We start from the raw sequence: 144,179 nt of genomic DNA on the forward strand, positions 1-144,179 counted from the left end.
CGCGCTGCGGCTGCGCAGAGGCGCTGAGAGCGGGCGCATGCGCATGCGCAGCGCGGGGGAGGCGGGCGCTGGCGTCCGCCGCCGGTCTCCCTGGTGCCGCCGCCGTCGCGGCGGCAGTTCCCGGATGTAGCGGCGGGCGTGCGGGGCCGGCGGGGGCTTTGCCGCTGTAGGGTGCGGGCGGGCGGGCGCCGCGGGCTGGGGAGGGGGAGCTGACCGCTGTGGCACCCGGAATGGGTGCGTAGGAATGTAGGTAGGAGGGAAGCGAGGAGGAGAGTCGGCCGGAGACTCCCGCCGCCCCGGTCGCGTCTCCCGGCCGGTCGGAAGGGTCCCTCCCCCGCCCACCGTCGCGTCAGGATTGCCCCCCTCCCACCCGCTCCCCTTCCTCCCTCGCTGCACCGGCAGCCGCGGCCCGCGGCCTCCCTCCCCGCGCCCGAGGCAGCCGTCCCCATCGGGGTCCCCCTTCGCCGCCTGCGGGCTGCGCGCCCCCTCCAGCCGCCCCGGGGCCCGGTCCCGCGGGGGGTCGCCGGGATGAGCAGCTCGCGGAACAACCGGGTGATGGTGGAGGGAGTCGGGGCCCGGGTGGTTCGGGGCCCGGACTGGAAGTGGGGGAAACAGGATGGCGGCGAGGGCCATGTGGGCACCGTCCGCAGCTTCGAGAGCCCCGAGGAGGTGGTCGTGGTGTGGGACAACGGCACCGCCGCCAACTACCGCTGCTCCGGGGCCTACGACCTCCGCATCCTCGACAGCGCGCCCACTGGTGAGCGGGGGCCCGGGGCGGGCGGGCGGGCGGGAAGGGACGAGAGACTCCTTCGCGGCCGTGGGGGTGGGGGTGGTGCGAGGGGTGAGAGTCGAGGCCCGACCGTAGTGGGGATGGGTCGGGGGGCGGAATGCTCCCCTCCTTTCCTTTTTCGGGGCGCGCCTTTTCCCTCTCGTTTTGGTGGGGGCAAGTCAGCTGCCCTCCCCCCTCTGTCTGGCTGCGCGTGGGTGTCTATATGTCTGTGTGCATATGTATGCGTGCGCCGTAACTTAGAAGAAATACGTAATGTGTGGCCGTGGGGAGAGGAGAGGTTGTCCTGGGACTTGGAAATTAGGATAAACAAAGCAGAGATCATCTGCCGTAGAGAGCAGGCTCTCGGTGTGCTGGGACGGGAGGGCAGTGGAGGGAAGGGACCGAGAGGACGGTACCTCAAGGTTCTGTTTTGGTTTTATCCCTCCCTTCTTGAATTTATATTTCAGAGCTGTTTTGAAAAATAGTGACAAGGATTCAGAGTCAAGTACAGGGAGGACTGCAGAGAAGAGATCTAGCACCTTTTTGCTAAAGATTACATCAGGTGGTTGAAAGAGTGTTTTGTCTTGTAATCTGCCTGTTGCCTTTTATCTGTCTTGCCAGACCTGCCGTAAGACCGTGAAGGTACTGGAAAAAACATGCATTTGTTCATTCTTTTCATTACTTGACTGCTTGATATTTATGCTTTAAATTCAGTCAGTTTGGACAATGGATTTAGATCCGCACTGACATTATGCGGCAGTGTTAGTGTTGCAAACACTGCAGGGAAATGTTCGTTTTCGCACCTGTTTTTACGGTGAAAACTCACAAAGAAAAATACGTTATTTAGTTTCATCAGAAGTGTAGTGAGGTGGTTTTGGGCTGGCAGGATTGCCTCAATAATGAGGTGCTTGGACCTATTTCTTGGGGTACCTAGATGGACTGTTTTTGTAACATGTTTTTCATTTAGAGTATGATGGAGAGCAGAGACCATCTTTGAGCCAGCTGTATTTAGTGTTACAGATAGGAAGATTGTAGCAGTAAATGGGTTGAGGCTATCAGACTTTTGAAGAGACAGCATTGTGGAATTAATTTTAATTTAATTACAAAAATGTTGTTAAAAAAAAACCAAACCCACACATTACCTAGTGAGCCTTTGAGATGGATTTAGTTTTTCTTTATCTGGATACCTTCCTGTCCCTGGCTTCACGGTTGTCTTTTGTTGTTGTTGTTGCTTTGGAGGGTCGATGCTATTGAAATGAGCGGAAAATCTTTTTGAAATGGCCCTTGGAACAAGTTAAGAGTAGTCTTTCAGGTTGTCGATCCTTGTCTTGCAGATGTTTATGCTTTGAAACTTTACCTGCATTTGATGTCCTGTGGAAACCAGTGGGACTGCTTCTGCTTAAAGCTGGAGTATGCATAAATGTTGAATATGAGCCTTAAATGCTCATTATTCTAGCTCTGCCTGACGTATTTGCAAGGTGACAGTATCCTGTTAACTGCAGCTGAAAGCCTACACTTAACACTTGGTTTTAAGTCCCTGGTTCTTGTTTTGGTTGGGTTTTTTTGGTGATTTATTCCTTCTAATTTTCAGTTATGTTTATACTTTTGTATTACAATTTTAATTTCTGCTTCAGGTCGGACTGTGTATTGCTGTGGGAAGAGCTTATTAACATCGCTGTTTTCAGGCTTTGCAAAATGGTATTTCTCTTCCTGAGGTTTTTGGCCAATGTGTGCATTGTCCTGACAGAGCTGCTGCACTAAGCTACCCAGGGTTGCTTTTTGCTAGAGGGAGTTACTTTTGAGGTCATGGTTCCCTGGAAATAGGAAGAGTAAAAGTCGGTAAAGTAGTAGCAGCAAAAGGGCAAAGTTCATGGAATTAGGATGCTGTCAATTTGGACTGAAATCCTGGTTTTACTACCAATTCACTTTGTGGTTTTGGGCAAATCACTCCCCTTCTTTAGTTTTCCCACCTTCTTGTGATTACTTATTTTTCTCCATGGTAGGGACTCTCCATTGTTTAAAATAAGGGACTCCGAGTTTGGTGTTAAATCATGGCTTTTATAATTTAAAATAAAAAATTATCGTGATAAACTTACAGTCACAACATGATTGTAAGTTTATAGTAAGAATAAATACAAAAATGCAGCAGTAGAAAGCAAAATTAAATTATTTATTGCTAGGATTCCTTTTTATTAGGTATTCAAAACCAGGCTTGATTATAAGTTCCTAAAAGCAGTGCTTGCAGCCAGAGTTGCTGTTTTGATGAGTTTGAGGCCTGTGCAGCCAGAAACAGTAGTGATGCATCAGGAATCCATTGTGTTATAGAAGTAATGCTTGAAGCCCATTCTATTAAAAAAAACAAAAACAAAAAACCCCAACCTGATTGATACATGTATGTGCATGTATATGTACGTGCCTTTCCTTTAATGCTGGAACAGTGTTTCATAGACTTAATGATGTGCTGTTCTTCTGTGTTAATGGTTGTAGGCTATTACCAGCATTGCAAGACCATGTTAACTTTTAATAAACTTCAGTAGCCTTAGTACTGAGATTTTATGACGGTCTTCTTTAAAATAAAAAGTCATCAATTATTTACATGATGTCTTGTAAGCTGTTTGGTCCAGATTAGTCATCTGGGTAATGAATGATTTGTGATAGGAAGTTTTGTGTTGTTTTTCTGTTATGTCTACCAGGCTAGCTATATTAGCTGCCCATTGGTGATCATATTCACATTGGCATTTCTTTAAGAAAGACAGAGCGGTTGAGAGGGATTAATAAACTAAGAATCTTAAAAGAAAGGAAACTTTGGTTAAGTCCTAGTAGTTGGCTCCTAAATGGAGTAAGTGGTGAGATGTGATCCATTAGTAGTGCAGCGTGCTTGCCTGATTAGTTGCAAATTAATCCTAGTCTTTTCATAAAGTAGCCTTTTGCCAGGATCTAGGAGTCCTGAGAGTCCCCTTTTTACGGTAGCATTGTGGAAAAGAAACAGAAAGGAGCAGTCTTCTGAGTTGCTGAACAGAAGCTAAAAGTATATAAACCCAAGCTTTATATTTAGAAGGGAAGACATCCTTTTGCCAAAAGTAAAGGTTGCACAGTAGCATGTTTGTTGAGAGCACTCCTGACTATGTTCCCATAATGCTCATGATCATTACAAAAACTTTCTGTGTTTATTCTTTTTTCTGAAGATTTGCTTTTTGCAAAACTTAGGCAAAATTCGCGTGCCATCTGTTTCCTCTTTTATATGGTTGGTTCAAAGTAACAATGTTATTTTCCTGCTTAAAATATTTACTCAATTGTGTTTGAATAAGGGGAGCTAGCAGAGGGGCTGGGGTCAGGGAACAGATTCTTGTCATGGATTATCCTGCAGCTAGAGTGAGCATCTGTGAGGTGTAGAAAGCTCTATGTGCTATATTCTGCTAATATTGAAAATTTAGGTGTTATCTGTTGAAGATCTTGCGTGGCTTTCTGTACTTGTATTAATAATTTTCTGTAATCTAATAAGAATAATAAAAGTTGCATATATCATCATGAAGTCATACATGTCAATATTTTAAAAGGTAGAGCACTTCAGATGATTTATCTTACGTATTTGTTTAGTTATTTTTGCTTTTAGCACATCAAGTGCAGTTTAAGGCAAATGGTCTTACTCAAGATTTTTTTTAGTGACTATTTGTAGATACTTACAGAACACAAGTGAAAAAATCTTAACAGCTTCATGGGCAGTGGTACTTGGGAAGCTTGGTGGGTTTTTTTTTTTTTTTTAATAAACATATCCTTTGTCTGGAGTGGAAGAATGGGAAGAACAAAACATTGGTATCGATTTTTAAATTGGGATGTAAATCAATTGGTTTCCTCAGTAGTTTATGATATCCCTTGCCTGATGATAGTATTTTCGTTATGATATGAAGATTTTGGCTTTATTTAACTAAAAGAATGTAGATTTAGACTAGACACAAGGAAGAATTTTTTCACAGTGAAGGTGATGGAACACTGGTACAGCTCACCCAGAGAGGTGGTTGATGCCCCATCCTTGGAAACATTCAAGGCCAGGTTGGACAGGGCTCTAAGCAACCTGATCTAGTTGGAGATGTCCCTGCTCCTTGCAGGGGGGTTGGACTAGATGAGCTTTAAAGGTCCCTTCCAACCCAAACCATTCTATGCTTCCATGAGTTCTGTAGAGAATTACAAGTTCATCGTAAACCAAATTTTGATGGTTCTGGGAAGTAATTTGGATCACTATTGACTTTTGCTGTGAGTGGTACGAATACCCCTTGTGCATCTTATTTAACTGTTAAAAGGCTCTTTCACTGGACCTTTGAAAATGATCTGTAATGCAACTGAGATGTTTGTGACACGTTCAAATTTGAACAATGTTCAAGTGGCAATTTGAAGAATGCTTCTGTTTCCCTCCACAGCTTTAAAGAGGGAGCATGGGTTTTAAAAACTTTGGAGGCAAAGGCTGTAAAATTTATGTATAAATGAGTGGTGACAGAGGAATGGTGGGTTAGGTAATCCAGAGCAGATCTGGGAATAGATGACAAAAGTGAAAATATTGGTGTCGGCACATAAAGGTAGGAAACTAATAGTAAAAACATTAATGGCAAGTGGAGATCAGGAATGCTGGGTTTTATGATGCGCAAAGATTGGAGTGATGTTAGGAAATGGCAGCTATTTAAAAGTAGTTAGAGATGGTGAAAGTACCCATCTCATTACCTGGTTTCTTTTGTCTTTTTTTTTTTTTCAGTGCGGTATGGAGGATAATAAAAAACCTGTTCAACTTTGAAATAGCCTACCCCTAGGAAATGTTGAAGAGCATTTAGAGGTTTAGTTTTTGCTTTATCTCATTTTAGAGAGCTAAAGTGCTCTTCTGGTTCACAGCTGGCCAGCTGCAGGGCTGATGTTTGAATCCTGAAGTTTTTATGGCACTTTAATATATTCCAGTAGTTTAATTCAGGCATTCTTTCCTAATATAAACTTTGTAAAGTTTGTGTTTCTCAACCTTTCTTAAACGGCCTTCCTTTCAAAGAGCAGAAGTGGTTTATTTGACAGATATAGGTTGCATTTGGGTCAGGATTTCAGTTTGACTCCAGAGCTTACACTTGGCCCAGTCTTCTGGTTGTTCCTGTGTACTGTGCTTCAGTTTACATCATGGCCTGTTTTTGGAGCACGCAAACTGTTTTACTTTTGATGAAAGAAAATTGAGATGTAATTTCATTGCTGGTGAGCATTCAGTCCACTGGGCTAGAGCAGAGCTACTCTGAAGCATTAGAAACAGTGTCTTCTTCCCTCCCCATGAATGCGTGTACCGCCAACATGAGGTCATCAGGACTGAATTTTGTTAAGTAGACAGTGGTGAATAGATGGAGACCATGGTGACTCAGGTTGTCCCCTTCCAGCCTATGGAGGGCCACAGTGGAGCAGGTACCCACATTATAGCCTGTGGGGGATCCCATGCTAGAGCAGAGGGACGTGCCCTGAAGGAAGCTGCAGCCCATGGGAAGCCTGTGCTCGAGCAGTGTTTTCCTGAAGGACTGTAACCTATGGAGAGGACTCGTGCTGGAGCAAGGGAAGAGTATGAAGAGCTGTTGTGGAATGACTATAACTCCCCATTTCCCATCTTCACTGAAATTTCTTCACCAAAAGGGTTGTCAGGCATTGGAACAGACTACTCAGGGAAGTGGCTGAGTGACCATCCCTGCAGGTATTTAAAAGATGTGTAGACATGACACTTAAGGACATGATTTAGTGGTGGACTCGGTAGTTAGGTTAATCGTTGGACTCAATGATCTGAAGGGTCTATTCCAACCAAAATGATTCTATGATTCTGTCTCCACTGGGGAGAAGCAGAGAGATAGAGGAGTTGGGAGTGTAGGAGTGAAGTTGAGCCTGGGAAGAAGGGGGAGTGTAGGGAGAAGGTGTGTTAGTTTCTGTCTTTCTCACTATCTTTTAATTTTTTTTAAATTGGCAATAAATTTAATTTTCTCCGAGTTAAGTCTGCTTTGCCTGTGATGGTAATTGGTAAGTGATCTCACTTTCATCTCAACCTACAAGCTTTTTCATTTTATTTTCACTCACTGTCTTGCTGAGGAGGAGGAGTGAGAGAGCGGCTGGGGGGACATTGAGCAGCCAGCCAAGGCCAACCCACCACACTCGTGTACCTATCCTATCTAGTTCAACTTAAGATATATGTATATTATTTCAACCTTCTTTAAAACATACTATTGATTTAAATAATTCATTTTGCTTGTATTATGAATATGAATAAGAGTTTAGCTATCACATTTAGTGATCCAGTAATAGCACCTTGTTTTAGCATTTTTTTTTAGCAGATGAAGCTAAAACTTATTTCACTGTCACCAGAGGCACACAAACCTACTTCTCCTTCTGGATCTCTAGTCCAGTGGCTAAACATTCTGTAACAGGATTACTTGCCTGCTCCTGCCCTGCAATGCTTTGTTTGTCGTGCCAGCAGCATTGTGCAGCCCCACAAAGGACAGGACTAGGAAACCAATCCAGCTGAGTATTTTTCCTCCTGGATGTTTTTCAGCCAAGTATGTTTCTTGATCCAGAACTCAACCCTGCAAAAACCTTTCGCTAGCATAATGGAAAGAATGGAGCAGCATGGTCAGGTGAGGCATGCACTGAAGCGGGTGTTGCTGCTGGAATCATGTGTCTGGGAGTGGATGAAGAAAGGCTGTATCTGTCAGGGTGGTGTTTAGGGATCTGTGGGATACAGATGTGACTCTCTCTATCAGAGACTCCAAATACAGACGTGCACTCTTTTAAGTCCTAGACACTGTAGTCAGTAAAATGGCTTTTCAGTCCAACATCTTTGTATGCTTTTTTCTTGATCTTTCCTAAGGAAGTTTTTCTTATTTTTTTCACAGCAACTTTTGCCTCACTGACTGGAAATGTTTAGTTTTTAAGTTTGCTGTGAGATGACCTAGTTCTGTATTATATGATTTGGGATTATACCTTTCTTTTGCCCTCTTTCCTATTACTTGGACAAACAGATTGAATAATCCTGCAGCACCCAATTCCTTAGTCCTTTTGCATCCAGAGTAAATGTGATCCTTGGCAAACTCTCTTCCTTGAAGTTCAGCAACCTTGAAGTTAAAATCCAGAGATGTTTGTAACTTCTCTGTTTCTATATGAAATACCAATTTAGCAATAATTAAAAAAATACCACCCCTCACCCCAAGTGCCATAACTAGTTAGACTTCAAGCAAGGCAACAAAACAGTAACAGGTTATCTGAGTCCTTGTAATGACCCTGCTCTTGAAGACTACAAAAAATGTTGTGAAATGGTTCAATACAATTCATAGCAGTGAGGCAGCCATCTTGAGATCATAGCTAATAGTATCTTTGAGTGTTACAGATAATCAACAGATACCAGACATCAAAGTCTCAGTGTACATAACAAGAAAGATAGCTTTCTCCTTGATGTCTCCTTGAATCTCCTTGATTCCTTGCACGATGGGAATAAGATCGTTGAAGGAGTTGTGTAGGGGGAGAAAATGTATGGGTGATTTCAAAGTTGTTGTTTTGTGGAAAAAAATAGCATTTTTAGTTGTTGTTACTAAGCAGCAAAATACTTTTTAAATGTAGAAGGTTAGTTAAAAAGAACAATTATGGTGTATGAAGTGTGTTGTCTGGCAGTTGGAGTTGGCAAATAATGTTACAGATTATAGGACTTGTCTGTGCCAGGCCTTCAAAATTTCAACATAGACTTTGTGGCCAAGATACGGTTACCACCTTAGTCGTGAGGTGGTCCAGGAATTACAGTGGTCATTTAGTATGTCATGTCATCAGTTCAGGGTTTTTGTTGTCACTGAAGGCGATCTTTGACTGTCCTGAAGAGGTGCTTAGATCTCTGCAGTGCCATGTGCAGTCTTTGCTCTGAATGTGTTGCCTTTTTCAGCCTTAACTAAATACTTATTCCAGTGTTCATGCATCATGAAAAATTTTAAATCATGAGGCCAGAAATCTTTTTAAATACACTTATAATCAAGGTTGGAAGAGGATGGAGTGAGAAGCCTTCTTGGTTAGTAAGAATGATACATTAGGTGATTTTGCTGGCACTCAGAGGGACCTTGACAGACTGAAGAAATGGGCCAACAGGAATTTCATGTAATTCAACAAAGGGAAAGGCTGAGTCCTGCACCTGAGGAGTAATTCCTTCACCAGTACAGGTGCTGGACAAGCTGAGGACAACTGGCTGGAAAGCAGCTTTGCAGGAAGGGACCTAAGGGTCTCAGTGGACAACCCAGTAAACATGAGCCAGCAGTGTGCCCTTGTGGCAATGAAGGCCAGTGATATCTTGCCTGCATTAGGGGAATTGCCAGCAAGTCAAGAGAGGGGATCCTTCTCCTCTACTCAGTACTGGTGAGGCCACGCCTGGAGTACTGGGTCCGGTTCTGGGCTTCCCAGTGCAAGAGACACATGGACGTACTGAGTGTGTCAAGTGAAGGGCTGCAAATGTGTTTCAAGAGATCTTGAGGCATCTGGTATGAGGAGAGGCTGAGGAATCTGGTGGTGTTTCGCCTGGAGAAGAGAAGGCTCAGGAGGATCTTACCAGTGTGAGTAAATACTTGATGGAAGTTGTAAAAGGCTCTTTTCAGTGGTGTCGAGTAACAGGACAAGAGGCAATCAGCACAAATTGAAATACAGAAATTTCCACCTAAGTGTAAGAAGAAACATTTTTTGCTATGAGGATGATTGAATGCTGGAACAGGCTGCTCAGAGGTCACGGAGTCTGTATTCTTGGAGATGCTCTAAAGCTGCCTGGATATGGTCCTGGGCAGCCCGCTATAGTTTATCCTGCTTTGAACAGTGGTGGTAGGAATAGGCAATCTCCAGAGGCTACTTCAAACCTCAGCTATTATGTGATTCTGTGAAATGATCAGACAAGAAGGCATTTCCTTCAGTTTTGCCTCTCCCAACTGTTGATTTTTTTTTTTCTCACTGCAAGTGGCTCAGCTGTTTGACACAAGTGACTAATAGGTTTATAGTGAGTTTGGAAGTCATTTCCAAAAGCATATCTTCTGGAGGACACAAAAAACCTCACTAATTTCAGTGTGATCTGTTTGTTTGGCTGGGTTTTTTTTGTTAGTTTTTGTTTGTTTGTTTTTTTGTTTTGGTTTGGTTTTTTTAGGGTGAGTGACTAAGGTTGGAGTAACATAGAATTTTCCTATCGTGCTCATTTGTGTCTTGTGCTACAGAGTGAATGGCAGTACTTCTCTTCTGTTGCTCAATGTTTCCAAACAGGAGAATTTGATTTTTTTTTTCTAAATAAACTTGTGGTTATTCATTTTATTCAGGGTGTGTGGATGGAAACTGTGACTGATGACTTTCACTCTCTGTAGCTTGGCAAAGCTGTAGGAGTAAGTAGTCTTGAGAACTCACTGGGCAGAGCACATGCTGGTGGGCTACATCTGGTCTGTCTTTGGCATATTCTTTTTGAAGAAGGCCAGCATATAAAGCAGTAAACTACTTTGAAAATGGTAAGAGATTTTAATGAAGCTTTTGACATCTATCTGCCAATAAATAATTTTTTCCTATATAAAGAAGACAAGAGTTAAGCACTTGTCTTTTTCCACTCTACAAAACGTGTAAGTCAAATCAATAATTTTCAAACTGTCAGGTGCAGCTGAACACAGTAGCCTTTGTGGTGTAAGGTGTGTTGATAGTCTTCATCTAGAGCTGAAATTCCAGATTGCCTGTATATTTTGATATATACATTTCTAAGCCTTTAACTTGTAGATAAAGGATTTCTCATTTTCTTTCTCTGATTTGTATAGATGGGCAAAAGAACCCCACAACATAGCTTTGTCTGCTTTTTGAGCTGGGAAAGGTTGGAACATTTCAGGAGTAGGCTGAGAACTGGAGATATGAGGCAAAGTCCATTATCTTTTCCCCTCAGTTGTATAGGCTCATAGGGTATCACTAGCAGCCTTTCTTTATTCTTAACTTAATATATGGTTTCAAGTGATAATGGTGTGCAACAGAAATTTGTGTAGTGGTGTAGCACAGGTTGTTAGTCCTTTTTTTTTTTTTTTTTTTTTCTTTTTCTCCCCACAGGTATCAAGCATGATGGGACTATGTGTGATACATGTCGACAGCAACCCATCATTGGCATCCGATGGAAATGTGCTGAATGTACAAATTATGACTTGTGCACAGTTTGCTATCACGGGGACAAACATCACTTGAGGCATCGTTTTTACAGAATTACCACACCAGGAAGTGAAAGGTAAAACGTATTTCTTTTTCCCCATGAAATTAAATAGGAATAGGTAATTGTGGTTAACCTCTAAAACGCAGATTTGGTTACTGAAACTTGGATTAGGTAAGACAGTGGCCTAAGGTATAGATCCTGTTACTGATTGTGCTGGAGGCTAGCTAGGACAGATCTTTGGACCTTGGAAAACGTGGAAATTTTAAAAAGAATGGAGTAGAGGAAAAAGTTAGGATATGATTATTCAGTTTCTTTTAACCTCATTGCAGTCTTCCTAATTCTTGTATTATCATATAACAAAGGCAGTTATCTTTACACTGTGTATAATCACAAAATTATTTGTCAGTGAATTCCTAAATGCAGAAGTTTAATTAGGTTCAAAAAATGGTGTAGACAGATGAAGGGGAAAATACCCTCCTTGTGGGCTATGAAAACTAGAATGATCTGGAGACAAAATATCTGACTTTAACTGCTTAGGCTGCTGTGAAAATAGAGAAAATAGAGAAAAGATGCTGTGAAGGATTATTCTACCCTTGGCTTGGTTTTCCTGTTCTTAAGCATCTATTACTGTCTTCCGGTGAAGAGCTCTGAACAAATTGGCATTTAGTGTGTTCTGGCGTGGCTGTTCTTGTGTTCTTGACTTTAAATAACTTGTCTAGATCCAAAGCCCCTCTCTGTCATGATTTATCTACTGGTTAAGTGAGAACATTGATATTTGCCTGTGACTAAATACTTGGAAAGCTACGGTAAAGAATTGTGTAAAGGCTACTTGCTGTGGTGTCACCTCTGTAATAACTCTCCAGAATGTTCTTTGATTAAATCACTGGAAGCTTTTTTTTTTGTTAGATATGATACTCAGTTAAATGCAATGTGTGTAAGACAACATTTGTTTTTTTTTCTTTTTGGAGAAGTAAGGTTTACAAATATGCTATAATTCAGGGATGTGCTTTTATCAGTGCTTTTACAGTTAATGGAAGTGGTTGGAGCACACAAACTGAGTTCTCTTATTAGTCTCATAGGTACTGTGTTTATTTTCTCAAATATTAGCCTTGGAGTTTAACTGTGGTTCAATTGCCCAGGTCCTTGGCTTAATCAAAAAGTAACTTCTGTTTATTGAGATTCGTGCCAGTAGATCTAGGTGCAAAAGAGATACCATAAGCTTAGTGTCTCAGTTGTAGTGTTCTAGTGCAGAACAAGACTTGGAAGCTGAATCCAGTAGTAGAAAGTGCTAGCTTAGTGTAATTAGGAAAGAATGGGTAACAAAATACAAATCTGTTTTTCTATTTATTTCTTTACTAAAGATCTCATTGCTTTCGAGAATCGCTGCCAGACTTCCTTCTTTTTTTTTTCCTGAGGTTTCCTTTGTAGTTTCAAGTGGTCTGTTTTAAGTGTAGAAAGCATAAGTTTTAGTTTTTGAAATAGATTGTATGCAATGTATAGAATTGCAGAAAATCTTTTGCATCTTGTCACTTCCTCTGTCTTTGTTTACTCCCATTGAACTCTGTTTTGCAACTCTCATCTAGAAGGCAGCTTCACCTGCCAAGGAGCTATTTCTCTTGGATCAAACTTAATTGAGAAAAATTGATTAAAATTAACTGATGGAGGAGGAGAAAAGGGCAAAGCAGTGCTATGGAATTTGAGAGATATCTCATAGGAAAAATGACAAGAGGCATCTAAGAACGTTTGTGCGAAGGAAAGCATAAGCTCTACCTACTTTGTTCTTGAGTCTGAGATATCATATGGGCAGCATACCAAAGTAGTGTATGCTGGGTTTTTTTCTCTTTGGTAGGCATTAGATATTTCTAAAATGCTGCTATAAACCACGTATCTTTGTGTTTTCTATCGCTTTTTTATTACTTAGGTAAAAATGGCTAGTATTCTCATGTGCTCTTTGCATTGATTCTAAGAGTTTAACTTTTTCTTTGTCTGCCATCTGCTGGATGTTAAAAGTTTAGCAGAAGAGTGATACACTTTCTGAAGAAATCAGGAAACATTTAGAATTTCAGCTGAAAAATACTTTTGTCTGGCAACATTTTCCTGGCATGAAGTAAGAAATCTGGTTGCATACAAACTGATGGTTTTGAGTTGTCTGAAAAGGCAGTAAAATTGTTCTTTTTGTTTCTATTTATAAGTTACATACTCATGAACTCTTCTGTTTGAGCTTATCTACTTCTGTTGAAGTCAGAAGGAAAAAAGAGGTTTGCTTTAAAAAAATAACATATTATAACTGAAAAAAATGATGCTGATATATTGAATTAAATTTGCCAAGCTACATTATAAGGAGTATGTTGAAAGTAAACTGAGACATGGAGGGAAAGAGATGTAGCTCTTTTAATAGTGTAATTCTGAATAAAAATGTCAGGGCAATTGTCAGACAGTAATATTGGCCTAGAGCGCATCTAAGAGAAACAGAAATATGTTGTTTATGGGACTGTATGTTTCTTAAATGATTTTTATAATATGAGTACCAATCTATTTGTGAGTGATTAGAAGATTATTGTTGGTAGTAGGAAGTTTGGAGAAGACATTATTATTAGAATTAAAAACTAATTATAAACATATAATAAATAAGATTTAGGAATATCATGTGTTTTTTCTTTTGAGCTGCTGTTCGAGTTGGGAATTGAATGGATGTGATTCATGCACTGAAATCTGTGTTTGTGGGGTTATTTTTGTTTCAAGATACTCTCCTTCCTTCCCATCCCAAAGATCTATGCTAGACTTTCTTTATTGTTTTGACATTTGTGGATTCTTCTCTTAATAACTTCAGGGTGTTGTTGGAGTCCCGCCGTAAATCAAAGAAAATTACAGCAAGAGGAATCTTTGCAGGTGCCAGAGTGGTGCGAGGAGTTGACTGGCAATGGGAAGATCAAGATGGTGGCAATGGTCGTAGAGGAAAGGTGAAAATAAAGCTGACTTAAACAAGAAGATGCATTTTTGCTTGCTCATGTAGTGGCCTCAGTGGCCTTTCTAATTGTAGAATAAAAATTTCACTATAAAACTTATTACTTTAGTTTCCTGGACATTTTATAATCTTATTCTATATGCTCAAACATTTATGAAGAGGAGGGGATGTATACTATGACCAGATTTTTGAAATTTAAATTTACATTTTTACAACACCAGCACAGATTCTTTTTAAAACTACTACATTTTTGTCTTGGTTGTTGTGTTTAAGACTGACTTGTAACAAAATTAACATCTTGGATCTATTAAAGCATTACTAGAGAGCTGGTATAAAAACAGCTCTCAAGAATAGCCCTTTCTGGTCATCACTGCGTTCTGTTGTCTTTTTTGCTGGTGGATCAGCACTCGTATATCTCTTGCTTTTGGTTTTCAGTGCTTGCACCCTGGATTTTTGTTTTTCGTCTAATAATTACAGGGACTTTTCCAGTATAAAATTAAGAACTTTGCAAGTGTTGGATAAGGATGTTATATTACTGGCTTGGGACTTCATATGGATGGTTTTTTAAATATAGTTGTATAATAAAAATATTTGTATTTATCGAAAATTTCATTAGATTATATGTTGCTAGTCCTAACCTTTGCAATTTTTTTGTTTACAACTTATATTTGCATTGAACTAATTAAGATTTGTTATAAGTGTGAACGTACAGCAAGCATACTGTGGTTTTTATCACCAAGTGTGAGGTGTTTTAGAAGGAGAATTGGATGCCCTTATATCTTGGTGAACTGGCGGTTTTTTTTGCATTTTTTTTTTTTTTAGTACACTTAAGCAGCATTTTAAAGAAACTGCAAAGTTCCCAAATAAGATATTTAGCCTGTTCTATATCCTAGACATTTATGGAATCTTTAGGACTTTTGGGGATTTCATTTTGGATTTTATTGGGAGGAAATAATAAGTTTAAACCTCTTAAAGGAAGGGACATTCAGATGCATCTTTTTTCATATTGATTATTTACCCCTTGCTGTGAATTTGGCAAGATATTTTGAAATATCTGAAACTTTGCAAAATAAGTCTTATACGGGATTAGCTGCTTTGTGTACTAAATGTGAATTAGTGGGATTATTTGCCAGCTGAAAAGATGTGTAAGTGCATATAAATGTTTTTAATGAGGAAAAGCAGATGGTAGATAGCAGAAATGACTTTTAAATAAATACAAATAGGAATGAAGACAAATTCTGGACTACTTTTTTTTTTAATAATGGAAGTGTTTTCAGAATTTGATGCATGGCCTTATAACTTCAGAAATGTTGAAGTCCTTTTCAGTCTCCTTTTATGCTGTTGCTAAACAGATTGGCTCTGGAAATAAAACTTTGTCTCCTAGCATAGTGCACTGCCACCAGGCTAATGCAGGCTAAACCAGACAAATTGAAGCAATTAAAATAGTTTTTGTCCTGTTTTTCTTAGTTAAATACTGCTTCTAGTAAGAACATGTCAGAACATCATAAGACATATTTACAGTTCAAATTTTGTTCTCTGCTTATGTAGTTAAATTACCTACCAAATAAACAAAATTAAAATATGCCTACAAAGTGTACAGTCAGGCTGCCATCTTATGGGAACACTTACATCAAGGAGGAAACAGCTTCAGAATAAATTTTATTAAATTCGGTAAGACTGCTGTATCCTCTTTTTTTTCTGAAGGGATGAATAAGGTTTTAAGTTCAAATTGCACTTCTAAGTCTTTGTTCTAAAAACAATTTCCTTGTTTTTAAAACTGAATAGGTAACTGAAATCCAAGATTGGAGTGCGTCAAGTCCACATAGCGCAGCATATGTTCTTTGGGACAATGGTGCTAAAAACCTTTACAGAGTTGGCTTTGAGGGCATGGTAAGTATAAAAGAACATGAAGGGTAAAATTCATGGTGGGGGAAGGGTAATAAGAATAACTTGTTGTGCTTTATTGTCCTGTTTTTGTAATATCCTTTGTCAGTTTGCATGCTATTAGTCAGGTCATTGTGAATACAGCTGTATGAATCATGCATATGTATTAGGAAGAAAGTCTGATCTGGGAATTTATAAAACATTGGAATAACTTAAATTTAAGGGCTGGTTTCTGCCAGAGTAGAGTAAATATTTACATCATATACACCATCAGCTTACTGTGCTACTGTTGTGCTTAAATTAAAATTCAGAAAACAAAAAGAAGCTTAGTCAGCAACTTTTTAAAGAGCCGATTCCTTTAACTCCTGAACTCGTCAGTTCACTTGAAATTTTGGTGTGATTACTGCAAGATTTGCAACTTTTAAATTACTAGCAACACTCAGAGTCCTCTTGAGAGCAATTTTTTTTTTTTTGTCAGTGGAAATGTGTTGAATTAAGTTACAACCTTAATTTGCTTTAGCACTAAATTTTTCTTTTTCACTCCCTATCTTCTACAGCTACTTCTAAGGCTTTAGAGAGAAAATGGGTCAGACTGTAGCCTAAGTGCCTTCTGTTGCTGGGTTTTCTTATCTTTTCTTATCCTAATGTGGGTCAGGGAAAGGTTACTTTGATTATCAACTGCATATAACATCTTAATTAGCATTTTCTTTGCATGATTTCTGTTTGATACTGCAGGGGAAAACCATGTTAACTTAACATTGACTTGCTGTATTGTCAGATCAGTAATAAAATGTTAAACAATGACTAGCCTACTTTCAAAAAAGTAAAATATTTTTCATTATAGCCTCACTTGAAATAAAGTTTATTTTTGTAATTAAAAATCAATACTAAATATCACTTTTGCAGTAAATGCATCTTTTAGTGTGAGGTTTAAAAAGAGTAAATATCTTTAGTGCAGGTCAGCTTTTCTGATGCATGAAGATGCTAAGATGAAATATAAGTCAGTATGGAATTATATCCATCATGATCCCTCTGAGTTTTAAAGAAAATTCCATATATACTGGCAGAAGGAAAATAAAGTTATATATAGTATAATATTATTAAACCAATGGTTGGTACGTTCCCCCTTATATTTGATTGTCATGCATGGAAAAGGAGCATAATTACCAAATCTAGATAGAGCGAGATAAAGATCAACTCATTTTTTTGTTTGTTTTTGTTGTGATAAGTTACTATATTAAAATTTGTGCACTGCATAGTAGGAGTGCTGTGGAATCATGAAAGATTTCTTCTGGCCTCAGAAAAAAAATACATTTAAGATAAGTTATATTCTGTTCCGAAATAGTTATTTACTTGATAATAAAAATATATTTATTATTTGTAAGTCAACTATATTCTGTTGCCACATAAGGAAATGTTAAATATTTCTAGAATAATTTACTGCTAATTTGAGAGGATAAGGGTGACCCTTCCCACAGGATTTATACAAATAGAAATATCTGTCTGTCATTTAAATAGCAACAAAAAACTGCTAAACAATTTGTGAAACTACATATATGTATATGGTAAATATAAATGATAATATTAAAATAATAGGTGTACAGACATATGTATAAAAAGGATAATTTGAGGCTTTATATATAGTATAATACAATAGTTTAAACTTTGTCAAGTACTTCTGAATGCAATTTTCACTTCAGGTAAAAGATTATTGGATATCTGTGAGAAATAGTCATTTGAATGTAAAGCTAAATTTTATAATTAATTAATTGCTTGGTAAGTGTACAATTCATTATGATTATTTACTACTATTTATGTGCTGTTACGTAAAGCTGACTAATAGACCGTCAGAAAGTTCATATAAAGTTGGGGCAAACTGTGGAATCAACAATGCTCAGAGTGTGTGCCCATGTAAATACAACTGGGAAGAGACCCCTACTTGCAAATGAATAACACTTGACTCGGATGCAAATGGAGCTGATTAGAGAAACACAGCTTATTATTGTAAGTCAGGGTTGCTTGTTTGATAGCTGACAGCCTGCATCTGGTCCTCAAAATTAATCTATCTGGCCTGCCAGCTTTTCCTTGGGAGGGATAAGGATTGGCTGGTGGGAGAGCAGGTGCTGGCTGAAAACTTGCATTTATTTGTGGTCAGATCCTTAGAGTTCTTATTTGAGTTTGCTGTTGCTGTGTTTACATATGAAGTGATTGAGATGCCTCTTGCCTTTCTTTGTGAAGCCTGGCATTTAAATTTGGGAGTTTCTGCTGCCACAGGCCACAAATTCCTGAGTTGAAATTTTTATGATACTGTTAGGTTGAATAAGATGTTTGCTACATCCATAGTAGGAATAAAGTACTGTTGACTAATACGATTGACACTGCTTGCGTTTCATGTCTGTATATTCAGATTCTAGAGGCAGACCAAGCTGTTAACCACTTTACCTAGTTTAGAAATGTGTTAACATAACCTTTTTGCAATAAAAAGATATACTTTGTGGAATTAGAGAGTTAATGAGAAGATTGTGAATTAGCTTTTTTAGCTTTTACTAACAGAATGATTTTGTTACAAAAACCTAAGAAAATAGTTCTGTCAGCAGGAGTGCCCTAGATTGGTGTCATCACTTAGGAATCTGTTTTGTCCTACCAAATTTCTTTGCTCTTGCTTTTCTTGCCCTGATTAACCTCCTCTTGTTTTTCATTATGAAGTATCTTTCTTTCATTTGTGTAGCCTCTGAAAGAAGTAACTGTAGTTATCCATCACTGTCACAGTAATCTGTAAGCCATCTGTGTTTGTGTAGTTTTTTCCATGAATTCTGAATAGTTGAGTGCATAAGGGAAATTGAGAAGATTCTTTGCCCTTACGTTGTTGATGTTAAACTTTCTTATCCTGATTGATATAATGTCTGTTCAGCAATATTTATGTGGCTTACCCTTAAAGATAACACTTGAAATTACTCTAGAGAATTTTAAGAATAGTTATTATCACTTTAAAAAATAAATAAAAGCAAAGTAAATGTTTTGTAATACTCGGCTTTGCAGGTGGGTGTTATAAAATACATGGAAATATGCTTTCTGATGCAGTTACAACTGTCAGATCCGTCATGTAAGTCATGTCTTTGGGTCTTTAGTCCTTTATCTTGTCACAGCATGTTCAAAATGAGGGATTTAGGAAGGAACGACAAGAATTTTCAGTATTTTGTTAGTTCAGTTTCCTTCTGTTGCTTCTAGGTACTGATCAAAACTGATTTAAAAGATAGAAACATGAATTTTGTCCATCTTTATACATGCAGCAGGTGGTTTTTATTACATTACAGTGTAGCTGAAGTTAGGTGGTTAGTTGTTAGTTTGGAATCCAAAGAGGACTGAGATGTTTATGTATACAATGTGCATTTATTTGCATTTGTCAGCAGACTTTTATTTTGCTTCTTGTTTATGTAATCCTATTTCTCTACGTTTCTCCTGTAGTATCAACTAAGCCAAATTTTTAATCTCTCTGTAACTGAGTTGCCTAGAAACATATTTCCATTAAGCAGAGATGTACTTGCTGATCCTTTTCCAGTTTTGTTATTTAGAGTATTAACCCACAAGGAAGGCTTTGAAATGATCCTCCTTTAAAATAAAAAAAAAAAGTTACACATGGAGAGTTTTTCTAGGTGCCCATAATCAATAGACAGTAAGGTTGCTAACCATTCACTCGGGATTTGTGTGAAGTCTGCAATAGCGGTTGCTATTGTTTTTATACCTTGTGCCTCTTTATAATTTCAGTCACATTGTCTACTGTCTTCTACTTTTTCCTTTTATTGCTTTCACTTTTCTCAGCTTCTTGAAATTGAAAATGATTTGAGTTCATTAAATGTGAAATATAGCATTTCTTGTAAACTTTTAGCTAAAACTTAGAGATTTATCTGGTGCCTTGTTGTCTTAATTAGGTGACGAAGCAGCATGCACTGGGCTATCTCCATTTGGCCTATAAGGGCTTATTTTCTTGTCAAAAGCTGTTCTGAGTTTAAAGACTTAAAATTAACCTTTAACGGATGTATTCATTGCTACCTCTAACGTCTGCAGCTGTGGCACCATTCCTGCCCGTGTATCTGTAAGATCAGTATTAATTTCTCACCTGGTATTTACTGCTGCTGTTAGATGCTATTTCAGTGCATGTGGATCAAACATTCTCTATTTGTTCAGCAGCACACCTAGTTTCCTTATCAAGTCTGTAGACTCCCCTCCCTGGTTTTGATGGATAGCATTCCTTATTGACTGGAATAACTTAATAGTTATTCCAGTAGGCAGCTGCTCCGTCAGCATTGTTTTCCTCTTCAAGGTTACGGCTGATGGTGCTTTTACACCATCTGTCAACACTGCTGACATTGCGGTAATGTACATTTTCTTCATTCCTTGAAGTTTTTATGATGATGAAACTGCTGCTGTTTTTTCAGTGGTATAATTGGATGGTAAGTCCAAGTATGCTGTCTGTGTTTCCTATTTGACTGAGCGGATAATGATCTCTGTGTAATCCAGTCACGTACAGCTGGTATGCAAAGAGCTTTTCAGCAAGTACCAACTTCTTTCAAAAGCTTATGATTTGTTTTCATCTTTGTTTCTTTCCACCAGGTATTTACACCCAGCCTAACAGTTGTTATTTTTCTTTCTGCTATTTCAATCCATTTACAAGGCTCAGGGAGACTCATAAAACATGTAAAAATGCCAGTGGGGTTCTCCAAAATGCGGTATGCAGCGCTGGCAGCAGGGATGCACTGGCAGCCTGGTGTGGCCAGGCTTCGGGTGTGTTTGTGCTACATCTTCACTACAGGGGCCTCTTGCCACGCAGTATGACCAGGAACTTAACACCACCCCTCATTTTTTACTTAAACTACTTGTGCAAAATAAAGCTTGTTTTCCTTTTCTGAGAAACATAGTAGCAGAGCACTAGAAGTACAGTTATAGTTGCTTACCCAGCTCTCATGGTACTGAAGTACAACTAAGTACAGTTTCCTGTCTTAAAACTCCAGGATCTTTTTTTTTTGTGTGTTTGATTATGTTTTTTAAGACATTTGCAGGCCTCTATCCTGTTGATGTTACTTCTAGTAGTGCTGTTTGCAAAATTGCTGAAGGAACTCTTTGCTGTATATAGCAGTTAGTTTCTTTCTGCCTCATGTTTATATGCATTTTGAGTCCTCAGTTTTTTAGTGAAGGCTTATGTAAACAAACAAAGACATGTTTCCTTGCTTTTCTGTGATACTCAGACCAGACTCTTGTTTTACTCCTTAGTGATCTAACATTGACTTCACCATGTAAGTGAAAGGAAGACAGATGTGAAGCTGAGGCTCAGCATCAAGCTACCACTTAGTTTTACAACCAAGTGTATCATTATATTCCAGAAATAAACTGTGTGCAGGGCACAGTGCAGTCAGGGTTAAAAAAGAGCAGATTTGTAGATTTCTGGGTCCACCCCCTCCACCCCGTAAAATTGAAGGTATCTTAACCTGCTTCCTAGTAATTCCTGCTGCAAGATAGTAGTTAGCCTTTTACTGAATATTTTATGTCTTCTGCTAGCTTTTAGCCATCAGTCTGCTCTCTACATTAACACTTGCTGTAACTCAAGTGATTTTTCACCCAGATTTTGCCTGGCTGGGAGGAGAATCATTTCGGACCCTGTCATGCTCTGTTCTTAATGCTCTGTGAAAACAGCTCTTGCATGTGTACTCCTTCTTGACTCCTGCACAGGCAGCTGACTGTTATGTGATACGAAGAGTTTGTATTCAGTGGGTGCAATCAAGTGCTCCCAGCACATTGAATCTCTGTTGGTCTGGGGGAATGAATGAGCTTGCCATCTGGGATGGTCAGCACAGCCCCTTTGTATTCGGCCCAGTTAAACCCAGCACCTGCCCACCGGGTGGCAGCACTTTGTTGCGGGCCTGCTGCTGCTGGCCTGAGCAAACTCTTTATCTGATGTCTCATAGGATTTGAAGAGTGACTGAGTCTCATTGTTTTCGTCTGCCTGTTTTCATCACTCTTTCAGAAAGTGCTGGTACATTCTTCACAGATCAGGATATACATTGACATTTGTATTGTTTCTGGCTGCTTAGTAGTTACAGGTTGCTGAGGGTAGTATTGTGTTCATCAGTGCCTTGATGATTTGGACGACTTAAGAGTTTTCATTTTAATCCTTTTACAGGAGCACAGTCTATCAAGAAATCTTGAGTGTGGGAAAAATAATTGTTAAAGTATTTGTTTAGTTCTGGTTGATTTTATCATAAGCACCACCTGTCTTCTGTTTCCTCCCCCATCCCATAGAATATTCTGACACATTTTGCCAACAGTTTCCTATCTCCTTCCCCAACCCATCATGTGCACAAAATGCCCTTTGTTTAGCGAGAATTGTTCCACAGGAGCAATGGCAGATGGTAGGCATTTGGCTGTAAGGGTTACACAGGGGGAAAAACTAGAGGAAAGGAGAATTACAGGAACTCTGTTGGCTTTATGAACAGGAGTTGGTTGTCACACTTGAAACTTCTGTTTCTCAGATAGTATGAAACAGTCTTTCTGAAGGATGAGCTTTAGAACTTTCTCTTTAAAAAGGTCATGTCTAGCTCAGCACTTTTTTTTTTTTAAGAAGTAATATCCTTATGTTCTGTATATTCTTAATTAGAAATTTTTTGTTTTGTAGAATTTGTGTGCCGTGTTTTCTTATTCAGGTTAAACATGTATCTGTCAAAAAGTATTGGGAAGAGCGGGCAGCACTGGCAGATATTAAATTAATGGTACAAGAAAGACTGACTTTGAGCACTGTCTGCAGATTTATTTTTTTTTCTCTCCTTCCTTGTGTTCACACACTTTTTTAAAAGGAAAGATAACTTTATAGGGCAATGCAAAGGAGCTTTGTGTTATTTTAATACATTTCTTTGAGTTAAAGATGTCTCTTTCCTTTATAGTCTTTTATATTGGTAAAAGTTATTATAATCTTGAGAGTGTCAAGGCTGATAGATTGGAAAGTATTTGAGATCATATGCATCAGTAATGAATTCATGAGGCATGTTTTTGTACACATAATTTCAATCTTTCTTAATTGAGTGTATTTCAGTTCTAGTTCCACTAACTTTTGTTAACCTGGAGACTTCAGTCAGTGAGGACTAAAGCTGTCTCAATCTCTCTCTGTAGTCTGACCTGAAATGTGTCCAAGATGCAAAAGGAGGTTCTTTCTACAGGGACCATTGTCCTGTGTTAGGTGAGTTGAAAATAAAGTCAATTTATCTTGATGTGTGTTAATTATACTTAGTCTGGATTTATTTTTCCTTTTAAAATGTTATCTAAAATGACTGTCCTTACTAGTGAAATGTAAATGGTAGCATTTCTATGCATTAATAATAAATTGTAACACTTTACTAAATGTATTTGGTGTCACTGTGCGAAGTGGATGGCAAGGGAGTTGTTAAGTGTTGACTAAGTAATAGTCATGTCTTGTGCACTGTATTTCCCAAGAGCCAAACATAGCTGTACATTCTTATAAGACTGTCTTAAATATTCAGAGATGTTCAGTGAAGTAGCATGTACGTGGCCATAAACAGGAGTCATTTGAACATATAACTTAAACTGTTCTTTTATACTAATAATAGTGTATGTTTTGAAATCTTGGCAGAGGTTTTCCATATTAGCTATTGCACTCACTTATTCCTCTAGTGTCTTGGCTGGACTGTAGACCTGTGCAGAATGTATTACGAAAAATAATTGCAGAGTGTTTTTTGTTTTTTTTTTTTTTTTTAAAATATGGGGAATTTGGGATAAATTTTATAGAACATTAGACACAAATTTCCTTGGCAAAACACCTGGTCATAAAACTAGACACTAGAGAAACTTTGCTTTTCTTCTCAAATTTCTTACTATACTTCAATGCATAAAAAAACTTAGGTGATAATACTGGCTTTCCTAAAATTATGAGAATTCTCTACCTACTAGTTTTACTCTAATTCCTTGCATAAGTACTTGAAGTATGACCTGCAAGCACTAGTCTTTTCTTGACAACATTGGTGAGAAGGTGAAAGTGGTAAACATTGGTTTTGTTAAAGAAAAAACCAAACCAAGGAACAAAACAACTGTCCAAGAAGTCACTTAAATATTTACTGTCAAGTAGATTAATTATTTGAAAGTAAAAAGCCAATGCACTCTGATCTTTGTATCTTCTGTACTTAATTTTGTTGGTGGTGTCTGATGTGAAAGAAAAAAGAAAAGTAGTAATAGAATCTTTCTGGTTCTTTATTAGACAGGGAAACTTATGTTCTTATGCATGCCCTGTTATTAATTTTGGTTTTTACTTTAAAAGTACAAGTCTGTGTTTTCTGCATGTAGCTTACTTCTAGGATGATACCATATTTGAATATCTGAATATTAATCACTAAAGGCAGGAGACTATTCTTTGTTAAATTCTTCCCCTTCCACTGTATTAAGTTGCTCTTAATGGATGAGGATGAACTTAGCTTGTTATTATTATGACATTATCTACCATCTTTTCAGTCTTACTCTCTTTGTTAGAACATCTGTTCCTTTTGCTTGTCTTCAGAACATAGTTCACAGATATGTTCATGCTCTGAATTTAAATATATGCTTGCATTAAGAAGTAGAAAGTTGTTTTTGAAGCTTTGCAATATTTGAAGTAAAGTGCAAGTAGTACTCCAGCACAGGCCTAGTTAATACAGAGTAGTATGTAGTTGAGACAAAATAGTGGGGCTGATATTGTTCAGTACCACACCGGTGACCTTGATGAGATAGAATTCAATCCCAGACAATTTGCAGGTAATAGCAACTTGGCAGAAGGGTGTGGTTGAGAGTAGAGTTTTATTCGGAAGAGCCCTGAGGAAGTGAAGAATTTGGTGAATGGAGAGCTTGGACTTCGACCAGCAGTGCAGTTTTGCACTCTGGTTGGAATAAGCCTGTCTACCAGGAATTCCCAGAGTGGGAATTGTGAATATTTGAGTAAGGAGCCATGCTGAGGAAGACCTGAGTGTTGCAGTGAATACCGGATTGAATGGGACAGCAGTGTGCAGTCATTACAAATAAGGCAAATTTCATAGTGGGCTATATTAGGAGGATGGTGGGCAACAGAAGAGGAAACATTGTTATCCCCCTTTTCACAGTGGTTATGAGGCTGTGTCTAGAATACTCTGTCCTGTCTGTGTCGCAGTCCATCCACCTCCTCTTCTCCCTCGCCCTGGTTTTGAGAACCTGTAGAGGGTCTGATCGTGGCCTGCTGAAGTGGTTCAGAGACTGAGAGGGCATGATTTGCAAAGAGGAGGAGCTGGGCTTGTTTAGTCTGGCAAGAAGGAGGTTAAAAGGTAATCTAATAGCCTCCTACAATCACCTTGAAGTGTGATTGAAAATGATAACACCAAAATTTCAGTTGTGACAAATGATAGTGACCTTAAGGTGTGACTCGAGATTCGTATCAGATACTGAAGAGTTTTCTGAACGTTTTGTTATTTCATTTCAGGTGAGCAAAACGGTAACAGAAACCCTGGTGGGCTGCAAATTGGTGACCTTGTAAACATTGACCTTGACTTGGAAATTGTACAGTCTTTGCAGCATGGTCATGGAGGATGGACTGATGGCATGTTTGAAACCTTAACAACAACTGGAACAGTTTGTGGCATTGATGAGGATCATGACATTGTAGTACAATACCCAAGTGGCAACAGGTTTGTTACATAGCCTTCCTCACTGAGTCTCACAATTATTTCCAAAATGTTGTGTTTTAAGTAGTAATTTCTTTTTTAATTACCAAATATCCTGTAGTTTCAAGAGGAATGGTAATAGCAATGCATCACAGGTTTACTGGAAAATGGATTAAGAAGGCAAGTAACAAACTTCTTATGTAGAAGATCTTGTCTGATATAGAGTGACCTTGGCATGATCTATATCTAGCATTTTCTTATTCAAAGGGACTTTATGTAGATGTGGACTGAGAATGGGCAGCATTGGGGAAGCTGTTGCCAAAACCACTCCTTGCAAGCAGTTTGTCTTTGAAGTTTGAACTGCATCTGTGCTAGCAGGACTCAAACTCAGCTCTGCAGCTAAATCTGAGCTGATATGTTCACATGGCGTTGTGTTGTCTTGCTCTGAAGTATTTGGCTTGTCTTTTAAAAGCAGCCAAGGAATGAAATACCATTTAAGTTATATCTGGAGGCGGACCTGTTCAGTTTTTCCAGAAAGGATTAACAGTGTGTTATTCATTCAGATTCTCCCTCAAGATGATGTTTGTTAATATTGCAAAGCAATGCAGAACAAAGCTGTTTTTCTGGCTAACACATCCTAAAGCTGAAGGAATGCAAGTGGCTTTTCTTCTGTCAGTGATGGCTGCAGGGCCAGTGAGTGGAACTGCTCTATCTTGTGGTCTGCTCTCTGACTTTGCCCTTTATAGAGATGATCTGATGCTTCTCAGCTAGGTTAGATAGCTGAATAAAAGTCAACTCCAGACTAAATGGCATGTGAAGGAGAGATTGCCAGATCTCTTCTGATGTTTTCTAGCTTAACTCATCATAAAAACAATTTAAATGCCTCTAAACCAGTAAAATGTATACTACAAGTTTGGTTAAAAATTTAGGTGTATCTAGGACAACCATTTGATTGAAGAGTATTTTTTATAATGGAATGTTGCAGCTTTGGACTTAGGGAGGGAGCAAAATCCTGTGTTCTTCTCATGTTGTTTCCTGACAGTCCAAGCCCTTGTGAGACACCTTGGATCATCCCCCATTCAACCAGTCATCTCCTTCTCTCACTGGAAAAATAAACAAACTGTGTAGCTACTTTAAGGACTACTGTATTGTTGTCAGCTTGCTGCCCCTTAGGATATTTTTTCATTGCTTTGCAAATGTACACCTCTGAAGATTACCCTGGAAATATTCAACTAATGAGCCACAGACAAGTTTATGGGCAAAAAATGGTTGACAACAAGCATGCCATAGTATCCAATTGCAGAAAGTTTGTAGACATACAAGCAGCGTCTTGTCCAACAGATAATTTTTAAACATGTATTCTACTTTGTATGTTTTAAATCTACTTTAAATGATTCATTGCTTAGGTGGACGTTTAATCCAGCTGTTCTCACCAAAGCCAATGTTGTCCGAAGTGGAGATGCTGCTCAAGGTGCAGAAGGAGGTACCTCTCAATTTCAAGTGGGTGACCTTGTTCAAGTATGTTATGACTTAGAGCGAATCAAGCTTCTTCAGAGAGGTCACGGAGAGTGGGCTGAAGCAATGCTTCCAGTAAGTAGTTGGGTGTTTAGATTCATAAAATGCTAAAACTTGTATAGTACTTAAGTTATAAGTGGTAATAATACATGGAGGCTGTGGGAGTCAAGGGGATTTTCTTCTAAGTTAGAGAAAGTGTGTTTCATTAAATGTGGTGTATTACTTGCTCAGATGTAGTAATTGGCTTAGCCTGATGAAACTTAGCTAAAGGTATTAGTCACTGTACTATTAAACAACTGACTTCATAAAATTTGGGACTTATTCAGATTTCTAAATATTTTATTTTTAGCATTATTTGCATTTGATGTTTTCTTTAATGCAGACTTTAGGTAAAGTTGGTCGGGTCCAGCAGATCTATTCAGACAGTGACTTAAAGGTAGAGGTTTGTGGGACATCTTGGACATACAATCCAGCAGCTGTCTCAAAGGTGGCATCAGCAGGATCTGCTATAAGTAATGCATCTGGTGGTAAGTTAGAAGAATAACTAGTGCTGTATGTATGGCAAATATTTGTGTTAATGAAAAATTAATAAGTACTAGTATGTAGTTTGTATGCAAAGTTAATAATAGTCAGAAAGATGCAATAAAAAGCTTGCAATCATTATGGAGTCATTGGTTGTTGCTGTCTTGATAAGGTGCAAAAACTCTGTATCAAATCTTGGCTTCTGTTTGGCCACAGTGCGAGTATGTCTTGGGAGATCTTCTCTAAGGACTTTAAAATTTAAATAATTGGAAGGGACATTAGTTTGGAATAGGGACTAAGGCAGGAAGAGATTGTCTCTGGCTGTAACCAGCGGAGTCCTTGTTCAATAGATGGTGTGGGTTAGAAAGCGTAAGTAAGGGCTCTTGCAAGCAGTTACTTGGGATAATATTCTTTCCTTAAAACTTCTGTTTTAAAATTTAGTCGGACATCCTTTGACTAATTGCAGTGGGATTTTTTTTATCTATGTAATCACATTTCAGTTCTGTTGAACCTGCTCTCATTAATCTAATACTGAGGCAGAAAGACTATCCAATGTGTTTTATATTCTGTTGCCTGTTTCACAGATCAATTAAATGAGAATGTTTTTCCTCTTTTTGGTCACAGTTGCTTTTTTTCTCTTCACATATTTGCTTTAAGGCCAAGAAACTTTTCTGCATAGTTTTCTAGACTTTTTCCTGGAGAGGCATAGGTACAGTGAGTTTTCTGCAATAAAGATAAAGTCACAGTGATCCTAAAAGTAGCTAGAAGAATAATATGACTTAGTGTTTAGAATCACAGAGAGCAGGATATACCCTAAGTTAAGGTAGGAGATTAAAAAGCCTGTTATATCAATATGTGAATTCATGGTTTTTACCTCCTTTCCACCTTTCTATGTTTTCTGGTAGATAAGCTATTTGTGGCTCAGTCAACTTGGTTTTGAAATGCCTGATGTGACGGTCTCAACTATCTAAAGGGTATTGGGGTGCAGCACTTACTCGCAGCTGAATAATAACTTGCAGCTGCCATTTTGTGGTGATTTGTGTACTACTACATACGTGCCTTTAGAAACATGGCAAATTTAGCTGTTATTTTTCTGTTCTTGTGTGATTAGAATTGTAATCTTAATTACCCTTTATTTAATAACTATAGAGAGATTGTCCCAGCTATTGAAGAAATTATTTGAAACCCAAGAATCTGGAGATCTCAATGAAGAATTGGTTAAAGCTGCTGCCAATGGAGATGTTGCTAAAGTGGAAGACCTGCTAAAGAGACCAGATGTAGATGTGAGTGTTCTGGTTTGGGATGACCTGTTCTGGGGACCTGTAGTAGTAAAGGAAGTGAAGCTGTCCTACTTACTCCTTGCCAGTCACTAGTGTTTCTGCGTGGAAGTGCTACAGCTGGTTCCAGCGTCTCTTCTCTTGTTTGTTGTCCTATGAAAAGTCTTGAGAGGTGGGAAAATAGTGCTTTACACCCTTTTTCACTGGGCAGATTTTGTATTCAATTGTCTGCCATGAATTAAAATACCTTCCAGCCTCTGTCTGCCAGTGTTGAGGCAGGGAACCAAACACTCATAATTAGTGAAAAGTCTTCAAGTTATTTTGTTTCAAAGGGATAGAATGAAGAAGGGTAGGTTTCAGGGATTTTCTTGCTGTTGTTGTGGGTTTTGTTTTGTTTTCTTTTTAACTTGTAAGGTAGATCGTCTGATCTGCTGTCTGTCAGATTCCTTTTACCAACTTGTCTGATCACCTAGTAGTGAAAACTCTAAAAGAAAATGCTTGAGTTATAGGACTTGGTTAAGGAGACATGTTTTAAAATCATAATCAGGTGGGGTTTGTGCTGCAGCAGTGGTAATTCTTGCAGATAAGAGACTAAACTCATCAGTTCTGGGGATTGATTTGTAGCTGAAGGTTATACAAAACATGGTATTTTGTTCAGACAGGCTCATGATCCTGCCATAAGTTAGAAAGTGAAGTTAAATATACTGTAGAGCAGAGGACTGGTATCATTCAGAAATCTGCTCTCAAAATCTTGCTTTTGCAGTAGCCCAAAGATGGAAGTTTTTAATCCAACTATAGTTGAGACCTTAATGTTTGAATGCTCCTCCAATCTAGCTAATGCTATAGAAATGAAATAAAGACTACCTAGGAGATGATCTATATGTGCCAGGAAGGCAGCTATCTAAAAATTGTTCATTTGATACTTTCACATGTGTGCTGTTGCCTTAAGTTTTCTTGCATGTATACTGCTAAAGTGTCTAATAGGAGTGTGTGTGTGTATCTTATCTTTGAAGTATTGATGTACTTCCAGGTGAATGGACAGTGTGCTGGACACACAGCTATGCAAGCCGCTAGTCAGAATGGCCATGTCGACATTTTGAAGTTGCTTTTGAAACAGAATGTGGATGTAGAAGCAGAGGTAACCTAAATATTTCAAAACTCGCTTTATGTCTCCTTAAGTTTTAAACTTTGCTCCGTACAGAAATAACAGTTCTATTGGAGTTGTCTTCTTTTTAAATGTCAGAGAGTGTGAAAAACTGCTTTTCTTACTGTGGTTGTGTTCCCAAATTAGCCTCATACTAATGGTGTTACAAAGGGTTAATATCCAGTTCTTTAGCACCTCTAATTAAGTGAAATGTAATGCTAATATATCAGAGCTGTGTAAGCTAGTAAGTGACTGTAGTGGATGAAGCCCCTTCTTTATATCCTTTATTTCATTTCAGCAGTAGGGTGCGATTGGCTGGCATATTGCCTGTGGCCTTCAGAGGAAAAGGTTGTCAGATGCTTCATCTCCAACTTCAGATACTTGCCATGCTGCTTATATCAGTCTTCAGTTAGGAGAAGGTTTTCCATTCTTAACTAAAGCAAGTTTGAGCAGACAGTAATAACATTGTCTTTGAGTAGGAACTGCCAGCTCTGCTTCTAATTGATGGTTTGGTTTTTTTCTTTTAAACTTCACCTGAAATTGAAGGATTACTTTTGTTTAGGTTTTTTAGAATTGTTGTTTATGGGGAAATTATCTATCAGTGTATTGTGGTAGTTGCCTTTTGAGTTGATTTTTGTCTTGTTTACTTAAACAGAATGCACTGATACTGCAGCCTTTTTCTCATTTTGTGAAGCACGAAAAGATTCTGTCAAACTTCTTTTATTAAGAATATAAATTTAAGCTTAATAGAATGTTCAAAGTTAGTGTACCCAGTCATTGTTTGCATAACAGAAAAATAACTTCATATGCTTCAGCATTTAGCTTTGTATTGTATTTGATATACAGAAGTTGCAATGTCTTAATACATTAATTAAGCGATGATGTAATCCTTGGAACTAAAATTATTTCTATATTCACAGGTACACCATTACTTTATAAAAGTTTTCTGCTAAATGGTAAAGCTGGCTTAGATTTGATGCAGTACATGCTGTGGTCTGATTTCTATGAAGTAGCTTCGTTTTAGAAGCAGTGCTTTCGTTGCGGTACATAGCATATACTGTTACAAACTAGCCTAAACTCTTATTCATCTGTACCATGGGATGAAAGCTCCTGTATTAATCAAGTGGTGGACTGATACTTTCTTCTCTGGTATATGGAAGGGTTAGAAACCTTAGAGAGGAAAGTAGAAGCACTGCTTACACAGCTTCAAGATAATCCACCTGGTAATTAGCTAGCAGTAGAATTGTTAAGAGTTCACATTTGCTCAGGCTTCAGAAGTATCATAAAACTACCATTAAAAATATTTTCAAGGTTTTTATTTGAATTTTTGAAGCCTTTTTCATGTAACTTTGAGTTTAAGTGAAGATGATATTCTTATGTAATTAATTGTTGTAATAATAATTATATAATATGATTAGTGTAATGATTATAAACTTCAGGCTTTAAAAAATGTCAGCTATCTATAAATTAGTGATGTGATGATGGAGCAGAGCCATTCCATTAAGCAGAGAGCAAAAATTTAGTTCATTTACTTCGGAGTTCTGGTCTGTGGCATGGAAGCAATGAATAAAAATTCTTACTTCGCCTGCTCTATATAGCTGAGTTTGATACATTTACACTTGCCATAACTGCTGCAGAGTATATACATTCACAGTGACACTTTCTGGGGATGCACTGGTGTTGTTGTTTCCTCTTTGCTTATGTCTGACAGCTTAAAGTCGTGTCCAAGTGGCCTCTGTTTAGTCAGGAAAAGAATTTTCTACTGACAGAGTTTAAAAAGCCTGATGTAGATATTACATAGCAAAAATGTGTAGCCTTCTAGTCTGCAGAAATTAATGGGTATCAGTTATTGTATTGACAGTACTGACTATTGTATTGTTGGCATTTGTAGTAATATAGGGCTTATCATACTTAGATTTATATCTAAATATAAGTCTTTGAAGACATGCTTAATTAATTGCTAACTTCTAGGTATATTAATATGCTATTGAGTAGAAACTACACAGTGGGATTTAGCTTCTGAGACTGTTTTGATGCTGAGCCAAAAAAAAAAGGCACCTGCTTTGTTGAAATGTTTCTCATTAAAGTAGGAATTCTATACATTAAGATTTTATAAAATCAGGGGTTTGCATCCCTCAATATGAAAAGACATACCCGTGAAACGAAGTGCTCTGTAAATAGAAATAATGTAGCACTTTAACAGTACTGTCGTGCTCTTGATAAGGTTCACCTCATAATGATCTTTATAACCAGCTGAGAAATACAGAGAAGTTCCTTTTTCTGATCCTTTCCCCTTCCAAATGGGCAGGCTTTGGCTTCTTTTAACTGTTTGTTTATATTAGCTGAGTCTGAGAAGGAGTCCTGCTATCTTAGAAGACAATTTTTTAGGATAAGTTCATTTAGAAGGCAAAAAATATCTTGTTTTCAAAAGCTATTGAAGCTGCTGTTTAGTACCCTGACCGTCTTGAAAATCATATTCCTATTTTCAGAAAGGTATATTTGATAGTTAGCAGATAAGTCTCCTTCCATAATTTTAAAATGCTGTAACTGGTCTCATTGTGATCTTGTAACTGTGCAAATACAGTTTATGCTAAGAACTTAATTTTTGCATTGATGTAAAATCTATTAAAAATGTTACACATAATAAAAAATACTTCAAAAAGATATTGCTGAAAGAGAAGCAAATTCATAAAAGGAACTAAGCTTATCCAAGAGAGGCATCCAGCATGCCCTTGATCAGTCACGATTTTATCTCCTCCTTACAATTTTCATTATTCCTCTGTTGTCAAAATTAAATCCTACAAATACATAGTAATATTCGACTGTGCACTAAAATTTAGTTAGAAACTAGCTTATGGAAATTATTTCATTTAAACCTGTTATATACCTTCCATTTTACTTTTAGTTTTTGTATACTGTCATTAATGTTGAAATCCGTTGATTAATATGTAAAAATGCTTTACATAGTACAGTCCACTCTTAGGGACGTTAAAATACACAAACTGACAAATGTATGATTTTCATACCTTAATTCTCAGTTTGGATGAAACAAAAACAAACTGAATTTAATCAGAGCTTTAATGCTGTGAATCATAGTCATAAAATCAGAACTTCTAATTTCAGCATAAATACCAAGTTTCCTTTGGAAAAGACTTATTAACTGAAAACTAAGACACATATAATAGACTCTAATAATTATTAGCTTAATTATATGAACAAGGGAATTCTCTTGTCTTATATCATGATTGGGAATCTGTAGTGCTTCCTGGGTTACAGGAAGGGTTACACTGCGTTTAATGTGTTTTGGGGGTTGGATTTTGTTTATGGATGTTTTGGTTGGGATGGTGTGGTGGTTTTTTTGTTTTGGTTTTCGGTGGGGTTTTTTTTGTGTGATTTTTTTTTTTTTTTTTTTTCTTTCTCCCACCCCCCGCCCCCCCAAAGTGGTTGTTTTGTAGTAGAAACCCAAATGAGTCTATTTGAGTTTCTGATGAACACATGACACAAATTCAGAGTAGTAGTTGTATATGGTATAGAATATAATATGTTATTGAATGTATTTATGTGTGAACAGACTCTTCATCCTCTGTGGTTTGAGCAAATATATTAATTATGTATTTGAATAGTATAGTGATTGTCTTATTTTTCTTTAAAGAAATCAAATATGCACACTGTTCAGTTTAATCTTCTTGCTTAAATGCAACAGAAATGTGGAATATAAGGGATCAAATTAATGTTTCTACTTTAGGACAAAGATGGAGACAGGGCTGTCCATCATGCAGCCTTTGGTGATGAGGGTGCTGTCATAGAGGTTTTGCACCGAGGCAGTGCAGATTTGAATGCTCGCAACAAACGCAGGCAGACTCCGCTTCATATTGCTGTCAACAAAGGTCATCTGCAAGTCGTGAAAACTTTACTGGACTTTGGCTGCCATCCTAGTCTGCAGGTAAAGTAAATATTAATGTAGATTCGCTCTTCAGCTACTGAATTTTATTATTTGCTCTGTGTAGGTACTGTATGTAAGTGATGAAGAATTATGAAAAATGGAATTGAAAGGAATGGGCCTTGTGAAGTTACCTGTCCCAGCCTCTACCCCATCATGTGATAAGCTGTAATAAGAATGCTATTAAATCTATTTGTTTTCTTGACAGCTAGATAGGCACCTGATTTATTCTAGCCAATTGATGTTAATTGGTATTTTTACAGACTGTAGTTATCTGTAATTGTTAGCTTTGTCTCCAGATTAATTCATCCTCTGTCAAACCCACAGCTGTTTGCTCCTTCTGCAAGCTTCAGCTTTGCATTTTTTGGCTCATGATACTGTGGAATGTTTTGTTAAAAGAAGCCTTTTTTTTTTTTTTTTTTTTTTCCAGAATTTACCTGTCATTGATAGAACTATTTAGCCAGATTATTTTCTAAATGTTCAGCCTTTTATCCAAAAAGCCCTCATGTATAGGGCCTCAAGTACCTTAATTTCACAGGGAGTTTTATCTATAAGGAATGTAGTGGAAGCTGTAACATATGAGTGCAACATTCAGTTGAGAAGGTAGAGTAGAAACCTGCTGTTAAATAAGCAGGCATCCACGTTCTGTGTGAGCTGATTGCAGCCACATGCAGTTGCATTAGTAAACCAGCTCAGAATGGGTGAGTTTGAAGAGGTCTGCAACAGAAGGAAAATGCTGTAACATCCTGGGCAAATCAAGATACACAGTAACAACACACTTATCTCTTTGGTTTGCCATGTCAGTAATCAGAGTTTTTTTTTTTTTTTTTTGAAGCTGTTTATCCAAGTAAAAAAAGATGAGCAAGTTTTCTTGAAATTAGTGAATATAATGGTTGTTTATTTATCTGCTTCCATCTGGCTGTGTAGGTACTGTCTTGATCTTGTTGGAGTTGAACTGTTAACCAGATAATGTCCATCCAGACCCTATTTAGTGTTTGCTGAACAGTAGATATGATAAGGAGCTTGATGTGTTGAGCTTGTTAAAGGGTGACTGTATATCATATAATGATGTATGGGTAGCCAAGGTGGATGTGCCTGACTTTAAATTCCAGAAGTCTGAATTGAAAAATTCAGTAGAATAGTGCAGTGAGACTACATCTGGAAAATATAGTTGTTATGAAAAATAATGAATGTTCAGATCCTGCATGTGTACTGACATGCTAATGTGAGTAGGCGATTGATTTGGTGGATGAAAGTACAGGGGAGTCTGAGGCATGACTGGAATTTAACTGACCAGCACTCTACTACTCAAACTGATTCACTGTGTAGACAGAAACATATGTTAGTCTGTAAACAGTAAATTCAAGAAATAAGATAAATGAAAACAAATAAAAACTACATAATTTAGTTTTGGCAAACTGTTTCATACTCATTCAAATGTTTCCATATTCTGGCACTTCTGGTTTGGCAATTTTTGGTTCTCACTGTAAAGATTATAAAGACTTGTTTTTGTATTAGTGTGTTGCTAAAATGTTCAGTTCCTGTGTTAGTCAGTTTGCTGTTGAGTCAGTGACAAAAGACTTCCTGACTTATATGGTGTTAGAATTTTAGTGGAAGCATAAATCTAGAGAGTTTGCCTATATAGCAGCAAATAAGCTTAAATGGATGTGTTTTCTCACTGTTAGTCTAGGGCATTCCTTTTCAGTCCATCCATTTGAATCCTTGAATAAATAATGCACAAAATACTTCTAGGAAAAGTATCTTTCCCTTATTTGGGATATTTGAAAAATAAAATGTCAAGCTAAAAATATAGATTCTTTGCCTGTTCAGTTATGCACTGGAATATGTTCATGTACCTTGTGTAATGTAATCTGGTATAAGCCATAACAAGTATAAAAGCTTAATATTGCTTATGACATTGGGCTTTACTTTGTGGAAAATTATCTGCTTCGGTTAAAACAATATATGTGCCTGAGTTTATTACTTGCACTGCATTTTATTTTGTTTTGCCCAGGCTTTTATTTCACACTATCTTTTTGGTATTGTCTTTTTTACGTGGTTAATTGCTGGCTCAGTCTTAGTGTTCATTACTCAGAATTCCCTGCTGCCTTCTGCCTGCCTTGCTGTTCCATTAGTTTTTGTTGATGTTCTGTTACTCATAAATTGTAACTCGGGCATCAACTCCATCTGGATATGAGGCACAGGGAGGTTGATTTCTATACCAGTGTCTTCAGTACTATCAGATACAAGGCGTACTTGAGCTCTGGGTTTGAGTTCTGGTGGCAATGTAATTGTAGAATACTGGAGTCCTGGGTAGGATTACTCACTGAAGCATTTGCAAAACCAAAGCAAGATCAGAAGCAGCTTGCTCTGAACTCTGCAGTATAGCAACACTTCTAGGTCTGAAGAGCTGGTTTATGTTTGTGTAGTCAGTTTTCCTAGGGCTCTTATTTAAGCATCTTATTTCTTTTTAATATGGATGCATGCAAAAAGTGATGTAAACTGTTCCTGGTTTTAGGATTCTGAAGGTGACACCCCACTTCATGACGCAATAAGTAAAAAGCGTGATGACATCCTTGCTGTATTATTAGAAGCTGGAGCAGATGTTACTATCACCAACAACAATGGGTTTAATGCTCTTCACCACGCTGCACTAAGAGGAAATCCTAGGTAAAGACTTCTTTTTAAAGACTACTTTATAATTTGTAGAAGGAAAACAAGAGCTTGGGAGGGTAGGATTATGATATTCTTTAAAAAGATCCTTAAACCTGCAGATGATTATATTTTTAAAATTTTGATGTTGCTTAGATATGCATCTTTTTAATACTTAGGAAGCCATTATTAGAATTAATCTACTATTCTACTCAGTTTAGTGCTGTGTTCCGGTAACTCCAAATCCCTGGGAGATTTCCTGTGGTGGCAGTAAAATTTTGCCAATAAACATTTTGATAAGTAAGTTACTAAGTAAGATCTTAAGATGGGATCTTAAGATAGGATTTGTAAAAATGTTTCCTTTCTTCTTGGATTTTGGAATTGGGAAAGGGATTTTCATTTTTAAGGAATACTTATCTGTGAATAATTATGAAATAGACTATACTGTTATAAAGTTATCTTAGGATTGTTGCATTAGATTATATTTGTCAGTATAAGAAACATTAAATTTTGGTTTTTTAGAAGTATATGTAGAAGGAACTTCTTATTTCAGCTTTTATACAGCAGCTCATCTGAAACAAATTATGCCTTAAAACTTTTTCGTTAGCTGCATACTGTACATCTACATTCAGTCTTCAGTTAAGATAGCTTTCAGAAGCTATATTGCATAGACAGAACTTAATGGAAAACTTGCATTTCTGGTTGCTTATTACATTGTGGATAAATTATATTCTTGAAAGCTGTCATTCTAGCAGGATTTCAATAATTTATTGTGTGCTATAGTTTATATGAAATAAGAAATGTGTGTGTTTACTTGTTTTAACTTTACTACTGAATTTTACTTCTCAGTTGAGTGAAGTTGGGCAAATAAGGCTGTATATTAATATATGGGAATAAAATCTAGGTCGATCTCTTAGAACATCGCTATCAAGACTTGATAGTTAAAAAGTAAACATAAGTATTTATATGTGTATATGGAATGACACTTGACACAGTGAAAGTAGTGATTGGAAGTGTTGGTAGAAACAAATGTGTTTACTGTTCTCTACAGTGCTCTCAACAGGTCCATAAGAGAACATGTCAAGGGCCTAGCAAAGGGAGCTTATTTTTGGCATTCAGAAGACAATTCTTTCAAGTTTGATTGGGTAACTTCTTAACTTAATGTGAATTCTCCATATTTACATAACAGCATGAGCTAGGAGTACTATTTCCTGCCTCCAGTTACCTATATGGGGTATTTTCTGTTAGTTTTTTGTTCTGTGATGCTTTCCTTAGGGTCTTGTGATAGTTGGTTTGTGTGCTCATGACATCAGTATGAAATGCAGGGAAAATGTACAGGAAAAAAATGCTTTTCATAGAGATGCTGAAGATTTTTCTGTGGGTGAATGTTTTAGGAGTGGCAGGCCTTCACTTCGATGAAGGGATTCAAATTGTAGTTCAGGCTGGGTCAGTCTGAAGGTTGATAGAACTTGAGGCACAGTGCAGTTTTTCCCAGAGTCCTTTCTCCTTTACAAAAGTTTTTATTGGAAGAATAGGAAAATATTCCCAGTATTAGTGATTTGAACTCTATGTAGATTCCCTGCATACATGGGATTTCACTTGGGTCTAAACCAGTGAGATAGCTAAAGCTGTTAATTATCTACTGTTCTGATTGCAGTTATATCTGAGCACTTCTGAAATATGTAAAAAGAGAGAATGTTGTTTCCATCACAGAAGTAGTACTTTCATTTGTTCACAGGATTAGATGTTTTACACATCAGCTTGGGAAGAAATTCAAGATAATGAAATCAAAATAAATCTATTTTGAAATGTTTTTATTTTTCTTTTCTCTGGACAAAAAAAAATAATTACAGTAGTTTGATTCATTTAGGAGTAAGGTTTTATTTTCTTTAAGACTTTAGTGATAGTTGTTTATTTCATTGTTGATTCTGTAGTTCTACCACCAGCCTGTTTCTGAATGAAACCAAAGGTTTTGTATTTGCCGCTTTTTTTTCTAATCTGATATAGAACAATGGATATTACTAATCTGTTAAATGCACTAAGCAGAAGCTATTTAAAGTGCTGTTAAAAATAACCCCCTGAACTTTAGCTGGTAGCTGGTATGGGTCACAAGCAGTACATAGTATGTTCTGCTTGAAACCTTACTTGAAGACCTAAGTTTCCTAATCTAAGTTTTCCTGCTCCACCTAAATTAGAGGGTTTGTGGCTTCAGGCTGTGGTGCCTTATATGGAATACAGTGCACTAAATTCCCCTTAAGGTCAAACATATAAATATATTATGTTGTTTTGTGAAAGTAAACATATATTCCTATATGTATGTAAGCATATATGCATATGTGTGTATATCTATACTTACAAAATAAAATACTTACTATGTATGTAAGTATTGATAAAATCCACATTCATCTTCCGTGTTAATGATAATAAACCAAATGCATGTATTAAGTGCATGGATACCACAATAAAGGGAGATCTCTATGGAATGTTTTACAATTTATATCAAATAGGTGTTTGGAACCAATTTCATTTTCAGTGCAAAACCTATTCTGCTTCTTGCTTGAGTTCTGACCTTTACTAACAGTAGGGAGATAGATCTCCAAGAAAAAAAACCCACACAGACTGCTGAGAACACCACTTGAAAATTTTTCTTTTTTAATATGAAAATAAATATATTCCATTTAAAACATTTGAATAATAGATGAATATTATAAGATAGCTAGCTATTTATGTCATGTAGCTTCGAATTTCTCATCATTTAATTTTCTATGGCAGTTTGGCAGTGTTTTCCAGAAGTCAAGGTATAGTGTGTTTTGGAGAGCATTTTATTGTTAGTGGAATAGATTTCCTTTTAATAACTTGGTTCTCTTCGTACTTTGTGAATTGATACAGAAACAGAACTTCTGGTTTTTGTGCTAATGTATGATGTTGAAATGTAGAATGGATGTTACTCAGTTTATGCTGTATGTAGCTTGTGCATGGGAGATAGAGCTAAAAAAAAATTAAATGAAGTGTGGGGAAGTTAAGATTTTATTTAATACATAGTTTCTTCTTCATGATTTTTAACTGAGTCAGTCACATTCAAAGTGCATTTATTTTGGACTCTTTTCAGAGTACTGTGATCCTCGAAGCTTGCAGACTTTGCCTCTTCAGTGTTAATGAGATTTTTTCAGACAGAAAAAAGGAGAGTAAAATTTGAAATGACTGTACAGATTGGTTATTTTTGCCACATTATCAGCTCTTGGTTATGTTTGATCTAGTCACATACCTGTGACTTCAGATTTTTGAGCTGAAGACGTGACTGTGAAGCGTAGGCGTGTTTTATATCCGTTGCCCCAGTTAGTTTTAGATTTGCATTGTATCTTGTGAAGAGAACTTCATTCACGCTGCAGCTAGCAGCTTAAATAGAGGCTGCTTTTAGAGCTGACCTGACTTTGCACATGCATACCAGTAGTTCTTCAGAGCAATAAATTCTACTGGACATTAAATAAAAAAGTTAATATCTTGGAGTAAGATGTAGATTTCATATATTGTTGTCCTATAGCAAGGACTATGTCATCTTTATGTTCATAAACTAGCAAGTAGGAGATTGTGGTTTAAAATGGAATTGTAATTTTTCCTCATGATTGTCTTATTATTTAGTAGATCTCTCCTTATTTTTAGATTTGCAGATGATTTGAACTGATTGCCAGTAGAATTTTTAACTGTAGTGATTTATTTGAGAGGTGGAGTTTCTCACCTCTACATAGTATTAATGAATGTCTCAGGGACTTATGTGCTGTGTTGTCATGAAGGTCCTCAAAGATGCAAGTTGTGAGGTAATCAAAGAGTTGTACAATTATTTCCTAAAGCACTAAAAGTGATTTTTTTTCTTTCGTATTTGCAGTTCTGACAGTAAGTGTAGGTTGAAGCTTAGTTGAAGCTAAGTGCAAAAAAAAAAAAGTTCCTAAAACCTTTTATTAAAGTATTATGTCAGAAAATTATTTGAAATAATATTTTTATTCAGGCTGGTTTGGAGCAAGAATATAATCTCCATTAGTAGAGACCTATAATTAGACGGCAGATTAGCCTGTAGCTCTTGAGGTCAGTGACAAATTTATTATCTTTAAATAGTAAATAATATATCCAGCATGTACAAGATGGAAAATACAGTTCCTACCCTGTGGAGTTTCCTCCCTTGTGCAATTAAAAAAAACAAAGGAGGGGACGGTAGAAGGAAAAGAGGGGTGCCCAGAAAGTAGACCTGCCCTGCATTACCAATACTGTTCAAGATTGCTTCCTTTTGATCAGGTGTGGGTTTTTTGGGTTTTTTTTTTTTTGTCAGTTCTGCTACAAAGGGCAACAGACTTGAGGAAATATACAAGAGACAATAAATCATTGGAAAATGTTTTTATTTCACTGTTTACCTATCTTCTTTATAAATGTTATAAGAGATAAATTTTCACTGAATATGGACAGACTATTAAACACCAGTAGCTATTTTTTTACAAATACAATCTTGACATTTTGGAATACAGAACTTGCTATGCTCCTTGTTACCTCCCATCTTCAAGCTGCCTAGAATAATTGAACTCATCTGCAGAGAGGACTGCATAATTACTCTGAGCAGACTTAGTGTCCAGTTTTAAAAATACAAAAAATCCTGTAGTAATCAATGCATAGCTACAGCTGGTTGAAGGGGACCAAATCCATTGAAGAGGTGATTTGGTTCCATTTTACCAGCTTTAGCAAAGCATTGGAGTGCAGGGAGGTTATAATTTAGTAACACATTAAGTACACGAGCGGTTCACAAAGAACATGTGGCTTTCTTCTCTGTTACATGTTTTGTTTCTAGTCAATGCAAATGTAAATTACTTCACTAATTTGGAGATGGCAAAATGAATGCTGTGTACCAGAAGGGCCTGTACAGAATCCAGGTTTGCTCCTTCCTTGAGGCTCTTTGGATGAGTCTCAAATCAAATCATAGTTACAGTTTTAACTTTTTCTCTACTGTAGAATTTCAATATTGCAGACAATGACCAGAAACTGTAGTCTTACAATTTCTACTCATGTAAAGCTCCTTTGCCTCTCTATGTTAAGCTTAACAGCGGGAAGAAGGTTTCAGTTTCCTCCCTGTCGTCCCCCCATTCATTTTCTGGCAGGTTCCCTTTTGCAGCTGCTTTAATGCTGTAGTTGGTTAGCACAAGTATAAATGTCAAGTGCTTTCAATTCCATTACTATATCTCTGGTTAGTATTAACTCTTTAGGAATGATTACATAATAAGCAGGATAGGGTTGGTTTGTTTTTTTTTTTTTTTTTTTACCCTAATTGTATATGTAAAAACATTTAATGCCAGAAAAATACAACTTTTAAAGAATTATCTGGGCTGCATCTGGTTTCTTCTAAGCTAAGTTCCTTAATACACTTCTGCATGCTCACGTAGGGTTTTTTCATGTTGTGTGCTGAATTCTCTTTGAGCTTTGACTGCAGTGGGAAGCAGGGGCAATCTTAGTTCAAGCCATTCACTAGTAATGAGTATGTCAAGTATAGTCTACATCTGTTTGTTGCATAGTCTGATGCTGGTGAGAAGATTTATGTAAATATATTCCAACACCATGTATCCTAATAGAAACATAGCAGGTGTGTCACTTGGACTTAAGCATTAAAGATGGCTATAAAATTAGTTTCTATTTTTACCGGTTATACAGGAACTCTTTTACAGATACAGCTGCTCAAGTGCGCTTTTGGATGGCAATACAGTTTCATGTACTGGCCATATCGGGACAAAAAACGACCGTGGAAAAAAAGCTGTGTAGCATTTGATAATGTCAGCATCTGTTATCCCTGTCAGTCACACAGTTGAAATGTTTGAGTTACAACTGTGTCAGCAGATGCCCAAAGTTCAACGTGTGCTCAGTTAAAATTGAACAGCTGATCTAAGTGATGGATGTGACATTTTAGAGTGACTGGATATGTATTCTTAGAGATAAGCTAACATGAACTAGCAGGAAGCAATGTCAACATATAATTTTAACTTTCGTATCACTCTGAACTGTCATTTTGTTTCGGAATACCATTGCAATATTATACAAAAAAGACAAGAAAGAACACAACATGACAAATTGTTACCAAAAACCTTTTGAAATAAATCTAAGCTGTTAAAAAGTTGGTCTGATTATATAGTGGAAGTGAAATCAGTTGATGGTGAGGACAGGAACTCTTCAGGGAAAAAAAGCAAACGCTGAGCACTTAACCCCTCTGTAAAGCTCTTGGTAATACCAAACTGCATCTGTGAGCATGATCAAGTTCAGTAGGATCGCTCTGTTTAGAAAAGCTACTACAATTTGATTTGTTTCCCACTAAAAACAAGTTTTCATTTAGATGTTAAGATACTGCAGTCTTCATGCAAAAACATCTGCTCATAAGAGAATTAGCTTTAAAACAGCTACTAATATTTTACTTAAGAAAATGGTTCTGATAAGATAATGTTTCTTCTTGCATATATGCTATTCTGTAGTTTCAGGTAGTAAAAATGGCAAGCTATGTGTAGTATTAGCTATTTGAGAATTATGTGAGTATTTAAAAATAAGATTCTCCATCTAAAAATGGTGCATTGCACCCCCCCGCCTTTTTTTTTTTCTTTTCCCCTTTTTTTTTCCTCCCAGACATTTTAGTTTGGGAGGTCTTTAATCTACAAGGGTAGGGTTAGAATCTTTAATCCGGCCCAAATGTACCTACTTATCATGGATGTATCCTGTTTAATAACTGCTCTTAGAAGGCTGCTATCATGAATAGGAATGGCTGGATTGATGAGGCAGGAGGTCTTTCCTCATATTTTTTCCTTATTCCTGAATTTGATGTTGAGCATCTTTGCTTAAGTTTAATTAATACCATTTTTAGAACTTGAAACTGGCAGGACTATTTCTTTTGTAGTTCTTACAATTTTCCGGGTGCTACAAAGTCATATTTTCATGGCCAATCTTCTTAAATTTGCATTTAAAAATAAATTCAGCTGTAGTTGTGACTTGTGTTTTCATTTAGGAATCTGTCAATAGCTTTAATCCGCTGATCCACACGAGTGACTGTGGCCTAGAACTCTCTGTATTGTCACTTGCGGTGCATAAACCTGACACTGCACTTTGTATCGAAGAGCTCAGTGAGCATAATAAGTGCTGATTTGGAGAAAATTCTAACTTAAGTCTCATCCATTAAATTGCAGAAGTTATCATACTCAATTGTTTTTGCTATCCTTTTCTCTAAGTCGCAGTCTTAGTTTCTTAGCTGTTTCTGCTGGTGTCCTGGTTGCAACCTGTAGGTTAAATATTCTACAGTAGATGTAAATTTAAATACTACTATCTGAAGTACACAGAACTGGCTGTGATTAATAAAACAATGCTTTGTTTTTAATGGGCTACGTTTGGATAATCAGGCTTTTAAGGTTAGGATCTATTAAGTGAGGAGTACTGGTGATGATAAATTTTGCAGTTATGCTGCAGTCTTAATCAGTGCATTTCAGGGGTTCATTTCCAGCCTTGTTTTGAATTCTTTATTTACAACTAATGTTCTGCTTAACAGCTGTGAACAATTCTCTCTACCCACTTTTATAGTCACTTAATTTAATGTTTTGTGATTTGTTATTAACAAGTATGGGTTATTTTGGCAATACCAGCTGACCCTTAGCAAGTTAATTTGTCACATGAATGTCATTCAAACAAGAGGGAAACCTGTTTCTTCCAACAGCTGTTTAGTTTCCTCTTACTGGTTGTTCCGTGCCTGCCAAAAATACATACTTCTTTACATTCCATAGCATTGTATGTTCATATGGGTACATAAAGAAGTATGTACTCTGAGCAGGTACACATAGAGTTGCTTGACTACCTGTTGGATGAACCTGACAAGTATTTTGCTGCTTTCTGTTGCTATCGTTAAGTAAAGCTCAGGCTGACAATTCTTTGGAAGAAAAATGTTATCATTAACTGATGGTGGAAAATAAACTTATCATTCTAACTGAACTTCGCAGTGCTATTTACCTGCATAGTAGCTTTAAAGCTGGTTTATAGTTCATTGTTCTGGGATGGCATGGACATTAGGAGTACTTTTCCAGATTTTTTGCAGCCTCTTGCTGTTCGTTCTGAGTGACCACGTTTGAGTGGAGAGTTGAATCACTGGTAGCTTTGCAATGTGTTTTCTTGGAATTTGTAGTTGTATTCCATTGTAAAAACTTCGACTTCCTCCCAGGTCTTCTAGCGGATTTTCATGCTGGTGTACAGATTGCATCTAGTGTCCTGAAGGGAAGTATAGACTCATCTAATATGGCAGTTATAAACTTATTTTTCTACCCTCCCCAATCCCTTTTCCATGCTTTTTGCATCCCATCTGGTATTCTGCAAACTCTTTGCAGGTTTATACTTTTTTGTGCTCTAGTTCAAAGTGAATTTTTTTTTTAAGGAAAAAACCCAAACCAAACAAAAAAAAACCCAAAACCTCAAAAAAAATACGTACCCCCCAAAAAACCAGCAAAACAAACCAACAACCAAAAAAACCCAGCACATGCCACTGGTGATCCTGCTTATCGTAAAGATTATGATGTTGACTTAAGAAAACAACTTTTAACTGCTGTGACAGGTTTTGAATTGTTAGGCCGAAGGTCACATGTGAAAGCTAATACCTATTCAACATTTCTGCAAGCAGCTTTTCTCTTTTTTTTTTTTTTTTAAATTGGCACTCACCTGCTTCAGTCAAAATCTTGTCCACACTTGAAATATTTGACAACTAAAAAAAAAACCCTCAAAGAAACAAACCCCAAGTTTAACCCTGTTCCATCAGTTTCTGTGTGCCTTGGTTTGGAATGGTAGTTAAATATTTGAAGTACAGTACGGGTTTGACTTCTAAAGGGCTGTCAGCTATAGCTTACGGTTGCTTAATTTGCATTTCAGGAGTTGATTTGGGTTACAATGAAAAGTAAGCTCTGTCTTTACAGCATTAGAAGGTAAATTTGAAATAAGCTTAACAATTAGTAAATGCAATAGTCGTTGTAAGGAAGGCTGAGAGCAGAGGAAGTAAGAATTTCTGCAGCTCATGACAAAAACCTAGTGCAGCTGATAGAGAGCAAATCAGAGTGTAGCAGTAGCTAGCACAGTACTACAAGGAGAAACAGCAATGCAGCATTAGAATCTCAGCAGTCACATTCTAGTTTTTAAGTAGGTTGTTTTCATGTGCAGCTGAGATAAAGCACCTTGAAAATTTTGCTTAGACCCACTTGAGAACTCTGGCATTGCACTACCACACCATTTATTAGATTTTCTTTTTAAAGTTGGTAATTTTTTTTTCAGTTGTACATAGGAAAATAAGAATATATTTTACTGAAATGAACAATCACTTAATGGCATTGCAATTTTTGAGTTTATCTTCTTTAAAAAGAATTCTGCCTACCAAGCAAGTTGGGGTTTTTTTTGCTATGAAATTTGGACTAATGTTGTTTTCTTTCAACCTGCTCTTTACACTACAAATGCTTGATACTTCAACACACTCAAAATTAAGCTGTTCCCAGCGTAGAGGGATTAATATAACAATAAAAAAAAACATTCCAGTAAATAAGTTATACATGCAGAAAGTCATAGTCATCCTTTAAACGTGCAGAATAATGCAGGTCTCCTGATGTTCTATTACCTGTAAGCTTAGTATCATGCAGCATTTGCAGTTGGAAGAGAGGTAATGACCTAGAGACACATCAGCAGCAGCCATCTCATCCTGAGTGCTCTCTCACTCTATTCGCTGAATCAGCTCTTCGTTACATGGGAGGGGGAGGCAAGGGGGGGGGCGAATGTCGGTGCATACAGTACCTCACCACCTTAAATAGATAAAACTTAGAAGAAAAAAAAAAAAGCATGAAGACGGGTGCTTAATTGGCACCTGCTGCCTTTTTTGGAATGCTAAAATATTGATGATGTTGTATAGAAATTATACCTTATGTCTGCTGGACTGAGAGTTAAGACTCCAAGGATAGATGCTAGGCAGCCAAGGAAGGTGAACTTAGCCCACTGTCAGATGAAAATCATCGCAGGGGAAAAAAAAAAAAAAGAAAAAAAAAAAACACCAAAAAAAAACCAAAACCAAGCCCCTAAAAGTTTGAGTTGCTTCCAAAAAAAAAAAAAGACACCAAAAAAAAAAATAGCGATCGTCTCCCCCCTCCCCCAGCAAATATTGGTTTCTTCTAGTTCCTTGGATATTGCACTGCATCTTTTCTTGCTTGAGGTTATGTTTCCAGGCTTAACTGTAGGCAGGTCTGGGTTGAAGCTACTTTCCATCTTCAGAGGTCAAGTCTGCTAGCGAGGTCAGGGCTCCCGCATGCACACTACACGGAGAAGACACTAACCGTATTTCCCACTCAGAGGGCACCAGCAAAACTGTTACGGCTTTATAGGCAGCTAAGCATTTGAAACATGCACTCCCAGGCAAACAGGCTCTCTTGTGCCTCTCTCTTCCCTGACCATATTTAGTCAACCATTGCAAAAAATAGTCCCTCAGCTGTCGATTGTCGATCCGGCGGCGGAGGGAGCCTCTATCCCGCTTTCTGCCTATTGATTGTGCAGCCTGCACATCCACCGCCGCTCAGCCATTTGTCCCTGGGTTTTTTTAGCACTGCCAAATAAAGCGCTCGCTCGTCCTCCCAGTTAGATTTCCCAGGTTTTCACTGAGCTTGCGCTGCTGCTGGTAAACCCTGGTGAGGTTGTCACTATACTTAGAAACGTTGGAGGGGGGAGGAGAGAGAGACAAGGAGAAGGAGGAAAAAAAAAAGAGGCAGCCCTGCTAGTAGCAAGATATGGAACAATAAATATCCTGCGCTGCCACAGCAGGTTGTGTAACCTGGTTTCTGGATCAGCGAAAAATGCCATGAGTAACGACGCACTGATTAACCTGAGGTCTAAGCAGCCTTGTCCTCCATCTAGTTCTACATTTTCAGTTGCAAATCGTTCTGTAATTTTATAAATAAGAAGTTGGTACTGATTTGTGGCCCAGGATTTCCATATTTAAATCAAGTTTGAAGTTATTTGAAAAAACCTTTAATTTGAAAAACCTTTATTCATATAATTCCGTACTGTTATGTTTAGTAACTCCATAGTATTTTGTTTATAATGTTTAGCCATGAAATTACTTTAAAAAAAATTAAATGCATGTGTAAATTAGGTGCCACTGTTCTTTGCAAAAACTCAAATGTTTCAGAAGAAAAGAATAAAAAAAAAAATTAACAGATCAGTCCATTAATCTGACTTTCAGGTGCTGCACAAAACTGGCATATAACAAGACCAATAACTACACATTCAACATATGAAAAGGAGATTTCCTTATTCATAGGGTGTAAATGCAATGTTTTCTGAAGAAAAGAATAAAGTAACTGAAATCTGGCCATTTAAATGCAACACTCAGGAATCCAAATAGTTCAAGACTTTCTTTATATTTTTCAGACAACATTTTTCATGCTGCTCAGGAGCAAGAAGAGTGAAAAAGCTGAAAATCCCTCGATCTGAAATTAAACTAACCTGTTAAATGAAAAAGTAATCTCAATGAATATTGATGTAATTAGTAGTTACTAATATATTAAAGTTCAGTGCTGTAGGGTAAAGTGTGAATTGCAAGTCCTGAACAGACTGCTGTCTTGGACTTGTACTTCCCTTGCTTCCTCTTTTTGTGTTGACTTTGTCCTGTGCTTGGTAGCTGCTTACCTTGTAACTTCTGTTGCAGTGTAGCTTTCTGGTGAAAGTCGCATCTTTTCATTTGTCTTTCTTCAATTTCTTAAACACTGAAGACAAAATTGTTATGTAAGATCTAGGCTAATACAGAATACCTTCTTGAGAATTCCATATAAATTTATATACCTCATTGTTTCTTTAGTTTCAGATATATTGGAATCAATTTTTCAAATACCAAGAGATACTTGAAAATCTTAGAGACAAAAAGAAGGAAACAGTCTGTCTACTTAAATGTGTGCTAACTGAGCCATCAGTCAGATATGAAATATTAAGCTCTAATTTCAAGATACAGCGTACTCAGTAATACCAGTCTAAGGTATAGTCTGTTCTTTGTTACTTGTTCCTGAGGGATACTTCCTTCTTTGTTCTTCCAGTGTAACTCCCTGTACTGCACAGCAAGTGTAGTGTGAAACAGATCAGGGAACTGATTTGGCTTGAAGATGTGTGCTGACGTACACTTAAGATCATATTTGTTGCCAAAAATAGCACTGTCCGACTCCTGTGTTACTTCTTGCACTATGTTGGTACAAATATTTCTTTGGCTTCACAGTGGGCAGGCTCAGAGTACTATTCTGTATGAGAAATAATCCAACAAAAAGGGATGACTCCTTGGATGCTGTGCTGGAACCACTTTGTGGGGGGCAAATTGAGCAGAGGTGATAGTCAGAGGACAAGAATGGGATTAGTAAAAAATAGTCTTGCTTCTGTTGTGTTGTAAAATGTATGTCAGACTACATAGTCTTAGAAGAAAGCTGCAATGGAAACTGTCTTTAAATCTGACCTGTTCCTTCAGCTGTTTGAGAATGAAACAGGTGAACAGGTTTAGCTGACCCAGGGGTGAGAATAAGTGGACAAGAGGCTGTGTATGTTGGGTGTGAATACTTCAGGTGAGGATTGCTGTAAAATATTTTCTGTTATTATACTATGTCACACTGAGGCAGTGGAAAGCTGACCTGAGGGAGGAGAATGGCAGGAGAGTGGAGAAACTTGTAGTAGAAAGTGCACTGAATCGTTACAACCCTTAGAGACACGATTCCTGGTAAGTTTATGCTGATCTGAGACGTTGCTTCTGGAAAGGGCAGTATGCCCTCCCTGCAACTCTAGCTTCATCAGTTCCCTATTCCTGTCACTTCTAGTGATCAAGGAGTCACAGGGTAAGTTGAATTATCTCATCGATCTGTCTGAAAGCAAACTTGCCAAATCAGGAGTCTGGCAGATTGCTTCATTCACTAGACAGTGACGTGTCTGTAGAGCCAACATAATGCAGGAACTGAAGTGCAGGGAAAAGTGGAATTGTGTCTTTTAGTAGCAATTTAAGTGTGCTTATGCTGATTGTGAAGTAACCTCTCTATTTTTTGATGCCTAAATATCTGTTCTTTAAAAAACCCAAACCTCAAAAGGCCAAACAAACAAAACCACCTCACCACCACCTGACAGCTCCCCAACCTTCCCTGCTTCAATCATTCTGCACTCAAATTGCAGTTGGTAGCAGAGAATTTTTTCTAGTTTTTCTTTACGTATTTTTTAAACAAGGTGGAAGGATACCATTGCACTTAAAAATTTTAAATCTCAACTCTAATTGTACACAGCATTCTCAGGTAATGCTGATGAGCACCCGTGGAAATTCTATGAGTGAAATACTGCATAAGGGAAGAGATTTTAAATATAAGTTGATAATGAGTAATTATAACTGATGTTAAAACTTTTGCTCGTAACTGATTTTTTTTGGTATGTCTAATGTTGGTAACTAGTGTTGAAACAACTGCTCTATGTGGCTAAAAATGAGTTAGTGTGTTGTTCAGATCATCTTGCTTTAGTAGTAATCTTTAGATAGCATAGCAATGATGTAATTTCAGTGTTTCAGTAAGGGTTTTAAGCATCTTATCAATAATCTTTGCAGCTAGTCAGCCATGTAATCTGTAACAGTTGAAGACACTGAAGATGATAGTCTAAAGAGTTTTCTTCAGATTATTTCGTGGTCAGGGTTACTGTTAGATTTGCTGATTTCTTGGTCTTTTCAGTACAATTACAGTGAAAGTCGTCTGTGGTCTGTTTTACTGTGTACAAGATAAAAACAAATTTTCAGGACCACATCTGTGTCGTAGTCCTGAAAGTGGAGCAGTACCACTATGCTGCTTCTTTAATACGTTGTGTGGAAAAGTGAATCAAGAATTACTGTGTAATTGGCATGCAACATTAATTCACTAATATGACTTTTTATGGTACAATGCATGCCTCTTCCAGTGAGTACTGTTCTGAATGGTAACCACTTAGCTGTCACAATTTTGGCAGCAGGTCTAGAAAATCCTGCAAAATAGAATAGCTGTAGGAAGGAAGGCTGCAGTGTGAAGGAATGGGATCTTATGCACTGAAAAAAACCTACCTCTCTCAGGTAATGAGGAGGAGGATGCAGCAACTGAGCATCATAAAAGAATTTGCCATTTCTAGTGTATTAATTAAACCATCCTTCCATCCTGCTGTCCAGTAATTTAGCACAGTCTCGAAGAGAGATGTGGTCTATACTGGCATAGGCGAAAGCAACTGAGGAGTAGTTAATGGCCCTCCGATGCTTCACCGTGAAAAGACAGAAATCTATTACATATAGAAGCAACTTGTTTTGTTGGTCCTTCTGGTTTTTTTCAGTAGGACCAATGCGTTTTAGAAGCATCCAGAAATGTATCAGGCATCTCGTTTATGAAAGCAAGATACTCCCAAATATTTTACAGTTGAAGTTCAGATGAACATTTTCCTGGTATTTGTTTGTTTGTTTGTTTTTCCCCCAAATACTTTTTGTTGTTGGGTTGTTTTTTGTTTTTTTTTTTTCTCTAGCATGTGAGAGTGCTGTAGAAGATGTCATGAATAGAAGCTGAGCAATGGTTCACAATGAGCAATGTACAATCTATTAAGTGGTGTTGTCTTATTTTTCTAAGTGATTTGGACTGTGAGGAAGTGAGAAGCTTAGTCCTGCTAGGAAAACAAAACATCCTAGAAGGTTGAGAATGGTAATATTTGCTTACCTCAAGAAAGCTGTGATTATGATGGAGTCTAAAAAGACTGAGATAACCCTCAGACTGCAAAATGCATTTGTTTCCTGGCCGAGCGCTTACGTCCAGTCTGTGGATGACAAACCTCTAGAGCAGCCTGGCTGTGGATGCTCCACGTAGCAGTTGTTCATGGGTCTCCTGTGGGCTTTTGTGATCCTGCAGCCTGAAGATGTAGTTGCTTAGTTGTGGTTCCTTCAGACGCTCTGAATCTAGGGAAAAAAGTGACTGTTACATTCCAACTGCCAGGATGGTGTATTAAGTGTGAAACTGAGGATTTCTGTTGGGTACTCGGTGTAGTAGCAGAACATGGAGTCAGAGTCCGATAGGATAGTGTCCAAGCAGTGTGTAGGAAGGAGTGCACTTTTATTGGTACAGTGGTCTACCTCATGGACTCTTACTTCTGATTTTCAGGAGGACTTATTAGAGTGAACTATCCCAGAACCACAGCGTTTTATTTTATAGGAAACTCGTTGGTTTACTGTAAAGGAGACCTTAGGAGTGAATAGCACTTAGGTGGTATGGATGTTCAAGGTAACTGACTATTGGAATGAATCAGGAGCTCAGTTGTTACTTGGCAGCGCAGTCATCTTGTTGCTATCTGTTGAGAATATTTTTAAGTAATTAAGCTGAGATGCTAATTTTATGAGGGTATTTCTGATACTTATGTTTTCCGTATCAGGTGACTAATGAAGAACTGTTTAATTCAATTATAGTTTCTGCCTTGCAAGGTGTTCTGTGACTGAGTTTTTTCCACTTGCATTAGCTAGTATTAACTTGTATTTTGAAGTTTGAATTTTGTGAAGAAGCTCTATTTCTTTTGTAAATAGCATCTTATTTCAACAGTAGGGAAAGATCAGATGACAGAAAAGGTTTCCTGGCACAAGATTATAGCAGTTTCTGGTTTTCTGTTCATCTCTGAGGAACTGTCATAAAGGAGCTGCGTGTGCTGTTTATAAAGATAAGACAAAAGGAATTAAGTTTAGTTAGTTACCTATTCCAAGAGCTTAGTGAAGACATGTAAACTTAAGAAAAGTGTATTTCTGAGAGAATACAAGACTGAGCAATTTGTTTATCTGGTGTTGTGTTATTAATACCCTTAATACTGCAGTCTTTGGAATTTGTGGATTTTTATCTCCTTTAATACTCTACTAATCGAGTTGCTTTTCCCCACCCTTGAATTTGAGATGTAAGATAATAAATCCCCTGCCTTTGGTAGGCATCTTGGTAAGCATGTACAGAAGAGGGGTGGAGTAGCAGACGCTGCCGTGGTATGTTATACTCAGCCACTATCTGTTAACAAGAATATTCTACTAGTGTTCACTTCATGGTTTCAGCACTTATGTTGTCTGTGCCTAAGAGGTATTACTCCAGTTTCATGTCAGAAATTGAAAACTCTTAACTGTTACAGCCTGTTGCATCAGTTCATAAAATGATTATTTTAAAGAAATCTAGTGTAATGAAACCTGCTCATTAAATAATAAAGGATGCTGTAAGGATTTTGAGGGAGAACAATTTTTCTCTATGTTTCACAATTTGTGTGAATACTTTTTTTAAGGTAATTTTTACTCCTAGGAAGCATTCATGTGACAAAATCTGATTCCCACACTCTTTTTTGGATATTGTATGGTTTGTTTATATGCTTCCTTTAGAAGGAACAAAATTATTATGCCTTGGAACTTCTGGTATAGCTTTTTCACCCACTTTCTATTTTAAAAAAAAATACTAATGTTATTTTAGCTACCACTACTCTGTAGTTCTGAGAATTAATATGTTTTACTGTTGTCCCATTGTCATTCAGATATATTATACGTGCATTTATGCTATCTCTGCATGTTTATTTCAGTGCAATGCGTGTATTGTTGTCCAAGTTACCACGACCATGGATTGTTGATGAGAAAAAAGATGATGGTTACACTGCTTTGCATCTGGCAGCTCTCAATAATCATGTGGAAGTGGCTGAACTTTTGGTGCATCAGGTAGGACTCTTTTTCTCAGGAAGATTTAAATATCATACTTAGGTTAACTGTTTGATGTGAAAATAGTTTGCTTCCTTACGCCTGCGATTGCAATGCAGAAGCCATCGAGCAGGGAAGGATACGTGGTGAGCTCTGAAGGTCAGACTTTCTTTTGAGATCATTAAAATGGCCTAATGGTGCAGAGGGACTGAAAAATTTGATACCTAGTTTGATTCAACAGATCACATCTGTGCGGTGAATAATTAAAGTATTTAATCACTTCTGCTCTCAAAACTCCAGACTAGGAATCATATTCAGGGTCATGTTCAGTGCCCTAATGGACTGCCTTGCCTGTAGATGAATTGCTGGGATGATAATGCTCTAATGCTTTGTATGTCTTTCAGGGCAATGCTAACCTGGATATCCAGAATGTTAACCAGCAGACTGCTCTGCACCTTGCCGTTGAACGACAGCATACACAAATTGTTAGGGTAAGTATCTTATTTGCAGTAAGCCGTATGATTGACCCAAACTGATTGTAGCTGTTAAGAGATGGATACTTCATTAACGTTTAAAAAATGATTTAACAACATGTAGCTGTTGAATGTTTGTATAATTAATTTTGATCAATTCAGAAACCTGACAACTGGCACTGCAGGTTAATTGGTAGTATGAAGGACACTTCAGGTGTGCTAAATTTTTGCATGTGTACACTGTAGTTTCCTCTACGCAGCTGCCAATTCCAGCATCCTTCCTTGTTGAGTAAGGGAGATTGTGTTCCTCTGCCACTTGTTGAGTCTCATAGTCCTGTAATGGGACCTTCAAATAGCAACTCTTGCTGGAGTAATTTTTCTTGCTGGTAGCTTTTGCAAATTGTAGCTAAGTGAAACATCTTTTTACCAGTTTTACTACTTTTCAGTGTTCTGCCTGTGTAACTTTTCCTGTTATTAGCTTGGGAGAGCTGTAAGCAGTTACAGAAGTACCTTACTGGTGAAAGTAATACTGTTTCTGTTTTTTGCTTACAAAGTTGCAAAAGTTAATACTTTTAACAAAAGTTCAACAAAACTTGGTTTCTGGCACAGCTTGCCCATTCTGCCCTCTGTCCATATGGGACCTCTGTGACTGGATTGCTAGCATGGGCTGTTGAAGCTCAGAAGGCACTCATTGCTGTGGTTCCCTGTGAGTAAATACATCAACCTGGCCTTGGCCCTCTGGATAAATTTCTTTTTTAGTTTGTTTTTGTAGAGTGCGAGTCATCTTATATTAAAAACTGTCTCTTATTGAGGCCTATAGAGAATTACACTCCCTGCACAGACCTGTATCTACAGTTTGGTTTAGCGTTATTTTGCCGTCAGGTTTCTCCATCTCCAAGGGTTGGGGGATGTGGTCCTATTACAGTGCAACATGTGATATGACGCTATATCTGGAACTACTTGCTACCAGAAGAATGGTTTCCTAGAGTCAGTGTCACTTGTATCCTGCAAGCTATTCGGCAGCTATATTTGGTGAGCTCTTGTGCCCTTCTGCAACTGACACGATACCTGGGAATACAATACTAATGTAGCAGATGAGCAGGAAGGTAGGCATGTAGAAGAACTAGTATGTGTATTGGGCTGACATGCTTATATCCAAGAATGTTTAAGTGAATGACCGTGTAGAGTATCTGTACTTCAGAGTTGGATTAACTTTGAGAAGTCCTAAAATAACTCGTGCAGCCATGCAAAGGACATGTTGGCTCTGTATTTCAAAATTAATTCCTATTGGGTACCTTCCAGGGCTGGTTGTACCCTCAGGAATCTGTGGAATAGTGGTCAAAGGTAGCAGAGTTCTTTTAAAAGCCCTGCTGCCGTGACAAAGGGTAGTGGTTTGCTTTTTTTATTTTTTATTTTTATTCTTTTTAACTTTTCCCGACGCTTTGAATATCCATGCTAGCTAAGGATTTCAGGTTGCTCTGAAAAGAGTTCTCTTATACATTTTTCTTTTAGGAGAAACTGTTAAGCAATAAATAGCTAGTGGCAGACACAAGGTGTGAATATGAGAAAGAAAGTTTGGGCCAGAGCAAGTCCATTTAGAGAGTATAATAAGTTGAGGGAAGACTGTTGCAACTATTAGTTGATTTTCTTGGTTTCACTTGTGGAAGAAAAGATTGGGGAAAATAGTAGGATACAGTAAATTAAGAGGCAGATATTTCCTTGAAAATGAAGTTCTGAACTCCTTTTAAGCTATTTTCCTTTTAGCCTTTTCCAGAGTCTGAGATTCTTTGGTTCTGAGAGACTGAGATCCTTGCAAGCATGTGGGTTTTGAAGAGGGAGATTCCCCTTCATGTAGTCCTGTTTCTAGGCTGTGCTTTTTGTCTCTGTTGCTAATCCAAATTTTGCAGAGCAGCAAAATCTCAAAACTAAAATTAAAACCTCAGCTGTTATCTACAGGTTTCTGAATAGTGACAATGACAGGATTTAATTTTTAGGGGCAATTGTCACTTGTCAGCATGTTTTGATTTGTTTTAACAGCATATTTAAGAAAGTTCTGGTGCATCGAATTACGAGAGAGCTGTATGCAAAGGCAATATGAATAGCATGGCCTGTGCTGCCTTATGCTTACTTTCATGTCATGTGACCTGGAACTTGTGTCTAAAATTAGCCTTAAAGACAAGTCTTACTGTTCATTACTTTCCAAAGTGTTCTGAGATATTATTTAATAGTGTCAGTGGTTTTTATACCTTCTGCTGAATAAGGGTAAACCTAAGTACATGGTTAACTACTTTGCTAATGGGAGGACACTAAATTAAGTCATAAAATTTAGCATGGTGTGAAAGTGGTGATTTTTGAGGTCATTGAAACCTAATAGTAAAGAATATAGACATATCTAAAGGACTGCCCACTTGTTCTGTTTCTGGTCTATTGCTGTAATATGTTATGTTGTTTGTTTGTAGTTGATCTCGTAAGATTTAATGGTTTTGAATGATAGAAAGAATCCTTTAAAACAGCATCTCTTTTAGTGCTCCCTCAGAGCACAGGCAAGCGTTAGGTTTTTGCTGCAATAAGCTTGATATTTGAAAGAGATAAATGCTTCAGTTGAGGGTTGAGTTCCAAGTATGGAACATAAATGAAAATAAGGTCAACTGAGAATGGTAGCAAGAAAAAAGAATAACCCTTTTGGACCTCCTAGAGCATCCTAGACCACAGTTTGACTGAAATTAATTTTAAAAGTAGTAATAAAGTTTTGGGGTTTTTCTTTGTTTTTGTTTTGGTTTTTTTTTTTTTTTTTTTAGTTTTAAATTGGGTTCTCTCTCTCCTCAGCTCTTAGTCCGTGCAGGTGCTAAGCTGGATATTCAGGATAAAGATGGGGATACTCCCCTGCATGAAGCCCTGAGACACCACACCCTGTCACAGCTCCGCCAACTCCAAGACATGCAAGATGTGGGCAAGGTAGATACTGCTTGGGAGCCATCAAAGAACACAGTAAATAAAATGCATTTATTTATTCCTTTTTTTCTGTACGTTTGTTTCTCTGTTTGTGCAGTTTGTCTAGTTCTGTACTGTTGAATTGGTTTTGGCAGCGTAAGTTTATGTACACATTCTGCATTACTGCAGTGTAGGCAGAAATCATGTTGTTATATGTGGCTTTTCACATGTAATCACTGTCTTTGTTATAGAAAAATGAGTGATTTAGTTAAAAATATTTCTACAAATCTGTTTTCCATAGTGAACATGTATGGCTGCCAAAAAAATCCAAAGCAACTTTTTAGGAAAGAGAAAAACCGTATGACAGTACAGAATAAGACTGAAATGCTGTTTTCTGTGATTTAATGTCGTGCATGATTTTGTAGCTTTAATTGTTTAGCTACTTCTGTAACAGTCTGAAAGTTTATTCTGTTATAACAAGGCATTCTTAATCTTCGTATGTTTATTGTTATGCATCTTCCTGGTAGAGTTCATTTCAGAAATTGTGCTGTAGTAAGGAAATAGTGAAAAAAAAGTCCAGATAATAAAGATGAAAATGTTTTATTGAAGAAGAAATGCTTACACCCAAAAAGCTGTATGAAGACCATGTGCAAAGATGAAGTTTATACTTTTGCTGAAAGGCAAAGGAGAAGTAAAATTCTGGAGAGATTGGGACTGAGAAAAGCAACAACATTTTTTTTCTTTAAATATTAGAGATACACAAGATAACAGTGGATCAGATTTGTTGAATCATTGGTTATACCAGTGTCATAATATTTTTGTAATTTATCTGTGAGTGGGTGCTAAGTTTTGCATTTCATTCATTAACTTTGTTAAAAAGCCTTTCTTCAAAACAGTAGTTCTACTGTACAACAAACAGCTTTTAAACTGATTATTTATTAACTCACTGAAATGAGTTAATTTCAGGGAGAAACTCTTTTGCAGGGCCTGTTGTGATAGGACGAAGGGTAACGGTTTTAAAATAGAGGAAGATAGATTCCGACTTGATATAAAGAAAAAATTTACAGTGAAGGTGGTGGAACACTGGCACAGGTTGCCCAGGGAGGTGATGGATGCCCCATCCCTGGAAACATTCACAAGGCTCTGAGCAACCTGATCTGGTTGAAGATGTCCCTGCTCCTTGCAGGCGGGTGGGGGTTGGGCTAGATGACCTTTAAAGGTCCCTTCCAACCCAAACCATTCTGTGATTCTATGAAATACCATGGAATAAACTTTGAAAAGCTATTTCAAATATGACTGGCATATGTAAGAAAAAGCTTGTGTCCTTTTAAGTGAGAGGAAGAAAGCAACTATAGCTCAAGTGTTTCCATGATCAGAAATGGACTCTATGAGAGGTAGCCAAAATAATTTGTATGCATATATTTAATTCTGAAACAAGTGGGTGGAAGATAAAGACTTTTTCTCTGATTCAGCACTTGATAAATAGTTTTCTCTGTTGCCCATCTCATTAGTGACATCCACAATGAAACCAGAGTTGTTGTGTTTCAAGTTTTTCAACACAAGAAGTGGGTTTTTTCCTACTACCTTTTTGACTTTTAGTTTTGGGGGATTTATGTTTCAAAGAATAAGGTTGGATTTTTTTCTACTTTGATTTAAGCTGTATCCTTGGTTAAGGGGGGAAAAAAAAAAAAAAACCCACAATTTTTTGTTTATTTTTTTTTTTAAATGATAGAAGGTGAAGACACCACAGCAAACAAAGTCAGTCCCTGCATGATTGTGTATCTGATCACCTAAAAATGTTCTAATGTTTAAAAAAAACCACACAATCAAGCAGTGCCTCATATTGTAGCTTGATCAAAATATTGGTCATGGTTTTGCACTTTGTTTAGTTGCAGAGAAAATTTTTACCTAACTAACAAATCTGGGAGTTATAAGTGGTATGGAGAAGATACATGCCCTCAGAAGTGAAAATTTGCTTATTTTATTTTTTTGTGGTAGCAACATAGAATGTGGCTGAAATGTGAAAGATGGAGCCAAGCCTGGCTATAAAGTATACCTGAAAACTCTTTAAGATGATCAGCAGATCAAACTATCTTGAAAATGTTGTTTTGTGGAAAATAGCACATGAGAAAAATAGTTGTACCTATCTACCTTTATTTAAATAAACATATTTTTAAAATGCTATAAACTAGATATTACCAATAAAAAGTTTTAATAGTAAGCCACCTTTGACTCAAAATCATATGTCAAAAAAAATACAAGATCTAGGCTGCTAAAATATGTGCAGGCATCTGGGCCTTCAAAGCTATCAAGGACACATTTGTAATTTGTCTTCTGTAGGATTGCAATTACAGATAATGGATAATAGAGGATAAATAGGATTAATAATTTAGTCTGGAAAACAGTAAGGCTTTCTTTTTGTGAATATGATGACTTAAATTGATGGAATCTCTATTTTTTGATTATTTTTTATTAATTCCTTTAAAGACTGGGAAAACATGTCAGATTCCTTTAGTCGATGTGATAGCAAATCTGATAAATCTATAGTATTTTAGAGGTTATTTTTACTTGACTAAATTTTAATTCACTTTGGAATAGTCTTGAATATACCAACCTACTGAGCCTTGTAAAGTGCCTCTTTGTAGTATAGTAATTCAACAGATAATGCTTTTTTTTTTCAGTTGAACGAACTGAAAAAGAACAAAAAATTCATTTGCAAGATTTTGTGTTTGATATGAAATATATGTATTGAGTCATGGTTTTTGTAGTTGATAAAGTCGATCGGACAGCAACTTCATTGAAATTCTACCATTTGTTATTTTTTGCTTTGCGCACAGTTTAAGATATGACACCGACTTTACTGACATCATGAACTTAGTTCATAAGAGGAATTATATGGAATAAGTTCTTTAGCATTGATTTTTCTTTTTTTAGTAGTTCCTTCTGAATGTCAACTTTAAGCTGGTTCAATAACTAAACAAATTTTTGTCAGATTTCTTCAGCAGTTTTTTGATAGACTATTTAAAATGCATATAGCGAAGAATCTTGATAGTACCCAAAGCCTTACCCATTTTAGGTATCAATCTAAAAAACATTTCTGTGTTCAAGTGCTATGAGCAGTGAACCCTATTTCTTTAAATAATTGTTTTTCATCCAGCACATTGTGATGACTGTACAGCTGGGAGGAGGAGAAATTTTCTGAAGTACAGTCCCTGCCATCACAAAAGCAGTCATTTCAGTTGCTTTACTACAGATGCAGTGTTCCTTGATCTAGGGTGCTTTTTATTCAAAATAAATGTGTTGTTCACGGACTCATTTATTATAATTTTAATGTAGGTATCTTTCAGAGCTTTGAAACACTTTTAATATTGAAAATAATGCTTCTGTCTAAATCCTAACTTAAACTAAAGAAACTCTAATGGAAGTCAGTTAGGTGTTTACAACTTCAAAGACTTAAAAAAAAAAAAAAAAAACCCAAACCTTCAAAAAAATTTAGTTGCAATTACTTAAATTATATTTATACTGTGTGGGTTACACTGAGTGTTTTCCCTCGCAGGTGAATTGACTGGGACTAGCTTGTGTTGAGGTATCTCAGGACTAGCACCCTTCAGAGGAGGCTTGCTGCAGCCATACTAGGCCCTAGGACATAATGTTTGTTGTTGTGCGTGGGTTGATTATTTTTTCTTTTTCATTCTGTGTGCCTGAAAAGTTGCAGACTACCAGAGAAGTGTCACGGGACGCAATATTGTCTGGATGTTTTCAAAGCGTACAGCACGTAGAGGCATTTTAGGGCTCAAGATTTTCTTGAATAATGTTGATGACTGTTCCATGTGGAGGAGCCAGTCTTGATGTAGTGTATATCCATGCCAAGTGAAGCAAACTGTCCTGTTAGCTGTGTTTGATTTTTCTCTTGGAGACACAATAGCTGTTTCGTTCAGGAGCAGCTCAGAGCCCATAATGTGCAAGTATGAATAGTAAGAGAGCTCTTGTCCCAGCAGGTACGGAAGGGCTAGCAAATTGTTTGATATAGGCATGCTGCCTTCTCTGCCAACCTTGGAGCAAATCGCCTTTCACTGGGCGTTGCGCTACCTTGATTGCATTACTGACATGGTCTGACGTACCCAGACTGAAGCTAGGTAAAATCTCTGCTTCACTTCAGCCAGCGCTCTAATTGAGATGCAGAAAAGTGGTCTGAACTTATAAACGGAAATGTTCTGTGATCTGAACACCACAAAACAATTTCTCTCTGTAACTTACTGGTTTTCCTGGTATGAAGTCTTTCAAGCTGTACAGTTCTTACCTGATCATAGGGAAGAATGGAGGACCATGGATATCTGTGAACCGATTAAGTGACCTTCAGGAGTCTTGTAGCACCTCAGTAATCCTTACTGGAAAAAAAGTATAGACTGAGTTTTAAAAAAAAAAAAAAATTGCTTCTCCAGGAAACTGGGTGGCTGTATGATGAGAATAATCCTGCAGTTATCAAGGCAGGGCAAAGACTTCTAATACATATTTCACAGGCTTCAAGACATGAAAGACCCAAACTGAGGAATGGAGGAAATAACTAGAGGGGTTTTGAAAACTGTTTTATTCGTAGTTCAGACTTCAAGATACGCAATCTTTAGGGCTGCAGTGACAGATATGTAGTATTTAAAATTTATTCCTGTATGCTGTTGTGTCTGAAATAGCACATGTAGTTCTTTAAATACAAAATGGTTGTTAATCCAGCCAAAATTGCTTAATTTTTAGGAGTGATACTTAACATCTAGCTTTTAGAAGATGAGCTACAGGCATAGACTGTACAAACTGAAAGTGGCATGGAAAGATATACATCAGTCAGGTTGGGCACTTACATCAATGAATGGGAAAGAGGTGTGTACAAAATCCTGCTTCTATCCTAGTGTCAAAGCCTTCATAATTCTGGAATTCAACATTTAACTCCTTGAATTGGAGCTGTCCTAGCGATGCCAAAGCTGTTCCTTTGAATACAGTCTAGCGGAGTTTGAGGGATTCTTAGTGGTGCCAGCAGTTTCCTGTTATATGTGGTCTGCATTATACTGATGCATTTTATCTAGTCAAACTTTAATACAAAAAGTTAGCCTTTTTATTTTTCTAGTTGGCCCTGTGAATCCCACATAATAGGTATGCTAATAGAGAAATACCATAATAGTTGGAAGAGGACAAAGGAGCATTACATGATTAGGACAGGAGGACAGGCATGTGAGTTTAAATCCCTCCAGGCTGAGAAGACAACTGAAATGAAGTCTTTCTTGGGCATGTGCTTTACTCACTAGACTAAGAGTAAGTGTGCATTCACTTCTCTGCCCCACTATGTTTTCAGTCCAAGTGTGGTGGTGGTAGCATTTTGTTTGACCTCAGCAATTTTGGTATACTTCAGCTCTGTTCTGAATACCTGCTGAGACTTTGCCCTTTACAGTGCTTCTATAGGAGGACAGCCACTTCACAAGTGAGCATAGATGTGCAGGAGATTGAATGCTTCAATAGCTGAACTATTCCTTGCTGAGTTTTAGTTCCTTAAAGGAAAGTTGAGTATAGCTGACTCAAAAATAAGCAACCATACAATTGTTTTTATTTTTAGTTCTAGAGACACTTCCTTGGGCTTACAGATTTGTACATATATGCCTGTATGTGCATGTGTGTGTGTCAAGTCATTTTCCTTTAGTCAGACTGTTCTTAGCTGTTTAGAGAGTCTCTCAAGATGCTTACTTATTTGTTCTCTTTCAGTTAATAATGGGACTTGGCACACAGGGAGCAGAGAAGAAGAGTGCAGCATCTATTGCCTGTTTCCTGGCAGCCAACGGAGCTGACCTCAGCATTCGTAATAAGAAGGGTCAGTCTCCTCTCGATCTCTGCCCTGATCCTAGTCTCTGCAAAGCATTGGCGAAATGTCACAAAGAAAAAGTCAGGTTTGTATATTCATTAAAAATGCAGTTTCCAAATATCCGCTTTCTGTAAGTTAACAGATGTATTTAAAGCATTGTGCCTTTACTAGCAATAGTGTTAAAACATGCAAGCTTTTTCCTGACTTTCAATTAATTCTTTATATTCTGTGGTATATTGAATGCTATTTAGAAATGCATTACTTGAAACTTACACAAGTCTCACAGGACTTCCATAGGTGTAAATATGAGAGGCAGGAGAATGGGAAGGTGGCAATGTGCAGGTGGAGGTTGGTAGAACTTCAAACCATCTCAGAGGGGACAGGGGAAATCACTGAAAAAATAACTAAGCACTGCGACAGGTTGCGCAGGGAGGTTGTGAAATCTCCACCTGTGCAGGTTTTTGAAGACTGGAGTGGGCAAAGCCCAGTATAACCCAGCGTGAATTCAGCATTGACCCTGCTTTGAGAAGGTGACCTCCTGAGTACCTGTGAACCTGAATGATTGTATGAGTATGTAAAAAGAGAAGGAAGGGGTAGGCCTGCTGTCTCAGAAGCACTTCTCTAGGAATTATGATTTTGGTGAAATGCCATGTTATCAAGTACATCAGTATGAGAAGTTTCAACTTGGTGCTTGTCCTAGTTGTGTTTCCACCATTGGGTTACATGATTCTCATCCTTAATTCCTGTACGGAAATCAAAAATATACTTTCAAAATATCACGGAGAGGCTGTTTTTGTTGATACTGACCTGGTGTGTAAAGTGCTTATTTTCTTCAGAGTCTTTCTATCTGTGTCTATCCCTCTGTCTCGGACCTCATCCCTGTGGCTGCTGTTCTTTCTCGCCACCTTTTATGGGCTTGTGAGGGCTGTAGGAATAAGCTGGTTAAGTTCAACACACGCTCCCCCTGCTGGGTGAGCAACAGCATAGGACAAAGATCGGAGAAGAATTTGCTGTGGGAGTCGGGGAGTTCTTTTACAAGCCTGTCGTTTGCTAAATATTGGAAGTGCATTGAAGATTAAGGTGTTAAGCTGTACAGTTGTGAATTTACAGGGTATGTCTCTGTTAATAAAGAAAACTCTTATGATGGGAGGGAAGGGTTTTCTACATTCATGAGATGCTAGTCTAACTTGTGTGGCCCGTTTCTGTACAACATCTTGTCTGAATATGTGACCTTGCATACTGATGTCAATTGTATGTTTAGGAAAGTGCAGTTCAGATTGCTTTGTGATGATACACTGATGCCTGAATGCGTAGGAGTCTATAGATAAACAGCCAATTGGTGTACATTTTAAGTGAAGAATTTTAAAAATTCTTGAAAGTTTGACTGCAAGGTTTCTTTGTAGTGGTCAGGTTGGTTCCCGAAGTCCATCTATGATCAACAATGATTCTGAAACCTTAGAAGAATGTATGGTGTGTTCAGACATGAAGAGGGATACTCTGTTTGGCCCGTGTGGACACATTGCCACGTGTTCTCTCTGCTCACCACGGGTGAAAAAATGCCTCATCTGTAAAGAACAAGTTCAGTCTAGGACAAAGGTAAAACCTTCCAAAGCTTATTGGTCCCCTTTCTGTTTTTAATGGAAAAGTGAAAAAAGAGGTCAAGAAATAGTGTAGTATATTTTAAGTGGTATTTTGCCTTACAGGATTTGTCTCACTGGATAGAATTAATTTTGTGTTGTAGTGATATCTTGTCCCAGCATTGTCTGTTACTCCCTTCTGTTTGCCTATACTCATGTCCTACCCTTCATCCTCTCTCCATCTTGTAGTGTTTTTATTGTTCAGGTCTTCAGAGTTCCTAGTACAGTCACTTGAGGATGCTGTATTTAAATAGATTTCCCATCCCACCCACCCATTCTTCTTAACAGAGAATATTTTTCTCTGTTAAGATAAATTGCAGCTTTTCCTGGAGTGTAATTTCCTTCAGTAATACTCAGTTCTTCTGAGTTCTTTTATTCCTCAAGGCTGCTTGGAAAGATTATTTGCCTGTAAACTGTGTTAGTTAATATGTGCTTGTTTTTGAAGTTAGTAATTAGTTTCAACTTTAACCTTCTCTTTCTTTGGAATAATGAATTTCATCATGCTGTCTTTCTCCTTCAGAGTATCAAACAGTTGTGCCTTATTTTGGGGACCTAATCCCAGTAACGTCCTCAGGTTTCTTAACTGGTTGCTCCCAAGTATTTGTGATTGTATGAGTGCATCCTCCTTGCTTTTCTGTTTGCATATTCTTTTATTCCTCATAATCACCAAGTCTCCTCCTTCTATTGCTCTTTGGCTGTTTAAAAAAAAAACAACAAACCAAATCCCCAAACAACCAACCACAAAAAACCCCTCATGTTCCACACAAAGATTTTCTGATCTGAAGAAAACCCCACTCTATTCTTTTAATCTTTTTCCAAATACATTTGACTAGTCTGTTTTTGTGGTATGTTGGTTTTTGGGTTTTTTTTTTCTCTGCCTCAGAGTAAATATAGGAATTGTAAATACGAATTTGTACTGTTTTTACTATTGACTCTCTTATTCTTGCTTCTAGTGGTGTTCACTATTCTGCAATGCATATTTTCAAAGGCCAAATATTAACATAGTGTGAGCTCCTTTTATCTTTATTTTATCTTTATACTTCTCTTACACTTTTCTGTGTAAAAACTTACAGCAATATCTGCAAGGCTAAGAAAGGAATGAACCTGGGCACCGGTTCTATGAACTGGAAGAGGTGGTCCAGGGCAGCATGGAGTGGTATATGGTGTCTATGGTCACACCATAGATACAATTCATCACATTGAAGGGCTTGAGAAACCTTAACCCAGAATATGACAACAGATTACTGTGAAAGTCTCTTATAAGTGAGTTTAAGTATCTATGGTGGCACAAAGAAGGAGAAAAGAATAAAGAAAAAGAAACACTGTCTTAGCTGCTTCTCTGTGCCTAACAGTGTACTGAACATATAAATATTGCCAGGAAATAATTAGAAGTCAGAGTGAAAACTTAAGTTGCGTTTTGAGATGCTGAATTAGTTAAAATAACACTAGATGGAGCTTCTTGACGTCCACGTGCCTTGCCAAAGAGAGTATAAAAGCAAATTAACATAGACAGCAGGAGATAAGCTTCTAATATGTGTTTATTGTTCTTCACAGATTGAAGAATGTGTAGTATGTTCAGACAAAAAGGCAGCAGTGCTTTTCCAGCCTTGTGGTCATATGTGTGCTTGTGAGAGTAAGTAAACTTGACAGGAAGTTCTTTTTGAAGTAATCTTGAAACAGAACTTTTTAAATCGGATTGCTAAAAGCTCATTAGTAATCTGACTTCAGGTCCAATTTATTTGATAGTCTGGTGTGATAGTCAGAATTTTGGCATTATTTAGTGTGCTGGTAATGAAATAATTGGAGGTCAAACAGGATATTTTAAAAAATTCAGAAGGCAAGAGCTTTTATGTCTGAATCACTTAATTGCAAGTAGGCTTGCTAAGATTATAGAAGCCTGCTGTATATCATTAAAAGTTCTGAAGTAATTAGAATTAATTTTGTTGGTTTGCTGCAGCTTTTTTAGGGCATTCAGATGTGCAAATGGTGCTTAAAAGAATATTGTAAGTAAATATTTAATATGCTTCATTACTAATCTACAGATTTCACAAGGGCTGTATTTTTCCCTAAAAGACGCATCATATATCTTTGTAAAGAACACCAGTTATGATTCACTCTGATTTATCTTTGTGCGGCAAAAAAAGACATAGAATTTCTTTTGATTTGAGAATATGTGGATGAGAATGCAGCCATCACCTTGTCACCAGACATTTCAGGGCTTTATTGAAGGGCCATTTGCCTAGAGTAGAGCAGTCCTTGTTGCTGAGGATCTGCATAAGAGGGAAGGTAATCATTCCCATAAGTAACTGCTTACTTGGTCTCGCTAAAGAAGTCCAGTTTCTTCCTCTGTTCTGGCTGAGACACCTGACATTGAATCACTGGCTTTATAGTTATCCTGATCTGGCCTCTTTCATTGTCTGCAGTTGCAAGATGATGAGAAGGGTTTTTTTTATTAGTCTCCCAAGAAGAGGACAACAAAAAGATTGATTGCTGTGGTGAAAGCTTTCAGCGGTGAAATGTGCATCACCAAGTCTAAGCTGTAACAAGGACAGCAAAAGGTTTAACAGATGTCAATGATTTATTTCCAGATTATTTTTGGGAAGTCTTATTCAAGCAGGTAGAGAGAGAGTCTTCCAATTTATGTAGTTTATAGGACCCACTGTATTGATTCACAGTAACCTTCAGCATTTGCGACGTAATAATTTGCCTTTTGTAGAAGAATTACAGCCTCCTTTCTAGGGTTATATCAAAAGATATAGGTTCACTCTTTCAAGGGTAAGAAGCCACACCTGTTTGCCCCTGAAGTATTAGAACAGGAAGTGAGATCCTTTGTTCTGAAGGAAAAAGCAGGTAGTCAAGACATTCTTGGAAGTTTTGGTCTCAAATGTGTGTGATTTTACTTTAACTGCTCTAATTCTTGTGGACTAGACATCCATTTGGAGAAGGAGGAACCTGCTCGCTTGAAATATGTTAAAATAAGATGAACAGAATAGGCTTACTTTGAATCCCAAACAAGACATTGTTTATAGATGTGATTTGCAGAAAATTATATGAAGATGAAGACAAGTAGTTATTTGTATTATAAGCATTTGATATTTGTATTATAAGCATTGCTGTATAGTTACTGTGAATAAACAAGCTCATGGATAGAAAAGAAGAAAAATGAAATGACAGGATTCAGATATTATTTATTTCTCTATCCTCTCAGATTGTGCAAGCTTGATGAAGAAATGCGTACAGTGTCGGGCAGTGGTTGAGCGAAGAGTGCCTTTTATAATGTGCTGCGGAGGGAAAGGTACAGAAGATACCAGTGATGATATTTGTGAGTGACTCCAAAACCTGTACTCTTTCACGTTCCTTCTCCAACTTCTTATTCTTTTAAATCACCTAAATCTTTCCTCTCCTTTTTAAATAAAAGCTTAATAAAAACTTTTAAGTGTTAAGCCAGGTACCCATTTGCTGTTTGTGCTGCTTTCTACATTGATGGCAGCAGATGCAATGGTAACACCAGTCATTACACTAAAGGATTTCGTCCAGTATCCAGAGTAGAAGATGAAACTTATGACTTCTTGGCCGTTTATTAATGTCCTATGAAGCAAAGACTGGAAATGGTCTGTAATTGTGCAAATGAGCAAATCAGTGTACTTTTTTTAACTTCTGGAACTCATCTGCTCTGTCCTGCTGGTCAGGTGGCCTGTGGCAGACCCCCACTGTAATGTCATCTGTCCCTGCTCTCCCTTTAATCGTGACCCGTCAGCTCTCTGTCACCTCCTCATCCATCCCCAGGAGGAGCTCCATGCACTCCAGCTGGTCGTTGACATAGAGGACGACACCCTTGCCTCGTCTTTCCTGCCTGTCCGTCCTGAAGAGCATATATCCCTCCATTCCAACACTCCAGTGATAGCAGCCATCCCACCATGTCTCTGTGATGCCGACAAGGCCATAGCTCTGCAGGCATGCATGCATCTCTGGCTCTTCCTGTTTGTTCCCCATGCTACGTGCACTGGTGTAGAGGCTCTTAAGCTGGGCCCTCGAAATATTTGTCAAAGAAGGGTTGCCACTAAACTAAAAGAAGTTCTTTATGAATTGAGCTACAGTGAGGTTGTAGTGAATTTAATTAGATTATCAAATATATTTGACTAATATTATTTCAGATAATTGAAAAATTGTAGTTAATACATATGAAATAGTTCTTCCTGTTTCATTAGGTTGATGCATAATCACGTATCTTTATTTTCTCTAAATTACAGCAAGTGGAAACATTCCAGTTTTGCAGAAAGACAAAGACAACACTAATGTCAATGCGGATGTACAGAAGCTGCAGCAACAGTTACAAGACATCAAGGAACAGGTAAAAGTGCTGGATAAAAATTTAATGAACAACTGAAATAATTGAAAAAGCCGATCCATCTTCTGTTATTTAAAAGAAAATGGCATGTTGAAGTGCTTCAGTTCTTAGAAGTTTAGTCGTATAACCAATATTTTTTGTGTTATGTGGCTTGTGTGTCTTCTGTGCACAGATTTAAAAAAAATGTAAAAATCAAGTGACCATGTTCCATAATCCATTTATTTGAGCATTTGTGTTGCTGTGCCTAAAAAAGGATGCTCTGCCCAGTCAGTATGTTCTCTGCCTCTTTAGCTGACCTGAGCCTATAGGTATGGTAGGAGCTATTTTCACAGAACAGTACTAAAAGTAGATACTCTATAATCTACCTGAATCTTTACTTGTCTGTTCATGAACTGACTTTGAACAGTGACCGGCACTTACCTGTCATACAAAGGCTATAGTTTATGTACTTTTCAAAAAACTGTGGTTGCAAAATTACAACCTTTGAAAGTACTGTACATGTAATTTGCGTATTTGGAATGTAGTGATAAGATTTGTCTTTTGTAATTATGCTTAGTGTTTGCAGGAGGATATCTATACAAATTGACTATAGATTATATAGATTATTCATTGGTAAAGTTACATTTTAATTTCAAAACCTAATGAAAACCAAAAATTAATGTTTTGGATAACTGACCGTTACCTATTTAAATTTGTTATATATCTCTAAGTCCATTAGGGAACTTTATAGTGTTAAATTACTAAATTATTTCCTTGCTTTTCCATCTGAACAAAAAAAAAAACTTGAGATTTTTCAGCAGTAAAGGACCCGGGGTATCTGTCTATTGTGTGAACTTACTTTCTGAGAACTCTAATAATGTGATTTTTGGCTTCCCTACATATAACACAATTAGAAGAAGCTTTTCGTGGATACTGGAAGCAGAGAAGCGTTTTTAGTGTATTACTTGCCTTTTCGTCTTATAGGCTTACAGGAGTCAGTAATACTTCTGTGATAGCAGCGTCACATCTAGTCCTGGTAGCTGTTGCTCTCAGATGTTCATGTGTGTGAAAGCTAAGACTAAAGTGTTTAGATGGCCAGTTTTAGGGCCCATATCTATAAATGCCTTAAATCTGAGAGCTGATATGCTGTCAAGTTTTAACCTCAGTGGCATGTCTGTGAAGAACTGTTCATGTCATATGGAGGCTTGGCCAACACCTCAGTTACAGAAATTCAAATATCCAATTCAAAACAGATCGCTTTGTAGTTTTTGTCTGTAAAAGAACATGCAGTTTAAAAACTGTCATTTGAAAAATGCACATCTGGAGTTTCTAGATATCTCTGACATCTTATATCTACTGTTTGGCTTCTGTATTACTTTTTAACATTGGATGAAAAGAGTGAAGTTACTGTTTTGGCATTTAAAATTATTTACGCAGAACATGCAGATCAATGCATGTTCTATTTCCTTCAGATGTATTTTTTTCTTTTCTGGTTCCTTTATTGCAGGAGTATATAAAAGATTGGAGTTCTATTTGAATATATTAATATTCTTTATGTATAGGGACATGAAAGAAAAACTACTTCACTTTACAGTTTTTCTTCTTGGTTAGAAGTTACCTCAGTTTTTTCAGTTTTTAGAGCGTGCTCTTTTATTTGTAACGGTTTTATGTTACCTTTGGGATTTGCTAGCCAGAAGCTTTCTGATATCAAAGTTATGCTGCATTAGGGAAAAGAGAATCATTACTTTATACGTGCAACTTTGTACTTGTATTTTCTGATTTTCATATTTGTGGCAGTAGGAAAGATACAATACTGGCGTGCTTTGAGAATTTAAGTGCACTTTTTTGCTTTGAAATGCCCTTTTGTCCAATAATTTATTTTAAATCAATATAGAACTGAAGATTGTTCAATGCATCTGAGTAGAAAGAGGTGGTTCTGGTTGTTCTTGTGTGTCTTGGCTTGAGAATCTTTCATGTTTTCCTTAATATATTTTCTGCTTATTCTTGTGACAGCACAGGTTGTGTATCATACTTGTGAGTTGCAAAGTTGGATTTGATTAAAATTAGTCATCTCATCTTTTAGATCTGTGCTTGAAATGATGCACAGCATTCTACTATAATTGTGTATTCTTTTGGTTTGTGCTTTAACAGTTCAGTCTCCATGTTACATTGATATTTTTGTACTTAAAATTAATTTGTTCTCTTTCAGCAGGTATAATCCTATGTTTCAACTCATACCTTCAATGATAATCTAATATGTTAGTGCAGCAAGCTTTTAAAACCATTTCTGGTGCCGAGCAGAAGTGATGCTGATGTCAACAGAATCTCCCACATCTGATGACCACACCATTCTTCAGGGATTCCCTGAATGTGAACCCTTTTGACTGTAATTGCAATACCTTCACTCCATTTCATACATAACCACCACCATCTGTCTAGTGTCTTATGTATGTTCCTTCACCATACTTGCATCACTTTCTTTCTTCTTAAAAATAGATTTATTTTGTCACTATGCACCTGTATATTGTTGGAAAAATTGGTTTTACTAATGAGGAACTGATATTTCAAGCAGTTAAAACACCTTGTTAGTGGTAAAAATTGATTTGAATTGCAAACCCAGTTATACTTAAAGGTATGATGAGTACTTTTTCAGACTACTTTTGCTTATCCAAAGAAACATTTCTCACATAGAACAGTTACAGTGCCTTTTTATACTATTTGTTTTCTTTCAAAATATTAGTCAAATAATTCATGCAGATAAAAAAAAAGTAGAGCATGGTTTCATGCAGAGAACATTCTAACAGACTGATAGTACAATAGAAGCAGATACTGCTTATTTCCTGCTGCTGTGAACTTTCTTCCACTGTAAAAGTGCATAGAAGCTGGTGGTGAAGTAATGAGAGCTCCTTGAAAGTTGGATAAAACTCAGTTATTTGGGCTTGTATCCCACTGGGAAATGGCTGAAATAATTGAGAAAATCCTTGTCAGAATAGAATTGCATAGCAAGCAGAAAGTTTGGTTGTTCCTGCCAGCTGAATTCTTCTACTACTGTATGAAATAACTTAAATGTTAAAATAGTATCGTATTAAGAAACTAGACAGCTAATGTATTTTAAATACTCCTGCATTTGTACTAAGCAGGAGAAATTGGGCAATTTGCTAATACTGCATATGATTGCAGAAAATATCTATAAAATGAAAATGTTAGGATTTCTGTGCTTTCCTGAGTGAAATAATCAAAAGTAATGGTGTTTAAACAGATTTTAAATTTTTTTTTGTTATTTCTGAGTCTCGTGATGGATGTTTTCATTTTCAAATTATGGTGTAGCATTTGGAGAGAAATGGACTGTTGTAACTTCACTAATTCTGACATTATATTTAGGCACAAAAGCAAATAATTTAGCGAAAAACATAGAATAAAGGCTACAAGTTTTTTCTCCAAAGATAAGATTTGAGTTTACTTTTGTCAGTCCTTTGTCAAAGGACATCATGTCAATCCTGTCAGGTTATAGACATTTATCACAGGACAGATATGTATTCATTGAAAATAGCTGTTTCATTGATACTTGAAGACTATAGGTTACTAGAGGAAGAATGTCCAGATTGTCCCATTGGGATGTGTAGGTGATGGCTTAGCTTAGTGTGAATGGAAAAATAAGCAAGAATGACTAACAGTCTTTTGCAAATTTTTAGTTTGATAGTGTTTTTTTTTTTTTTTTTTATAGTACCGTGGAAATTCTGACACAGTTGGAGCACAGCATTTTTGGGAAGAGGGAAGGATTTTTTTTAAACATAAATTGACATAGTTTTATCTGAAAGCTTTACATTCCTGCTAGCCCATTAAAATAGGCATTTAGCCAGATCCTATGCCAATTTGAACTCTGTATAAGCAGACTGATGGTGAGATTTTTTTTTTTTTTTTTTTTTTTGTCTTAACTAAGCTATCTACCCTAGGAAGTAATACCTATTGATTCCACAGAAAGTATCCCTTAAGGTTACACTAAATAGGGTTCCTGATATGGGTTGTCTCTAATGAAATGAACAAACTGAAGTGAACTCCCAATGACGAGTATGGAAACAAGTTACAGGTGCAAGGTGGTGATAAAATGAATTTGCATTTGAAATGTGTGCCCTGTCAGTATTTCGTATTATATATGAGATCAACATTTCTAAGTGTTAGATATGAGTAGTGTGCCACAGATCTGAGGACATCTTAGACAAATCTGAGGACGTCTTATATTTAATTTGTTGGAACATTGAATGGCCTTAACAGTTATCATCCGTTATAACATCTATTCATTTACTAACCTTTGATAAACTGTTATAAATGAAATCCTAATATGGCTGCAATATGTTTATGGTGAAGGAACATGCCTTACCAAAACTTCAATTTCCGCATGTGACAAAAGGTAAAGGACATTGTTCCTTAGTGACCTGGTACAAAATGAACTTTGCTGTTGAAGAACTTCAGGAGATTTATTTCGGACATTGGCTGTCACTTTAATGTTCAGCAATTAAAACTGATTTTAAAAGTTTGCTGTGCTACTGGTATGACTGAAGGTCACAGATTTATTAAATTGTTCTTCATTTGAAACTTGAGGTGTTCATTTGGTTGAAAATCTAGATAACTTCCGTGACTAAGGGCTGGAATTACCAGTATTGAATCTTTAAATATAATATTGATTATGCAGCATTTTTATTACTTCTGTATGAGTTCAATGTTTGATGTTTAAAGGTAAGTATATGAATGGCTAGGTAGCCTTAGAAGAAATTGGTAAATCATTACCTGAGCATTGCACTCAAAGCTGTTTGTGTTGTGTTTGTTCCCTGGAAGATTACATGACATAAAGAGGAATGTTGCTACAGAATGTCTTAGTGTACTTGGGCACCAATATTGAAAATGTGACGTCAGTCTACTACTAGATTGTCTTACTTAAATGGATCATATCTGGAAAAAAGCTACATAGCTTGTGTGTCATGATGGAGTAGGAAAAGCCCAAATATTTTAAGTCAATATGAAGTAAAAATGTGAGTGAAAAGTATGTTTAGTTTTCAGATTAGTGGCTGGGTTGTGCTATGGCAATGATCTGATATGCTTAAGATGGCATGTTTATTGTTAAATTTCAGTAATTTATATATTGCAGACTCGATACTGTATCGTTACTGCCATTGACGGTCTAACCTGTCAAAATCTTTTACAGACTATGTGTCCTGTCTGTTTGGACCGTCTGAAGAATATGATCTTTCTCTGTGGCCATGGAACATGTCAACTTTGTGGAGACCGAATGAGTGAATGCCCTATATGCCGCAAGGCAATTGAACGAAGGATCCTTTTGTATTAAGTAGTGGAACCAGTGTCTTTTATTAGCTTATGAAGTTGTAAGGACACTTTGATTATCTAAATCTCCGTAAGTTTGAAAGGCAGTGAAGGGTTCTAATGAAAACATTTCTAGCACAGATTCGTTACATGGTAATCGTCTAAAGACTGTGAACACACCAAATTAGAGAACAGTATTTGAACAGCCACCTTTTAGCTTTACTCTTTAAAAAACATCTAAGCCTGAAGCTAATTTATAGCTGTCTTCTTTCATTTTCTTTGTAGTCTTCTTCCCCTTAAAGTGTAAAGGGACAATCTTATTTTGGTTTTGTTCATGTTTTTTAATGCATGTAGCAGATGTCAAGTGATGTAATGTTTTTGGTTTTGGGTTTTTTATATTGTCAGTTAATATCAAATATAAATAATTAGGGTTTTTCTTGTTTTATACTTTTCTGGAGAATTCAGATTTCCCGTGACAGTTATCATTCACAATAATTTTGATCTTTAAATATACAATAATGCAAAATCAATACAAAGTGTATACAAGGAAGTAATAAATATCATACTAATCCCATAAGGTGAGGCCTCAAAATACAATGTTAAGGTAATTCTAACTTTATTGTGCCCTTTGTTGCTGAGGATTCGTTGGGAAGGAAACAGTAAAAAGAAAAATCTATTTTAGAAATACTGTGTTCCCAAAACTGCACTTTAGTCTAACAAGTTCAAGCTAACTTAAATAGTAAACTTCTTAATTCAGCTAGCCACATGATGTTGTATGGAATAGATTTTAACTTGACTGGAAATGAAAACATTTGAGCAGTGAGTCGGTTATCCACTTTAGATGAATGAATTTGATCAAGTATAGAGAAACAGATGCATATATGGGGCCATTTAGAATTGTTAGGTCTATGAATTGGAGAAAAACTAGAGATTTTGCAAGATTTCCTCTCTTAAATTAGTTCTATTGTTTCCAGGGAAAGAGTATCAACAGCAGAAGAGAAGATTTAGTATTGCTTATTTGTGTAAGTTGGGTGTTAACACCAGATCTTGAATGTTACTGGGTAATACTACAAATGAAGATATTGCTGACAGAGCAGTGAATTTGTTGAGCCATGCCTGGGTGGGTTGAAGCTGACTGAAGGAGTTAGCTGTCACTAATCCCCAAAGTGCTACTGTCAGGAACTGCACACTATTAACACTTCATCCTTCCATCTTTTTGGATGGAAGAAAGTATGATGATTTGAGGATCTCTTGTAGCTAGAAGGAATGTGCGATTTGGCAGTTTTCTGAGTACATAGTTTATGTAGCCCTTTGTCGTTGTGCAGATTTCATTTGGATGTGCTTTTGCAGAACAATAAATACATGCTGGAGTCACTTAGGTGCCTTACTTGGAGCTAAGATTAATTTCTCATTTAATTCTCATTGTGTGCATCAAGGGATAGTTCAGGGGAAGATCCAAGTAAGGATAAAGGCATAAAACTGTGATCTCTTCAGAAAAGCAGTCTTGGTCTTCTGAAGCTTATGTTGATATGCCTGAATTGTGCAAACGTTGGCGAAAGTCTCAGAAAAGTGTTATTAGTCAAATGTAAAGATAGGTGGACTTCTAACCAGTAAGGTTTAAACACTGAATAGCGTTTGAAAGGAAACAACCACAGTGATATATTGGAAAGATGTATGTAGAATGGCTTTTAACACAGCGAAGTGATGTAATACACAACCTTTCTATAGACATCTTTGATCCTGATCCAGAATTGCAAATGTTCATCGTTCTTTTCAGTAACTTTTCATTGGACACAATCTCAATCTGGAGTCTATATGATATAATCTGTTTTATTTTGTGTAGTAGTAATCATCTGTTCTCAGATAATCTGTGTATCTGTCTTTTTGGCCAAACTTAATAGCCCTCCTTTTTCTTGCTTCTTGGCTCCCTGTTCTGAAATACCAAGATTTCAAGGAGCTTTGGACAGTTTTTGATATAGGGCTTTTTTTCAGCTCAGCATTTCACTATCTCCACTTGGGCTCTGAGTGCATCTGAGTGTTCGCTTCAGTTTTTGTTTGGCCAATGTGCATATCACTAAGTCAGATTTTGTTTTATGTAGCGTGTTTGACAGCTAAACTTTCTGTAGTAGGCTTCAGTTTCCTGTTAGTCTTCCTCTAAAAATGATTTTATAATAGGACGTGCCATTTGACAGTCCGTTCTGAGTTTCAGCCTGTAATGCATCAGATCTGTACCTTGGTTGCCTCTGGCTCTGGTAGGCATATTTTGAATATTGTGTCCTATTTATTCTTCAAGGGGACCTCTATAAACTGTTGTCAGCACAAAGGCAAGGTGGATTTCTTCTTGATAATGCAGCTCAAACCTGAAACCTCAGTATAGCAGTTGGTATTTTCCTAATTCTTTTTCACTGGAACAAGCCAGAATTACTTGAAAGTATTCCAACTTAGCATCAGTTTAATAATTCAGCTGAGTAAGGACTGATTTAAAGCATCCTGGGTGGGAAACTGGAGTTAAATCTTCACTACTCCAAATCCAGTATCACTTATGGAAATACATATTTAGATTCACACAGTGTCTTTGGATTCTGTTGTAGAAGGTGGACTAGTGCTGTTAAGGAAGCTAGTAAGGTCGTTCACTCCATTTACTGTGGTATCATCTGTGCAAGGTGCACAGAGTGCAAGTGTTTAATTGGATAGCACTTAAAGGGAAGGATGAAAAAAACAAAAGCTCGGTTGGAAGCCAGAGGGGATCGTAACAGGTAGGAGAGTGGAGGATCTGTCATTGTGCCTCTGTCTTCAGCAAAAGATGAACTTATACATCTCATTATTATTATTATCATCAGTATTATTAGGGTGCAAAGTGAAGATGAGAGAAAAATCAGTAAGACATTTGTCTCTAAATTCTGTAAAATCATAAAATGCAAGATTTGCAAGCTTTGTTTATTATGATTATCCCCCAGTATTTAATAGCAGTTTTGAAATTAAATTGGATGAAATACCTCAGTTTGTTTCTTGGAACAATCAAGAAAACACCTAATAATATCTATTGTTCAGATGTGACGTCTGCTAAGATGTTTAAGTAACAAAATACATAAATGGTCACCTCTGTACACAGTGGTTTAAAGTATGAAGATGACCTAAGAGGCTAATAGAATAGACTCGATAGTTGTAGCTTGTTGACTTTTGTATAACTATGACTTTTTTTCTCCACTTACTGTACTTCAGACTCATATGGCACTTCTCAAAATTTGGGCTATTACCTACTTTTCCATTTGTTGAAATACTGCGTACTTGTATGTTGAGGTTTGGAGGAATCCCTTTTTGCTGAAGTGGATACTGAAAATTAGACTGTAAAGAGAATAAACAAGTTAATTTGTAAATGTAAAGGTTTGATTAGGAGGTGTTGTTCTTGACTTGGACTGGGTGAGGATATAGCAGATTTGCACAAGTACTTGTGCCTTCTTAGCATAGTCTTAGAGTCAGTATTTTAGCTTCTTTTAAAGACATGAAATGTTTTTTTTTAAAAAACATCTGATTTAAGTCCTTGTCATGTAGATATTTTCTAGATATGAACTTTTATGTATGCCTAATTATTTTTAGCAGTATTAATTGCAGAATTGCGGTTTGTGTAAACGCTCAGTTGTTTGAAGAAGCTGCTTTGAGCTTGTGATCTAAGCTTCCTCTACAAAATTAAACACCAGAAACTTCATTTTACTCTTCGAGCAGGAGCTGGTGAACTGAAGAACCTATCCTGTTCTTTGTGCTACATGGGTCAAGTTTTCTCTTAAAAATACCCAACAACACTACAGCCTAACTTTTAGCAGTGCTACCTCCTTTCTGTCAAAGTACTGACTTCTCTAGTTGTTCTTTGTTTTTGGGAAGGGATGGGGAACGCATCAGTTTTGTTTTACTTCATTAGTTTTGACGTCTGAATACATTGCAAAGATTTTTTTACTGACTGTATAAGTTACATACAATAGAAGTGTGTGATTTGTCACAATGTACATTGTATATCATTCTTGCATAAGTTGCTGGAATTCGTCCTATTGTCTTTTTATGTATTTCATAACTTGTTTTGCTTTGTCAACACACTGTTATCTGCAGAAGTTTTAGTATGTGCCATTTTTATAGCTAAGCCTGTGGTAAATATGAAAGTTCTGACTCAGGGCTTTTTAACAACTTAAACATGTTCACAATATTCTTCTGCACATCTTGGAGAATATTAGAGATTTAATGATTGTACCGTGCCTTGATAGAACTATTGAATGGGGAGCAGCCACGGAGTCCTTACAAAGTGCAAGTATATTTTGAATCCAGTTAATGAGCTGATGTTAATAGAACTGTAATAACCCTGCCGTGGATTTATACACTTGTATATACCTTCTGTAAAGGAAAACTGGCAAATTTAGGTTTTGTTAAGCTTTCTGAAAGTTGTTTGTTGCACCAGTTGGAGACCTGAAGGCCGTAGTATACAAATTTACAGAAGCAGCATTTGTGACAAAGCTGATAAAATGTTCTGTATGTGATGTTTTTAGTGTGAGGGGACATGTCATTGTATAAACAAACATGTAAAAGTATCTGCTTTACTCTGGCCCAGTAAGTCTTTCATAAGAGAGAGAGAAATAATCTGCAACAAATCTGTGTGTTTGCATGCCATTTCATAGTTAAAAATTTTAAGTCACGCTTTGAGCATCTAGGAAATACTTTTTGTCCCAAGCCTAGTGTCTTTATGAATACAAACTCTTCATATTAGAAAACAGTTTTGACTGAACCACAGGAACATTTTTGCTTTTGTTAAAACCAACTTTATATTTTCAGTAAATTGTAGATTTTGACATGACTGTTTATTGGCAAGATTTAAGGTTGTCTGTGTGAACGTAGTGGATTTCTGTATGCAGATAGCATTATATAATTGCTTTCATTAAAACGGCTTAGCAAGGTCTAAGCTTTTCAAAGGAAATGCTAATGTACTGTATGGTTAATAAAACTGAATTATATAAGATGTATTCTGACTTCTTCCAAAGCTTTGACTTAAAAGTGTGATTAATACTGATTTTTTAATTTTTTTTTTATTTGCACACATCATTGGGAAGGGAGTGGTGGCTCATTTGACTTCCTCCTTCTAAATTGTAATGATGTTAGATGTCACCACGAAATTAGGAAATTGTATGAGTGCACAAATGTTTGGTAACTCTGATACTTGTTGACATATAATGTTTAAAATCGTAACAGACTTTATTTATTGAGCAAGTTTGCAGTCCAAACTTCAAAAAATTCTATATAATGTATCCCTGAAGAGTGAGTTTGCAGCAACATAAGAAATGCTACGTGCCTTTGAATCTTCCAGATACTCAAATATTGTTTAAGCAGCATACAGTAGAAGTATGAAGGGTAGATTATGTTGTAACAACAAAAAGACTGATTTTAGATTTTTTTATCTATGGCGTATGTGCAAGTTTTTATATAAATATGCAGTTCGTAATACTGATCAGAGCTGCTGTCAATTTTATGTTAGACTCCGAGTTTAGTTATAATTGAATGGTCTTTACAGATCTGGCTACATGAATGTGATAATTTAAAAATCTCTTGCCAGATACAGAAACTCCCATATTCTGAGACAATGGTTGCTGCATCATAGTTTATACTTTTCAGAGTCAATTTAATGGATGCATTCAAATCTATATCTATGTATGTAATGAAAGGCAACAAAAGCGCCCAGACTTTAATAGCTTAGTGTTTTAATTAGTTATAGTGTACAGGTAAAAAATAAGTTGACGGAATAAAAAGTTTCTTGCTCTCTTTCTGAGTTTCTTTTCGTTTTTCAAGATTTCTTCAACTTCCATTTATATGACGGGTCTATATGAAAACATATTTTCAGATATCTTTTTTTATTAACTTTTTATTTGAAAACAATTGATGCAGATCAACAAAATATATTTTAAATAGCCACTTCTTGTTTGCTTTGTGACCTAGAAGCCGTTCACATACTTGTCCATAACCTGTTCATTGAAAGTGTTGTTAACAGTGTTGGCATACGCTTAAGACTTGGTCTCTGTGGTCTCTGGAGTTTCAGCCCCTGATGTTGGTCACAGTGGAAGCTGCTGGTTTTGCTAGTGTTTGATATTGATGTTTTTAGATTTTGAGAAGGCTGCTTCACACTGTACAATATAATTAATACTTTATAAATACTGTATAATATAATTAATTGCTGTATAATGCACTTTATCATTCTAACTAATTCCAGCTGTATCCAGTATACAGCCATCTGTTTGTGACAGGGATGAGGAAACTCCTTGGAGATTTCCTTTGGATTTGATGAAACGTTTTTACAAAAAGGGTTGGGCTGAAAATACTTTAGGGATTTAAATGCTTTGTTCCCTTTGCAGTAATAAGAGTACGATGTCCAGGCTTTCCAGGAGAAAATAAGGTTTTTGGTTTTTTTTTTTTTTTTTTAAAAAACAATCTTTGGAGAGTGATGCTATAATGGGGTTGAAATAGTTTAAATTACATTAGAAATCAAGAACTGTGCCAGCTGGTAATGTGTAAGTTTTATTCTGTAACAATGCAAGACTAACTTATAGGAAATCCAGTGCAGGATCTATTTCTTACAGTTAGGATTTGTTGATGCTTACTTGACTGCTCTAAAGAAGTTAATAAAAACCTTGATTTCTGCAAAATAGCCTAAAATCAGGAAAATACACTTGTGAGACTATATTCACCCCTTGCAACACTATAACACTGTTTCGCTGAATTTTCATTAAAAATAAATCTGAGGGAGGAATGTAGACAAAGTTAAATCCCAGCTTATTTCCCTAGTGATGCTTGTGCATCCTAAAATATATTTCTTCCACAAGGGGTCAGTAGCACCCTCCATTTGTGGCAAGGTTTTTTTTGTACTATAAGCGCAAAGCAAACAAGGGATAAGGATAATGATGATTGCATTAATATGTGGGTGGACCAGACCTCACTTGTCCCCTTCTTCAAGCAGGCTAAGTATAATTAGCTTATTTGCTGACTTCAGTAAGCACCATATTCTATCCTCTGACTCTCATGTGACATGAACATTGCTACTATTGATTAGGGCAAAGTTCCAGTGGAGTGTTTGCCTTTAGCTCTAGTTGAAAGTATTCATTTGGTCTAGCTTTTTTTCAAAAGCATGCAGTTGGAGCAGATAAACTGTATGAGAGAGCTTGTCCAGCAGACAGGGGAAAAGAATTCTTGTATGAGTGTCCCACATATTCGTAATGATAACCACAGTCTCCCTAGATGGCTAGAGCTGATTAATATTTTCCGCCCTATAGCAACATGGCTTATAGTGAAATATGCTTTGAACCCTATCAGTCTGCCCAGTGGAAGGAATGTCCAGCTTCGCAAGGCTTCCCTGAGTATGCAAGTTACTTGGAGACAGAAGTTTGAAGTAACTTGTTATCTTTCTACCAAGAGGTTGATCAGACCAGACAGCTACTCCCTAGACAAAAATTTCCAACCCTTTTACCAAAGTCATATCTCACAGATAGGAATCTAAGTATGGTCTATGTCGTTCAGGCACAGGTTCGTTCTTATGCTTGTTGAATTAACAAGGGACCTTCCTTACCTTGACATTTGCAACGCGTCATTCTCTGTTTCTCATCTGTTACATGTCTTCAGTGCTTATGTCCCTCACTACTCAAGTCCTCCATTTAAATTATTTCTATGTCTGGTTTTTGATAGCAGAACTATACGTCCCTTCCTTCTCAATGTATCTTTTTTCAGTGTAGTGCTTTCCTTGACCTGTTAAAATTAATCTCCATCACACTGAAGTTGGCCCCTCGCATAAGCAGAATGGAGCCCTATCCTTGTGTCTGACTCCACTCTTAATTGCATATACTAACAGGAGGAATTCCTGCAGCCAGTCTTGGCAAAAATTTCACATTAATTTATCAACAACCCTTATTTCTCTATATTGGCAGTATAAGAAAGTTTGTGGGTACCACTAGGTGGTAGCGGTAGGGTAGGAGTGCTTCTTCTGGTCTAGTTACTGCTGTTTTCAACCATATAAGGAAAATCAGGAACAAGTAAATGTTTCAGGGTGGTTTTGGTTTTTGTTTTGTTTTTCTTTTTTCTCCATAGCCTACCTGAAATTTCCGTTGTCACCATATCTCAGATTCAGTTGTTGTTGAAAAAGTACTTGCAAGAGAAAGTCGCTCTGGATGGAAGTACTGTCTCCTACTCGTGTGTATCTTGCCCACAGTTCAGCAGGATTGCTTGCAAGAACATGGGTTGTTTGCAAAGAGAAAGTTGCTGTTGTTGGGCTTCTTGCTACCTCCACAGAGAAATTTTAAAAAGTTCTGCCTCTTTGAATAAAGTAAATCTGAAATTGTATTTTAAGTAGTACTCTTCCTACTAAGATTTCGTAATCCCTACTGTTTATATGATCATAAGGTCTCTTGTGATATTCTGTATGAAAGCTATATAAAACAAATAGCAATTAGACAGTATTTATTTCCCAGTGGGCATGTTATATGGTTTGTTGGCTTTGAAACACAATGCTATTATTCTTCCTTCTTTGCAGTGGGACCTGTGAAATAAAGACTACTTCTGATCTATGTAGGCAAGGCTGCTTTTCCTAACACAAAGGGCTTAGTTAAGCTGTTTTTAATATAGCCTTACAAGTCAAAGCATCAGGCCCAAGGTTTTTGGCTGTATTTGTCTAATCTGTAGCACAGGGCACTTAAAACACCTAATTCGTGTTATTGTTGGGTTTTGGTCAGGTCATTCTATTTAAGGCTGAAGGAGTCTTCATGTAACTTGTCCTCTGAAACTATTCTCCTACTACATCATATGGAGGTGGTGTGGTTTAACTCGTTGGCAGCAACCAGGCACCACATAGCTGCTCGCATCACCACCTGATGACTGATACAGCCCGTCCCGCACAGCAATCACGGAACAGAACTGAGACCAATCTCATAACGATCCCAAGAAAGAGAGCAAGAACAAGAGAACTGCCCACTTGCCACCCACCTTTACATACTGAGCATGACATCTATGGTATGGAACACTTCCTTTGGCCAGTTTGGGTCAACTGTACTGGCTAAACCCCTCCCAGCTTCTTGCACCTGCCTGTTAGCAAAACCTGGGAAGCTGAAAAAGTCCTTGATCTCTTAGCAACAGCTAATAACATCAGTCTGTTATCAACATTCTTCACATACCAAATACCATACTAAATTCAAAACGCAGCAGCTACTGGGAAGAAAACTAGCTCCATCCCAGCTGAAACCAGCACAGGAGGGCGTAGAGTCTAGAAGCACTTCACACCTTCTTGTTGGGATAGAAAAGTGTGTTAGAATAGGGATGTGAAGAAACCTAAAACTAAACTGCAGTCATAGGCCTAATTCTTAGGAATTTTGTGAGGAGAGAAAGTCAGATGGCAAATTTGACTGTGAGTAGAGGAGTCTCGAAGTTGGAAGTGTTTTAAGTTTTTCTGTTCCCTCTCTTGAGAGCTTGTATCATGGATACATTGAGTCCTGCTGTTATCCTGACACCTCCTTTTGTCTTGCATGTCCCACCACTGTGGCTAGGTCCCTCCACACCAACTGTTCCTGGACTAATATGTCCTGGAGTTGAACTGGAACTATTTTGCATGTGGAGAAGGAAGGTGTGGGAGTTACGAGCCAGTCCCCGATGCAGAAGTTATGGATCTGCTGTTCTACTTAATAAAACTGTTTTCCAAGTGATGCATAAAAGATGTGGCCTCCTCCCAGAGGAGGGCCACGAAGATGATAAAAGGGCTGGAGCACCTCTCTTATGAGGACAGGCTGAGAGAGTTGGGGCTGTTCAGCCTGGAGAAGAGGAGGCTCCGGGGAGACCTGATAGCGGTCTTCCAGTACCTCAAGGGGGCCTACAAGAAAGATGGGGATAGGCTGTTTAGTAGGGCCTGTTGCGATAGGACGAGAGGTAATGGTTTTAAAATAGAGGGGGGTAGATTTAGATTAGAAATTAGGAAAAAATTTTTTACGATGCGGGTTATAGAACACTGGAACAGGTTGCCCAGAAAGGTGGTGGAGGCCCCATCTCTGGAAGCGTTCAAGGTCAGGCTGGATGAGGCTCTGAGCAACCTGACCTAGTCAGGGATGTCCCTGCTCCTTGCAGGGGGGTTGGACTAGATGACCTTTGAAGGTCCCTTCCAACCCTAACCATTCTATGATTCTATGTAAAGAGGTAAGCCATCTTGACTTGGATTTACTGTGAACTGTGTGTGCCTGCAAACGAGCAGCAGTGTTAAAAAGCTCCTGCAGATCAACCGCTAAGTAACTGGCTCTGTTAGGTGCTTGCCCTGCAGCAGGCAGTAGTTGGAGGCCACTTACACTTCTAAAGCATTGCAGCCAAGTAGGGTTGAGTGGGCCAAGCCCTCTGCGCATCAGCTTACCCATGAAGCAATGTCAGCTCAGGACAAGTAGCATGAAAGTTAATTGGATATGAAAAGCGTATATTCATTAACAAGACTGGGATACCAGACATTTAATTTTAGGCTTTATCTGCTATGCTGAATCAAATGGTGACACCAAGACTTGGCAGGTCGTTGTTGAGCACTCCAGGAAAAGTTAGTCACTGCCTGATCTAATAGTTTTGCTTTTGTAGGAGTTTGTCAGCTTTGAGGAGGTAGTCAAATAGTCTTCAGAGAAGGAAAAAAAAAAAGGCATCTAGACAGTAGGATTTATGTTCGGTGGTTTTTTGGTTTGTTTTTTTTTTTTTTTTTCCCCCTCCACTTCTTTTGGATGGCAACTGCCTAGTTTTTATTTCCTTTGCCGATCTTCATTTAGCCAAAAATGCTGCTGTAATTGCTACTTGCTGTCTGGATTGGCTGAAATCAAACATATATCCTACGTGTCTGTCCCATCTGTTCTCCACCACCACTCTACCTCTACCCAGAACATCCTTCCGCAGGGTATAAGGATGGACTTCTGAGGTCACAGGAGATGTAGTGTTATTCTCTGTAACCTTCCAGGACAAGGAAAGGACTTCATTCTCTAATGTTGATTTAGTCTGGTCTTTTTCTTTCTCTCCATCTTCAGTTATAAAATGTAGGACTGCCTTACTTTTTTTGGATGGCATGTAATTTTGAGAGGAAATTAGTGAGGGCATCACTGCTTTGTCTGGAATTCTTGGATTTGTCTGATAGTTTTGTCAGATATAGATGTTCAACCGTTAAGCTATCCAGCTTGAGTGCTTATAGGAATATTAATAGAGGTAGCCTGGGGCTGGCAGAATTTTTTAGGGAAGATAGAAGAGGATCTGGCACATCCTAGGTTAACTTCTTCCCTCTCATGGCCAAACGCTAACCTGGACAGTGCTCTGTGGGCTGCAGTGTTACGCCTTCACTTGAAGGGTGGGTATAGCTTAGGACATCTTCACGGCACAATACCTTGTCAGTAGTAGCTAGCAGTGAGAGCAGAAGTGCACCACATCCATGATAACATGATCTTTGTGAGTTGGTACATCTGGCTTTTCTTGAAGGGTAGCTAAGCTGAGAGATCAGTGGTACCGCAAGGAATCTAGAAGCAGACCACCATGGAGTGTGCGGTAGAGTTGCCCCAAAACTCCAGAGCAAGCTGTGTATATCGGTGGATTGGTTGTCAGTAGATTAGAAAAAAGGTTATCTAAAAGGCACCAGCTTCCAGTATTCGTAAGTATCCCAGTAGCCCTCCCCCCACTTCATTAATTTATTTCCTCCTGATAAAGAAAGAACATCAGAGAGAAGAAATCAAACTAACAAGCGTAGCTTATATTGCTGCAAAGCGTGTATATGCAGCATTGGAGACCTCTGTAGATATCTGTGAGTCTGGAAAGGGAGGGGGGAAGGGGGAAGAGGGGAGGAGAGAGAGGTCTTTAATGACGCGTAGAGTTATTGATGGAATTTCTAACCGAGAGGAGCGCTGCCTGCCTTGGAGCTGAGGTGGGTGGTGCTACCCACAGTGACTGCTTGCTGGTGCCGGTGCATAGTTCATTTTTATTTTGTTGTTCAGGTCAAAGATAAGCTGGTGCCTCTGTTAAGTGTGGTGACTATCTGGGAAGAGCAGCGTAGTTCTGCTGAGCACAGCTGCCAAAACTGAAGCAAGCCAAGGGAGAGCAGTTCTTTTGTCGGGGACAGAGATGTGGTCTGACACAGCTTTCTTATCAAAGGGAAGGATTTTTCACTTCAGGAGGAAGTTTGCCTGGGAAGGCATTGGATAGCTTTTTTTTTTTTTTTTTTTTTTTTTTTTTCCTCGTATCTGTGGGAAGTCCTGTATAAATGTGTTTTCCATGAATGTAGCAGTTCTGCTTCTGACCCTCCTCTGGAGAGAACAGCAGCAGCTGTAGATGTGGGCAATAACATGACCTTAACTAAAATGCTTTTAATTTGAGTAAATCAGCAAACACACTTTGCGTGCTCGCAGCTGGGAGCCGTTCGCTCTTGGCTTATGCCATAGAGCAAGCAAAAAGTAGTTATCTTTTTTTTTTTCCCTAACTTTTTATTCCAGCTATTGCTGAATTTTCCCTTAATCCTTCCAAGCAATCAAGTTGTAGTTAAATTAAAACCTAGCCTTTTCTTTTCGTGAACGCTTTGTGTAACAGGAGATATTTGTTTCTATTGCAGCTTAAACTTGGATAATTTTGTTTAAACATTAAGAACCTGCATATGTTACAGAGAAATTGCTCTAATAGAGTTGAAGAAACAAGTTGTCTTCTAATTGAGGCCATTAGACTGGGATTTATTAGAAATGGTTTCCATGAATTTCCTGTGAGTTTTTACTCAAGTCACTTAGTTCTGCGTTTCCCCTCTTTCCTGTGTGTGAAATGAGGAAAATACTACTTGAGGGTACTAAATGAAATCTACTATTGTATGCAAAGAAGCCTGTAAAAGCACAAATGAGTTTTTGAGTAGCTAAAATGCCTCCTCTGCCAGCCAGGCACATGATGGTGTACCAGCTCAGCTTAGCGTTTTCCTGATGGAAGAATACAACCTGCTAGTAGTGCTACTTCACGCTTGCCAAAGACTGAGTAGGTGTAGAATGGACTAGTGTCTTCCACTGCCCAGGCAGTGCGAATTATTCGTTAATTAGTAATGTATATTTTATTATACTGAACAAGTAACCATTGATTATTATTTATGTGTTAAAGCTTTTAGTGGGAGAAAGGTATATGGAATACAGTTATTGGGTTGTATTAAGCAAGCTGACAAAATTCCAGCTTTTTATGTTTTTTTCTAGTTTCTCTGTCTCGGTGATCTTGTCAGTGCACTGAAGCATTTTAATGCTTACTCTGCAACTCTCAACCTGCTGCAGCCAGTGGGTGTCACTGCAAGCATTGGAGTGAGGGATGAGCAATTTTGGGGAAAAAGAATAAAAGTTCAAGTGTAAGTTTCTGGTTTTTGGGTTTGTTTTTTTTTTTTTCTTTTAAGCTAGAAATACAGAAAAATAGATAAACTAAATCCTTGCTTACTAACTGGACAGTTGCCAAGGTGTTTCTTGGAGGTGCTTTAAAAAAGTTTGAAATGCTTAATTTTTTTTTTTTTTTTCTAAAGTAGATATCCCAGATGGTCAGGACCAGGTCCTCTGGTATAAGAAGTCATGTCACTGCTGACTTCTGTAGTCATGTTGGCCCCAAGTGCCTGCTTGCTTCCTAGAGCTGAATGTGGCGTACCTCATGGGTGATGTTGGTTTAAAAAAAGGAAACAAAAAAACCCAAACCAAACCAAAACCCACAGCAGGCTTTCCTTAAATCATTTAAAACCACTTACATGAAATTCTTGGTGTTTGCAGATCTGAGTGCTAAAGGTCACTCTGACTCGAAGTGCCCGTCTTCCCCAGACAGCTCGCTGTCCCCAAAACCAGACTGGCTCTGAAGCAAATGCCCTTCCAAGCCAGTTCCGTGAGAAGATGTGCATATACCTTCTCGACCGGCCCTCCACCTCCCACCACCGCGCAAACAAACCAGCCGCGCAAGCTTTGAACCGTTTACATGATATACATTACCTAACGGTGCCTGCACTTTTGGAAGGGCCTCTCTTGCACAGGTCGTTGCAAGGCCCGCGTTCTCTCTACCTATGTTATCGTGAGGATGACAGTTTAAACAGGCCTTATCGCTGTGTATTCAATCAAGGTTTATGAGGGCTGATAAAGATGTCACCTAGTTGCTTTGTGTGTTCATTAAAACCCTATTCCCCAGTAGGAGTTTTCTGTATTACGGTCTCTTTTTTTTTTTTTTCTTTCTTCACTGATTTTTAGCTATCTTCTGAAGAGAGATGTGCATGTAGGAAGGGAAGGTGTCATGCTTTCTTTAGTATTTCTGGTATTTCTGTGGATAAGAATTTTTAAAACTCAAAAATTCATAGCGGAATTGATACAACTCTCTCTGTATTTGATATCTCATGTTATCATAATTGCTTGTGTAATAATTCAGTAAACTTTCTTAAGTTTAGCTTACATATGGCAGTAAAGTGGCTTGTGTGCACTTCATCTGCTGTGTTGTTGTTGCTGAAGGCAGCTCAGGAGGGGCTCGGTGCTACTCAGTTATGATACAGGACGTTGTAGATTGGGCTCCCGTTGCCATTTTTCCTGATAGATGGAGACTGCATATTTACAACACAGATATGTAAACCCCATTGACTTCCTGTTTTGTTTGTATGTCACAGCTGAAGAAATGATTGTGATAAAGAGATAGTCGTATAAAATGCATCAATAATTTTCAGGTTGTGATGAACAGTAATAGAAAGTAGGCAAAGATTAAGTCTTTCTTTGTCTTGTCTTGTAAGCGTCTTCATTTCAAAATAGGTTATGTTTTTTTTTTTCTCAACCCATGTCCTTTTCCTAGCTATAGTTTAAAATAAACATTGTTCTGATTGTATCTGTTACCATGTCGAATTCTGCCAGTCGTCAGAAAAATCTCATTTCTACAGTAAGCAGATGTTGCTCAGCTGCATTTTTGTTGTTTAAGTAAAATTTGCTGTCACAGAAAACAGATATACAAAACCATACAAAACTATAGTGAAAAATGATTAGTTGCAGCTGTTTGCTGTATTATAAAAGAGAGAAATGTTGAAGGAATCTATTGACTAAAAAGAATTGAAAATATCTGACAGACTCAAGACCCTAGTTCAGGCACAAATCAGTTGAGATTAGGCATGTATATTTAGGCTTTTTGTAAAAATGGGAAGAAACAGAATATTCAATTGATTCCTTAGATACCTAGGTCATAGTAAATTCCTGTCATTTACACTGCAGCCTATTGGCCCTCTCCGCATCCTGTAAACTTTGTGAATACCGATGGCTGTTGGCATTTCAGAAATGATTCTGTCACTTTGTTTACAGTTTTGCTGCTGCTGGCAGGCATTGGACTATCAAAGGCTTTAATGCTGCGCGTGTGCATTTCATAATAAAACGTTATTCTATGAGGATAATAACACTTACTAGAGATCAGTAATAAAATTAAAACCAGAGCCTCTCCACCATCACTTGTTAACACTTCTAATGATTGCTTATTAACACTAATTTGTTATATGCTTCCGTTTGAGCTCTGTGCTGCCTGGCCTAAGCATGAGGCACTTGTGTATCTATAATGCTTATGAATAGCTGTGCTGGCCTACTGATCTCTGCAATAAAAGCCACTGCAGCATGAGCTGGTTTGCTTTCTGTGAAATGTTTTGTATCAGAACCAATTGTTGACCCCTGCCTTATCAATTCACTCTATCTGTTTGCCTTTAAACAGCAGTCATGGTATTCCTGAGATTATTTGCCTGGTATTAAGCTATTTTACCTGGTGCACTGGTGTCCATTTGGCCTTGACCATGAAATACTCTCTGGTCATCCAGTAGTATGGTGTTTTTTGAATTGCTATTTTGTGCTGACAGGATCCCTGGAATGTAGCAGAGTGGAGTCCAGTGTGTCCCTTAGCTCTTGCATCTTGGTTCTTCGTGAACACAATACTGTGCTTTCTGTGTTCTGTTCTTTGTTATCACTGCAGAATATCTGTGGGGTCCAGAAGAAGATAGAGAGTCCACTTTACTAATGTATTATGCAGACAAATAACAAAAATTAGAGTTTGCTGAAGGCTGTACAGAGCAGTACCATCTACCTGCCTGCTTTTCTGAAGGAAACATATTTGGACAACTCCATTGTCTGATTTGGGTATCTCTAAGAAACCTTTATTCATATTTAAGATTTTCCACAATTTTTTCTGTGATTTTTTTTTTTTTCTTCTAACAATGCCTCTTCCCTCTGCTTGCCTTAAAGCTAAACAAGAAGTGGTTCTCAACCTCTTGTTTGTCTTAAAGCAGTTGACTGTGAGCATTCTAAAACCATAGTAGATTTGCCTTTTGGTATTTTTGGAGTTAAAATAGAAAGTGTTTTGATTCCAGGCAATTGCTGAGTTCAGGAAGCCTCATTCACTCAGTGAGCAGTTTTGGCAGGATGTGGAAAGGGAATCTGAAATATGGCAACAAAAGATACCTTTGGAGCTGTTTCCAGTTTCTGTATGTAATACACCCCATCTCAGACACATGTGCTTACACATGTTCTGCTGAATTGCCAGAATGTGGTTGCCATCTAAAAACTCATCTGGGTTTAAATGTATATTGATTTCTATTTCCTCACTTAAATCCAGAAACTTTACGAGAGCCTTGATTAGGCTGAAAAATCTTATTATAATCCAATATAGAAAAATAAACTGGCTTAAATAGTAACAATACAAAAAGATCCCTGTTCTGTTTCTAAGCTAGCAGAATGGGAAGACATTCTCAGTGCTGAGTAATTGACTTTCTCCTTCTGTTCTTCTTTGGATCAGGCAACATATTCAGTCGTGTTCACACAGCTCTCATTTTAGCCGTGCCTGGTAGTTGTTCCACCTACACTATCAGACCTTGCACGTTGAGCTGGATGGAAACTACACTTCGTTGCATTGGCAGTTGTCTTCAGAGAGGGACCTTAGGCAGGTATCGCCACCCTTTGCAGGAGTGTCAAGAGGTACTGGAAGGTTGCAATCACTTATCTAGCATATTGAGAGGGGAACCTTGGCAAACCAGAAAGAAGAGGCGCCCTCTTACGCGAAAAGCTGTGAATACTTGTGTGTGCCAATACCACCGCCTTCCCAGAGCACGCTGCTGCCTTGTGAAGGGAGGTGTGTACAGCACTGATAAAAGCACGGTGGTGGTGCTGGTGGTGCCATTGCTTTGCTGTGTTGTGTTGTAGCCATGGCACCTGGTGATAGGTGAATGTGTGTGGGCTGTTGCTGTGTTGAGGTATGATAAGATATTTATTGGTAGCAGCCATGCTGGTCTAGTCTAAAAGATGACTGAGGCCTCTGCAGATCTGTTGAGAAGACTTGCTTGCAAGTTTGCAGCGTCCATATGTAGATTGGTGTTTACAGGCACTTGAAGGCTCACTGGTGGCCAGCCTTGTTAGTCCAGCTCCTCTAGAGATTAGTAGCTCCACGCACTGGGAGATTGCCAGCACTTGTCTGTGAGGATGTGGTAATCTATTTTCTCTGTTGAGGGAGAGAAGAGGCAAAAAAATCTTCTCCCCATCTGTCATTCTAGAGCAATTGCTTACAATATTACCTGATTTGTTCTTTCCTGCCCACCAGAAATATTCAGGGATATACAGTGAATGTAAGTTTAGGGAATAGGCTTGTTTCTTCTTAAGATACCTTTCACATATCTTCAAAGCAGACCTCAAGGGCTGTTGATTGAAAACCTTTACTCTAGAGAGTATACTGACTGAATCAAATCACAGAGTTTTTCCCACAGGTACTTGTGTACCTCCCTCAAATTTATGGAAATGTCAGTAGCACTGATTTATTAACTAGAAACATTTCATTTTTTCTAATTAGTGAAATCACAGTGCAGGCCAGCCACAAAGTTTTGTTGTTGTAACCCTTATCCACCTTCCCTGCAATGTTACTGCTACTTGTGCTGATCTAAATGTAAATTGTAGGGTCTGTCCCTTGCATTTGAAACACCACTCTCCCCTTCCTTTCGTGTATTTTTTTTTTTAATGTTTGTGCACAGTCCTTGGAACAGAATACTTATTGCTTGCTGTATGTGCTCCTTGATGATTCCTAAATTCATCAAGACCACTCGTGGCCTCCCTTTTTGACTGCGAATCAGAGTATCTGCAGTTAGCCAGCAGCACAGAATGTATTTTAAGATCTTTACAGCGTGTCCCCCCAGAGCCTCCTCATTCCCCCCATGACCAGGAAAAATGAATTGCCTGCGTGAGATACCTGATGATCGACAAACTAGAATTGCTTGGGAAAAAGGAAAAGAAATGGGTGGGTGGGGTGAGTTACAAAAAGCCAGAGAACACCCTGCAGTTGCTTCTCCCCCTCTCATGAAAGGAGGTCCTGCTCTGGTGCAGCTGTGGTGGCGGAGCCTGGGCTGGGAGAAGGCTTTTGGATGTGTAGGCCCCCGGCCGTAGAGGGGTTTTATGGGTCAAAACCAATACCTGTATGTTACTCCATGTAAATAAATCATATGCCTGTAAAATACATGCTGTAGTTTGCTGCTGGGTCCTGGGGGAGCAGGAAAGTAATTTAGCACAGCTGGTTGCTTGTTCTTCTTCTTAACCATTTTTATGGTTTAAAAGAATGGCTTCCTAAATCGCCGTCTTATGAAAAAGCAGGGTGTGGGGCTGCACCAGAGCGCAAATACACTGACATCACTTTAATTAAAAAATCTTCTCTCCCACTTTTACCTTCCAAAACATCCCCGTTCCCTCTAATGAAGGAATTTTTACCTAATCCGAGTGAGCAGCTGTTGTCTGCCAAATGGCTAGCCTGCACTCCTGGCCGAGTTTGCTGGGGTGAGCAGAGCTCCCCCTCTCCCATGCTGTGAATGGCTCTGTGTGAAACCTCTTCCCTCAACTTGAACTCCAGTGAGGAGTCCCTGCGGCGTGTGGAGACTGAACAGCAATAAATACTCATTTACAAGGCACTCAAAGGCCCTGTAAGTGCCCAGCACAACCTAAGCTGAGGACCCGCTAGAGATGCTGGGATGCCAAGAACTGCTGCGTCGGTGCTAACCTCTGGGCTCAACCAGCCATGTAATTTCTTCACCACCACCACCCTCATCAGCAAAAAAACACAGGTGGGGAAAGCTGTATGAATTATTTCAGAGGTTCTGAAGACTGCAAGTGTGGAATTGGTCCTCGTTATGGAGGTGCCTCGTCCTAAGGCTCTGTTGCTTTGGTGCCTGTGATCCATGTAAGGGACCGACCTGCCGCAGGGTGGGTGCGATGGCCTGCGTGATTGGAAACTACAATGAACGGGCTGTAAATATCCGTGTGTCCAGCTCAACTATCTGATGAAAACTGAGAAACCAGTTCTGGTGTTTGACCTACAGGGCTAGCAGCAACCCAGCGGTTGCTCTCAGCTCAAAGACTCGCAAATGCTGGACAGCCCAACAAGATGTTATTGTGTGAGCAGCAGCAGTGCCAAAGGTTTGGTTTCTCCATGATTTCTGGTCTATAAAATGCTCTGGTAGGTTCTAGCAGCGGGGAGTTGGAAGAAAACGGCGTGGCCTAGGGTACATGGAGAACGTGGGCCCTTGTCAGATATATGCCCCCTTTTAAAAATGCAAATTGATAAATAAACACTGAAACAATAGGGCTGGGCTAATCCTTTTTCAAAGGGCAAATTGCTAATCTAACTCCCCAGCCGGGATGGCTGCTTCACTTTAACAATAGCTGCATTTATACCTTATGTTTTACTTGTAAACTGACATGTAGTGAATTGGAAAGGGTTTGGGCTCACCTGCTTGGGGGAGGAGGGCGGCTAATCCTTTCATGCCCTGCTCGCTCAGCAAGCAACGCTGCCATTTGATCATGCTGAAGCGAAAAGGCCAGCGCGGTGCTGCCAAATTTTCAGCCACGTTAGCCTTGGTTGTGCTTGTGCTTTAACAATGGCGCCAGTGTCTCTGGGTATGGGCAGAGAGAAAGGACTTATTCACGTCTTCACCTACCGAGTACCCGAGGGCTTGATCTGCAGAGGCGCTGGGCACCCCCAGAAAGGGGGTGCTGACCTCCCTGACTGTCAGCAACCCCGTTTTTCCTCTCTTGGCAGGTGTGCTGAGTCCTTGCTAATGAATATTGGCAACAGAGCATGTTTGTGCCCGTCTTTAACAGCCTCTGCTCCTGGGTGGTGAGGCCGTTGTGGAAAAGCAGCAGGAGTGGAGAAGAGTCTGAGTGGCCTTGTCCACCACGTTGACCTGATAGGGGACTGGGAGCTTGAACCAGAGGCTGTGTGCTGGGTCAGCAGAAAAGCAGATCGGTGCTAATGACTCGATTGGTAGGTTGTGTGAGTTTGCCTTGCCTGGCATTCATGCAGATTTTATTAGTTTAGCAGAATTGCTTGTGGTAATACTGGATAATTCCCGGCTTGGAGTTTTATCCCTAGCTGCTGCAGCCTCTCTTTCTTTCCTACCTGCTGTTTTTTGCTCTTTCTCTTAATTTAGGCTCTACTGTTAGATCTGATTCAAAGAAATGGAAATGAGTGGGTTTTTTTTCTTCCTGTGTTTGATCAGTATAAATGTCTCCAATAGAAATCCATGAGCCCATCTTGAAATGAAGGAAACGTGGAGTATCTGTAGCTATTGAGTCACAAATTTAGGGCAATTCGATAGAGAATGGGGATTGAATAGACCTATGGAGTGCCTTCTTCAACGTTACCAGCTTTATATGAGCACAGAAGAGGAAAATTGGGATGCTTTCTATTTTTTTTCATCCCTGGAGGGATTATATTTGTAATCTTCCAATGTCATGGGAGATTAACATCAACCTGTGTGTTTTGCAGGAGAAATTGCTACTGGCATCTGGCAAAGCGATTCGTGCAGCTTGTATTTAAGGTATTCTTTGGAAAGGGAGGCAAGAGCAGTCATGGGCCAAATGTGCCAGAATTACTGTGCAAAAGACTTGGAGAGTCCTGGTTGGATGTTGCTGGTCTGAAGTCTTCTCCTCTCTACAAGGAGAGGAGTGTGAATGCAGCATCAGCTCACAGTAAAGTCTAGCCAAGTAAAGGATGCGGTAGTTTTTCTACCTGTTAGCAGATTGAATTAAAGACTGTTGGAAATGGGTTATTAGAACTTAAAACCTTCTAGCTCATACAGACCTACAAGTTTGATTATTTTTAAACACAAGTTTTTACATCAGCTAGCTCAAATTAAGAGTGCCTGTTCCTTTTGCCTTGGTTAATGAAGGCAGAGATGACACATGTAACACCAATAGAAGAGTTACAGAAAAAGCGGTTTCATCTCAGTTTCTGTCTTACAAAACTAAGAAGAACTCACACATGAAATTATTGACCATGATTTTTATTAGAACTTTGATTCTAACTATTGAATTTGGGAATTCAATGTGTGGCTGATGAACAGCAAATGTAAGTATGTACCTATATTTAAGAAGGCAGTCTTACTGGATTTTAATACCTACCCCCTTGTCAATCCAGCCTCAAATACAAAAAATAAATTCAGGACAGATTGTGAGGGAAAGAGTTACTAAATACATGCAGGCAAGTGACCGAGAGAAAGAAAAGAAGAGAAAAAACTACTTGTGACAGACTAGCAGGGTTATTTCCTTTTGTAATGTAACTGTATTTGTAGATAGAAAATACACAGCTCTTTCATCTTTCACAACTTTTTTAAGCATTTCCAATATTTTAATTTCTATTACAATAATATTTTAATTCTGCTAAAATGATTGTTTAACATGGGTAAGGAACTGGCTAATAAGGCAACAGCAGTGACGTATGTGGGAAAAAGAAATAATAGATTTGGGGGAGTTTTCTTGGCAGAGTTTCATAAAAATAAATCTGGCGACCAAATTGCATTAACATTTTCAACAAGTGTCAATGTAGGAGTATGCTGATGGCCTGGAGTTGGGAAACAGTACGCATAAAAAGCGGGATTTGGATCTCCACAAGGAGAACAAAATAATCACAGTAGCAGAAGTGACGTGAAATGTAATAGCGCGGAAGATAAGATCTCGCAGCATTTAGGGAGAAATAATAAACATTTTGGCAATGAACTGAAGCTGAAGGGTTCAGAGGAGGTGAAAGCTGGGGTGCTGCAGTGAGTCACAGGAAGTTTGAGTTGGATGCGGTATCGGTGCAACCCTTTCCAGGGGAGAGGGGAGCATTGTATTTGTGCTGCTTAGCCAGGTGCTGGTGGGAGAGACCTCATGTGAAACGCTGTGTACAGCTCTAGGCAGCTGCCTTCAGAGGAAGAATAAATAAATAAATAAATAAATAAATCCTCACTGAAAGTAGGTGCAGTGTAGGGCAAGCAGAATAACCAACAGACTGGAAAACCTGTCTTGTGGGAGGCTAAACCTACTCCACTCACTCAGTAACTACAGAAAGGGAAAGGTGCGAAGAAGGGAAGAGTGACTGAAACTGAAGGACAACAAGTATTAAAAAAAAAATTAGTATAATTGAGTATAAGGAGTATACTTGAGTATTAACATATAGTGAGGCATGAACTGTAGATTTAAGATGAAATTCCCACCATTTAAGCAGTGAAGTTCTGGATGAGGCTTTCAGGATGAGCAGCTTAGACAAGCTGATGAACATTTAACGTGTTTAGTACCTGCATTGTCAGATTGGCAAAGACAGCAGGCAATGAAGCTGGCAGCGAGCAGGGCAATATTCGTTGTAATGCTGGCCTGTGTTTAGGGGATCCTTAGGAAAGAAGGGAAGGAGCAGTCAAGAGCCCAATGAGCTGTACTGGAAAGATGGAAAAGATGTGGAGGCTTTAGGTCAGACAACACTTGTCTGAAGTCTTGTCTTGTCTGCCAGGAGAGTGGTATTAGGCAGCTCAGAACAAATGTAGTCAGGTTTGCTCGGTGGTAAATACTTACCTGACTGTGAAGAGACACTTACGGGAAATGACGGAGGATGGCGGCAGATTTGTATGTTTTTTTCTATGTTTTGATATATACAGACACACAGATATATATATATATATATTTGTATGTTTCATGAAAAGCCTTGATGTGTCTGGGCAAGGAAGGTATTACTGCTTCAAGAGGGGACTTCAGTTCCCAGAAATGCTGCCTTAAATTTTGCAAAGCAAAGGCAAAACATCTTGCCTTTCTTGTGGCTGTCCTTGCTTGTGTTAGGCAGGGGTGGGAATGAACTCTTGCGTTGATGAGGGCAACAGCCCTTGTGCCGTCTGTTGGGAGGTGTAAATCTCCACGTGGAGGAAGGTGAGAACCAAGCGCTGGTTGAGCTCGTGCTGGAAGCTCTGAGACTTGCAATCTGCCCGGCTAAGTCCCCTTTTGGACTGGGAGCACAACTGTGTTGAAATCCTCTGCGAGACCCGCAAGACTCTTGCTAAAAGAGCAACTGAACAAAGGTCAGATCCAGAAGGGGAGGGGGAAAAAAAAAACCAACAAGAAACTCTAAAACCTGTGGGAACAATCACGGAAGGAGAGGAAGGAAGAGTGTTTCCTGGGAAATATAGAACCTCATTGAACTTTAAATCTTGCCCAGACACCCAGAGTCAGCCCTGTTATGTTAGAAAAGCTTAATCCAGCAAAAATGGGGAGGAAAAGAAAAGAGGTTAAAATGCTGGAGGAGAGAATGATAACAATTTGCTCTTGTGTCATGCTCCTTCACATCCTTCACCGTGCTGCACGCCACGGAGGATGCTGCCTGCAGTGATTCCTGTGACCAGGCTGCTTTGTTTCTAGGTAGAGAAGAGGGGGGAAATGGGTGCAGGAAGCTGAAGTGTCTTGTTCTGATCATCCAGGAGAGGAGGAATGTAACTCCGGATACGCAGCTGAAGCTGGCGTACAAAATGCAGTCATTTGGCTGCCCAGGAGAACCTCCACTCTGCAATCCTAAGCACATGCTGCATGTAAGTTAAAAGCAATCACAAGGGAATTTTAATGCCATATTAAATGTTGATTCATGTATGGCTGGAGCCGCAGTGGCCTGGAGGGCTGGTGTTTGATCCAACTCTTAAGTGACAAATGGATCTGTAACGTACGCTGGTTCCCATGCATGGCAAAAGTCATCTGATAGAGACCAGTGGTGAAGGGTGTGACTTGGAGCCATGTCCTCCTGGGGTGGGTGTATGCCTGAGTCACTAATTGCCTTTGGGAATAGCTCTCTGCACAGGAATGTTATCAGCACCTCTGCTGCTGAATTGTTCCCCCCTGCAAAGACCCCAGTAGCATCACTGGTTGCCAAGTGCCCAGTGTTCGGTTTGTTCTGCTTGAGAAAGGAGCAGCTGAAGGGCTTTAGCAAAGAATTGCTCCCAATCTGGTCCACACCAATGGTAAACAGCTTTTGCCTCTGATCACAAATGGCATCAAAAAAGACGATCCTATCACCTTTTTTACTGTTGTCGTTTGGTTTTGATCACTCAAAAAAAATAAGGAATATTTTGTAGGAAATAGAATTTTAAATACATATCAGATGTTTAGGCCAGATGCTTATTGAGTCAATGAATCATTTGCAATTGAGAAATATTTGCTCTCTCCACATGCTACTGACATCAGGAGTGCTTTTGTTACGGAGCAGATGGGGGACCAAGTCACTCTCTGAGCAACAGAGTGAACTGAGTCAGATTTTCATCAGCTTTCGCTGGAGTGGATTCTCTGAGCTTCAGCTTTTCCATGAGTGAACCACGCTGGTCTCTCCTGGTCTCTCTCTCTTACTCTCCACCCTCCTCTCCCCCTTCTTAGCTTTTATGCAGCTGTATATTTTTCTCAAGCTTCATTGAACTTGATAACTTTGAGTTCAGTTTGTCAAATTTGCTTCACCCAAATTCCAGTTCCATAGGATGCTTAGTTAAATACAAATTGGTGTAAATCTTGCCACTGATTTGTGATCATTAACATAAATAACGGGGATTGTCTTGAAGTCTGTGAACTTTGATGAGAATTGGGAGATCTGTGTCATCTCCTAACCAGCAGCAGTTCTCATGTGTAACCAATAATCACTACCTGCCTTGTTTTCCCCTACCTCTGGATCGAGGACAATATCTACAGAACGTCAGAGGTGCTGAAGTTATAGTCCGTTCATATTTATAAAATATGTACGGGTAGACAGTTGTACCTCATGAGTATATTATTATTATTAGCCGGGGCTGCAGAGAAAAAGAACAGTGTTTGAAAGATCCAAATAGCAGTCTATATCCCAAATTAATGTTGGACATTGAGAAGGTATAAAGATGTTAAACTGTGTGTGGAGTTTAATGGGTTATCCACGTAGATTCAAAATGTTGTCATTCCTGTGAGAAGCAAATGTACTTATGCCCTGTGTCCTAGATGAAATACCATTGTATTTTTTCATTTCTAATGTGCCTGTTGATTTCTATTGGTGGGCTTGGAGAGTCAGGAGAGCCACTGCTCTTTTGTGCCACTTACTTAATTGAAGCTAGGTGTGACGTTCTGGCTGAAATTTGTGTTTGGATTATCAAGAACCCAAGAACCTTAAGGACTCTGGCAACGGGGAGGGTAGCAATGTTACATTTATCTATCTTGCTTATTTATTTCCATGGATATTTCCTTGATGCTATTTGGGTGATAGGTCACATAAGTGTTTCCCCAAAGCTACCTGCCCAACAGGAAATCATGAAAACGTTAGACATGGGCCAGCTGAAAATCCCCCACTGAAATGCTGTGGGTTTTGCTCTATTTCTGCAGTAGGTGCTTTTCTCTGAGCTCATGTGTGAAGAAACCTCCCAGACTGGAGCTGGACCAGAAAGCAGAAGCTAGACAATGCACCAAAGTTGACGTTTTGAAACTATTTCCACTTATTTAAACAACTCTATTACCTGTTTGAATACCTGGAAGTACTCCAGAACTTCAACAGTTTATAATTTTCTCTTGTCTAATTCCCCTGGCTTATTTTCCCAGGCCTAGTAGATGCTGTCTTGAAACGTTCTCACTTAGAAGGCAGAGAGGTCCCTGTTTTCATGGTGTCTTCATCCCTGCAGTAAGAGGGCTGATTTTATGGTGTTGCTGCGTTACACCTCCTAAGGCATAAAAAAAAGTCTAATAATGTTCAAGATTCAGGTCTGCAGGATGGGAACACAGGCTCCAGGCTGGTGGTGAGCAGTGATAAGGGTCCTCGCCTTGAAGAAAGGTTATAAAATCTGGCTATGGCCAACCGGCACAGGGGACTGCGAGAACCAGGTTGCCTTCCTGGGACAGGGGAATAAGGAACTGTTTGAGGGGTCTTGCTCTAGACTTTTAGAAAGGGTAAAACCCAACGCTTTCTCAAGCAGTGGCTGGGCATGTTATTGCTTCAGTCGCAAAGGGAAATCACAGAGGCGTGCACTGTTCAGAAGGGTTTGAAAGTAGCTTGATATATGCACACGAGTGTTCTGTGGCATAAGCAGCTGTATTCGTCTAATGCATTATGTAAAAAAAAACCAAAACACTGCAAGGTTGACAACTCTCTTTCCTTCGGGCTATAAACCAATTTCTTGTTGTACCTTTAGTCCCCCTCCTTGCTCAATAAAAAAATGATCCGGTTGGCCCGGTGCAGTGTCAGAAAGTAGTCCCTGTCAAGCAAAGGCATTGGCAAGTGTCCACGGCACTTCATGAAATAATAGAGTACCGCAGCAAAATATGACAGAAGTCCAACATTACTGACTGCAAATAAATAAAACACCAATCTTTGACCACAGGGAAAAACTCGAGCTATTTTGCAACACAGATCTCTAGCCCTTGCAGAGGCTGGGGGAAGGGAAATTCAGTTTCTTTCCTAACATTAACCAGACTTGCTTCCTAGTCAGCACTGAGCTTGCAGTTTTGTATTTTCAGAGCATTTTTCCTGAAAGTGGGAAGTGGGAATCCAGCTGCAGGGTTCTAGTCTGCAGCTGCGCACGATGGGCAATGCTTTCCTTCCAGCTTTCAGTATTTAGAGTTGCTTCTGTTTTCCCTTGAACGGTGGAGACAAAGGTGCCTCAGTGGACTCTGGTGCAATTAAGAACCTAAATCACCATCTAGTTTTGAACATTTGAACCAAGACCATAGGAGAATGGCTGGCTTATAATGTCAGAAGTCCTGATTCCCACTCTGCCTTCTACCCCCATGTCAGACTGCTTTCCAGTAGTTTTTGCACCTCCGTATATTCTATAATTTGTGTTCTTGAGTTTACACTTTGCAGCGGAAGAGGAAGCCTCATATGTGCCTTGGGGGCACTTTCCTGTTGCATCTTAGCTTGGCATTCCTCATCTCAGCATGTTCCTTCATTTAGTTTCTATGAATGAGGAAACACTTCCCCGCAGAGGAACATCTTCCCCTGCAGTTTGAGCCATGCCTGGAAGAAGGACACCTATCACTCAGTTTGAACACAACTCCATCCAAGTGATACCAATACAGCTATTTTCTTTCCATCTCTCTTGATTATAGTTGGGTCCCACAGTAGGGTGATATAAAACCAGTCTCGTTCACACTTCTGATGTGCTTGCCCGCCCTGTTTTCCTGTTCCTGCTTTTACAGACCTTGAGAAGTGAAAGTTGTCGTTTGTCAGTATGGATGTAGCCTCCATGGATCCCTGTCCCTTGATGTCCATCTGTATTCTTGCTCTTTATTTGGGACAAAATGTCCATAGCACTTAAGAGTTACGCACTTTTGGAAAATACAACCTTTATCACAGCCTTTGCCCACATCAGAGGCCAAGGGAAGTTGCCTGGTGCATGAGGTGTGTGGAAGGAGTTAATTGCTTGTGAAATAGATTGACTCCTTACAGCATAACCAGAAAACAGTGCATGGCAATATTAGATTTTGCTTTGTCTGCTTAAAACTCCATTCCCTTTCCTTTCTTAGCCACTCCGCTATGGCTCTTGTTTTTCTCTTCCTGACCAGTCACTGCTGAGCTTACAAAGGTTTGCAGAGGCCACGCTGGAGAAGAAATCCTCTTCTGTTTGAAAACCACTTCTATTTGCATTTTCTTTTAAATGGTATGTAGAAAATTAGTCAGTCATGTGTGAGGAGAAAAGCTAACATCCCTTGTAACCAAGCAGTTGAATGCTCTATATACCTGGGCAAACAGGTTGTAGAAGCTGCAATTCACCACCTTTGACTGTACAGTAACTTCAAGTTTTCAACTTTCATGGCCACTCATTGGTGTTTGCAGAGCATTCCTAGAGCACATGGTAACCTTTAGCCCAGCACAGACCTTCAGGAATAAGCGCAAAATCTGTGTCAATCCTGTATGGGGCGTATGGTTAATGTTACATTATGACTTAGCTCTTTTTTTGTTTGTTTGTTTGTTTGTTTTGGTTTTGCTTCAAGTAAATCTGAGTCCATCAGTTCCATTCAGTATCAGCTTTAGGACTGCCTGAAAGACTGTGTCAATACTAAAATACAAAGCATCTCGTTTGCAAGACAGTTGCACATAGGGTTCTCATTATTTCGGGTGCTGCGCAAACATTTTAAAAGAAGCAGTTCCTGCCCCGGGATGTGCTCACCATCTAAAGAAATGCAGCAGAAAAAGGAGCAGGAGGCAGAGACACGAAATAATCCTGCATTGGCTCGGGTGAGATGACACAGCTGACAACTGACAGGACCAGGAATAGGACCCAGAAGTCCTCAGCCGTGTTGCCTCTCGCACCCACTACGTTCCCAGGGTTGATTGTTATTTTAAATGTTTGTGGAACATCTGCATGTATAAAAGAACAAATCATAAACCATTTGTAGTTTTCCATCTTTCTGTGCTGTCAGAAGCATTGTTTTAGGACCAAGGAAGAGGGACAGAACGATCTGTTAAGCAACATCCCACAAGCAATATAAATCTCCTGAGAAAATAATGAGGCTTCTTCATCCTATCTGATTCCTGAAAGGCCTTCGTCCCTCGTAGGATGGTGTACGCTTGGTGTCCCGACATGTTCCCGAGGAGAAATGCTGTGCTGGGCAGGCGGTGGAGCCCAGCTGTGATCCCACTGGTGTTTGGACACTGTCACTGCTTTTCCTGCAGCTTAGAGGAGACAAGGAACACTGTATGGGAAGTTAACTCTTGTTTCCTCAGCCTTGAAGGGAGGTGTTGCCGTGCCTGCACCTCATTATCTAAATTGAAGACTTCATGTGATATTTCACCTTAGCATCTGACAACTGTTTATTTTGCTCTTCTGTCCCGCTTGAATAGAGCACGTGGGTGCTCAGCTGGGCAGTGCTATTAGAATCCTGGGCTAGGCACAGTCTTTCACCCAGGCTTAAAGCACAGGACAGACCCAGAAAGGCTGGGGACAAAGTGACCACCGTGGCAGGGGACAGCGAAGGGCTCCAGCTTATGCCTCGGGAGGGAAAGAGCTCAAGTGGCTGAAGTGGTTGATGATGTCTGCTCTACTCATTTCCCCAAGGTGCTTCCCCGTGCAGGGGCAGCGGCAGAGGTGTATCCCAGTCAAAGCAGTTCGCAGCTGCGGTATTGGAGCAGCCCCCGTTTTAGCAGCAGCCGGAGCTGACAGGGATGTTGCTGAGATAGGAGAGCTCGTGTCCTCCTACTGCCACCATGATGCAGGGACCCAGCGACCTCTGGGACAGGGGAGCTGGCAGTGGTAGATTATTGTGGTTTGACTTGCCATCTGTCTGCTCAGACACTTTTACGGGACCTTCTGCCTGTGAGTCTCTCGGCTTCCTGTGAGCATGAGTGACCTAGTCCCCACGGCGTTCCCACCGACCTGGTGCATTTTGTCCCTGCCTAACACAAGTGGGAGCTCTGAACATCTCAGAAAGTCAAGCCACAAGCTTTCAAAATTATGCACCCAAACGGTGAATGACCCGAATTTAAAAGACTCTTTTGAAAACCTGAATTCTAACAACTTTCCCAAAGCTACAGCAAACAGGTGGGAAAGTCACCCTGCCCCGTGGTGCACGGAGGCAGACAGTTACACGCACAGAGAAGTCGATGTTCCTCACAGATCATTTCAGTGTTGAAAAATCAGTGGTCTTTGAAAATACATGTCCAAGAATGTTTCCTGTATCATTCAAGGGTGTCAGCTCTTCAAATGCAGACTGAAGCACTGTTGAGAGAAAAACTGTAAAAATTGGGCTGACTTCTTTCCCTCTCCTCCCCCCACCGACTATTTAGGTCACTTTTTTCTGTGATGATTTTGATATGAAAGCCAGGTAAATGATGGAAAAGTATGTAATCTGAGAGACTGCTGAAGGGACTGAGGTGTGGGGAATTGAAGGAAGGCGAACTGGTGATTTTTTATTAATTTTTAGGTCAAAGGGAACACAAAAGTCTGCCTGATTGTGACCATGCATTATTTTAAAACATTAAGAGGAGCAGTTAAAAAACGGGTGCCTAAATCAAAATCCCTTAAATCGCTAGTTAATCGTTTTAGTAGAGAGGCTACTGAAGTCTATGACAGGAGACCCCTTTGCTGCACTGGGTTTGCTGGACTTTTGCTGGACTTTTGCAAAAGCCCTAAGCATTCAGCAGCTCCCACTGAAGTCCCAGTTAAAATATTTTTCAGTTTCCCTGAAGTGCTGAATTATGGATTTAAGAACCCAACTCTAGGCACCATTTTTGTCTGTGTGAAAGATCTTGTTACAACTATAATATAATAAATTGTACTAAAAAGATTTATGGCTTTTTTGCTACTGAATAGATGGAAAAAATCGGTTGGGTTTTTTTGTTGTTGGTTTTTTTTTTCTTATGTTTCTCAGTCAGTAGGAATTTCACTGGGAATTGTGCTAGGAGCTCTCGCCTCCCAAGCTATTCTCTGAACAAGGCTGTTTTGGCTGAGCTGGCGGGCCCGCTCAAGCCTGGGACCTTCCAGCTCCGAGCACACACCGAGGATGTGCAAGGCCCCATCGCTGGTACTCCGTGCCAGTAGGAAGCAGTGACGAGCCGTCCTGGCCCTCCGAGGTGAAGGACTCATTTGACATCTCCCTTCTCCTGTTCTCTTCTGTTCCATTTTCAATCTTTCTCATCCAAACTGTGCCTGAAGCGCCTCAGCTTTGTCCGCAATGAATGCCATTTGAGAAAAAAAGACAAAATGCAGCAGAAAAGCCCCTGGCCACGGCAGATCTGTGAAATCTTAAGGCAACTTTGCTGGCAGTAAAACTTCTGCAACTTCAGCAAGCGGCTCTCGTCCATCCTAATTAATAGCAAGTCATGGGCTGGGTGAGCCGCACAATAGGTACGGTACGAAGCGCTGCTTCTCCCGATACCCCTCTGTCCCTGCTTTCTCCTGCCTGCCACTTTGTCTCACCTTTTGTCACCATCTGTACATGGTTAGCCGGAGAATGTTTATTATATAATTCAGTTAACTTTTGAGCTGCGAGCCTGCCTGTTTGATGTGCCCTCCTGTTAATGCAAAGCACACCATTACTAGTTAATGATCATGAACTGTCATCACAGTCACTTTGAAAAGGTGACAGTGATGAATGGAACTGGCGGCTCCCAGGGAGGTTGATCACTGAATGGACAGTAAAGTTTATTTAAGCCCCGACCTGATAATGGCTCTGCATATTTCAGATGGGTTGTTTCCACTCACCTCTGGGATAGCAGACATTCCCGAAATGATGCGTCCTGCTGCCGCCCCCTGCCCCCCCAAGTCCTGCTCTCTTATAGTAAGAAAAATTCTCCCCCTATTTCTGCATCTGCTGCCCTAATGACTTCCCTGGCTGTTCTGCAGTTCTTTGGCCCAAAGAGGGGAAATCCCTGGGCAAAATTTCCTCCCAGCTTTGAAGAAAGGAAAAGCCCCTCTCAGAGCTGTTTCCCGAGTGCACGTGCACAGCTGCTCCACAGGCTGGGGAAGTGGCTCACACCCCGATTCAACTTCCCAGGGCATTTTTGGCAGCATCACGGCCGCTTGCGTAGCGTGAGGTCTTGAGGATGGGACTAAAAATAAAACTTGCATCTTGTTGGGCATTCCTAACGGGGGCTGGCAGCCAGCATGGGCAGGCCTTGGAGCTGGGAGACGACCCAGTGCTTTGGGGTTGGGAGCCTCAAGGTCCCAAGATAAACAAATCTGCTGGTGAGAGTGACCAGCATTAGGTCAGGCTAAGGGTCGCTCGAAGGTCAAGCCGCCCTGCAGCTTGGATATTTTGGTTGTGTATTTACCTTCCCGAAACGCACAGTGAGCTGGAAGGCTTCCTGCTCTGGGTCGTGGAGCTGGGATCAATCTGCCAGTCAGTCCTGGGGAGGGGACGTCCCTGGGACATCCCCGGGGAAAGACCCCTGAGAGAGCAGGGTCTTGGTGGCATGACTGGGGAGAGGGAGGGAGAGGGCCTTTGAAGGGCGGTAGCTCTTGGGGTAGGCAAGATCTCCGTGCATCTGTGAGCAGGCAGAAGATGCACAGGGTGATTTATGTTGGAATGCCCACTCAGCTTTCATTTTAATGTATGCCGTGTGGGAAACCCTGATGGTAAAAAACAGACATGGTTTTCTAAGCCATGTAAAACCTGGAGCTTCATCACCTGACAAGAGCCCAGGATGCCAGATTGCACTTCTGGAGCCTCACACACACAGCAATCAGGTCTGGCTTAAAGAGCTGGAAGCTCTTGAAAACCTGAAGAAACAGAGGAAAGTCAAGACACTCCTCGTTTTTCTCTTTCTGACTTCTAAATCTTTGGAAGATCTGTCTTTCAAGATTTGCTGTGCAGCCAGGAAGGTTAGAAACACCCTCTTCTTTTTCCTAAGATGTGGAAGTAGAGGTATTTGATGAAAAGACTCCAAGAAAATCTTTAGGGAGACATACCAGTGTCCACCAAGGGTTGACAAGTCAGTACTTTCTCCAGTTATTATCATGATTTTAGTGGACAGCACAATAAAGATACGTATGAGGTAGGTGTCCCATGACGTATGTGGTGAATGGCCCATGAATTCCTAGATGTCCAGCTTGTTCTCCTGGCTCACCCACTTGAGGATGGTCCTCCTCTACCCCATGTGGCTCCCTGGACAGATGCAGAAGAAGGTTGGCAAGGTGAGATGAAAAATAAAAGACCTGCACATCCGTTGAGTAGTCCTCAAAGCTTTAATACAGGTGCCCAGATGAGAGGAGGGAGGGAACTGAGGGACACAAAAAGATGCATTGGGGATTGATAGCGCTTGGGTAGAGTCACAGCCTGGAGAGAAAGAGTTGGGGAATTTCTACAGCCCCCTACATGTAAATATCTGAAACAATTACACTGAAAGCATTTATTGCTGTATGATTTTTGATCCATTCTCCGTCGTGATCACAGGATGCCTGACAGTATTTTGGGACCTTATTATCCTCATTAGAAGGATAAGAAGGAGTCTGTCATCCAACGGTAGCTTCTGAATGATCTGCTGGTATATAGTACTTCTATGGCATGATCAAAACCAATAGATGTTAGGTCTCAGCTACATGAGAAAATTGTATCAGTTTAGGTAATTAATGATTTGTGTAAAGTTTAAACAGTATCAAGCTTTACTTTAGAAGCAAAATAAGGACACTGCCACAAGGGAGCCACATTAACCAGCCCATTTATAAACTGGCAGGGCTTTTTCTGGCAGACAAGTCTATAAACCACTTGCTTGTATCTCAAATGGCAAGTTATCATGCACATTATAAGGAGTAACAATGGCCTTTTAGGAAAAATAAATCAATATGTAGAATTAATGATCGCTTTCATTGTCAAAATAGATGCTTTAAGTGAGCTGCAGAGAGGGAGGCAAATTATTCCCATGAAGTTCTGAGGTTTGGGGGCGATGCCAGGGAACTGCCAGTGGCGGGGGGCTGTCAAGCCTGGGCAGCGCAGGTGTTCGCAGCAGTATTTCAAAGCAGAGCCACGTTCTTCTAAGAGCAAGCTCCCCATCGGTGATGTGTGGGGATACTGGCACAGGGATGGGGATGAAGGAAAGCCACCCTTATCCCCCTCCTGCCTCTCTGTCCCAGAACACCGAGGGGAGGCAACTGTCCTTTTAAATTTGGGTTGAGACATTTTACCCCTGCGTCTGCAAACATTTAGATACAAAACTGCTGCTGTTAACTGCCAGCCCATTGTCTGCCAGTGACAGTTTTCTCTGAAAGTCACTTACCAGGGGGTGCATGTTGATTGAGCAAATGAACACAAAGCAGCCGAAGCCGCTGGCTGCGAATTGTGCTGCTGTTAGTTTAAACAGCTTGAATAGAAATGCCATTATCTGGGGAGAATCAGACAAGAGCCGGGAGGAATATTCACAGAGAGCAAAATTCACAGAGAGCAAAATTTGCCGGCAGTTACTAGCAGAGAGAGATGGATGGACCCTTTGGCCTTGATTGAGATGTCACCCTGGGTGTGCATATTGTACCCACACTCCCTCTTTTCCAATGTGATTTAATCCAAGGCTTCTCCCTCCCTTCCAGCCTTCGTTTCTCTGTGGAGTTGAACCTGTGCTCCCTCTCGCTGGCACAGCACCACCAAACCGCGCACAACCAGGGGATCCGCTCTGGTCTCAGCCCTTGCTTTCCCAGCCCTGCATGTTCTGCCTGTTTATTTTCCCCTCCTTTCTACAGGACCTGCCCCAGGCTGGTTTATACCTTCTGCAATTGGTCTGCAGGCCAGCACGGCCAGCTGGTCTGGCTGGTCTGAGGAGCCTGCTGGGCTCTAGCAAAGCTAGGGCAGAAGTTCCAGCTCCAACCTGGCTGAAGGGCATCCCCCCCTCACTGTTGTGATAACACCGCAAAAAGATCCCTCGAGGTGGGGATCAAAGGGTCTCTGCTCTATGCAAACACTCACTGAACCCCCCCTGGCTGATGGAAGGGCCATGGGGACGGGGGCAAAATAAAACTGGTGTCCATGCCGTGGCTTGGCCACTGCCACCATTGCTGTGTGTGTGCAAGGACTGGTTGCACAGGTAAGAGGGTTCTCCAAGGTCTGACTCACAACAGCGTTAATGTTGCAGGCTTTGGATAACAGCGGTTTCACCTTCGCTGTGTTTGCCACATCCTTTTCCTGAGGACTTTTCTAGCCTCTGCCTCCATGCTCGTCACCACGTGTGAAGCAGTGCCCTTGGGCAGTGGGATCTGTCCCCATAGCAGGTAAGGAGGGAGCTTGGAGAGGACAGCGGTGCCCAGATTAGGTGAACTCTCTGTCTGACGGAGTGCAAGGAGGGGAATGAGAGCCCTGAACATTCAAGGGAGTGGGGAAAAACTGAACCAGACTGAAGACGTGGATGTTGCCTGATCAAACGGCAGTGAAATGAACATTTAAGAGAGATGAAGCACCCGATAAATTAACATTTGCATTAAACGAGTTCTAGTCTGATTCCCATGGCTGGGTAATTTGTGAGTGTGAGGTGTTGTGGCTGCAGATAGAGGCGAGCAGGACACGTTATTCAGATTCTTTTCTCACTTAAATTTGCTCAGAAGATGGAGGATGTTCCTGCCTTGCAGCTCTGTGTGGGTAGCAGTGTCGATGGCCAGCGTCTGAGTTTCACGGGGAGGAGGATATTTGATTATGGGAGGCAGACATTGGTAGCTGATGGCATTAGTGCTGTTTTCCCAAGCTGGTGTGAACACCGTAAAGCAAAGACGGTATAAAACTGAGGCTTCAGTGCTGCCTACCTGGAGGGCACACCAGTTTGGCTTGCTGCGGGAGGATGGTAACATCCCATGGCTTGTAGCTCCATGCCAGCCATAACGGGAGCCACCAAGCTTCTTGGGGTGGCAAGAAGTGATCCATATCTCATGCATGGTAAGATCTAGACACTGAGGCCCTCAAACTCTGGTTTGAGTCCATTGCCCCCATCGCACTCTCCACTCTGCCATGTACAGGCCCATACTGAAGCCATCAAACGGCCAGATTTTCAGCAAGCAGCCGGAGCACTGGGTTGAGGGACAGGGAGCCAGCAGTATCGCTGTCTTCCTCTCCGCAGGTGCTGTTGGGCAGCCTCGTCCTCTGTGCAGAGCTGGTCCGTTCACCAAGTGGGGTGGGGAGGAGAAACTCTCCAGGCTTGGGGAAGGGATGGCACTAGGGACACCTCGTAAGCCCCCAGGGTGCTTGGGGAGACTGCCATTTGTTTTGGCAGCACAGAGTAGCCATGGGGAGCAACTTGTCAGGCCTTCATGCATGTCTGGGTGAAATGCTGCTGCTTGTTTACGTCCCCTGCCAAGTATCAGCCCCAAGCCTGAGAGCAGAAGGCTGCCAGTCTTCAAGGCTTGCCCCAAGCCTGGTGTTCTCCATTGAACGGTCATGATGCCCAGCTGGTGGGAGGGGCTCTGACCCCCTTGCCTTGTGCTAAAGCAGTTAACCAGCCCATCTCTCTTGCACCAGCCTTGGCTCTCATGGCTGGTACAATGAACCCAGTGAGAGGGGCCAGGGCAGCAGAGCCTGCCGGAGTGGGAGTGACGGTCTGTGTGCTTTGGCTGGTGGGTCTAGGCATGGAAAGCATCAGTACAGGGCTTCTGGGTGATGATACGTGCAGCATCTAGTCTAAACTGCCAGTGGCATACAAGGGATCAAAAAAGGGAAGAGGACATTTTTCCATGCTAGCAGGTAAACTTCCATGTCATCAGCAATATCTATGCCAATAAACTGAAAGAGGCCAGGGCATAGCTGTTCTCACTGAATTGTTAGCGCTGTACCTGCATGGTTTTGGTCCGTGCCGGTTATCACTCCAGGAGAAGAGAACGTTTCAGGTGTTTGCAGCAGCTGTGCCCACAGAGCAGGTCAGTTGCGGCCAATCTGTTTCGAAAGGCCCGAGAACTGACCGCATGGCTGCGAACTGTGCTGGACTAGCAGGCTATGGAGTGAGGGGACAGCCCTGGAGCATTTTGTTTACTTACAGAGATGTTACCGTCATTTACCTCCCTGCTGCAGTGTGCGCTTGGCACTAGGCAGAGCTCAGTCCCTGGGGTGATCCTGTAACAGGCAGGCAGCAGGGCTCGGAAGAGAGCCCCAGCTTCAGGGAAACTCTTTTGGGGCTCCATACCCTTCGGTTTTACCCTGTGTTGGGTATTACCCCTTTGCTGCTCCATCGCAGTCCCAGAGTGGTCCTTCTCCCCCAACGCTGCCTGCAGCAGCCCCTCTGTGCTGCCTGCGTCCCAGGAGCCGATGCTCAAACCTTCCTGTGCTTCCCTCTCCCTCATCCCCACACTTCATCTTTCTCCTGAACGACTGTCTGCACCTACTCTTGTATCACCTGTTTATGAAAACACATCCCCTGCACTGCTTTTCTTCTCAGGAGAGCCACACATGGAGTCAGATTGACACGTGTGCCGGCTGGCACGGCCATACTGACGGCTCGGGCAGGAGGGGCTACAGGGGACACACGCTAACACAGGGACATCACCCTGCCGCCATTCACGCCACCACTGAGCCAGACAATGTAAAGTGAGCTTAATGCTGTTTTCGTAGCAAGGCCTTCATTTGCACCTCAGCTGGTATAAATGATGCCAGATTTTAGCAGTCAATTTAATCCTTTTACTTCTGGTGTGAAGGAATGCGTGCTCGCTGGCATGGACTGCCCCACACAGACTCGTCCTCAGCCTCCTCCTTTGCTCCTGGAGATAAAAAGTTCAGCAGGGCTCTGGTGCATAAAGGTTTTCAGCATCCTTAATTCATGCAGTGAAGTATCCTCAACTCATGCAGTGAAGCATCCTCAGATGCAAGGATGAGAGGGCGCCTGCCCCAGGCTGGGCAAGTGTAGGCTATACATAGCTTGGGTGCTGGACCGGCGGACAAAGGGAGCCTGTAAGGCTGCTGGGATTTGCAGTTATCAGCGGCCGGGGCAGGAAACGTCCCACACCACAATAACCTCAACTCCACCTTATGTCAGCAAGCCCTACAAACAGAAGGACCGGGCCGCGGGCTTTTGCACAGCCTGGTACTGTACACCGGAGCCTGCTCACATGGTGAACGGACGGAAAAACAACACGACTGGCCTGTTCTGATGGCAAGCAGATAAACTCTTGCTCCGCTCAGACGGGTATTGTTTCCTTCCCACTGGCCTTCTTGCTGCCACCGCCGAGCGCACGATAAAGCTTTGGCTTTTTATAGGGCTTCTGTTTGAGTCTGTGCTGATTTCAATGCAGTCATTCAAAATGAACATGCTTGGTGAATTGTTAATTCAAGTGCCCTGGAACATGGCAGTTAGGGAAAATGTAAAGATTATTATTATTAACCAGGTAATTCTGGGTGTGAATTCCCACTGCTGCTTGCACTAGAGTTAGAGTTACTTCAGCTTTCTACAGCAGCTGACTTCAGAGCCAGGGCTGGCAAGGAAGGGAGGGAATATAAGAAGATATAAAGAGCTGTATTTTTGGCTCTAAGGCCATAATTTTGGTCAAACTCTGCCGATGTTGCTGTTTCCCTGTCTGCCACTCAAGGTGGATGGGGCCGTTGCTCCAGCCTGGATTCCAGCAGAAATGAAAACAGACCTTCACATGGGCTCTGTTAAGCACTACATCCCAGCACATCCCTGTATGGCTAGAGACAGGAAAGACCTATGGGACCTGAATCCTTGCATTGCTTATTCCCTAAAGTACTGATGATAAGTTCAGCTATTTTGGTGAATTCTTGGTGTGTTACAGCAGCACCCCAGGATCACCATCCTGGGCCACCTGCTGATGTCCTCTCCCCATGCTGTAGTACCTGGATGACAGCCGTGCACCCAGGCATGCTCAGACAGGAAGGGAAGATGGGAAAACAGCCAGCAATTTGGGCGGGAGTTTGGGTTTTTAACTGGATGGTTTAACACAACAGCCTTTGGGAGAAAACACAGCGCAGGTACTCTACTGACAGCCCGTTTCCTTCCATTGCAGGAGTGTGGCCGTTTGCCTTAATCTGTGCTTCCTACACTATTTTAAGGCTGAATGCTCTTTCAGGAAAAATAAATGGATAACAATGTCTTTGCAACACAAACAAGTATTATTAAATGCTCCTCTCCCACATGCAGCTCATCCATAGCCCTTTCCCTCACTATGTCCTCCATGCCCTTGTCTCTCACATTCTGGAAAATGCCAGCCTCCTTTAAATATTTTCTGAGAGGCTGAAGTGACTTCTGTCACTATCACGATGACATCTGGCTGTATGCACCTACAAGGATGTGGATCTCTCATCCTTCAGACTGGTTTGAATTTTCATCTGTTGTGCTGCACAGGCTGTTGAGTCTTTTTTTCCAACTCAGATAGTTCTCTGCAGCTGGTTCATGTTTTGGTTGTGTGGTTTTTGGCCTGTTTTTTTTTTTGTGCCGGATTATCTGCAGCGGCTTTTTATGTTCCCTCTGTCTGTGAACTGCTTTGTTTCCACTCTGCTCCTCCTTGCTGCATCCACCACGCTCACCATAATTCAGCCTGCACTATATCTTCCACTCCTGTGAAGAGGTTAATTTTGCTTGACTGAAATACGCAGTGGGGACATGGGAGAATCCCTCATGTCCTTGTAAGTCATGTGTTCCTCCTCTTTTCCAAAGCCAAACAATACAATACAATTGAAAAAGACACAACAGCCTGGGCTCTGATGCAGTACAAAGTCTGCGCTCCGTCAACACAGTCCGTGGTGTCAATGTCGAATGTGCCCAAAGGTTTGGTTTGCTGCTGCTGCTGCTGCTGCTGCTGCTGCTAGGACTGGGGAAACAACCAAGGCAGCTTCGCTGCCCTGTGAATGTGCAAAACTCAAGTGAGAAACAGTCCCTGGCCTGAGGAACTTGCAGTCCTGTCAGACAAGAGAGATGAAGGCAGGGAGAGGAGGCACAGGGAGATCGGGGCCAGAGTGAGGAGTAATTAAATCCAGGTTCCTGCTCATGAAGGGCTGTTCAGGGCTCTAAGTTGCACACTGAACTAAAGACCGACTCTAAATAGATTTTTATAGTCTCATTTATTTGATCAGTGAACGTTTAAAACAGTATTTCGACATTCCTGCTTTTATTTTATTCTGTGTATTTCTGTTGTTTTTTTTTTTTTTTCTGCAGCACTGACTCAATAAACAGGTAGTTTCAAGCTGATCTGATGTCTCCTGGTTTTGAGGTCTCTCTTTGGACACACTGTGATCCACCTGAGGGATGGTTTTGCTCCGGTGTCATCTGAAACTCTCAGGCTGGCATATGCAGCTTTGTGAAAGGTGCTGAGTGTCGTTTGCCAAGAGACTAATAAAATTACTAACTGTGACAATTGCTGTGGTCGGAGCAACATCTGCTTCCTCTGAAATATCACAAGGGTGGAACATACTAGGCCAGAAGGGACAGGATTGAAAAAAAGAAATCTTCTAAAATTAAAAAAAAACCCAACCCCTTCAGCAGCCACAGCGTGTCAGCGGTACATCCTGGCACCGAGGCTGGCCCAGCACAGGCATGTCCATGCCTACGTGCCAGGAACGCCGTGCTGGCAGGCACTTGGCCTTGGGACTCACACGTGGTCCCTGCGGATCCAGTCACTGTCTCGTGTCCTTGCCACCGTGCGGAGACCACCTAAGGCTGGTGGGGCAGGAGGATCCCTGGCCAAGGAATGGGTCCTCGTGCCTCGGGTCCTCCCCCGTCATACCAAACTCATGGGTGCGTGTGGCAGGACCCAAAGCATGGGGACTGTGACTGGTGACACAGAAACCTGCAATTATGTTTGTTATGGGCGTACAAACGCCGATATACATGCGTGCAGCCTCCAGTCTCAGACTGGATTAGCTCAATACAGTAAAGCTGGGCTCTCAGGATGTTTCTCTATCTCTTGCGCTTTTGTTGCCCTCCACAGGAGGCACACAGCGACTCCTCCTGTGCCTTCAATTCTTTCCCCTGCAGAGGAAAGAAAGGTTTGGAAAAGTTTTCAGCCTGATCTTCCTCCTCCTCCTTGTTAAATTTAGCACGAGCTTGTAAAGCACCATCAGGAACAGCAATTAGAGTGCTGCGTGTTTTGGTTCATGGTTATCTGCAAGGTCAGAGAGAAGTACAGGCTGTGTTAGTGAAGGTTCCTCAGTTCTCATGCAGTTTAAACACAGAGCAGTATGTTAAATATAAGAAGAAAAGCAAAATGTGTTAGTCAGTCCTGACTCTCATAAACCTAAACCCTTTCCTAACCCGCTCCCCAAAACTGCTCCTTCCATTTGCAATATTGATAAAATGTAATCAGCCACATTCAATGGTGGTTAGCTGTGATGGAGGCCGGGAAAGTCAATGAACAACCTGCCACGGTGCAGGGCTCCCAAAATATACCTCCATCTAAGTGGGGATCTCCCCCGGGGTCTCCAAGCTAATGGCACCCTGCTTGACAGAGAATGAGGCCAGAGGATTTTCATGCTATGTTTTTATCCTTTGTTCTTCTTTTCCTCTTTTTCCTTTTTTCCATTTCCTTCTCATTTTTTCCTGCCACCTGCTCAGCATCGCCCTCCCTATACTTTCAGTCCTCTCCCGTGCTCTGTCCCCACTGCTGTCCATGGGCTTTGGGCCCTCTTCTGACCTTTTTTTTACTGAGCCTCCTCTCTTTCTGTGCCAGACCACCTTCGTCCTGACCCTGTCTGGGCTCCCTTTGGTCTCTTGGGCTCTGTCCTGCCCTCAAGCTGGTCCCCCTCTCCCTCATGACAGGTCCCTGCCTGTCCGTGCCACTGCTGGGGGACAGCCTGGTGGGTGCTCCCTCTTCCACTCCCATGACAGTGGCACCAAGTGTAGCAAACATGGCAAGAACAAGCATTTTCTACAGCATGAGAAGAGGGAGCTGGATGGCACACCAGCGGCATTGCTCATCACTGCCGGAGACGGCCAACACCTCCCTCAGGCTCAGCCTGGCTTTGAATTGCTGTGGGCAGCTCTCCAGCCTTCGTCCCACCTCATTCCTTCTGTCTCCTTCTCCCTTTCTCTCTTTCCCTGCCTCAGTCCATGTCATTTCCACCGCAACTAGAATACACTCGCTCTTTTCTTTAATGGACCCAGGCTGAAATGTGTCTTAATAGTATTTTTAGCTGAAAGCTTGGCAGCCTGGCAGCCCCTGGGCGTTTTGCCACCTTGAGCGAAAAATGTGCATTGGCCCGATAAGAATTACAATGGGGTGCGGGAGCACCCTGCCAGCTGCCTACCTGCTCTGTGGGGCGAGAGAGGGTGGCCTCGGGGCTGCCCCCAATCCGCGCTCACCCCCCGCCCAGTGCCCTGCCATGCAGGATGGCTTAATGTACCAGTCCCTGGCCTCTTGTATGTGTTTAAGAGTGTATCTGGAAGGTTTCTCGGGGAAAACATGGGAGTTAAATGGAAGAAAGCTGTCATATGGCTGGAAGAGGGTATTGGCTGGTCATAACGGTGCTGCAGGCAATCTGAACACAGCACCTTGTCCCAGAAAGTTGCCTTGATGAGCGTAGTAACCGAGTAAAGACGGGGACAAGCGCAGCTCCCAACATCACAGCCTGAGGGTGGCTCCTTTCCCTCTGCTCCCTCTCTTCAGCAGCGCCAGGGATGGCGGTGAGGCAGTGGCCCCCTCGGAGGCACGGGGCGAGTGCTGGGAGCTGGCACCGTTTGCCCCAGTGTTGTGGCTGGCATGGCTTACTGAGAGCTGTTGCCCGCTGACATGTCAGGCAAAATATTTGCAAGTAGGGATGGCCTGCCATGATGATTTCCAGCCGCAATAAATAAGGCACTGTTGCGGGATTTTCTTTTGAAAAATAAATGTCATATGGAGCTAATGTTTTTTAATATACTATTTCCTCCTAAAGTTCAAGGTTCTACATCTTACTTAGCAAAATGACAAGATAATTAAACATCCTGGGAAATGTATGCAAAAATGATGCTTTTTCCAAGCAGGGCACTTTGGGGAAGGGGAGATCGTGTAAGCCAATGCACCTACTTTGTTTATCTAGCCTCCTGATCACCCCCGCTACCTCTACAGTCAAAGAAGGGAGAGAAGCTCCCTCAGGAAGTATTTTCGGGGGTAACACAGATGCTCTAAATACTCTTCAAATAGGCCTATCTTCCCTATCAACGCCCCAGGGGAGTAGCTGGCCAGCCACCTCAGGGACCAGCAGCTGTGACGACCTTTTCCAATCCACACCGCTCCAACCAGACCGGCAAGGACCGCGCCAGGCAAGCCTGATCTCCGTCTCCCAACAAATGGCTCTGTCATCCTTCTGTGCAAAGTGGAACAGGAGCCGTGCCTGAAGGCTGGTGGTGGGGGCGGTAGGACGTTTATTTGGCGCTGGGTACATAAGGGTGGCTGACTGCCTGTGTGCATGAGGGGGGATCCTATACCTGGAGCACAAAAGTGGACAGAGGAGTTGGATGAGGCCTCCAAAAGAAACTCCTGTCCAAGAAGTGACCAACTATACAGGTGTCATGTTGTGAAAGATATTGTTACATTACTCTTAAGGACTCCCCTTAGCATTAGAAAGGTTTGTCACCCTGTCTATTATGAACAGGGGAGGAGAGTTGTTCCCTTCTTCATCTAGTAGCTGTTTCATGTAGCTGAAGGTTGTAACTGCATCCCCATCAGTCATCTGCTTTTTGACCTAAGCCATCCAGTTCTTCCATCTCTCCTGTGCAGGTCACATTTCCCAGACCTTTGCTGTCCCTTGGACACTCTCCAAGGGGTCCACATCTTTCCTCAAATGCATTGCCCAAAACTGGCCACACGATAACAGCAGCAGCGTACCAGCACTGCACTGAACAAAAGGGTAATTTGTTTGTACGGGCAGTGCGGCTTGTTATTCCTTCCAACATGATCATTGCCTTACACATTTTGGGTTTGGTAACAGTGTGATTTAGAGTCTTTTCTACAGAACTACTGCTTAACCAGCCATTTCCACTTGGTATTTGTTCAGCTGATTATTCCTGCCTAATTGTAGATCCTTGCACCATTCCACACTGAGTTTTGTCACACCATTTCTCTAAATTGTCCAAACAATGTCTCTTTTTTCCTTTTTTTTTTTTTTTTTTAATTCTGATCCTCTCTCCCAAATACCTGTATCTACCAGGTTTGGGGTTGCAGTCTGTGTTCCCACCTGCTGGGACAAATGATGCCAAGTATGGTCAGGCACCAGCCCTGTGTCCCTCTTTGTGTCTCTCCCCTTTTAGACAATGAACCACCAACAGCGCTGCTCCTTGAACTGGGTTATCCAACCAGTTCTGCATTGAAACTGTATTTTTCTGTTTGGCTGGATGATGTATGAGGCAGCTTTGACAGCATCAACCACACCTCCAGACTGTGAAGAGCAGAGAAGATGCTGCTGGCAAGACAGCAGGGAGGACAATGTGGCACGGACACCTGTAGGGTTTAGGCGTTTTGCAACGCAGCTTGGCCATGCCTTAAGAAGCCGGGTATATCCCAGGTGTCTGAAGGGCATAGTGGCACCTGGGCAGAGAAGTAGAGCACCCAACCTTTGTACTTAGGTGCCTCTGGGACTGTTGAGGTTTAGTTTAGGTACCCATGCCTGTTTGCTGGCTCCAGCTCTCACAGTGCAGCTCTCCCGGTTAGGCCAAAGGGCACAAACACACGTCAAACTGAAAGGTTTTGGTCGACTGTGTTCATCTGTTTAGAGATGCTGTTCTGTATGAAAAAGGCTTTCAGTGTCTATGAACTGAAATTTTTCTTCAGAAAACTTGTCTGTCCGGAAAAATACTGAGAACTTTTATCGTGACTTACCCATGAGAACAAATATCCAGATACCGGAAAGGGCTGCAGCCTTCACAATCCTGACACTTGAGCAGCTGCTGGATTTCAGTTACCATCAGCGGCTTGTATTAAAAGCCAGTGGGTTGCTCCACAAGGTAGGATTTTGAGTTCCTGTGAAACCTGCATCTCACCTTCCCCTCACCCCTTCCCAATATTAAAACCTTGAAGAGCTGCAGCAAACAGAACAAAGGAGAAAGCAATAAGAGAGCGGCAAGGTCACACATCTGCTGCTTTCCACACTTTCTTATCTCTGACATCACGGGCCTCAAGGTCTTTCTTCTCATTAAAACAGCTGAATAATTGCAAACTGTACACAAACTGACTAAACCTGTGGCCTTCTGCCTTAGTCATAATATGGGATGTCTGGCCAGGGAAGATGTTTCTTGGTGAGGCTGGGTGGAGGGGCTGAAGAAATTAGCAGCTCTGCACGAACACAGCAGGAAGCCTTGCCTCTGCCAGCTCCCTTGGGCTGACAACCTGTGGGACATCCAGCCAGTGCAGAGAGCGTGGTGCCACTGAGGGTGCTACTGAAAATGCTGGGATGTGACCCCATCCTACCCTCGGAAAATGCGGGGCCAGCTGTGAATTGACTTTGTGGAGCACTGATTTGTAATGACCCCACCGGCGCTGCCTTTGCTTGAGGTTTCCTTCATTAGCAACAGAGAAATAACAGGCTAGGGATGGGATGGGGAACTATGGGCTGGGAGAACTGTGGAAAAAAAAAGGGTAAAGCATGCTATGGGTGAGGACGCATTAAAAAGGAAAGCAGAAAAGGAGGAAAAAGTACCTCGAATCAACAAGTCTCACGTACGTCTTGCCTATGTTGAAGCAGTGCCAACCTAAGCTGACCTCATAGTCCTCTGTCTCTTGCATCTGGTCATGTCTCTTTTTTTTTTGACAGTTGCTTCTCAGGTCCAACTAGGACTAGGTTCCAAAGCTTTTCCTACAGGAATAGAAATGATTGTGAAAGATGAATATCAGGAAAAATTGTGAAACAGGTGGCTACTGACAGCAGCAGCTAAACACAAGTGTTAGTATTTTAGTCCTTCCTATGTTATTTGTGACAGATTGGAAGGTGCCGGCAGTGCAGCTCTGTGGGCCTCCCACCCAACGCCGGCCTCACAGCTCCTCCCTGCATTTCATCCCTGTAGTGAGTCGGGCAGCTTGCCTTTGGCAGAAACACATCTAGCAGCAAGGCTGCCACCCTTTGCTGGTGTGCTCTTCATCCTCGCTGATAAAAATATAGTTTTTCTTTCTCACATAGGCTTTTTTTTTTTTTTTAATCTGGTTAGAGCTTCCAGCTATTTATGTTTTGTCTTTCTCTAACAAGAAGAGGCTTTTGCTACGTGACACCATTTCCTTCTGGATGAACTTGTACCATTGGCATGTCAACCCAGCCTTCTTTTAGAAAGCTGAATACAGAGAGATGATGCCTTTGATCTGTATTTTCCTGCACATCCTCCACTTTTTTCAGTGCTTTTGGAAGTGGGGACACCAGACCAAGAGCCAGTAACTAACTAATGCTCTCTCCACTTCCCTGCACCTACGTGGTGGGACCCCATTACACACTTAGTAACCTACTACGAGCAGTAAGGACAGAGGTGCAGCTTTTTCCTGTGACATGCACGCACAATTCTCCATGTGCATTGTAGTTTTCTTTTTTCAACCTTTTTTTTCTTCAAACACTGAATCTTGACTGCTGCTGGAAGTAACCTGCCAAAGTTTTGAGCTGATCGTTTTTTTCCTTAGACCAATCTAGCTCTCTACAATTTTTATCTTTGTGACAGGTTCTTAGATCAACACACTGTTTATCTGATAAAACATTCATCAGAGACAACTTGTGGCATGTTGCCCCAGTCCCACGCTGCAGTTCCTGTATCTTTACTCAATTGCTTGAAAATGATAGGAGATGACACTGCAGACAGTAAACATAAAATATTGCCAATGTGCAGGTATCCTTCCCTAGTTTGAACAAATCCCATGTCAAATATGTACTGAAAAATGAGCAAAAGCTGACAAGACCGAATAGTCCTCTGGAATAATGTGGATGATATACTGATGGGAGTACTGTGAAGCATCTTGTCGGTCAGAGCTGGATCACTGTGGGAAAACTTGTGCCTTCTCTTAAACAGAGGTAGTTTGTTCATGGATTACTAAGTTTTTTAAATGATCTCTCTCTGGACCTTCCTTCTTGAATATCAGTACCTGTGGACCAACGTCCACATGCAAACGAAAAAGAGAAGAATACAAAATATGCAAACTAGCAACAGTGATGCTTGGTATAACTGCAGGATATAATAAAGCCTGGGTGGAATAATTTTTCCTTTTGAAAATTCTAAATATTTCACAGAAAAATTTCCAGTTCTAATGACACTAATTATAGTGAAACAAAACAGTAAATCTTCTGCATTTCGTGTGGAGGATGAAGTTATCTGTTATTTTAGCATTTTTGCTCTAAGTAGCCATCTGCTCTATTCAGCTATTGAATCCCCTTTGGCAAAGTGAAGTTTCCTGGAGTTATTCCAACAAAGCCCTCCAGAATATCCATCCTGTAATTTAAAATTAGATACCAATTCAGATATTTACTTTGGTGTCAAAATGGTGCCAAATTCTGTAACAGAAAAATAATCTGCAAAATATAAATTATAATGTCTAGACACTACTGATGAGAAAGAACAATAATACAAGTCTGTCAGAGCTGTTACACACAGAATGTCCCTTAGATAAACCTATGGCTAATACATATCTGCTGATATGGGTACAGGCACTTCTCTTTTACATATGCATGGCTTCCAGCCTGTGGAGACAAAGCCACCCTGATGTGCAGGACTCTCACTCTCCCTCTCTTCTCTTTTCCAAACTCAAAAGCCAGAAAAATACAGCCAGAGCAAGCATGAGAGAGTCAGGGATAAACAACCCCAGTAGAACAAACTCATTGGTAGGTCTTTCCTGATGAGCAAGGTAAGACTCCCATGAAGATGTGAAAGCTGTCCCCTGTGCTCAGACCATCCAGGTTCTCCAGCATTTCCTCAGCGTCTGGCTTGAAGTGCTCAGCCTGAACATATTGCCATCCCACACTCAAACACTTCTCCTCCACTAACAAATAACAATCAGCATTTATTACAATGTCATCTGTAATGGGTTACAGCTGCCGGAGACCCAGGGAAGCAGGAGTTCACAGCCTTTCACTCTTCCTTTTGTTAGGATCGTTCATGTTGCTGCAACACCTACTGATCTGGGGATCTGTTGATCTTGCTTACACACACACACATATAAAGGCAACATCGCAAGCTCTAGGATGCTTGTTATCTAACTAGAGACCATAGGGTAGAGGCAAATGAGCTCATGTGAAGTCCTTGTGGCAGGTCAGATGTAGAGGTGTGCAACAGGACCAGGGTTTCCACAGCACACCAGTACCTGAGCCATTGGGCCCAGCTTTCCCATTGCCCAGCTTAGTGCATTCCCAACACTCATCTTCAACCTGCACCTATGTGGTCTGAAACAGCAGGGGTTGCTCCTAGAAGCCCTTGTCTCTTGGTTGCTTCCTCCTCTGACAGTGGCGTTCAGATCTTCACTTCTTAGCATCGCCTAAGACATTTGTAACCAGGATCTCCACTCAGGCAGCATCAAACACTGCTGTGCCTGCAGATTTCATGTTCACCCTCTGCCCCAGTGTCCCCTCACCTCCCCTCTCCACCGGAGTGGGGACATTTCCAACTTCAGCGCTTCTCCAGGTACTTCCTGCAAAGCAAAACAGCAAGAAGGTTGTCCTGCTAAAGATAACGTTTGTCATATAACCCACTACTGACTGCTTCACTTGTGAACCCTTAAGAACGATTTGCAGTCTGCAGCTTGTTTCTGGGGAGGATCTTCCCCTTGGTCAGAAGCTGTAGTAATGTGAAGCTGGCTGAAACCCAGGGACCATGGGAACCTGCAGCCTGAGCAGGACTAACCTCATGCAATGGTCCATTGGTAGCGCTTCCCTGCAGAGCATTGATACCGGGCAATGTGGAGAAGGGTTGTTTCACTCTGACAGCTCAGGACTACATTGTGGAATGTCTTTGATGGCTTATAAGAGATGTCTGTGAGATCACTGCAAACTCTGCAAAAAAGATCAAATATGTCTTCCAGAAATTAATTACTTCTTTATTATCTTCAAACATTACTGAGAGAAGAGACACCATCATGGTTAGTAGGGATTTCCATTGTCCGATGACCCTGTGTCCTATGTGTCTCAGAGCACCCATAGCTCCCTGTGCTTGTTTTTCCTCCCTGTCTATGCCCGCACCTCTCAGATAGGGAAACCCAGAGCACTCTTTCTGGGGTAACAGCCAATCCGTTAACACAGCGTGCACTTTTCAGCTGAACTGAGTATCCCAAAGACACTTTCAGACCAAGCACCTAACTTAGGGGTGGGGAAATGAGAGCTCAAGGTTAAGGCAATGAGAAGAACTAGAAAAACACTTGGGCTCTCAAGCCACGAGCGGGTGTCTCAGGCTGTAAGAACATGGCTTTTCCTTGCTTACGTTGCCTGCTCCTGCAACCAGAGTGCTGGAGACTGGATCTGCATGTACAAGGTATGGTTTTCATTTTCACAGGGAAGATGGAAGAGGTGAGAGGAGAGACATCCTGATTGGAAACAGGGAACACCAGGAGTCCTGATGGAGCAGACTTGGCAGTGGGTGACTCCTGCGGGAAGGTTGGGAGGACGTGAGGCAGGAAACCAAATCCCTACTAAGTCACCCTTGTGCAGGCTTTAGCACTGAGTGAGATCAGAGCACAGCAAAACAGAGTGGGATTGAAGGAGAGGTGATGAAGGGTGCCCAAACAGGTCGTGTGGGACCTGCCTGCCTGTGTGCGCTAGGATTAACCTCCTGACACCAGGCAGCTGGAGAGCCAGTAAGGGACCCTGGGAACAGGGCAGGATTCTGTGGAGACCTGTTAGCACAGCTGATGGAGACAGGTCTTGCAAAAGAGAAGCAGCTGTGAGAGTCAGAGAGGAAGGTCTCTGCATGCAGACATGGAGGGAACAAAGATTGGCTCTGGCTGAGTACCAGGTCAGGGAAACAATTTCAAACCAGGAGGACAAAGCCTGTGTCTAAGTTACATGTCTCTGAAGACACACAAGAGACAAATCTTGAGGTGATGTATAGAGATGCATAGGCAAGAGCATTGCTTTCTTAACAAAACCTCAGAACTGAAACCCTTCAAAGACTAGCCTACACTTCTTCTATCTCTGGAACAGGGTCTGTTTTGTTATCAAAATTCATCTGTCACTAAGGCAGTTGCTAATCCAGGTAGCTACTGGGTTCAGTAGGACAGTAGTGAAAAGCAAAGGGAGTCATCTGCAGAAGTTAAGCAAGGACCTAGAGAGCAAGACTTGGTCCAACTAACTAGAAATGTTCCTTCTGGAGGTACAGGCTGTGAGTTACGCATCAGCTGCACAGCTGTAAACTGCTGACTCAGTGTTTAAATAATGTCCTTTTAAATGGGTTGTGAATTGACTCTGAGAGTCTGAATTTCAGCGTGAGTTCCTGTATGTGTTGCCAAAAGAGCATTTTGAATTCTGTATGTCTCCTCTGTGGAAAATCAGTTCAGGTATTCTTTCCATACGCAGTTTTGGGTGCCCATCTTTTGAGTTGTCATCCAAGTATATGTACCCTTTACTGGAGCAGGAGCTCTGTGGTTTGTTTCAGTAGATGTAGGGTAAAACATGAGATGTGACTGCTAGTTACAACACCAGCTGTAGGGCCAAATCCTGTAAGAGATTTCTGGAACAGAAAATGCAGAAAACCTGCTCCTTGCAGAAACTCTGGAAGGGAATGAGAAAACAGGAATGAAGAACTGGTAAAAGATCCCTCTCTGAAAAATAAGAGGTAAAGCAAGACTGAAAGATTATTTATGGCCTAAAAATGAACCAAAAGAAAAATTTTACACCAAAAGTGAGATTCACACACTCTTCTCTGAAGCTGTGTTATCTTGCCACTGTGATCCCAACATGCTGGTTCATCCTGCAGGCCTACTATTCTGTATTTCTTCTTCTTCTTGCGACTTCTTGCCTCTGCATAGGCCCTTGTTCTGCAAATATTTAGGGGTGTAAGTTCAGCCTCATTTCCAGAGTGTTTCTTCAGAAAACTGCTTTCAGACAAAGCTTGTGTCATGATTCCTGTAAACAAATGATGGCTGAGGCTAATAATGGTTTTACAGAAATAAAACAAGTTTTACTCCAGTTAAAAGCAAAGATATGGCTCAGTTGTTTTTTTTTTTTTTCCAAAGTCCTTGCAGCATTCTTTTGAGCCATAAATGTTGATTGTCTATGGAGCAGCTATGAATAAGTGCAGAAGGACACATGTGGTTCTGATCCCAGGGTTCATCTATGGACTCTGTCAACATCAACTGGTGCAGTAGTTATGTTCTTCCAAGGAAAACTGGACCTTAACGTATAACTACAAATACCTATGATTTGGTTCTTTCTTAACTGGTGCAATTTCTATTAACCATAGGCTGCATTTTATACTGGTTTAAACTGAGAAAGAAACTCAGGGCACATTTGGACCATGCATACCAACCCAGTTCTGGGCTAGGCATGTTTAGAAGGGGTTGTCACCTTGGACCCGAGGTGGCTTGGACTCCTCCTGGAGCCAAGAAGGTTCAGGCTGAAAGAGTTGGGGCTGTTCAGCCTGAAGAAGAGAAGGCTCCAGGGAGACCTTATAGCAGTCTTCCAGTACAGCAAGGGGGCCTGTAAGAAAGATAGGGAGAAACTTTTTAGCAGAGCCTGTTGAGATAAGACAAGAGGTAATGGTGTTAAAATAGAAGGAGGTAGATTGAGGCTAGACATTAGGAAAAAATCTTTTACAATGAGGGTGATGGAACACTGGAACAGGTTTCCCAGAGAGGTGGTAGATACCCCATCCCTGGAAACATTCAAGGCCAGGTTGGATGGGGCCCTGAGCAGCCTTGTCTAGTCAAAGATGTCCCTGGTCCTTGAGCAGGGTTGGACTAGATGACCTTTAAAGGTCCCTTCCAACCCAAACTATGTCAGCCAGCTGTGGGATCTCTGTTCTGTAGTCCCCTGTGCTTCTGGGCCTAAGTTTGGGAGTCACTATGTCTGGGATATAAAATCACTTGTATTAAAGAAATCTAAATATGGGCTATGTGGGGGCCTTTCCACACAGGCGAATTCTTCCAGAGCAACGTAGTCCTGATGAGCTCCTCAGCTTCCAGAACGGCAAATCCTTTGCCAAATTTGTGTAATCTGCTTTAGAACTACCTTCAATTTTTTTTTTTTTCTGTGTACAGTGCCTCTTCTGCAAGAAGAGTTGCCACAGAGGAGCCTTAATTAAGTGGCTCTTTGATTATTTATTTATTTATTCAACACGCACATTCATTCGCATTGTATTCACTGGGCTTTGGTCAAATCCCAAGTCATTGTCTGCCTGCACACAAGTATTTGTCTAATGGTATGGGTTTAAACTGATTAACTCACGCTGGTGCAAGCGTCTATGTAGGCACTGATATTGGCTTAATACCTTACTCAGAAGTACTCTGAAGTTGGCTAAGGTCTTGTACACGTCCTCTTCTTTGAGAGTAAAGTGTTTGCACAGTGGCAAGGCTCAGCTTTACCAGGTTGTACAATACCTGAGTTAAACTGATAGAGTGCTGAGGTGCACGAAATCCATGTGTCCAGGGAAGTGGGCTGCTGGAGATCCGGAGATGAAGGATTTCAACTGCTTTCTTGGTAATGGAGACTGACTTTGTTCTTTCAAAGCTTTCAGCAAGTTAACGCTATTTTAGATCAAGGTGAGCAAAAGCTGCTGGTCTCTTCCCCTGGTGTCATGTGTCCTTGCCCTGTCCCAGAGCAAACTCATTTGCTTTGCAAAGTGCTCACAGATGCCTGGAAGTGGGAAAGGGTACAAACCCACCCCTTCTGACCCAACTCCATTGCTAATGAAGTGCACAGACGTGTTTTTCTGCCACTGGGATCGCCTTCCCACTTGGGTGGGTTTGGGCTGCCTTCTGAATAATTTAATCCTCCTAACCCATGAGAGAGACTGGAGCAGCAGCAGAAGCGCCTGGCTTTATCAGCCGCGTCTCTTCCTTCGTCTTATCAACAAATGAACTCCCAGTTGGCTTTGTTTGACTTCTAGGCTTTATTGGATTTGTTGTTTCCCTTCTTCATTTTCATATTAAAGGCTAAGGTTGGGCTGTGATCCTGCTGCTATAGCCCCCAGCTTCTAGGCTGATACTTACTGGCTCTAATAGCTCAGCTGCCTGATGTAATCACCCGGAGGTACATCGAATGTGTGGCTAGAGGCACTTCATTTTTTCTCCCCAGCCAGATGAAAAAAAAAAAAAGAAGGGAAAAAAAAAAAAAAAGAGTCAATTGGCTCTAGGTCTGTCAATAGTGACTAATCAGGTGCTGTACAATTAATTATGAAGGGATGTCATTTTAAAACAATTCCAAGGTGGGAAAGAACAGGCCTGGGCCCTTTACCTGCTGGCACTGTTTGTGTTGCTAAGCCAATCCAGGCTGCGTTCTCTATTTCATTTACCTTTTAAACTATTGCCCCCGCATAAGTAAACACTTTCTATAAAGTGTGTGTGCATGCATGTGTGTAAGTGGGTGGAGGGTGATCTGGGAAGCTCTCCACCCTAGAAAAGAAATTAATGATGGAAGGGAAGAAAAAAAAAAAAGCAGCATAATTTGGCAGCAATTTCTGAAGAACAGGAGAAGATAATAACAGGTGGATGAAAAAGGAAGAGCATGGAACAGTCTGGGACTGAGTCCCAGCAACCAGAACTGCTGTTAGATATGGGGAGGGAGGTGAGAGATGTCCGTCCACACAGTGCAAATGTGAGACTGCCTCGAGCAAGGAGCCTGGGCTCCTCACGCTGGGCGCCCCAGCACCCACCTGCTGACACATGTCAAGGGGGCTGATTCTCGTCCCACCTAAGCTGGTTCTCCTAAGCTCTGCTCCTGGCAGCAGCCAACAACTCCCACCCGCTCTGCAGGGGATGCGGCTGCCAAGGGTGGGGTAGCACTTCTCCTCTCCATCTGGCTGGCAATTATTAATTGCCCCTTGCAAAGCAAAACTCATTCTTCAGGGAGGATGGCAAGGGAGCTGCTACTGCCTAGTGCCACACAAAGGGCACTGACTGGTGAAATTAGTGAGGGTGGGAAAAGAAATGCATTCACGGAAATGACAAAACCTTTTTTTTATTAGCTTAGTGGAAACAAAGCGACGGTGTTAACTGACTAGTGGCAGTCAAGTTTGAGAACTGTCAGGTGTTGAGACCGTGATCACACCTCTGAAGCCCACGTCTGGCGCTCAGAGCAGCAAGAGATGGTCTGGGAAGGCAGAATGGAACATGCAGAAGGAAAGCCTCTGCTGGGACCACGTCCTTGAAGATGCTGACTGCAAAAGAGATCTGCTGAAATAGGACAAGGGAAACGTGTCGTGAAGCCTAGCAGGAAAAACTAGAAAAAGCCTGTCAAATTGTTTAGTGTTCTAATACAAAAGTTCCAAAATGCCTTTTGGTCAAAACTTGTGCTTGCAGTTCTGTTCCACAGGCAGAAAAAAAAAGGTAAATTCTTGTGTGAGTGTGTGTGTGTGATTGCTAACGTTGCTTTTTGCTGTAATAAGTGTAGAATTAGATGGATTATTCTGGATAAAGAATTTATTTACTAGAAAATGTATTTTAGGAGCAAAATTCCAAGGCACAATAAGTTTCATTTGGAATATTTAAAAATCAAGGATGTTGACTTTTTTTTTCAAAATTAGTTTTCTTCAATTTGTTGGCTAACGTATTTTAAATGAAAAAAAAACCACTAAAGATAGAGCAAAACATTTTATTGAAATACACATATATTTTACTTAGAAGGCTTCTAAAATGTTACTCAAAGTTATTTTCACAGCTTTAGGTGTATCTCAGGATCGTTGCTGGCAGCATCCTCCTTTCCCCAATCTTCAAAAAACCACGTTACATTGGCTTTGCTAACAGTGAAACATTTAGTACCCTTAACCTCTGCTGCAGCATTTCCTTGCTGTCATGAAATGTGGTGGCTGGAGCTCTTTGTCAGAGAACTTGGAAATATGACGTGGGGCGGGGTGGGGGGTAGTTTGTTGGGGCTGCACAAGGGAGGGGTTGCCAACCTGGTTTAGGTCAGGAGTCTGTTCAATCCAGTGTCTTGGTTTTGAAGCCTCAGCAAGTCTTGCACCGAGAGCACGGGATATCCATTGCCCAGAGGAAATATTTTTGCTTGAATTGTCCCAGACCCAGGCAGTCCCTGCAGGAGGGCATGACACTATAGGTAACTTGGGGTTACACAGCAAAGCAAAATTAACAGATGTAGAAGTGGAGGTTACAATATAAACATACGCTCAGATACTAGTGTAATGAACATAGTATAAATATTTAGATGTATTCCTACATCTAATTCTTAGCCTCATAATTCTTATGTCAAATGGTTTACAAAAGGCAAAACTATATTTCAGTTACAGGCATGGCTTCATAATTCTTCGAGTTAATTAAGGCACCCAAATGAACTTCACGTCTGTCGGCTTCCACTTTGTAAATGGTACCAATCTGTAGATAACTAAAGACTTTTCCTGTCAGTGTCAGTAACAGCAATTTAGGCCATGGATAGTTGTCCACAGCACATCTGTTGCTGAGTGTCCAGCCTGGGAGAAAAGTGGCAGCTCTGCATGTTGTTCATACAACTCCTGTAAACAGATCATTGCGTGTGTGCGTGGACAGAGATCATGTATGGGGAGAATAAATTGCCGTTTGGAATCTCTTTATATTAAGTGTGAATGTACCATTCTTGGAGCATTGCTGTTTGAGTGCAGGCCCTATCGATGTGGTGTGTTCCTGGTGCCCAGCCCATGACCACTTCTCCAGCCCAGAGCTGCTCTGTGGAGCTGGGATGAGGACAGTGAATTTCCTCAGGCTCAGTGCTGGCACGGCACAGGAGCACAACGTCCTGAGAGGGGTCCCAGTGTCAGCACAAATGCAGAGCGGTGCCCCATGAATGGGCAGGCATCATGCCAATGTGTGGCCAGGGGCGCGGGGATGCCAAAGCCAGTGGTGGCATAGGAGCAAGGGGCTGGTGGGCCCCACCTTCCCAATACAGCTATGCTGTGCAGCACGGCTGACATTGGTCCAGGGCACTGTTCCTGTTTCTTTCTCCGTCTGTTTTTATGCAAAAACTGTGTAACTGCGCAAGCAAAGTAGGAGGAGGGCTAGCCTGTCCTCTGTTGGGGTGTCCCCTTGCCAAGGGGAGGGGGTGACCAGGTGCTCAGGTGCCACTGTGCCACCCAGAGCAGAGAGGGGCTGCAGGGGATCTCCCTGGGGGCCTGAGGCTGGGCTGCCTGTGGTGGTCCCAGAGCCTTGCTGGCAACTGGGATCAGCTGAGTGCCAGGTGGGGAATCCCCCTTTGCCAGGGGAATCCCTACCTGGCCACTTCACAGTTGTTTTTAAGGACAGCAAGGAGCCTTATCACGTCTCCACATCTGCGCCAGATGCTTCGCATTCCAACAATGTTCTGCAAATGTGCTCAACCCTACAGCGTCTTGCCAAAGAGGCCTCACCACTTGCCACCTCGGTGGCTGGCAGCCTCTGGCCAGGCACCCAAGCCAAGGGGAAGGGAAAGGGCCCTGCTCCCAAGGATGTCCCCACAGAGCCAGCAGCAGGTGACACAGCCCTGCCCCTCACCCGTGTCAGCGGGACCGCGCCTGGCAGTGGGTGCCGCATGTGTAGCGAGGCTGGACCACACACAGCCAAAGTTCAGGCAAACAGAGGGAAGAGGAGAAATGATTTCCGACCCGGCAGCACCAAGGCCACTTTGGCCACATTTGGGTTTTGTGTTGAACCGTAGCCAGAGCACGGGGCACTGCTGGCACCGGTATCTCTGCAGTGACAGACTTAGATTCATAGAATCATAGAACCATAGAATGGTTAGGGTTGGAAGGGACCTTCAAAGGTCATCTAGTCCAACCCCCCTGCAAGGAGCAGGGACATCCCTGACTAGATCAGGTTGCTCAGAGCCTCATCCAGCCTGGCCTTGAACGTTTCCAGGGATGGGGCCTCCACCACCTTTCTGGGCAACCTGTTCCAGTGTTCTATAACTCGCAGAAGACTTGTGGAAGGGTATGCCTCTTGGGGAGCACTCTGCTCCCCGAAGAGTAAATAATTAATAAACACCTCTCACAGCATCTTCCAAAGTGCTGATACCCGTCAGCCTGGAGCCAGACCCCACTGCTTCGCCATCTCGTTGCCATGCAGAGTATCAGCACGCCTTGTCCTCCATCTCTCTCCCTGTCTCCCATGTCTGTGCTGGTTTGGGGCTTCTTTCTCTTTAAGAGGAAACTCAGCGGAAGCCTCGCTATTCAATATTGTTTCATATTATTTGGTTGTGAAACAATTTAATTTGTTTATGACTCTAAAGGTCAGATTTGACTGTTGCCCAAATTTCTAAAGAATAAAGAATGAAGCGGGTTTGAAGGGGACTTTGTGGCATGATAAACTGGAGAAAGAGAAGGGGGCTAGTGAGAATATTTAACTGGAACAGCACGGCAAACTTACCTTCAGCTTAGGTTTAAAAGCCTAGTCAATCATTACACATTTTTTATTATTTACCTGGTACAAAATCCCCCCGGGAGAAGAAGGAGAAAAACTCACAGGCCACATTCTTTCAAATTTTTAGTAGCTTGCTCAGAACTCTTTTTTTTTTGTTTTGTTTTGTTTTGTTTTGTTATATCTCAGGACGATTGGACTGATATGGATTGCATTGGTGCCTGGATAGATGAGAAATAAAGTGGAAGCACATTGTGGTTGCGGCTCCAGGCAGGGGATAACAGTGAAGAGAGCAGGGCCAGCCCGGGACTTTGAGAAGGAAGGTAATTCTCACACAGTCATCAGAAGACAAAGGTTGCATTTACACCTGGCCAGAAGGTTTAATCATCTACTATTTCCAAACATTGCAGGCTCACAATCTGTTGTGTCTGAGATCATAAAACATATCACAAACTGGAGACAAGAGACCTGGGGCTTGATTGACCAAAGCTTATCTTTTCTTTTTCTTCCTTCTTATTTTTCACTCCATTTTCTGCCTTTTTTTTAAAAAAAAAAAAACAAAAAAGATGCTTTGGAAAGGACTTGCTTTGCTCAGAAAATTCTTACCCAGTATAGCAGGAAATGTGATGCAAAACAATTCTGAAAACCAGGGATTAACGGGCAATTTTCATTCCTCTTTGCCTCACAGTGTCAAGACCACTTGGGAGATGGATCACCTGGTTGCTAAAACCTCCCTCCCAGGCTTGCTGGGAAAAGATATTGTGGAAAAGAGACCAGAAAGAGAGGCGTATTCGAAGAGGAGCAAGTAGAAACCTCTCATAGGTTAGTTTTCCAGGTCCTACCACAAAAATAACTAACACTCAACCACCTGAAACACTGGGTGTAGGTGGCTTTCATCTGTTTTAGTGAGGAGGGTTAAATTACAGCAACATTGAAAGAGAAGCTGGCTGGGGTGGGACAGGTTTTGGGTAACGTTAGCCACACTTTTGCAGTTTGGCTCTGTAGTTGGCTTCCTCCGTATCTGTGAGGTGGGCAACGAGGTTTATTGAGCAAGATCAGAGACTCCCATAGCAAAGAGAGGTTTGGGGAACACTATTTCTGCTTCCTCCCCTCCATTGCCTCTGCAGGACCACCACCCTTTGCTATCTGCCCACGGCCAGGCTGTGAAGAGGAGTGAGGACTCAACGCGGGCGGTGTTTCCCACTGATATGCCTGATGGTCTATAGGAGAAAGGGTGGAAAGGCCACGCCCTTGCTCCGGCTCCAGCCTCACTCAAAAGGGTTGTGCCTTCTCAGGGAGGGACCCTGGAAGAGATGATGTTGCTTTGCACCTCGTTGGGGTGTTACAGTGGGGACTCATCAAAGCACTTAGCGCTGGGAGGAGGAACCGGCCCTATTGAGATGAAGAGTTGCCCTTGCTGACTTCAAAAGGGGGTTGAATTTAACCCTTTGACTCCAGTGGGGTTTGAGCCCCTGGTTGGCGTTAAGCATGTGATGTTGCTGGGTTGGGACCATCCTCTCTCTATTTGGAAGGGGAAATCAGTAGATTCAGTTTATTTGTGGTATATCATCATCTACCTGGTGACGCCTCTGTGCGTTTAATGACTGCCAGCTCTGTAACCTGCTCCCGTCAGGAAAAAAAAAAAAATTGAGCAGGAGCAATAAGAGCTTCCTCAGAAGAAACTAATTAATCAAGGCAGGCTGGAGTGCCATCTGCCCCTGGCACTACTGGGCACCCTCAGGGTGTCCCTTGCCTGGCCGGGGCTGCCAGCCACCTGATAACAAGAGTGGCATCTTTGATGTTGTGTAGGGCAGCAGTCACATACAATTGCATAATCAAGGTCATTGGAAAATTACACAAAACTTTGCCCACGTCTATTGGAAAAAAAGTGAAGCACTTCCAAAAAAAAAAAAAACCAAACCACCCAAACTTCTGCTCATGCCACCCACACACCACTCTGTACAGTGCCAAGCTGTCCCATTACTGTATCCTGGAAGCACTGATGAAAAAAAAAATGTCATCCACATAAAAGCAATTAAAAATTTTCTCTGGTAGCCACATGAAGTCAGCTCTGTGGTTTTCCCTCTCTCCTTCAGCTGCGGCTTCAATTAGATGATGATGATGTGCAAATACAAGAAGTAATAGCCTCATGCTTTGCATTGCTGAGTGTTGTCCTTCTGAGGCTTTTAAGTCTCAGGGCGGTGAGTTTGGTTTCACATGCCCTTAGGAGCTATTAAAGTCTTTCCAAGGCTACTTTACAGACAGAAGAAATAGCTAGGCTGAAAATTTGTAAATGAAAATAAAGAAGACTTTATATTCGGAAAAATAAATTTCTTGGATATGTTGTTTCCCAAACATTTTTCTGTGTTAATAAATCTGATATTGACAAGTAGAGGAGTTTTTCTAGTTTTTTTTTTCCCTTCTCATTTATCACCTTTCCTTGCGCCCTTCTAATTTTTTTCCTTTTGTTTTTTCCATTCTGTTTGTGAGAAAAAGAAAGTCATGGAGATGGCATACAGAGAAAGAACTTGTAGCATGAAAGAAGCCAGGGCTAGAAAGTGAAGCAAGAAATAAACACTGAAAATGTGAAACTTTTTTTTTTTTTTAAGAAAAAACTGAAAAAAAACCCCCGCTTCTAACTCCCGAATGCCTTGCTGGGCAGGCATCAGGTGGCGGGGAGGGTGTGGGTCCAGCCCTATTTGCCCAGCTGGACCAGTGTGGGCCGCTTTTCCTCGCTGCCCCTGAGCGTTACTGTCCCCTGTCTGTTCAGCGGGGACATCCTGGTGTCAGGACAGGGCGTTCTGCAACTTCCACCTCACTGTATTGCTTCATTGGAGAGGATATCCCGTACACTGCTGGTTCTACACCACTAAAATCTACATGCCACAGAGGTCCAGGCGGTGTTGTGCAAGGCATCACAATGCCGCTTTGAAAATCTTATGCCTTTAACTCTGAATTTAGATTTCTGACTAGCCCCTCTTGCAGCCAGCTCATTTCTGGGTAGTTTGAGTGTGTCTCCTTCCAATTTCTGTCCTGCCAAAGCTCTTCTCCTTAAAGCATCTCCCACCTTCCTGAGGATGGATTGATAACTCTCAGTATTTCTGGTCATGAGAACATTGTGGCAGAACTTTTTAGCTTCTCTTTCCATAGACCCAGGTAAATTGATGGTTTGAAATATCACCTGCCATTCTGTTGCTTCATAACTTCTAGAGTTCAGAGGAAAGCCATCTTTCCCCTTGTGATGAAAGAGCTTTCCCTTTTCATTATTCACATCATAGGTGGAATAATATTTCACATCTCTCTTAATTTTAAAAGCTTAAAAGTTTAATGAAACTGTTTTCCCCCATTTTTAAGGAAGCTGTTAGAAAACAGCCACATGCTTTCCTAGCCAATATGTTACATGATCTAAAAGACAGATCGTCCCTCTGAATCCCATCCGTAAGCCAGATGACTTAATTACAGTACAGGAGTTGAAGTGAAGGCATAATCCATCCCCTTGAGTTTGCATTGTGCTCCAGTTTTGCTTTTTAAATTGACACAGTGGATATCAATCCTTATGTTGAGGACATTGAAATTAGTAGGGTTGTACTGCTTATATAATCTCTGATGGGCACTTTGTTGTGTCTTAAGGTATTTTAAATTTCTATCATCTAATCACATGCAGCAGTAAAAAACAAGCTGCTACATCCTGTGGGCCTGTGGGCACCTCCCCAGGGCTGGCAGGCATGCAGACAGGTATTCCACTTGATGTCAGCTACCAGTGCCTCTGTCGTCAAAAAAAAATAGTCGCTTTCTCGTTTATTAAGGGATAAAACTTCCATTACTACTGATGGAGCATGTAGGTCAATCTCTCCGAGAACTGTTGGTTCCTTGCTCAAGGAACGTTGATGGACATTAAACATTTGGGGTGGAAAGCAGATAGGAATGAGCACATGGAGACCTTTCTGTCCCTTTATTATCAGTGCAAGAAAAACTGCAGCAGACCCAAGGAAGCAGTGTGTTTAGCATTTGTTTCCTCCAAGGGCTGTTAAGTGTGGTTTAGCTCTTGAAGGCTTTCCTCCACCCTCTGCAGCATGGCGGAGGTGAGGGACCTGTTGCTGGTCTGCACCACACTCGGCTGGGGCCTTGGGTTACTGCAGCTGTCCCACCAGTGAGCAATAACAATGACAAGTAAAGCTACTGGGTTGAAAAAGGCCACTTGAAAATCAAATGCTCTGATCCTCACGATCTAGAGGCCAGGCCGGATGGTGAGTGCAGCCCCAGCACCCAGAATATTTGAGGAATCATCTTGCCCCCATGGGAAGGGATGGTTTCAGTGGTGGGTACGCAGGAGCTATGCAGAGGCAGCCAAAGCTCTGCGTGCCCTTTCTGGCCAGACAGTGCCTTTTTGGTGGGAAAATACAGGAATCTGGCTAAACCCGCTCCTAGCCCATTGGGGCAGCAGGGCGTCCGTGGGGCCCTGGGTAGGGCAAGGGTCTGGAAAACCAATAGATTCAGGAACTGTGCTTGCTTGACTGCTTTGTGCAGAGATGTAACAGTACCGGCTGGGCTATACCCCTCTCATACATACCTCAAGTGTTTACTGTCGCCCTCAGAACATTTCCTGGATCAGCAGAACTGCTTTTCAGCTATAGCTTTTGTTGAAATATCTGGCTTTGAACCTAGAGAGCATCAATGGAGGCCTCAAATCTGTAAATCAGCTGCACTTTGGAAAACAAATCATCGTGGTGGAGTTTTGCCAAGCTAATTTTCTGTGCCATTCATTATTTGGTTTTCACTTTCTGAGCTGATTTAAACAGGCCATGCTCTAACTGTACCAGTTGCACCCAAGATATGAGCCTGATTTACACTTTGAAAATATTAACTGCTTTCTGGCTCCGTTTCCAGGATGATGAAGTGCTACGAAGAGGGGTTGTTCAGCAGCAACCATAGACCCTATAGACAAAGCTTGCAGGTTGCCTCTGCTTAGCTGCTTGAGCTGGTGGGATGATATTACTGAAAAGAAAGCTATGTTCTTTCCATGTGCTACAGCAGAAGTGGTGTCTTCCAGGGAGAAACAGACAAGACAGATTCAACTGTGATTTCCCAGTGGGAAATTAGAAGAAAATAAGAAGATACAGAGGAACAAGCATCTGTGAAGGTACAGTAGCACCTGTAAAAAGAGGCAACAGAGGAGAAGCTATAGAGATGCGGCACGAACATCTAGAGTATGGGAAACGGCAGGGGTGGAGAGACAGCATCCATGGCCTGGGAGAGGAATGGGAAGAAACCAATGGAAAATTTGGTAGTTATTTAAATGGCCACATAAAACTCAGCTTAACAAAACTGCGCATTCACCCAGGATGTCTGCAACAGGCAGTGTGTGATGGTGTGGTTTCGTCAGCACTGAAACAGCACCAGGGAGGACAGAGTTTTTGGGTTTTGTTCTTGAGTTGAGGGGTTTCTTTGGTTCTAAAGTTTCCTATGGTAAAGTGAGATAGATCTGGTAAAAAAATTACTTCATTCAAAAACTTATCCTGCACCTTTAATAGGTGTTATTTCGTATTGATTGGAAATCAACCTGTTACAAAGAGTCTGTTCCTTTTTCAGCCTTCCCAGCACTTTTTACCCCCCTGTGACTGAATGAGATCAGAATTTTTTTGATTGCCATAGGGGGCCAGAGCTTCACCTAAGATAACTTTGTTCCAGTCACAAGCAAGGCAAAAGGAAAGTGGAATTGCTGTCATGCAGTGCAGTTTCCACCCTCGTTTTGCAGTTCCTGTAAGTCAGAATAATTAGACAAGCTTTGAAATGAACACCACAGTCTCCTTCTTTGCTCATGTGAAAGCCTTTCAGGCTTGATGAAGTTTAATATAATAATGCCATATTTGCAAGTTAAAAAATACCTGTCATTTTTAAGAGCACACAATTGTTTACATCTGTCCTAAAGTTTTAAAAAAACAAAGAGCTTTTCTTCAAAGGGAAAATGGGCTTCCTTGTTATTATTATTGCAGGATCCTTGTTTCCCCATCTTGGTGTACAAACGATATCGCCATACAGGGAATAGTCTTGTGTACAGAAATCTGAAATCCAGGACTGATATATGTACATGGTGGAAGAAAGAAGCTAGACATGTAAAATTATCCAGTTTCACATTTGTCCTGGCATAGGATTAAGGAGATTTAAAACAGATTAACAGGTTCACATAAGAACAATTGTTATAACTTCCATCAGAACGGTGTCACTGATATCCTCTTTAAAATGGTTTATGTTGCCACAAGCAGAATGAAGAAGCCTTTGTGTAAATTCACATTGAGTCACCTGTGCTAAGAATGCATAGACCTTTAACAAAGTGCTTGGAAGCTGCTGGAGTTGGTGGGACCTTGTTTATTCCAATTTCTGTGAAATTTCACGTACTTTTTTTTCCAACAGTGAATAGCAAGAATGTATCCCTTTGACGAGCTCTTTTATGTGGATAATAGTTAGCAATAGTAATAACTCAGTTTTGTAATCTGAGTAATAATGGTGTTGGCCCAGCTCTGATGTTCTTATTGGTACTGGAATTCACTTTACTGTAGTCAGAAGCATGTGTCCTGTCATCCTTTTTCTATGGAGATGATCACAATCCCTCATTTTGAGTATGTCCTTCCATCAGGTAGATCCCTTGAGACATTGTTATCTGTAGTTCAATGCCCTTTTCCCCCTTGCAGCTGTAAGCCACCTCTTCCTAGCATCTTCCTTCCTTTTACTGTTTCCAAGAAGTCATCCTGGTGAGATATCCAGGAACCGAATGTGGTCCCAGGGGCGTTGTGAGTTCCCCAATAAGAGGATTGACTACGTTTTACAAGAGTACGATTGTGCAAGGACAGGCAGGACAGATGGCTGAACCTGCAGAACAAGTTTCAGCCATAAATGCTCTGAGCACCGTAAATGTTTGGTGGAGCTTTTTTTTTTTTTGAAAGCTGAAATATATTTGGGAAGTACTTGTTCAAACTACAGACTCAGTCAAATATTAACAAGTGGGAACTGAGGAAAAAAAAAAAAGATAATTTGAAGGGCTCAAGCATGTGTGGGTTCTTGCTATATTTGCCTAACTATAATCACTGGGGCCACACTTGCGACAGGCTAAAACGTTGCTGTGAATAGAAAGTATACCATAAGGGTTCTCAAATATGAAAGTGGGGCTGGAACAAAGAGCAGGCACCAGACAGACTTCCCCTGTTAACGATTACCGGCCTGTCACCCTGGTGCCAGCAGTCTCAGAAATCCCGTCAGGAGCAGGCGGCAGTATCTCGCCCAATGTGACCGGGCTGCTTTGAAACCCTGCCTACAGCCTCGCCGTATTCCTTGCTACCGCCTCGTCACAAGGGAATGAACTTATCTCCCCGCTTTTAAGAGTGTTTGCTTTAAAGATGATTTACCACACTTGACAATTACCGAATTTCCTAAATTTAGCCTGAGGTATTGTTGTTGTTATGTATCTTGCACCGCGCAAAGCAGTACCTCAGCTGCAGAGCTGTAAATCTCTCAGCGTGCAGAAGGCTGCTCTCAACGCACGCTGAAGGTCCTCAGATGCTTCTTCCCTCGCAGTTCCACAGCTTGGAGTGTCAGTGGAGACAAAACCTTCCGACTGAAGGGAGGAAGAAAACAAAACTCTCACCAAGTCTTGCGGGAACATCAGCCCACCATTGAGTTGGGACTCATTGCACCATCTTTGTCTGAAGGGGCAGGAGCTGCAGACCTGGTGTAGTAGGGACAAACATACAGCTGAAAATGCTCAGGAAAATGTTTTCAAGCCTTATTTTATTCCTCCTTTTTAACCCATATTTTGATCCTGTTAATCAGTGGGGTAGCATCTCCAAAACAATACACACACATCAGTAACGAATGTGATTCATTTGGTGCTAATGATATTTTCTTTAACTATGTTGTTGCTGACTCAAGCACTACAGGAATGCTCTTCCTCCACTCCAGTGTGAGGCAAGACAAAGAGTTATTGTTTCATTTATATTTTGTTGGGAAAACTACCAAAACCTTTATATTAGAACATTTGACAACAGTGTCAACATTTCCCTGGACTGCTGCGTAATATGGTTTTATTATTTGTTTTCCATACGTTGGTTCTTTTAAACTGTTGTTATTAAAAGTCTTCCATGTTTCAGTGATATTGTCATTGTGTTTCTTTTGAAGGAGGCAAGTATGTGTACTGAAAGATTAGATTATCCTGTTTTTAAAAAAAAGAGAAAAAGGAGAAATGTCTTCAAAATGAAGTACATCAAAAGTAAAAGTAGGTGACAAATGTTAATATTTGCAAAGTGCTTCTGCTTTGATCCTGCATTTCTATTTTTTTTTAAGAGCTTGACAAATGTGTCCTGTGGTTTGGCTTCAAACCTCTTTGCCTAGTGCTTTACTTGACCCACAGTCCATTTGATCTTCCACTTGTTTTTCCTTCTGTCCAGGAGGCCTCTGGACTTGATAAAAGACCAGTTCTTATCTTCCACTTGCTGCTGTTCAGAGGCATAATTTTTTTTTTTTATTATTTTTTGGTTGGATTAGGTTATTTTCTCTGTTTGCTGAGGCAATTTCTAAAGAGCTATTCATTTTGCTGTTACTGTTTGTGATGGTTCCCTTCCCATTTCCATGTCAGTAACAGCCATATCAGATCAGGATCTGGATCAGTCGATCGATTCTGGCACTAGATGTGAGGAAGACAGGGATGCTGGAGTGGCTAGGTTGAATGGCAGTCTGCCACTTCATTTTTATCATACAATTTCCAGGCCTGCTGCATCCAATATCTAAGTTTACTATTATTTAATATACCACACACTTTCAGGGACTCTGGGAAGGACTCCTCCAGGTATAAGGATCCCATTGATCGTCTTTGTTTCTCCCAAAGCTATTGAGCACTGGTCCAGATTCCCTGCCCTGCAACCCAGTAGTTACAACTGAAGACTGCCAGCTGGCTACAGCTGGCTAAAATGCACATGCTTCTGCAGCCCCCAAACACCAGCCTTAGCCTGCCCTCTCTGATCCCAACCCTGGTATTGTCCGTCATGGGTCTGATCTCCTGCCTTCACTACGCTGCTTGTCCGATCTCATTATTGCCCAGCTCAGTAGGAGCTGTCTCACTGCCTGACAGCCCAGGCAATCTGGAAGATGCTTCTACAAATACTCAAGTTGGGCAGAAAAGCTGACATTTACAGCCTACATTATAGCATCAGCTCCCCCCTTTCTCCTTGAGAGCCCCTCCTCCCAGGAAACCATAAACCCCACCTGATGGAAGCACAGGGTTTTCAGCTGCTATTTCAGACAAGCAGACCAGGAGATGCAGCATCCTGCAGCCATTCCCTCTACTAACTGCTCCTCCACCACCGGGCACCGGGGCACGTCTCCACATCCCACCCTTGGCAGCCCTCTGCTGTCTTTAAAGAAATGGAGAATAAGGCCATAACCTGAAATGGATGATGCCCACTTATGTATCAGTCTAGGAAGCATCCCCCTCAATTAAATGAGCCCCTACAAAACTGTTGCCCCAGGACTTTGGGTGACAACAGTGAGTTTAGCGTTATTTATGCTGCTACCACGTTTCAGGACAGTACATCTGCTAGGGCTACCATGTGCTGTACATTCACTTTCTGGTGACATGTTTAGGATATCATTTGCATTGCAGATGTGGGGCTTCACTGCCTTGCACTCAGCTTCTGTCCCCAGGAGAAAGTATTGACACAAGTGAGATTAATTCCACTGCTGTTATGAGAGGTATGTATGTTTTGAATAAGCATGAATGTGAGGAAAGAAGGGGAGCTTGCTTTTATGAGCACCAGTTACCGTGCCTTTCTTAACTGGGGTCATTAGACAGGATGTTTTAACAGCAAAAAGACCTTTGTGGCCATATTTCTTGTCTTTAATGGCAGTATGACACCTGCCAGCTCTCTGTCTCTTTCTCTGCTGCAGAATACGTGCATTCATGTGAGCGAAGAAGAGAAGGTACACAGCAAGCCAGACCAGGGTTCAGATTTTCATAGGTACAATAGTTTGTAATTTAAAAAATTAAAAAAAAACATTTAAAATTCCAAGAATGAGGAAAACTGTGATGATGACACTCAGAGATTCAGAGAGAGCCTGCCTAGGTAAACACTTCATCACTGTAGCAGCGTTCTCTGTGTTTGTCTATCCCTTCCCATTCACTCATTTTTGAAACAGAGCTATTTAATTTTGCCCTTAAAAGTATATGAATCCTTCTTCTGGCAGCTTCATATCTTCTAATACTTTACCCACAATAAGCCCCTCTGCCTTTCACGGCGTGGCAGAATGCTTTTCTTCCGGTGAGAACTGTTTTGTTTTCTTAAAAGAAAAAAAAAGGCACCAGGATTTTACACCTTTCTTATTTCAAGGAATATCTGCAGCCAGATCAGCTATTACTTTCCAAAACTGTTTTCACAGGCATTTCCTGAAGACAGACTATCAGATAAAATGCTGACTTTAGCCTTTTCTTTATCCTCTGCATAGGCTATTATTTTATTGCTCTTGTTTGTTTTTGGAGTTTCTTTTTCTGGGTTTTATTGAAAGCACTTTTGCCAGTGAATCAGGAGATTCCGTGTCAGTGGTGTGTCAAAGAAGCTGTGCGTGTCTCTGCTGGATAAATCCCTGAGCTTGCTTTATGATTTGTAGCCAAACTAAGTTAAACAATTAATCATAATTAAGGAATGAATTAGGTTTTTTTTTTTTAAAAAGACAACCCTTGCAAGGATTCCTCATCTTGGGGGATGCCTCTGATGGACAAAGCCTGCTGCAATGTCTCTTATTCCACCTCTCAGTCTGCAGGAGTCCAAGTGGAGAGTAGAAATAACTGATGTTTGGTGCTATTCTCTCCACTGGCTTGCCAGTTTCAGGATGCCAGAAATATTGCCAATCTACCTCTGAACAGATCCAGTCAATCATTAACTATTCAGGTGCTTCTGAGGCTGGAAGTCTGCAGCTTTTGCACAGCAGTTATCAGCAACTGAACGCAAGAAGATGGAGTTACTCCTTAAGCACAGTGCTTCTTTGTGGGGGAAAAAAAAAAAAAAAAACTAACAACAAAACAACCAAATTCGTGCAAAACGGAGGATGTAAACTAATATATAATAATACTAGATGCTTTAATAAAAACAAAGTTTCTCTCCTCCCCTCCTCTTATGCCCTGCACTGTTATCTGGATATATACATTTCCTCACTTTTTCTGGAGTGACCCAGAGAAGACCAGGCATAATGTTTGTGCCCGGACATTGGTGTGCTCAGCAGTAATTGCTTCATTTGCGTGAGGATGGAGTATGTCATTGGTAAAATGAACAGTGTACATGGGGTGGAGTCGGGGGTCCCAAAAAGCAGCCTCTCCAAGGAGCTCACCTTTTCCTTGGGCAAATGGCCTGCCATATTGTCTTTCTGAACTTCAAGCACATGGGAAACTTGTCTGGTAGGAGATGGGAAATTTTGAACCACATCTAAGCAGCTGGGACAGAAGGAAGAGGATTCATTCCACTTAACTGAGAGTTAGCTCTTTAATTTCACCTAACTGCCCACAGTAACTGATGGCCTTGGTTTCCCAGGTCTAGTTATAACGTTGCTTGTGTAGATAAGCCATGTAAGTGCATGTGTGGGTTGACTCCCTCCATGGACAAGAACTAGCTATTTGGCATCTGAGATGCATTTCTGTGCCTCCTGGGTCTCCTATTTGAGCTTGAGCACGACACTCCCTGGCAGGAGTTTTCCTAGCACTGTGCCTCATACAGAGTCTGACCCCAGAAGGGCAATGCCAGCCATGGCCATTGAGGAAGACCTCTGAGGCTGCGCTTATGCACGCTGACTCTTCTCGATGCTGTGTAATATGAGGAAAGTCTGTCTTTTGGTTTTGCATTTGTGGAAGTGTGAGTGGCTTTTTGCCTTGGCACGAGCAAAGCTGAGAAGCCTCCAGGGAGGATGGAATAGCAGGAAGAAAAGTATGCACAACAGTGTGCAGAATGGAAACTTTTGTAAGTTGGGGTGGTTGCATGTTGTTATAACACCTGTCAAGGGTAGGAAATAATACCTTGACCCTTCCCTAGTGCTGCTCAGACAGGTGCTGATACAGTGATGGATGTTACTTACACAGGGATAAGGGGGAGGCAGGAGAAGGGGCTCGTTCTTGTCAGAGAAATATTTAAGGTAAAAGGTGCAGATTTATCAGGTCTGGAAATGCTGGGCAAGAGCACTGAAGGATAAGCATGACAGAAAGCATGTTAAGAGAGGCAAATTAATACAGCTTAAAAATAAGTAAGTAAGCAGAGTTAATTTGCTCACACTGAAACTTGAAGTTTGAATGTGCACAGATATCTTATATGAACTATTTTCCATTTTAAAGAAGGGCTGTCATCACTGGGTCTGACCAGAATTGGCTTGCAAGGTGTAACACCATGAAGTGTTCAGGCAAGATTTGTAGCCTACTTTGAAACGGGAAATACTGGAAAACACATGAGAACTTGCAGTGGATTTTTAGTTCAGTTTTGGAGACAGAAGAGATTTGGTCTTGATCCAGCAAGACAAGTAGCTGTGTCTGACTTTTAAGTGTGTGAGTAGCTCCTTTATTTTTGTGGGACTATGCAGATGCTCAGTGTTACTGCAAGTATTACGCAGGTAGAGAGATATTCCATAAAATCCTTCCTTCACTTGATTTTATTAGGCATCCAGGCTTTTGGGAAACATCCAAAATGAGATGAATGCCACAATCTTGTGAAGCTTGTTATCACTGCAAGCTGCCTGGGTTCACTCTTTTGCCTAATAAGACACCACTAGTGTAAGTTATGCAAGTAAAACTAGTCATTTTAGTTTAATATCAACCTCCCATTGTTGCCTTCGAACAATTAATTGGTAACCAGCAGGGCTATCTGAACCTTTTGCTTTACTTGAGATACCTGCGTATTATCATTAATCATCGACTGACCAAAGCAAATCTTAAAAGGTACGGGGAAAGAGATAATCTTCTGCCTGTCCCTTCTGCTATTAAGTTTATCTTTCTGCTTGGTGGCAAAGACAGCAGGCTCGATTTCAGTTGTTCTCCCCAACAGATGACTGACTTAGGCCGTGCCCATCACCAGCATGGCCACCTTTTATGCTCTTGCCCTTTAAAATCTGCCAAAGTGGTGGCATATGGGGTAGGAAATCTGCTCTTGTGTCAGCAGAGCTGGGCCTTGGGATGCTGGGATCCTCTGTTCCCCAGCCTTCCTCCTTGCTCCTTCATCTTCCCTTTGGCACTTCTCATTGCATTTGGAGCCAAGCAGCTCAAATCACCTTCATTTCCGTAATCAGAATTGTATCACTTTACTCTTCCAGTTAACTTTGCCTCCTCAGAAATGGGCA

General features: G+C 40.6%; 1 protein-coding gene across 4 annotated transcripts; it reads left to right on the plus strand.

Annotated features, from left to right (window-relative positions):
• The first annotated feature begins 232 nt into the window (after positions 1–232).
• Positions 233–76,279, plus strand: MIB1 (MIB E3 ubiquitin protein ligase 1). Of its 4 annotated transcripts, XM_086740715.1 has the most exons (22): positions 646–757; positions 10,090–10,272; positions 10,850–11,021; positions 13,777–13,906; positions 15,697–15,801; positions 22,954–23,020; positions 25,277–25,481; positions 26,864–27,047; positions 27,355–27,499; positions 28,644–28,777; positions 29,802–29,909; positions 33,661–33,858; positions 36,374–36,525; positions 53,122–53,254; positions 53,638–53,724; positions 56,533–56,694; positions 62,383–62,564; positions 63,883–64,075; positions 65,671–65,749; positions 67,325–67,438; positions 68,367–68,467; positions 73,644–76,279. In XM_086740715.1, exons 3-22 carry the CDS (start codon positions 10,870–10,872, stop codon positions 73,782–73,784), a joined length of 2,772 nt encoding a protein of 923 aa, XP_086596841.1. In that variant the 5' UTR covers positions 646–757; positions 10,090–10,272; positions 10,850–10,869; the 3' UTR covers positions 73,785–76,279. The 4 variants fall into 4 exon arrangements, with proteins under 4 accessions (XP_086596838.1, XP_086596839.1, XP_086596840.1 ...); XM_086740712.1 differs by lacking the exon at positions 10,090–10,272 and having other exon boundaries at positions 233–757; XM_086740713.1 differs by lacking the exon at positions 10,090–10,272 and having other exon boundaries at positions 233–757; positions 67,325–67,411.
• Positions 76,280–144,179: the final 67,900 nt, after the last annotated feature.

The sequence above is a fragment of the Chlamydotis macqueenii genome, chromosome 2, assembly GCF_036417535.1.
Source record: "Chlamydotis macqueenii isolate bChlMac1 chromosome 2, bChlMac1.mat, whole genome shotgun sequence".
Lineage (NCBI taxonomy): Eukaryota > Metazoa > Chordata > Aves > Otidiformes > Otididae > Chlamydotis > Chlamydotis macqueenii.

Bases quoted from the DNA above. Each gene is read 5' to 3' on its own strand.
- MIB1 (XM_086740712.1), top strand. From the start codon at position 529: ATGAGCAGCTCGCGGAACAACCGGGTGATGGTGGAGGGAGTCGGGGCC. The intron at 23,021-25,276 runs GTGAGTTGAAAA...ATTTCATTTCAG, and splicing joins GGACCATTGTCCTGTGTTAG to GTGAGCAAAACGGTAACAGA. The intron at 65,750-67,324 runs GTAAGTAAACTT...CTATCCTCTCAG, and splicing joins TCATATGTGTGCTTGTGAGA to ATTGTGCAAGCTTGATGAAG.